Source organism: Ahaetulla prasina, chromosome 1, assembly GCF_028640845.1.
Source record: "Ahaetulla prasina isolate Xishuangbanna chromosome 1, ASM2864084v1, whole genome shotgun sequence".
NCBI lineage: Eukaryota > Metazoa > Chordata > Lepidosauria > Squamata > Colubridae > Ahaetulla > Ahaetulla prasina.
Genome location: NC_080539.1, coordinates 285,843,908 through 285,956,305, shown reverse-complemented (window position 1 = coordinate 285,956,305; position 112,398 = coordinate 285,843,908). Strand labels below are relative to the sequence as shown.

General features: G+C 38.3%; 2 protein-coding genes across 2 annotated transcripts; both read left to right on the top strand.

The window, feature by feature from the left end:
* The first annotated feature begins 17,217 nt into the window (after positions 1–17,217).
* On the top strand, positions 17,218–77,918 carry LOC131187329 (golgin subfamily B member 1-like). Its single transcript, XM_058161585.1, has 30 exons — positions 17,218–17,506; positions 22,968–23,025; positions 23,427–23,570; positions 24,628–24,774; positions 25,984–26,094; positions 28,445–28,612; positions 29,066–29,251; positions 29,592–29,714; positions 30,264–30,377; positions 32,115–32,436; positions 33,276–33,385; positions 34,309–34,426; positions 35,986–36,077; positions 37,269–37,419; positions 43,860–43,969; positions 44,418–44,541; positions 45,412–45,542; positions 51,186–51,295; positions 51,845–52,013; positions 53,894–53,998; positions 55,438–62,382; positions 63,754–67,443; positions 67,690–67,841; positions 69,988–70,144; positions 71,718–71,870; positions 72,681–72,845; positions 74,736–74,833; positions 75,078–75,212; positions 76,363–76,477; positions 77,258–77,918. The coding sequence occupies exons 2-30, from the start codon at positions 22,981–22,983 to the stop codon at positions 77,414–77,416; spliced, it is 14,349 nt and encodes a 4,782-aa protein (XP_058017568.1). The 5' UTR covers positions 17,218–17,506; positions 22,968–22,980; the 3' UTR covers positions 77,417–77,918.
* An 11,182-nt stretch (positions 77,919–89,100) lies between these two features.
* LOC131187318 (actin, alpha skeletal muscle B) lies at positions 89,101–111,477 on the top strand. Its single transcript, XM_058161578.1, has 8 exons — positions 89,101–89,665; positions 91,836–91,964; positions 99,449–99,559; positions 101,478–101,562; positions 104,747–104,908; positions 105,786–105,977; positions 107,211–107,392; positions 111,213–111,477. Exons 1-8 carry the CDS (start codon positions 89,537–89,539, stop codon positions 111,354–111,356), a joined length of 1,134 nt encoding a protein of 377 aa, XP_058017561.1. The 5' UTR covers positions 89,101–89,536; the 3' UTR covers positions 111,357–111,477.
* The last annotated feature ends 921 nt before the right edge of the window (positions 111,478–112,398 follow it).

The window sequence follows — 112,398 nt, the reverse complement described above, 5'->3', positions numbered from 1 at the left end:
TTGGAATGGGAATGAAAGAAGGCTACTAACAGCATTAATGAATGGAATAAGAACCAAGAAGCTAACATATAATCAAAATAGTATTTGCTATATTTCAATGACACAATAACTACAAAGCACTAACTTCATTATAGTTTATAACCTTCTGCAAACCTGGCATAAATCTTGTGCTTAGTTTTATTTTGTACTTGTGCTTCAGTACCATGCATCCCAGAAAATTGGATTAATAAATACTAGCTAAGTTAACAAATGTTAGTTTGTTGCTGGTATGCAATTTCATATTTCTTACTCACCCTGATGGCTTGGATTACTATGAATTAGAATCTAACACCTGGATACCATATATAAAATTAAAACCTAGTCCAGTACAGGTAATCCTTAACTTAGTGTAATGAAGCCTACCAGTCACAAGTTGTGATGATTGTTCAGCAAGGCATCCACACGAACACCTCATTTCGGACATTAATACAATTGAGTGTATCCAGAAATATTTCACAAGAAGAGTTCTCCACTCCTCTGATCACAACAAAATACCTTACGCCACCAGACTTGAAATCCTGGGTTTAGAAAATTTAGAACTCCGTCGCCTTGGCATGACCTGAGTATAATTCATAAAATCATCTGCTACAATGTCCTTCCTGTCGAAGACTACTTCAACATCAATTGCAACAATACACAAGCACAATAGATTTAAACTTAATGTGAACCGCTCCAATCTTGATTGTAGAAAATATGACTTCAGTAACAGAATTGTTAATGCCTGGAATGCACTACCTGACTCTGTGGTCTCCTCCCAAAATCCCCAAAGCTTTAACCAAAGACTATCTACTATTGACTTCACCCCATTCCTAAGAGGTCTGTAAGGCGTGCATAAGAGCACCAGCGTGCCTACCGTTCCTGTCCTAATGTTCCTTTGATTGTATCCAATTTGTATGATTATTTCATGCTTATACTTATATATACTGTTGTATTTGACAAATAAATAAAAAACAAAAGGAGTGGCCTCTACAGCAGGGGTCTCAACTTTGGCAACTTTAAGAGTTGTGGATTTCAACTCTTTGCTGGCTGAGAAATTCTGGGAGTTGAAGTCCACAAGTCTTAAAGTTGCCAAGGTTGGAGACCCTTGCTCTACAGCAGGGGTCTCAACTTTGGCAACTTTAAGAGTTGTGGATTTCAACTCTTTGCTGGCTGAGAAATTCTGGGAGTTGAAGTCCACAAGTCTTAATGTTGCCAAGGTTGGAGACCCTTGCTCTACAGCAGGGGTCTCAACTTTGGCAACTTTAAGAGTTGTGGATTTCAACTCTTTGCTGGCTGAGAAATTCTGGGAGTTGAAGTCCACAAGTCTTAAAGTTGCCAAGGTTGGAGACCCTTGCTCTACAGCAGGGGTCTCAACTTTGGCAACTTTAAGAGTTGTGGATTTCAACTCTTTGCTGGCTGAGAAATTCTGGGAGTTGAAGTCCACAAGTCTTAAAGTTGCCAAGGTTGGAGACCCTTGCTCTACAGCAGGGGTCTCAACTTTGGCAACTTTAAGAGTTGTGGATTTCAACTCTTTGCTGGCTGAGAAATTCTGGGAGTTGAAGTCCACAAGTCTTAAAGTTGCCAAGGTTGGAGACCCTTGCTCTACAGCAGGGGTCTCAACTTTGGCAACTTTAAGAGTTGTGGATTTCAACTCTTTGCTGGCTGAGAAATTCTGGGAGTTGAAGTCCACAAGTCTTAAAGTTGCCAAGGTTGGAGACCCTTGCTCTACAGCAGGGGTCTCAACTTTGGCAACTTTAAGAGTTGTGGATTTCAACTCTTTGCTGGCTGAGAAATTCTGGGAGTTGAAGTCCACAAGTCTTAAAGTTGCCAAGGTTGAGACCCCAGACTTATAGTTATGGGGATTTCAACCTGCCGTCAGTTGGCTTGTCATCAACGGCAGCTCGGGAGTTTGACCTCACCCCATTCCTAAGAGGTCTGTAAGGGGCGTGCATAAGAGCACCAGCATGCCTACCGTTCCTGTCGTAATGTTCCCTTGAGTGTATCCAATTCGTATGATGATTTCATGCTTATACTTACATATACTGTTGTCTTTGACAAATAAATAAATAAATAAATAAATAAATAAATAAATAAATAAATAAATAAATAAATAAATAAATAAATAAATAAATAAATAAATAAGATCTCATATTCAGTCCTTTCATTTTAATGTGTGCCCACAGAAAATTATGACAATAAAGGTTATACTAATCTTAAAGTTATACACACAACCACATGCAAAATAATGTATAAAACCAACATGCATTTTGGCCATCCCTGATTATAAATGCATTAATAGATTACCATAATCTGTAAGGTCTTAAGAATTTGCAGCATATCAGGCTTGAGATGCCTTTATTTCTCTGTTCATTGGTATACAGATAAAGGCTGTAAGAAAAGGGGGCTCCTCAAGTTGCAATTTTAAATGAAGTCTTAGTCTGAAAGTCTTACTCTAATGCCAAAAATAAACACTTTTCTGAAATTATTTTCTTCTTAGCCAGTTCCTTAATTGCATATGGTAAACAAGGAATACAGAAGGAGAGCTGGTGATTTACACATCATTTGGGGAAAGAGGGAAGAGATAAAGCAATATTTGTGTTAGCATTTTTGGACTGTGCTCTTTGACACTATTTTTTGAAAACAGAAAGGTTTGAATGAACTGCTTCTTCAGAATCATCCCCCAAGAAAGAGAATGAGAGGGAGCGGGGAGGGGGAGGAGGGAGAGAGAGAGAGAGAGAGAGAGAGAGAGAGAGAGAGAGAGAGAGAGAGAGAGAGAGAGAGAGAGAGAGAGAGAGAGAGAGAGAGAGAGAGAGAGAGAGAGAGAGAGAGAGAGAGAGAGAGAGAGAGAGAGAGAGAGAGAGAGAGAGAGAGAGAGAGAGAGAGAGAGAGAGAGAGAGAGAGAGAGAGAGAGAGAGAGAGAGAGAGAGAGAGAGAGAGAGAGAGAGAGAGAGAGAGAGAGAGAGAGAGAGAGAGAGAGAGAGAGAGAGAGAGAGAGAGAGAGAGAGAGAGAGAGAGAGAGAGAGAGAGAGAGAGAGAGAGAGAGAGAGAGAGAGAGAGAGAGAGAGAGAGAGAGAGAGAGAGAGAGAGAGAGAGAGAGAGAGAGAGAGAGAGAGAGAGAGAGAGAGAGAGAGAGAGAGAGAGAGAGAGAGAGAGAGAGAGAGAGAGAGAGAGAGAGAGAGAGAGAGAGAGAGAGAGAGAGAGAGAGAGAGAGAGAGAGAGAGAGAGAGAGAGAGAGAGAGAGAGAGAGAGAGAGAGAGAGAGAGAGAGAGAGAGAGAGAGAGAGAGAGAGAGAGAGAGAGAGAGAGAGAGAGAGAGAGAGAGAGAGAGAGAGAGAGAGAGAGAGAGAGAGAGAGAGAGAGAGAGAGAGAGAGAGAGAGAGAGAGAGAGAGAGAGAGAGAGAGAGAGAGAGAGAGAGAGAGAGAGAGAGAGAGAGAGAGAGAGAGAGAGAGAGAGAGAGAGAGAGAGAGAGAGAGAGAGAGAGAGAGAGAGAGAGAGAGAGAGAGAGAGAGAGAGAGAGAGAGAGAGAGAGAGAGAGAGAGAGAGAGAGAGAGAGAGAGAGAGAGAGAGAGAGAGAGAGAGAGAGAGAGAGAGAGAGAGAGAGAGAGAGAGAGAGAGAGAGAGAGAGAGAGAGAGAGAGAGAGAGAGAGAGAGAGAGAGAGAGAGAGAGAGAGAGAGAGAGAGAGAGAGAGAGAGAGAGAGAGAGAGATGGCTACCTTAGCTACCATATATAAAATTAAAACCTAGTCCAGTACAGGTAATCCTTAACTTAGTGTAATGAAGCCTACCAGTCACAAGTTGTGATGATTGTTCAGCAAGGCATCCACACGAACACCTCATTTAACAACACTCCTCCCCATTGCAATGGTTAAGTGGAGCACAGGGTACCTTAGGAGGCATTGGGGAGGCCTAGTACAGGCCCAGGAACTGGGTGCCTGCGGGCCTTGGGCCTGCTTTGCTGGCTGAGGAATTCTGGGAGTTGAAGTCCACAAGTCTTAAAGTTGCCAAGGTTGAGACCCCAGACTTATAGTTATGGGGATTTCAACCTGCCGTCAGTTGGCTTGTCATCAACGGCAGCTCGGGAGTTTGAGGCTTCCATGACGGCCTTGGACCGTGTCGCGCCTTTGCGCCTCTGACCCGGCGTGGGTCTCGTCTGGCCCCTTGGTTCTCCGAGGCTGATCGGACACTAGTTAGGTCCTATACTAGGACCTACCTAGTGGCAATGGGGAGGCGAGGCGTGCCTCGCCTCCACCCTCATTGCGTCGGCAGATAACCGCCCGGCCGCCCTGTTTGGGTGACCCGCTCCTCCTTCATCAGGAGGTGCGGGATGACCCTTGCAGGGGCGTGCCGAGGAGTTTAGTGGTTATCTATACGATAAAATCGCTCAGCTCCGGGACGATCTGGACCGAATTTGGGATGATCAAGCGGGGGAGAGGAGGCACGTCTTGTTGAGTCTGTTTGGGATCAGTTTGATCCTGTGGCTCCCGAGGACGTGGACAGGTTATTGGGGAGGCTCCATGCCACGACATGTTTACTGGACCCGTGCCCTTCCTGGCTGGTACTGGCTACTCAGGAGGGGACACGAGGCTGGCTCCAGAGGATTATCAATGCTTCTTTGTTGGAGGAGTTTTCCCGCCGCCTTGAAAGAGGCGGTGGTGAGACCCCTCCTTAAGAAGCCTTCTCTGGACCCAGCTATTTTAAGTAACTATCGTCCGATCTCCAATCTTCGCTTTGTTGCGAAGGTTGTAGAGAGTGCTGTGGCTCGACAGCTACCCCAGTACCTGGATGAAGATGTCTATCTGGACCCGTTCCAGTCCGGTTTCCGACCGGATACAGCACAGAGACGGCTTTGGTCGCATTGGTGCATGGTGCGTAATGTGCATGCAGCACACATGCGCAGCCAACGAACCGTAGTAAACCAGTTCAGATTTCACCACTGAGCCACACCATTTTGGAGTGGCTACAATTCATTATGGCCACTCCTCAAATGGTGTCCACTTTCAAAATGATGCTGCATGGTAGAGCAGGTGCTTCCAGAAGAGATATACCAAATGATTGAGACATGATGAGGATGGAGAGCAGGGTGTGGGATTCAGTAGGGAGAGAAGCAGGCCCAAGGCCTGTGGTGACCCAACAGGGTAGGATGCGAGGAACATTTGCTAGACCAATTCTCGAATACAGCTCGCCTGTCTGGAACCCACACCTCATTTCGGACATTAATACAATTGAGTGTATCCAGAAATATTTCACAAGAAGAGTTCTCCACTCCTCTAATCACAACAAAATACCTTACGCCACCAGACTTGAAATCCTGGGTTTAGAAAATTTAGAACTCCGTCGCCTTCGGCATGACCTGAGTATAATTCATAAAATCATCTGCTACAATGTCCTTCCTGTCGAAGACTACTTCAACATCAATTGCAACAATACACAAGCACACAATAGATTTAAACTTAATGTGAACCGCTCCAATCTTGATTGTAGAAAATATGACTTCAGTAACAGAATTGTTAATGCCTGGAATGCACTACCTGACTCTGTGGTCTCCTCCCAAAATCCCCAAAGCTTTAACCAAAGACTATCTACTATTGACTTCACCCCATTCCTAAGAGGTCTGTAAGGGGCGTGCATAAGAGCACCAGCGTGCCTACCGTTCCTGTCCTAATGTTCCCTTTGATTGTATCCAATTTGTATGATTATTTCATGCTTATACTTATATATACTGTTGTATTTGACAAATAAATAAATAAACAAAAGGAGTGGCCTCTACAGCAGGGGTCTCCAACTTTGGCAACTTTAAGAGTTGTGGATTTCAACTCTTTGCTGGCTGAGGAATTCTGGGAGTTGAAGTCCACAAGTCTTAAAGTTGCCAAGGTTGGAGACCCTTGCTCTACAGCATCTCTATGGACCATTGTCAGAGTGGGCAGATTGTAGAGTGCCTGAATTTTGTTCACATGATTGGGGAGGCACTGCAGCAGACATAACTTTGGGCAAGGGTTGTTAAGTCCATACAGCACCTTTGTAATTTCAAATGGTTGCTGACTGAAGGTTGTATCTCAAGGACTATCTGTATATAGAGGTATAAAAATAATTTAAAATTGTCATTGAGAAACCCGTCAACGTGAACTTCAGGATAAGAAAACATGAAAATGATATCACAGCTCACTCTTATTTAATTTAGATATTGGAATGGGAATGAAAGAAGGCTACTAACAGCATTAATGAATGGAATAAGAACCAAGAAGCTAACATATAATCAAAATAGTATTTGCTATATTTCAATGACACAATAACTACAAAGCACTAACTTCATTATAGTTTATAACCTTCTGCAAACCTGGCATAAATCTTGTGCTTAGTTTTATTTTGTACTTGTGCTTCAGTACCATGCATCCCAGAAAATTGGATTAATAAATACTAGCTAAGTTAACAAATGTTAGTTTGTTGCTGGTATGCAATTTCATATTTCTTACTCACCCTGATGGCTTGGATTACTATGAATTAGAATCTAACACCTGGATACCATATATTTCCTGTTTCTAACATATATGACTGAATCCTTAGCTGGAATACTCGTTGGAACCAACCTAACACAAATTTCAGTCTAAGTTTAAACAATCTACTCAGCCTTACTTATTTAATCATTGGTTGACTGAGTAATCTACAGTCGATTGGGGTTACACAACATCTAAATCATGAATTATAAACCAAAGTAATTGGCTTTACAGAACATTAAGCTAATCAGCTATCTTATAGACTTGATATGTTGATTGAATTCAGGTGTGGAATATAGTTGTTTTATTAATACTGCAAAATCTGTAACAAGATGTTTATCTCTAGTCTAGGTGACTAAAACAGAAAAAAACTTACAAAGGTCTATGTAAATATGCAGTTAAGAATTGCCTTTGCCAGGGTTCCTTATAATGAGTGCTGTTAGTAAACAGAATCAAATAAGTTTATGCAAACTTTTAGATCTCTGAGCAGGGAATGCAAAGATATAGAAGGCAACAGCCATTAAATTTTTGGAAGAAATATCCTTCTGGGTTCAGTTCTAAGTGAGGAAAAATACACTGGAAACATGGAGACTGCTTGGAAAGATGGTTTAATGGTGGACAGGATAACATGGTTTGAGTTCCTAAGCAGAAAAACGGCTGAGATGCTGAGAGTCCCTGTGTTTTATACCCTCTCTGGCTTTGAACTTTCTGGGGCACAGGAAAAGTATCCTGTTTGGTTGCTATCAGAGGTCATAGCTAGCCTTGCTGGCTGAGGAATTCTGGGAGTTGAAGTCCACAAGTCTTAATGTTGCCAAGGTTGGAGACCCTTGCTCTACAGCATCTCTATGGACCATTGTCAGAGTGGGCAGATTGTAGAGTGCCTGAATTTTGTTCACATGATTGGGGAGGCTCCATGCCACGACATGTTTACTGGACCCGTGCCCTTCCTGGCTGGTACTGGCTACTCAGGAGGTGACACGAGGCTGGCTCCAGAGGATTATCAATGCTTCTTTGTTGGAGGAGTTTTCCCGCCGCCTTGAAAGAGGCGGTGGTGAGACCCTCCTTAAGAAGCCTTCTCTGGACCCAGCTATTTTAAGTAACTATCGTCCGATCTCCAATCTTCGCTTTGTTGCGAAGGTTGTAGAAAATAGGACTTCAGTAACAGAATTGTTAATGCCTGGAATGCACTACCTGACTCTGTGGTCTCTTCCCAAAATCCCCAAAGCTTTAACCAAAGACTATCTACTATTGACCTCACCCCATTCCTAAGAGGTCTGTAAGGGGCGTGCATAAGAGCACCAGCGTGCCTACCGTTCCTGTCCTAATGTTCCCTTTGATTGTATCCAATTTGTATGATTATTTCATGCTTATACTTATATATACTGTTGTGTTTGACAAATAAATAAATAAATAAATAAATAAATAAAAAACTTACAAAGGTCTATGTAAATATGCAGTTAAGAATTGCCTTTGCCAGGGTTCCTTATAATGAGTGCTGTTAGTAAACAGAATCAAATAAGTTTATGCAAACTTTTAGATCTCTGAGCAGGGAATGCAAAGATATAGAAGGCAACAGCCATTAAATTTTTGGAAGAAATATCCTTCTGGGTTCAGTTCTAAGTGAGGAAAAAGACACTGGAAACATGGAGACTGCTTGGAAAGATGGTTTAATGGTGGACAGGATAACATGGTTTGAGTTCCTAAGCAGAAAAACGGCTGAGATGCTGAGAGTCCCTGTGTTTTATACCCTCTCTGGCTTTGAACTTTCTGGGGCACAGGAAAAGTATCCTGTTTGGTTGCTATCAGAGGTCATAGCTAGCCTTGCTGGCTGATGTAATCTCCCTATGTACCATATGGGGACTTTCTGTTGCTAGATGGGTCCTATTGTGTTGCAGGTGATGGTCCATTGACAAAGGTGAGGGGAGGCAGGAAGGTGGGAGCTGCTTTGTCTTTAAAACATGTTTCTCCATGGAAATATATTCTGCCTTTTTAATATTTCCTAAAATATTTCATTATTCTAGAAGAGGGGTGGGTGCTAACTTCCTACCAAATGTTAAGTCAGGTATACTTTATGAACCAATCAAGAAGTGGATTAACTGGTTTTAGCAATCCATGTTCTGAGAAACCTGTTTCAGATACTATTTTGCAATCCACTATACGTGTCACTGCCTGGAAAGAGAGCTTGAATACTTCAGCTGGAACAAAATATGACAGCAAAAATAGGAAACCAAGAACTGTAAACATATTGTGATAGTATTTTCATCTTTTTCTTTTTTTTCATTCTGGAACCATTCCAAAGGTTTTGTACACCTTGCTTAAATATGACTAAATTAATCATGGCTTACTTAATCAAAATATCTGGATTTGCACAACACATTGAACAAGAAACTAAAGACTTGGCCCAAAGTCACACAACATCCTCAGCTAACATTGGGATGGCTAGTAATAATATGATGTACTGTGAAGGTAGACTTACAAAAAAACCTTTGTAATTGTAACTGTATTTTCATGAGATCTCCCTGCCTTTTTCAACACATTTTTTCTTTTATCAACAAATATAAAACACAAAACATAAAAAACAGATTGACAAACATGCAACACTAATAACAAGAAAAAGACCTTGTGTACAAAAAAGACCCCCTCCCCCAATATTAATTAAATCTAACATTAAATATAAAAAAAAATTCACCCTGGCTGAATGCTGAAGACACACCCAAAAATAATATGTTATCCTCCTCTTCCATAATCGATCTACAAATAATTATAATCCCATCTGTATTGAACAAAAATATTAGATACACAAATATCCTAGATGTGGAAATCTATTTGCTTAGTAATTAAATTGACCCAACATCTGTTCACAAGAGATTTCCCTTTATTTACCAATACATGTTTAATCAACCAAATTTTTTTTTCAAGTGTTCTCTTTGTATTAGTGTTGGACAGGATTGGAAAAGGGAATCCTTTACCGCCTCAACTTATTTGTTTTTATTTTTTATTGAATTATTTTTGTCAATTATATATAAGATAACAGGTAAAAAAGTATAAACATAATTTGGATACATGAAAAGAGTAAGTAAAAAGGAATATTAGGACAGGGACGGTAGGCACACAGGTGCATTTATGCATGCCCCTTACAGACCTCTTAGGAATGGGGTGAGGTCAACAGGTCAACTGAAGTGAGTCTCTCAGAAAACAAGGGGAAAAATATGAGAGGGGAAAAAAACCCCACAATGGTATTCGCTCAACAAGCTTGAAGCGTTTCGCAGTCTAAAATGGAGCACCATGGGCTGTAGAAGCTCCTTTGTTCCCTTACACCGTAATTACCTATTTTTTTTTTAAAAAATACTATTTCGTCCTTTCTTGAAAAAGTTCAAATACCAGCCATGTTAAAATCTGTCGCGCCACCCTAATCAGATTAATAATCTCTTCTCCCCAAAGATCTGATAATCGGGAATTAACATTAATCCGGAAGTTTGTATTTTATTTTATTTTTTACATTGCCTTTTGCTGCTTTGGAAGTCATCAGCGTTTAAAGCAGGGGTCTGCAACTTTAAGCCTGGCGGACTTCAACTCCCAGAATCCCCCAGCCAGCAAAGCTGGCTGGGGAATTCTGGGAGTTGAAGTCCGCCAGGCTTAAAGTTGCCAAGGTTGGAGACCCCTGCTTTAAAGGATCTCAAGCTAATGATGGGCTTTTTGAGCTCATTTTTATCTATTACTAGTGGAAGCCGCTCTTCTAAGAGCGGGTCCCTGTTGGCGACGAATTGATATTGGGGGCGGGGGGAACAAGCGTCGACTCGGCATATCTGTTTTTCAATAATCACCCTCCTTTTTTTATGCCATCATAAAACATTCAAAGCGATTAAATCGGCGCTGCATCTATCCGCCCCTATCGGACCCGCTTATTCCTGCTGGACTCGACCACCGCCAGAGGGCGCTCGTCAGTAAGCAGACGCCGAAGAGCCGCCAAGGCTCGCTTTGCCTGTTTGCCGATTGGCTGAGAAACTTGGCTTGACGTCCTGACGCGAGGAAGGGGGGCCTCCTTCGCGGTTCCTGCGCTGCTTTTGCTCTCGGCGCGGCGAAACCTGCGCGCTTCGGCGCTCGTTGCGCGCGCGGTTCTAGGCACGATGGTGCTGCTCGGCTTAAGATCTGCCTGGACCAGGCCGGGCAGAAGCGGAGCGGGCGCTGCGGCCTCTGAGTAGTAGCCTTACAGCGCTAGGGCCGCTCTTGTTTCACTTTTCCCGAGGAGGCGGGGGGGGGGGACCGTGCTCCGGATTGGCTCCCTCCTGCCAGGTAAGTCTTGTCAATCTCCTTTCTCCCCTCCCCCTTAGAGAAGAGGGGTCTCTAACGTCCCAACCGGAAGTGGTTTCCCTGCATCAAGCCCCGCCCCTTTTAAAGCTCGCTTCGCTGCTCCGGTAGCCCTGCCATTAATTACCACCTGATCCGACGGGGGACTCCATTGTGGGGCTTTCGGAGGTACCCTAACGGAGCTTCCTCCAGGTTTGTTTCTCCAAGCGATGCCTCTCCAGCCGGAGAGAGAGAGGCTGGCTTCGGAAAGCCGGGACCCAGGGAGAGGTTCGGTTGACTCATTTGGGTGGACCCCTTTGTAAAAGCCCCGAGACCCTGTAATAATCTAAAGCCAGCAGGGTCGTAAGCTTGTATCCTTGGGCTAAAATGAATCACGTCCTCCCTTGCAGTGTGGGTCATAGTTTAGTCAAGCCATTGATCCAAGTGGAATGCGAGGCTCAGCAAGGGTCTTTCAAGAGTACTTCAGAAACAAAAGTCTGATCATCTGTCATATTGAAAGGTTTGCCACCTGGTAGGACGGGGAGTGGACAGAAGATTCCCTGAAAATGGCTTAAGTGTGCATGGTCAATGAGACAGCTGGATTAAAAGAGAGGGGGAGGGGGAGGGTTTCTTCCTTGTCAGAATTGTTTTTGAGTCAATATTTGAAATCTGGCCATGCAGGGTTTCAACTAATTTGTTTTTATTCTCTTAGCCCCTAGAGCAGGGGTCTGCAACTTTAAGCCTGGCGGACTTCAACTCCCAGAGTTCCTCAGCCAGCCTTTTGCTGGCTGATGTAATCTCCCTATGTACCATATGGGGACTTTCTGTTGCTAGATGGGTCCTATTGTGTTGCAGGTGATGGTCCATTGACAAAGGTGAGGGGAGGCAGGAAGGTGGGAGCTGCTTTGTCTTTAAAACATGTTTCTCCATGGAAATATATTCTGCCTTTTTAATATTTCCTAAAATATTTCATTATTCTAGAAGAGGGGTGGGTGCTAACTTCCTACCAAATGTTAAGTCAGGTATACTTTATGAACCAATCAAGAAGTGGATTAACTGGTTTTAGCAATCCATGTTCTGAGAAACCTGTTTCAGATACTATTTTGCAATCCACTATACGTGTCACTGCCTGGAAAGAGAGCTTGAATACTTCAGCTGGAACAAAATATGACAGCAAAAATAGGAAACCAAGAACTGTAAACATATTGTGATAGTATTTTCATCTTTTTTCTTTTTTTTTCATTCTGGAACCATTCCAAAGGTTTTGTACACCTTGCTTAAATATGACTAAATTAATCATGGCTTACTTAATCAAAATATCTGGATTTGCACAACACATTGAACAAGAAACTAAAGACTTGGCCCAAAGTCACACAACATCCTCAGCTAACATTGGGATGGCTAGTAATAATATGATGTACTGTGAAGGTAGACTTACAAAAAAACCTTTGTAATTGTAACTGTATTTTCATGAGATCTCCCTGCCTTTTTCAACACATTTTTTCTTTTATCAACAAATATAAAACACAAAACAGAAAAAACAGATTGACAAACATGCAACACTAATAACAAGAAAAAGACCTTGTGTACAAAAAAGACCCCCTCCCCCAATATTAATTAAATCTAACATTAAATATAAAAAAAATTCACCCTGGCTAAATGCTGAAGACACACCCAAAAATAATATGTTATCCTCCTCTTCCATAATCGATCTACAAATAATTATAATCCCATCTGTATTGAACAAAAATATTAGATACACAAATATCCTAGATGTGGAAATCTATTTGCTTAGTAATTAAATTGACCCAACATCTGTTCACAAGAGATTTCCCTTTATTTACCAATACATGTTTAATCAACCAAATTTTTTTTTCAAGTGTTCTCTTTGTATTAGTGTTGGACAGGATTGGAAAAGGGAATCCTTTACCGCCTCAACTTATTTGTTTTTATTTTTTATTGAATTATTTTTGACAATTATATATAAGATATGGCCAACAAGATGCATTTGATATTCATTCATTCACAGTTCTCAATAGGTGTTCTAAATCTGATCTTTGTGCTACCCTTCACTAGTGATGTCACGATATGGGACATGGAGGATTCTTCTCAAACAGCATTGTTAGAAAACTTTTAACCATCATGCATCAGTGTTTCAGACAACCTTATAAAGAAGGTTGAGCTACTGTACTGTTTTTTTTACAGTAAAGTATTATAACTTCAATATAATATGAAACAATAATTGCGTATGTGTCTTTAGCTAGTCTCAAATATGATGTTACAGTCATTCCACCCATCCGGGCAGAAGCGGAGCGGGCGCTGCGGCCTCTGAGTAGTAGCCTTACAGCGCTAGGGCCGCTCTTGTTTCACTTTTCCCGAGGAGGCGGGGGACCGTGCTCCGGATTGGCTCCCTCCTGCCAGGTAAGTCTTGTCAATCTCCTTTCTCCTCCCCTTAGAGAAGAGGGGTCTCTAACGTCCCAACCGGAAGTGGTTTCCTGCATCAAGCCCCGCCCTTTTAAAGCTCGCTTCGCTGCTCCGGTAGCCCTGCCATTAATTACCACCTGATCCGACGGGGGACTCCATTGTGGGGCTTTCGGAGGTACCCTAACGGAGCTTCCTCCAGGTTTGTTTCTCCAAGCGATGCCTCTCCAGCCGGAGAGAGAGAGAGAGAGAGGCTGGCTTCGGAAAGCCGGGACCCAGGGAGAGGTTCGGTTGACTCATTTGGGTGGACCCCTTTGTAAAAGCCCCGAGACCCTGTAATAATCTAAAGCCAGCAGGGTCGTAAGCTTGTATCCTTGGGCTAAAATGAATCACGTCCTCCCTTGCAGTGTGGGTCATAGTTTAGTCAAGCCATTGATCCAAGTGGAATGCGAGGCTCAGCAAGGGTCTTTCAAGAGTACTTCAGAAACAAAAGTCTGATCATCTGTCATATTGAAAGGTTTGCCACCTGGTAGGACGGGGAGTGGACAGAAGATTCCCTGAAAATGGCTTAAGTGTGCATGGTCAATGAGACAGCTGGATTAAAAGAGAGGGGGAGGGGGAGGGTTTCTTCCTTGTCAGAATTGTTTTTGAGTCAATATTTGAAATCTGGCCATGCAGGGTTTCAACTAATTTGTTTTTATTCTCTTAGCCCCTAGAGCAGGGGTCTCCAACCTTGGCAACTTTAAGACTCGTGGACTTCAACTCCCAGAGTTCCTCAGCCAGCCTTTGCTGGCTGAGGAACTCTGGGAGTTGAAGTCCACGAGTCTTAAAGTTGCTAAGGTTGGAGACCCCTGCCCTAGAGAACTCACTTTGGTTTACAGTTTAAAATGTTTTAAACTCATCAACATCGCCATTAAGTCCTGTGCGGAGAACATGTGGGCAGCGAGTGCTTTCCAGGGGTTTCGATCATGTTGCAGGATCTTCGGCATCATCCCAAGGGACATTGATAATGGCTGGGGAATTCTGGGAGTTGAAGTCCACCACTCTCCAAAGGACCAAGTTTGGACACCCCTGCTCTAGGTCCAGGAGGTATTCAGTGTAATGCAATTTTCGGATGCTGGTCTTTAGGCTTATATAAGATATGGCCAACAAGATACATTTGATATTCATTCATTCACAGTTCTCAATAGGTGTTCTAAATCTGATCTTTGTGCTACCCCTTCAGTAGTGATGTCACGATACGGGACATGGAGGATTCTTCTCAAACAGCATTGTTAGAAAACTTTTAACCATCATGCATCAGTGTTTCAGACAACCTTATAAAGAAGGTTGAGCTACTGTACTGTTTTTTTTTTACAGTAAAGTATTATAACTTCAATATAATATGAAACAATAATTGCGTATGTGTCTTTAGCTAGTCTCAAATATGATGTTACAGTCATTCCACCCATGCTGTTTGCCCTTCTCTGTGACACCTGTGCATAACTAATTCTACCCTAGCTTTGAAAAAAGGAATTGCTTACCTGGAAACTTTTGGCTAGTTAATTAAATAAGTATTTTTATGGTTATCAGTAAAGCTTCTTATCTCAAAAATGTCAGTAGTGCTGGGTGGGTCAGGTATTTCTTTTGAGATGTTAGGTTGTTTAGTAACACTTGACACTTATCACTATGATACTATGATTATGATCATATGATTCTTGATATTTACAAGTATTTGAATTTTATAGTAGGAAAAGCTTAATGAGCACTAACTGCAGCAGAGCTTTTAATTTTAATCATAACCTAACATTTAAATCAAAATGGAGCACCATGGGCTGTAGAAGCTCCTTTGTTCCCTTGCACCGTAATTACCTATCTTAAAAAAATAATAATACTATTTCGTCCTTTCTTGAAAAAGTTCAAATACTAGCCATGTTAAAATCTGTCGCGCCACCCTAATCAGATTAATAATCTCTTCTCCCCAAAGATCTGATAATCGGGGATTAACATCAATCCGGAAGTTTGTATTTTATTTTATTTTTTACATTGCCTTTTGCTGCTTTGGAAGTCATCAGCGTTTAAAGCAGGGGTCTGCAACTTTGGCAACTTTAAGCCTGGCGGACTTCAACTCCCAGAATCCCCCAACTGGCTGGGGAATTCTGGGAGTTGAAGTCCGCCAGGCTTAAAGTTGCCAAGGTTGGAGACCCCTGCTTTAAAGGATCTCAAGCTAATGATGGGCTTTTTGAGCGCATTTTTATCTATTACTAGTGGAAGCCGCTCTTCTAAGAGCGGGTCCCTGTTGGCGAATTGATATTGGGGGCGGGGGGAACAAGCGTAGACTCGGCATATCTGTTTTTCAATAATCACCCTCCTTTTTTTATGCCATCATAAAACATTCAAAGCGATTAAATCGGCGATGCATCTATCCGCCCCTATCGGACCCGCTTATTCCTGCTGGACTCGACCACCGCCAGAGGGCGCTCGTCAGTAAGCAGACGCCGAAGAGCCGCCAAGGCTCGCTTTGCCTGTTTGCCGATTGGCTGAGAAACTTGGCTTGACGTCCTGACGCGAGGAAGGGGGGCCTCCTTCGCGGTTCCTGCGCTGCTTTTGCTCTCGGCGCGGCGAAACCTGCGCGCTTCGGCGCTCGTTGCGCGCGCGGTTCTAGGCACGATGGTGCTGCTCGGCTTAAGATCTGCCTGGACCAGGCCGGGCAGAAGCGGAGCGGGCGCTGCGGCCTCTGAGTAGTAGCCTTACAGCGCTAGGGCCGCTCTTGTTTCACTTTTCCCGAGGAGGCGGGGGGGGGACCGTGCTCCGGATTGGCTCCCTCCTGCCAGGTAAGTCTTGTCAATCTCCTTTCTCCCCTCCCCCCTTAGAGAAGAGGGGTCTCTAACGTCCCAACCGGAAGTGGTTTCCCTGCGTCAAGCCCCGCCCCTTTTAAAGCTCGCTTCGCTGCTCCGGTAGCCCTGCCATTAATTACCACCTGATCCGACGGGGGACTCCATTGTGGAGCTTTCGGAGGTGCCCTAACGGAGCTTCCTCCAGGTTTGTTTCTCCAAGCGATGCCTCTCCAGCCGGAGAGAGCGAGAGCGAGAGAGAGCTGGTTTCGGAAAGCCGGGACCCAGGGAGAGGTTCGGTTGACTCATTTGGGTGGACCCCTTTGTAAAAGCCCCGAGACCCTGTAATAATCTAAAGCCAGCAGGGTCGTAAGCTTGTATCCTTGGGCTAAAATGAATCACGTCCTCCCTTGCAGTGTGGGTCATAGTTTAGTTAAACCATTGATCCAAGTGGAATGCGAGCCTCAGCGAGGGTCTTTCAAGAGTACTTCAGAAACAAAAGTCTGATCATCTGTCATATTGAAAGGTTTGCCACCTGATAGGACGGGGAGTGACAGAAGATTCCCTGAAAATGGCTTAAGTGTGCATGGTCAATGAGACAGCTGGATTAAAAGAGAGGGGGAGGGAGAGGGTTTCTTCCTTGTCAGAATTGTTTTTGAGTCAATATTTGAAATCTGGCCATGCAGGGTTTCAACTAATTTGTTTTTATTCTCTTAGCCCCTAGAGCAGGGGTCTGCAACTTTGGCAACTTTAAGACTTGTGGACTTCAACTCCCAGAGTTCCTCAGCCAGCCTCTGGAGAGGAACTCTGGGAGTTTAAGTCCACGAGTCTTAAAGTTGCCAAGGTTGAGACCCCTGCTAAAGGATCTCAAGCTAATGATGGGCTTTTGAGCGCATTTTATCTATTACTAGTGGAAGCCGCTCTTCTAAGAGCGGGTCCCTGTTGGCGACGAATTGATATTGGGGCGGGGGAACAAGCGTAGACTCGGCATATCTGTTTTCAATAATCACCTCCTTTTTTATGCCATCATAAAACATTCAAAGCGATTAAATCGGCGATGCATCTATCCGCCCCTATCGGACCCGCTTATTCCTGCTGGACTCGACCACCGCCAGAGGGCGCTCGTCAGTAAGCAGACGCCGAAGAGCCGCCAAGGCTCGCTTTGCCTGTTGCCGATTGGCTGAGAAACTTGGCTTGACGTCCTGACGCGAGGAAGGGGGGCCTCCTTCGCGGTTCCTGCGCTGCTTTTGCTCTCGGCGCGGCGAAACCTGCGCGCTTCGGCGCTCGTTGCGCGCGCGGTTCTAGGCACGATGGTGCTGCTCGGCTTAAGATCTGCCTGGACCAGGCCGGGCAGAAGCGGAGCGGGCGCTGCGGCCTCTGAGTAGTAGCCTTACAGCGCTAGGGCCGCTCTTGTTTCACTTTTCCCGAGGAGGCGGGGGGGGGGGACCGTGCTCCGGATTGGCTCCCTCCTGCCAGGTAAGTCTTGTCAATCTCCTTTCTCCCCTCCCCCTTAGAGAAGAGGGGTCTCTAACGTCCCAACCGGAAGTGGTTTCCCTGCATCAAGCCCCGCCCCTTTTAAAGCTCGCTTCGCTGCTCCGGTAGCCCTGCCATTAATTACCACCTGATCCGACGGGGGACTCCATTGTGGGGCTTTCGGAGGTACCCTAACGGAGCTTCCTCCAGGTTTGTTTCTCCAAGCGATGCCTCTCCAGCCGGAGAGAGAGAGAGAGAGAGGCTGGCTTCGGAAAGCCGGGACCCAGGGAGAGGTTCGGTTGACTCATTTGGGTGGACCCCTTTGTAAAAGCCCCGAGACCCTGTAATAATCTAAAGCCAGCAGGGTCGTAAGCTTGTATCCTTGGGCTAAAATGAATCACGTCCTCCCTTGCAGTGTGGGTCATAGTTTAGTTAAACCATTGATCCAAGTGGAATGCGAGCCTCAGCGAGGGTCTTTCAAGAGTACTTCAGAAACAAAAGTCTGATCATCTGTCATATTGAAAGGTTTGCCACCTGATAGGACGGGGAGTGACAGAAGATTCCCTGAAAATGGCTTAAGTGTGCATGGTCAATGAGACAGCTGGATTAAAAGAGAGGGGGAGGGAGAGGGTTTCTTCCTTGTCAGAATTGTTTTTGAGTCAATATTTGAAATCTGGCCATGCAGGGTTTCAACTAATTTGTTTTTATTCTCTTAGCCCCTAGAGCAGGGGTCTCCAACCTTGGCAACTTTAAGACTTGTGGACTTCAACTCCCAGAGTTCCTCAGCCAGCCTCTGGGAGAGGAACTCTGGGAGTTGAAGTCCACGAGTCTTAAAGTTGCTAAGGTTGGAGACCCCTGCCCTAGAGAACTCACTTTGGTTTACAGTTTAAAATGTTTTAAACTCATCAACATCGCCATTAAGTCCTGTGCGGAGAACATGTGGGCAGCGAGTGCTTTCCAGGGGTTTCGATTATGTTGCAGGATCTTCGGCATCATCCCAAGGGACATTGATAATTTTTATCTTCTTTAAGTGTTTGGCGCTAAGTTTTCCGAGACTGGCCTTGTTTCCTCTTTTCTCTAGGTCCAGGAGGTATTCAGTGTAATGCAATTTTCAGATGCTGGTCTTTAGGCTTATATAAGATATGGCCAACAAGATGCATTTGATATTCATTCATTCACAGTTCTCAATAGGTGTTCTAAATCTGATCTTTGTGCTACCCCTTCACTAGTGATGTCACGATATGGGACATGGAGGATTCTTCTCAAACAGCATTGTTAGAAAACTTTTAACCATCATGCATCAGTGTTTCAGACAACCTTATAAAGAAGGTTGAGCTACTGTACTGTTTTTTTTTTACAGTAAAGTATTATAACTTCAATATAATATGAAACAATAATTGCGTATGTGTCTTTAGCTAGTCTCAAATATGATGTTACAGTCATTCCACCCATGCTGTTTGCCCTTCTCTGTGACACCTGTGCATAACTAATTCTACCCTAGCTTTGAAAAAAGGAATTGCTTACCTGGAAACTTTTGGCTAGTTAATTAAATAAGTATTTTTATGGTTATCAGTAAAGCTTCTTATCTCAAAAATGTCAGTAGTGCTGGGTGGGTCAGGTATTTCTTTTGAGATGTTAGGTTGTTTAGTAACACTTGACACTTATCACTATGATACTATGATTATGATCATATGATTCTTGATATTTACAAGTATTTGAATTTTATAGTAGGAAAAGCTTAATGAGCACTAACTGCAGCAGAGCTTTTAATTTTAATCATAACCTAACATTTAATTCAAAATGGGAGTAGCATTCAATGAGATATAAAAGAGTTGCTGTCTGCAAAATAAAAGTAGTATCTTACTGTGTTTCTGTATAACTATAATTGGCTTTAATAAGCTTCACTCATTAAACAGAGGGCCATTCAGCCATTTTACTGAAAGATTTACTTCCATGTGGTTACATTTAATTTGTAAGTATAGAAACAGAAGTGAGTGTGCCCTTTTTCTTTTTAAGATATTCATTGTATTAATTTCTCATTTAAAAACAGGTTTACAATCTTTTAAAGCTTGCCTCATTACTTATCAAGCTATGGTGGATGTATTAATTTCTCATTTAAAAACAGACCTGTATCCAATTGCTGAGGTGAAAATTGTTTTCATTCATTGCCCTAAGCTTGGATGATTCTTCCAAGGACTATTTAGGGTGTAGGGAGATAGTTTGTGTACGAAAAGAAAACAATCAAGATTCATTAAATTAAAGTATGTAATGCATTTTCTCTTGTTATTCAGATCTGAGTCTTTAGGGTCTAAAGAAGTGTTTAAATTGTAAAGTTTCAGTGTTAATTGTTACAGGACACCATATTTTTGTGCTATGAAAAAATGAGCATGAAAGAAGTATGGAGATCACATATTCTGCCTCTTCTTTCCATTTAGCAAAGTGAAGGGCTCTAGCAGAGGTTAATTTTACTTTCCCCCAAACATGTCTTGTTCTACACAGGGGTCTCAACCTTGGCAACTTTAAGACTTGTGGACTTCAACTCCCAGAATTCCCAGGCAGCTTTGCTGGTTGGGGAATTCTGGGAGTTGAAGTCCACGAGTCTTAAAGTTGCTAAGGTTGAGACCCTGTAATAATCTAAAGCCAGCAGGGTCGTAAGCTTGTATCCTTGGGCTAAAATGAATCACGTCCTCCCTTGCAGTGTGGGTCATAGTTTAGTTAAACCATTGATCCAAGTGGAATGCGAGCCTCAGCGAGGGTCTTTCAAGAGTACTTCAGAAACAAAAGTCTGATCATCTGTCATATTGAAAGGTTTGCCACCTGATAGGACGGGGAGTGACAGAAGATTCCTGAAAATGGCTTAAGTGTGCATGGTCAATGAGACAGCTGGATTAAAAGAGAGGGGAGGGAGGGTTTCTTCCTTGTCAGAATTGTTTTTGAGTCAATATTTGAAATCTGGCCATGCAGGGTTTCAACTAATTTGTTTTATTCTCTTAGCCCCTAGAGCAGGGGTCTCCAACCTTGGCAACTTTAAGACTTGTGGACTTCAACTCCCAGAATTCCCAGGCAGCTTTGCTGGTTGGGGAATTCTGGGAGTTGAAGTCCACCACTCAAAGGACCAAGTTTGGACACCCCTGCTCTAGGTCCAGGAGGTATTCAGTGTAATGCAATTTTCAGATGCTGGTCTTTAGGCTTATATAAGATATGGCCAACAAGATGCATTTGATATTCATTCATTCACAGTTCTCAATAGGTGTTCTAAATCTGATCTTTGTGCTACCCCTTCACTAGTGATGTCACGATATGGGACATGGAGGATTCTTCTCAAACAGCATTGTTAGAAAACTTTTAACCATCATGCATCAGTGTTTCAGACAACCTTATAAAGAAGGTTGAGCTACTGTACTGTTTTTTTTTACAGTAAAGTATTATAACTTCAATATAATATGAAACAATAATTGCGTATGTGTCTTTAGCTAGTCTCAAATATGATGTTACAGTCATTCCACCCATGCTGTTTGCCCTTCTCTGTGACACCTGTGCATAACTAATTCTACCCTAGCTTTGAAAAAAGGAATTGCTTACCTGGAAACTTTTGGCTAGTTAATTAAATAAGTATTTTTATGGTTATCAGTAAAGCTTCTTATCTCAAAAATGTCAGTAGTGCTGGGTGGGTCAGGTATTTCTTTTGAGATGTTAGGTTGTTTAGTAACACTTGACACTTATCACTATGATACTATGATTATGATCATATGATTCTTGATATTTACAAGTATTTGAATTTTATAGTAGGAAAAGCTTAATGAGCACTAACTGCAGCAGAGCTTTTAATTTTTAATCATAACCTAACATTTAAATCAAAATGGGAGCAGCATTCAATGAGATATAAAAGAGTTGCTGTCTGCAAAATAAAAGTAGTATCTTACTGTGTTTCTGTATAACTATAATTGGCTTTAATAAGCTTCACTCATTAAACAGAGGGCCATTCAGCCATTTTACTGAAAGATTTACTTCCATGTGGTTACATTTAATTTGTAAGTATAGAAACAGAAGTGAGTGTGCCCTATTTCTTTTTAAGATATTCATTGTATTAATTTCTCATTTAAAAAACAGGCCTGTATCCAATTGCTGAGGTGAAAATTGTTTTCATTCATTGCCCCTAAGCTTGGATGATTCTTCCAAGGACTATTTAGGGTGTAGGGGAGATAGTTTGTGGCACGAAAAGAAAACAGTCAAGATTCATTAAATTAAAGTATGTAATGCATTTTCTCTTGTTATTCAGATCTGAGTCCTTAGGGTCTAAAGAAGTGTTTAAATTGTAAAGTTTCAGTGTTAATTGTTACAGGACACCATATTTTTGTGCTATGAAAAATGAGCATGAAAGAAGTATGGAGATCACATATTCTGCCTCTTCTTTCCATTTAGCAAAGTGAAGGGCTCTAGCAGAGGTTAATTTTACTTTCCCCCAAACATGTCTTGTTCTACACCAGGGGTCTCCAACCTTGGCAACTTTAAACCTGGCAGACGTCAACTCCCAGAATTCCCCAGGCAGCTTTGTTGGTTGGGGAATTCTGGGAGTTGAAGTCCGCCAGGCTTAAAGTTGCCAAGGTTGGAGACCCCTGTTCTATACCACTCTTTTATGGTATAAAACAACTTTATCTAGCCTAATGTTCTGCAGATATGTTAAAGTACAGCTCATTTCATTCACAACCCCTGTGGGCAATTTATGTTGTTGATGCTGTAGTAGCCCAACACATTTAGCTTTATCCATGTGGTATTTAATAATTACTTTTGACATTTTATAACTAATAGCTATATATCTAATTTCCTTAAATTAAAATATAAGAGAAACAAGCATTTTTTCTAACCAGGATCTTAAATATTTTTAGGAAACCAGAAAATCTTTGATACTGGTTAGGAAATTAGTTCTCAAATGTACTACCAAGTTTTTTAAAATAAGTCTTTTCTAGATTGATATGAACATCAATTTATTATATGGAGTTATGCAGAAACAATTGAAGTTCAGTTTTGTACTGCAACATGTATATTTTTATGTATCTGCACCTTTCATTCCTTCTTAAAAACAGGTTTACAATCTTTTAAAGCTTGCCTCATTACTTATCAAGCTATGGTGGATGTATTAATTTTTTTTATCAATGAATATTGCATAGTGTTGTGAAGAGCAAAATGAGGTTGCTTAGGGCTGCCCCATTGATGATAATTAATTGTGGAACATACATGCTTGTTCTTCCTTTGTTATCATTTTAGCAGTTCTTCTAAAAGTATTTTGTTTGTTCCATAGTAAATTTTTCTTGTTTGGCTTCAGGCATTATTTTTATATACTAACATTTTTAAGGATTTTTGGTTGTCTTGAATATTAAATTATCTAAATTGTATTATATGGTATTTAGAATTTAGTTTGAACAAAAAATATTGCTTGAATAAACCAATGCTATTATTTTTGTAGCCATCTTAAAATTATGTGGAGATGGGGCAGTGGAGATGATTCAGTCCCTAAATCTGAAGTAAGTATTTATTTAAAATCCTCACAATTTCTATTTGAATGTTGTTAATTCAAAATTTCTGTATCTCAAATGTCTGACATATGGGAGATTTCAGAGTCCTTGGTGCTGCTTTTTATTCATGAGTGAAATGTAAGATAGATAAAGCAGTGGTAACACTGTGTTTTTAGATTTAGTTTATTTTATAACTATCACGGATAAGAAATTTCAGTTACAGCATTAATGCTTGTTCAGTAATTGTATCACTTATCTTTAAGAATTCATTGAATTCTTATATTCCTGTATTTAAATCCTGCTTTGGGTTTGTTTTGAATAATGACAAAGTGGGATAGAAATGGTAGAAATAATGTATTACAGTAATACATACAATTTTGATATTGCAAAAATATTTTCTTTGTCACTAGGTTCATGGGTCTTCTCAAGTAGCAAGCATGTCTGTGGCTGATTTGACTGAACAGCTGGCTCAAACTAAACAATTGGTAGCACAACTCAAAGAACTTGTGAAAGAAAAAGATAATGACTTACATAAAAAAGATAAACAATTAAAGGTATTGTGTGTGGGAGAGCTTTCAGTTGTTTTTGAGGCAAACTGCTTTTCTGAAATACTGTCATAAATATTATTTTAGATTGGTATCTGAAATTGTGGCAATAATTAGGTGAAGCTTCCTTCTAATCTATTTTAGGTTTGCATAAGTTGCCACATTTGGTTGTCACTCAAAATGCAGAAATTTCTTATGTATGAACAGATGCTATTGATGTAGTTAAAATTAGTAGTAGTTTTAACCATTCAGTTGTATCCGACTCTTGGTGAGGCAAGCGCTCTCCATGCTACTGTCAAGGAGAGCTTCTTTTAGTTGTTGGATGCTCATCTTTGAATCAGCTTTAATGGCATCAAGCCAGTGAGTTCTTTGCTTGCCTCTTCCTCTTGTTCTACTAACCATTTCTAGCATCATTGACTTCTCCAATGAATTTGCACGCATAACATGGCCAAAGTAAATCAGACATAATCTTGTGAGTTTGACTTCTAGTGGTATTTTTGGTTTTATAGGATTAAGCACCTCTCTGTTGGTTGTTCTGGCTGTCCATAATATACAAAATAATTTACGCCAGCACCCTAATGCAAAGGCATCAGTTCTTCTTCGATCAGCCATTCTTAGTGTCTAACTCTCACACCCAAACATCATTATAGGGAAGGCTATTGCTCTAAAAAAGCCTGTTTTTTGTATTTATATCAATATCTCTGCTTTTTCAGATCTTATTCATGTTAACCAATGTCTTAGGTTAATCTCTGTTTGATTTCAGGTATAGAATTGCCATTGTGAACAATTTTTGATCCAAGAAAGAAAAATTCTTGAACTAATTCAATTTCCTCTTTGCTGGTTTTAAAAATCTCATGTCCATCTGTAGCTGTTACCATTATCTTTGTTTTGCTATGGTTAAAATTATCCTCTCTAAATTGGTAGCTATAATATTTGGTTTCATCTGTCCTGAAAGTTATTTCAAAGGAAAACATACTTTTATATTTTATCTATTTAGATATTGATATACATGGTTGTAATATCTGCAAATTGTATTTTGTTTTAAAACAATGTATATACTCTACAGGAAGAAAAAGAAGCTTCTGATACCAAGATTTCCAAATTAAAACTTCAGAGCAAAGCCAAAGTAGCATCATTAACTTCACAATTAGAAGAACTTAAGAAGCAAGTACCTGGAAATGCAGCACAAGATGGAAAATCTGGTCAAAAGAGAGTTAGTTCTATTTTTAAAAATAATAAATATTATAAAGCAGCTTCCCCAACAAGTTGTTCTACAGTTGGTATATTACTTTTGTCCTGGGTGGTCATTAGGGGAAAAGGCCTGTGGAGACCCAGTGGTGGGGAAGGAAGGACTGTGGGGACATGATGAGGGAAGGAAAAGACCAGCAGGTACCCAAAGGGAGGGAAATGGAGCATGGAGTGTCTTGAGGTAAAGGAGGCCTTGGGATGCCCAGGCAGGTGGGCCTCAGCCCGCTCTAAACCTCTCAGGGCCTCTCCCATCCCACTTGCACCACTTGCAACTGCTTTTAGTTTCAGATCTAATTTAATAGCTATGTTTTGGAATTAGTTTGTTAGAAATCATACTGCAATGGCAAAGGCCCTGTAAGATGGCAGCATTTAAGGAATCTGGAGTTTGTCGATCTTGTCCAAATCTTTAAAATTCAAGAAAATTTTAAATAAAACTTCCATTTCTTTCTCTCTCAAAATATGAGTGGGGTAGAACATTTTATATTTGAATTAAGAATTGCTGTTTACTGACCTCAAACATCCAATCGGGTACAAGGCCTCATGTGGAAAGCTTCCACTATCCTAAGCCATCAAATAAGCTGACTGTGATTAACGTTTTAGGATGCAAACAAGAACAGAATTAATTTTGTTCCTACTTAAAAACTGCTTTTGGATTTTTTGCTTGAGGTGAAAAAAAAAATTTAACTTTGATTTTAGGTTTTGTTGATTAGACAAGTCTGTTGTTATAGAAATGTCTAGTATACATTATTATATAAAAGTCGAGATTTTATGCTATTACCTTATTCTACTGACCAAAAGGAGTCAGAAGTCAATGCTGCTTCTTTTCTTTTTCCTTCTGCCCTACACTTTTTCTCCATCCCCTTTTCCTCTTATTTTCTTTCAGTTTTTTGTATTTTATATTATACTTCAATAATCTAATAAAAATTTTGTTTTAGGACATGAATAGAAGTATTCTATTCTGAGTACTTTTTATTTAAACCTCAATTCTGCTCTGCATTTTAAAAAAATTGCCTTAGCCAAGTTAAAATTTAAAAAAGAACTCTGAAGCATGTTTTATTATTTTTTAATTGAAAAAAATATTTCTGTTATAGTACTGCCTGCGAGGCATGTGGCTATTCTACGTATTTTATTTTTTGTGTAATTTGAAGCTAAGTTTTTAAATGTATGCTTTTAGAGTGATCAAGATAGTGCTGCTGCAAGTCGTGGAAAAATATTGGTGCTCAGAAAGAAAGTTGAAGAACTAGAAACACAGAATGCCCAAAAAAATCAAGAGCTCCAACAAAAGGTAAATTTGTATGAGTTTATTTCTTTATCTTGAGTGTTGCCACAGCTATTTAAAGATAGCTACTACTGAAATTTGTCTAAAGTTGCTGATCACAGAGCTGAAACATTTATGTTTTCTATTGATTAAAAAAGAATAAGATGTTAGTATAATTTAACCTAGATCTGTTGTAGCCTGTAAAGCAGAAAAAGTATGCTTTACATTATAGATTTTGAGTAAATCCCATTCCATCAAAGTAATAATGAAACATTAAAATATTAGAGGTTTAGTTATTGTGAAGCAAAATTGTATTTTTAAACACTTTAATTGGTTATGGAATATCCTTTTCTATTCTGTTGCCTGAAGTGCTATAGTACTGTAAAACCTTTATTTTAATGATTGCCATTTTGCAGTCTTTGGATGGCACAGGGAAAATTTCCATCTGAGTACATACTGAAATATTGAATAGATCCATTACATCTATCTGCAATCTGCATGAGGCAGTTAAATTTATCTTAGTTTTAGGACAACCACAGCAATGTGTGTCATTTGCATAATGAAGTCATTATTCATGTGTGGTAAATTATGCCATTTGTGTCAATTGACATTTGCATAATTGATAGAAGTGATGTGTTAATGTAACAGACATTAAAGACCAGATACTCTTCTAAGTATTAATATGGAGAATGAAATATAGGTAGTGCTCTTTTAACATCCGGAACTGGGACCAGAAGCTCTAGTATTAAGCAAAGTGGTCGCTAAGTGAGAAATGTGACTGTGCTTTCCTTTTCCCACTGTCCCACTCTTTGGAATGCTCATCCTGGCCATGGGATAATTGGCAAGTTAAGCATTAATGTTTGTATTTACATTCATTGGAGAGGAAGGGATTACAAGTGAGTAAGCAGACACACAATGGGGAATGCACATTAAAAGAAATATGTTGGTGTTGGCAGTTCTGAACATCCTTGGGGCTGGAGGCACTACACATACAGCCAAATGTGTGCATGTGTATGCTTACTATCTTGAAATTCCTTTCTCTGTAATATCTGCACTCTGGGCAGTGAGGCGGAGAAAAAAAAAGGGTCAGGAGAGATTGTCTACAGCAGGGTGTCAAACTATTTCATTGAGGGCTGCATCAGGGTTCTATTTGACCTTGGGGGGCCCAGAGCAGGTGTGGCCTGGGTGGGTGTGGCCAGCTCGATGTCACACGTGTCAGGGGTGCCTGTGATGGCCTGAGCGCTCTGCCAGCAAAAACAGAGCTTGGGAGTGCTGCCCATGGTCCTTGTGAGCTCCATTTTCGGCTGCAATGGCCTCCTGCAACCCTCTGCCAGTGAAAACAGGAGGCCCACAGCCCTCCCGATCTCCGTTTTTACTGGCAGAGGCACTGCAGAGTGGTCCTTCACTGTTTCCATGGCAGCCCTGCAGGCCAGGTCTAAGCACCCCATGGGCCGGATCTGGCCCCTGGGCCTTGAATTTGACACCCCTGGTCTACAGAGATTGCTTGGGGTTTTTTTCCCTCCCTTGCCCTGCTTGTGTAAGTAAAAATTGTAACAGTTTTTCTGCTTTGCAAAGGGATAGTGTTTGGACATGCCAACACTACCACATTTCTTTCTATGTGTATTTTCCATTGTCTGCCTGCTTACTTTTTTGTAATCCCTTCCTCTCCAAACTCTCCTCTCTGGAAGTGGGGGAAAAATAGGCAAAGGACAACAAAGAGGCACATTACTAAGTGTAATGGCAATCATGTAAATGACGGATGCTGCAAAAGTAATAAATGTGAGCATTGCTCGTATAGTTGCTTTTCAGTACCGTTGTAACTTCAAATGATTGGTGCAAGGCAAGCAATAAGCAAGCTCTACCTGTAAGACAAATAAATGATATTTTCTAACTAAGAATCAGATTTCTTACAGAAGTGGCAATTTTTGTTTATACGTATGTAGGTCAACCCAACTTTTGGGTGAAAAAAATATGCGATTTGAGTTTGAGATTTTTAAAAAAAGAATGACGTTTAATGGAGAGAAAATAATAGGAAGAATTTAATTTTAGTATGATATATATCTAATTAATTAAGTATTTTAGGCCATGTTTTTAGGACAAAACAAAACCTCCCAGGATGGCTTAAGTAATGAAATCATTATACCAAAATATAATCTTAATAAAATCCTCTAATATGTATAATTGAATTACAATTATAGGTCTGGCTGAAATCCAGGACACACTTATGGGAATAAGCATATCAATTGGAGGCTCTTGGACTGGTTGCTAATTCCTTTCATATCTGTTGATTGCTATGCTTCTTAAGGATGGAATGGTACAAAAAATAGCTGTCGATGCTAATAAAATATTTCTGATGGAATAATGGCTTTGCTTCCAGATTTCTGAATTGGAAGCTGCACACCAACGGGGTGCTGAACTGGATGCCATGCTTGCTGAGAAGCAAAAGAAACTAACCGAAAAAGAAGCCTACATAATTGATTTGCAGCTAGCCTGTGGATCAACTAACGATGCCAAAGAAACGCTAATACATAACAATGAATTAAAGGTATAACTAAACTGGGAACACATATATGTGTTGCTTTATTTCCCATCAAGTTTGACAGTTTGATTAACATTCTGAATTGACTGTACTGTTGCTTTCCCAATAAACCTAGGAAATAGAGGAAGAATACTCTATTCTACTCAAGGGGCCTCTGTGGCTCAGACTGCTAATGCAGTCTGTTATTAACAGCAGCTGCCTGCAATTATTGCAGGTTCTAGTCCCACCTGGCCCAAGGTTGACTCAGCCTTCCATCCTTTATAAGATAGGTAAAATGAGGACCCAGATTGGTGGAGACAATAACTTCATTTTGTATATAAATATACAAATAGAATGAAGACTATTGCTAACATAGTGTAAGCCGCCCTGAGTCTTCGGAGAAGGGCGGGATATAAATGTAAATTTAAAAAAAATACCAATCTCTTGTTCATTTCCTTATTTTTTTCATGAACTTCAAAGAAGCAGATTTCCACAAAAGAGGCTTCATTGCAGAGCATGCAAATTCTAGTTCAGAACCTTACCAGGAAAGTTGGGGACAGTGAAGAAAGATGTAGCCTCCTCCAGGAACAAATTGCAAGTCTTAAAAGCTTTCAAAATAAAGAGAAGGAGCATTTTCAGGAAAGAGAAGCCATGTATACTCAAAATGTAAGTAGGTCTTCAGTAGAAAATAGTGTATTTGCCTCATGTTGAGATGAGGTGGGGGCAAATAAATTTAATAATACATTTTTAAAAATACAATTTGGGATTTGCGTGGCAGTGGCAATAGGAATATGATGATTTTAACCCTTTTTCTTAAGAGATTTTCAAGTATAAAGTGGATGTTATTATTAAATTAGATGGATGTTAGTCAAGAGTTATTTCAGGATCCATTTAATCCATGCTTAATTTCCACTGAAATATTATGAATCAGTAAGAACTGAATGTTAATTTATATGATTATGTGTGACTCAGCTTTATGGAAATATTTGGTCTGGTTGTTTTTTAGATCCGTATGTTTCAAAATATTATCCAGGAAAAGGAAAAAGAGTTGATGAGACTGGCCCAGAAACACGAACAAGAACTTTTTAAAGTGGCTGCCAAATCTGATGCTAGTGCTGATCTAGAACAGGTGGAGAAAATTTATTTTAATTAGTACTATTGAGAATGGAATCCCAAGTTGATTTTTGGCATCCCTAATTGTGGGTTTTTTGTGTGTGGTCACATTGGCAATTTAATTTTACAAATGGGTTACAACTGAAAAAAGGTTAAATTTATTTAAAGGTATACATATTCTTAAATTGAGCTCACCTTGTGACTATATCTATGCAGTTTTTTTCGGTGTTAAAAAAAGGAATGCTTGTGCTTACTTCTATCCCCTCCCCCCCGCCCCAATTTTGCAGCCTAGGCAAATTTGTATAGTACTTAAAAGACAGCTTAAGGGAAATAAATAATTATATTTAATGATTTCTGACTTCTTTAATAACTGATGGTTCTAGATTAGCTTGTGTAGATATTGAACAGATATCTGATTCCTATGATGTCCTACAAATAGGAAATTTTGTTCCTATAGAGTAGGTGGCAATGCAAGAAAACACTATAGGATGATGTTTTTGTTTTCAGAATAAAGTTGCTATTTTCCCATTACTTAACAATGAATATATATATATATTTGTAATAGTTACTGAAAGCCTTAAAGCAGAAACTACATGAAAAGGAGGAAGTCATGCTTGGAAGGACACAGGTCATAGTCATGTTGCAACAAGAACTGGATGGCAAAGACCAGCAACTGAAAGTAAGAAGTAGATTACACAATGAAACAATTGTTGTTGTTATAGCATATATTTAAAAAAGGTAAAGGTAAAAGAGTCCCTGCAGATTTTACTTTGCTTGTTATTGCCAACTATAGGAGGCAGTTCTCATTTCCATTTCAAGGCCAATGAACCAATGGCGTCTGAAGACATTTGCATGGTCATGTGGCCAGCATAATGTCACAGAATGCTGTTACCTTCCCACTTTAGAGATGCCTGTTTATCTACTTACATTTGCATGCTTTCAAACTGCTAGGTTGTCAGGAGCTGGGGTGTGGATGGGAGCTTATACTATTGTGTGGTACTCCAGTCTCAGACCTGGGCTGCAGGCTTTCCAACCAACAAGCCCAGCATCTTAACCGCTGAGTCACTGCACTGCCCATTATTAAAAAAAAAATAGAGCAGTTGTTAATTAGAATGCAGTTTGTTAGTCACATTTTATTGCATTTCCTTTCATTGTATCGATTGATCATATGTGTCTCGTATTCTTATGTTGTACTTTTTATCCATAATGGTTAGATGTTGAGGTAGTGCTAAAAGAAAAGGAAAACTTGCATGATATGGATTTTAAAAAAGATTAAAAAATGACAAGAATAACAAGCTCTGATTTGGTAGTCAGAACCTGAAGAGCTTCTACAAAAAGCTTTATTTATGGATTTTTAAAAAACAATTTCCTTTTTTGAATAGTAGTGGTTAACATTCTTACATTGCTAGTTTATGGGTGCATATCATAAAATGAACTGAACAATGAGGAAAAATATGCACAGGGGAGCATATTAGATAATGTTTGTTTAACTATTTCTTAGACTTTAATTATTTTTTTGCTATAATTTGGACACTTATCTCTTCCCATATACTGCTGCTTTAGAAAAATGGGGGATTACTTTGGTGAGGAAGGAATCTCACCATAGTGCTTAATTTATTGTTCAAAATAACGTAGCATGTTCTTCATTCTGATATTTGCAAACTTTCCACAAATCAATAATAATGCGTCAATAAGAAGCAACAATACCATAAAAGATATGAAACAGCATTAAAAGCAGTTTAATGCCTGGATCTATAGCTATTGTATAGTTGATATATTTTTCTTTATAATGTTTCCTTAAATATTAATTTCATTTTAAAAAACAATTCAAGAAAAAATGACAGCGATATGTCAGTTTGATTGTGCAGGTGACATTTTTTAAAAATCTCCTGATGCTGCTAAGTACAGTAAATACATAGTTTTGAATTATTGCCTTCTTCTAAATGTTCTTCCCTCAAATGTAATAAATTTAATAAATATTTCACTCAGAACAATATTTTGCTCCTTGAAAATAGTTTTTCTCCCATTTATAATTTTGTATCTTACAGGCTGTTTTGCATATGTTAGTGATTGAGTCGTTCACCTTTCCCTAGCATATTGTACAAAAGTGTTTTTATGTATTCAGATTTGTTTTAGCCACCCATCTTTCAAAGTTGAGTGAGCTCTGTGCTTTATGACCTTTGAAAATACAAGAGGGGAATAGATTTCTTTCTCAGGAGCTCAGCATTTCTTATCTTCTAGCAGTGAGAATCCTCAACTGAATGAAAGATCTTCCATGGGTTTGGGGAACTTTTTTCATTTTTTAACAGAGGGTGAGGCAAGATACATTTCTCTGTGCTTGCACATGTCAAGGGAACCACTGTGTATATAATTAAAGAAACTTGCAGTTTTATTGTTTAAACTTCTTTTGATCCAGGAAATGAACGAACAACTAAACCGCCTTGAATCAGAGAAAGACAATCTTCAATCCAAATTGGATGCAGAAAAGCACATAATGCGAGCCCAGCTGAGAGACATGATGGAGAAACATGAGAACGAAATGAGGAAAGCCAGAGAGAAGTATAATGCTGATCATCAGGAGATACAAGAAACACATGAAACGGAGCTTCAGGAAAAAGATCAAACACTGCTTCAGCTACAGAAAAAAATTGATGAATTAATTTCCAGACATGAAAGTAATTTGGAGCAAGCCGTTGATTTGGATGCTATTATTAAGCAAAAGTTGGAACATTTAGAAGGTAATATAATGGACAACAACCCTTAAAACTGCTTGCTTACTACACTGAAGAGTTGATTCCGTTTTTATTAGCGTTACAGTGACCTTTTGATAAAGAAAAAATGTGCTGAGAGCTGCCTTTGTGGGAAGATTTTACACAGGTTTTCAGTGCAGTAGCACTAAAGATGAAGTGTTATTATCTCCTCTCCAGCCTGTGTAGAGTAGATGGTTATATCTCTTCAAACAAATCTTGTAGTTTCTTAATTTCCCAGAGGCCATGATAGTGGAGCAAAGATATCAGAAGGTGACACCACTATTATATTTGGGAGAGTTGGAATTCCTTTAATGATTAATGGTTGTGTTATGTCTAATAGAGAATTAATATTTACTGTTTATTTTATAAAGCAGACTTTTTTTTGCCATAATCCTACAGTTTACTGACAAATTTAATAGTGTGATCTTGGGGGAGACCTCTTGGGGTTACCAAAGAGGAGTTTTGGCAGGGCATATAGCTTATGGTGGAATGTAGTCTGGATTCCCAGGAGGAAGGGGCTGCTTTACGGAGGGCAGAGAATCAGTGGAGCTTGAAAAGTTTGGTTAGCAGGAATTAGACAGTTAAATGGCTCCTCCCTAACTATCTCCAGAGTATATCTATAGTTATGTAAATAGTTTAATCTGGCAAGATTTTGTCCCTAAATAAAGAACAATAGAAGAAACTATCTAGTATCTCACATTGGACAAGTCTTGGAAAGTTCTCTCCGAAGCATATGTCACTGATATGAAAAAAAATCTAAGTAATATGTTATATTAATAGTTTTGCTGTAATTCTGAATAATGATTGAGTTTGCCTGTTTGTTTAAGTGCAAGTAAAACTGAAAACGGAAGAGGCTAGCAAATCAGAAGCTAAATTCCTTAAGATGAAAGCATGGTCCAAATCCAGAATCAGACAACTTGAAGATGAACTTAAAAATGTATGTTAAATGTTTACATACAATTTAATTTTATGTGCCTGCTTTAGTGATGTAGATGCCAAAGTTCTGTTTAAATGATAAGATAAAAGTTAAAAGTTGCTTCTTTGGAAAATACCCCGTTTTCCCCAAAATAAGACCTATCCAGAAACTAAGACCTAGCAGGTTTTTTCATGTGCACCTAATGTAAGTGCTACCTAAGTGCCTGCACAGCTGGCCATCTGCCCATTCTGTCTGGTTGCTTGCAGTGCCACCGCTGCGAGTCAAGGGATATTGAAGTTATCCCACACGCCCCGCATCGACTTACCTCGGCCCCTGCAACCAGGCCATCCATGCCCTGACACGTGGCAGCAGCATCAGCAGCCATGTGCAACAGGAGCCCACGTGGCCACCAGCTTACTTCTGTTTGCTCGTGGCCACAACAAAACAGGAGGCTGAGGATGTGCTGGTGCCGTGACCGTGAGGCAGGTATTGGAGTGTGGATGGTTTGGCTGCGGGGTCCTGAGGTAAGTCGATAAAGGGTGTATGGGGCAGTTCCACCGCCCCCTGCCTCAGGGCAGTGGCACTGGTGCATAACGTGGCCTCCTGCCCCGCCACGAGCAAGCAGAAGAAGTGAGCCTCCCATACATGGAAAAAAAAGACACTCCCTGAAAATAAGCCCTAGTGCTTATTTTGGGGCCCGAAAGAAAATAAGACCAGGTCTTATTTTTGGGAAAACACGGGTGCTATAGTTGAAAAGTTGATTAGTAAAAATAATAATTTAACTATGGGACTGATAGTATAATTCTGCTGCAACTTAAGGGGTCTGGTTATATTATGGGATCTCCAGAATTACACAAATGTATCAGAAACGTTACTAGATTTTGCCTCATTTTGTTTTTTTACGTATATTCTTAATTGTCAGAAATCAACATTTTTTTTTCTAGGTTACGCCAATGAATAGCAGCATAACTGCCTTACAAGATCAGATTTCTGAATTAAAGAATGAAAAAGATGAGCTGCAGTCAACACTGCACACATATTTGGAATATAAAATTCAAAATGGTAAATAATAATAAACTTTTACTGTCGTTTTGAAAGTTATCTACCTTAAAATGATGTAAGAAATAATGTTTATAGTCTCAGTTTAATTTGTTCATTTTGCTATTTATGAATTGCAAAGTATAAGTAAAATTTGTAGATACAATAGAAATGTTTATTGCAAGAGCAAAAATAACTTTTTTCTGACTCCACATTTGATCCTGCTTGAAGCTCAAAAAAAGCATCTGAGCTTTTGCATACTATTTGCCTTAGTGAGTAGCTTGACTAGACTGCAAAATAAATAAATAACATAGACATTATGTCAAGGTTCCAGAAAAACCTCTTCTGCATAAAAAAAACTCAGAAGCCATTGTCTTTCAGAGTTCTTTACTAGCATGAGGAAACTGGCACACGATGAGTGAAACTCCAAAACTGAACTTCCGGATTCTTTTCCCAGTTATACAAACCCCAAGAGTCCCACCCCCCTAACCCCTTTGCTGGTCACATGGTCCCACATTCTCCCAGTTCATTCGAATATCTTCTCGCCACTCCTCCTGCAGATGTGAACACCATCCGACCTTGACCGCTTGAAGAATGTTACCATAGCCCTCAACCCTGCTTCTTCCCCTCAGGGGAAAAATGTGGCAGCATCTGGAACCCTAAAGTCTAGTATGGTTTCCAGGCCTGACACATTATACAATTCATGTTATGGCATCTGACAAACGTTACCTGAGGGAGAACAGAACTACATTACAAATTCCAACTTTCTCCTTAGCAAATAATTTAAAATCAGCAGTTAAACCTAATTAAAAAGAAAGCAATATACTTTTTTTTTAATACCCAGGGCAGTTAATTATTGATTGTGTGCTTAACTGATTCTCCCTCATTTTTCCATTAGCTATAGTTGGTCCTGATGTTCATTAGTTACAGGAAGGGATCGGGTAAAATCCAGCAGGTTCTAACAGGTTCTGGAGAACCAGTAGAAGAAATTTTGAGTAGTTCAGAGAACCGGCAAACACCACCTCTGGCTGGCCCCAGAGTGGGGTGGGAATGGAGATTTTACAATATCTTTCCCCAGGAGTGGGGAGGGAATGGAGATTTTGCAGTATCCTTCCCCTGGAGTGGCGTGGGAATGGAGATTTTGCAGTATCCTTCCCCTGCCATGCCCACCAAGCTACGCTCTCAGAACTGGTAGGGAAAATTTTTGGATTTCACCCCTGGAAGGCATATATATTAATCTATCAAAATGCTCTCCATTTTCCTTTGTGATCTCAGAGTAGAGAGATATGGATGATACTTTATGTCACGCTTCCATGTTTCTGTACTTATAGTTTGAAGTAAGACCAGTGGATAATGTCTTTGATTAAAAAGGTGTTGACCTTGAAAACCCCTAGTTCAAGATGCACTGCCCTTTATTGATAGTGTTTTGAAGCTGACTCAAAAGGAGACCTTTTTAAGCTCAACAAGTTTTGAATGTAAATGTTTTATACACTGAAACTTTGAACTTACATTTTCTTGCCTAAATGTACTACAAGAATCTGTGGATTATAGTATACTTATAATGGAAACAATTTCCATTACAGAAGAACTTTTGGCTAAACTGGTAATTTATGAAGAACAGCAGCGAAAACTTCAGGCGGATCTTGAACAAGTTACAAAGAGAGCAGCTTCACAGGTCTGCTATGTTGGAAATATCTTTAATATAAGTATTAATTACTAATTAATATATTGAATGTCTGTATAAGTGGTTAAATAACAAAGAAATGGAAAGCACTTTAAATTTGCCATAATGATGGGACTATTTTGTGATAAATTGTGACTCACTATGCTGCCAGTAGACATAATATTCTATACCATTCTACAAATATTTGAACTATGGTTCTCAAAAAGGGGGCTAGAGTGGTTTCGTGACACTTGTTTTCAAAAAAACATTTTTAAAGAAAAAAATCTTTCTTGAACGTTTATCTGCTTTTCTTTTGATCTTTCCTCTGGCTGAACAAGCTTGTTTTTAAGATCTGCCAGTTCCCTAAAGAAAGGAGTTTTGTAATAAAACAGCAAAGCTTTAACAATGGGGAACCAAACAAAGATACAAAAAGGAAACAAAACAGATCTCTCTATCCAAGGACGAGGAGGACAAATTTATGATATGTTTCAGGATAAAATATTATCTTTGTCCTAAATTGGATACACTTTGGTTTGCTAGTGCTCTAAATATAAGCAAGATATATATTGTATTACTGTATATGGCATATTGTGCAACTTCCTAAGGATTTTGTTGAACTGCAAAAAAGCATATCGATAGAGTTATAGGGTCAGGATTAGTTCTCATATAAGGAAAACTTACTTTTGGGAGGATTTTATACTTTAGGGTTAGGGTTAGCATCATAAATGTTTATACAATTATGCATGTGTGGAAAAACTGGATTGGCAGGGGGAAAAAATCCTGTGTCACAAAACTAGAATTCAGAAGTACTGAATGAAACTAAACAGTAAGAGATTCAAAATATTTAAAAAGAATTTTACTCTGTATTTGTCCAATAAAATAATCAACCATGGCACAATCTCTAAAAAGATACATTTGTATAGAATGTGAATAATAATGGCAGCTAGTTATTTCAACAATATATTATTGTGATGTCTCAAGAGTGCTACTTACAAAGCTAGAAAGATACTTCTTGCACTCAAGTTCTGCTTATATACTTAACATTGGCTTCTAATTGGTCAATGTAAGAACAAAATACCCGTAAATTTTAATCTGGTCCAGTGCGATACTTCTTCTTACAAGTTACTGTTTGCCAAATTATTCTGTTTATCAGTTTTATTGAACTGATTAATTATTCTCATGTCCTAATTTAATTTGGTTCAGGCTAGTGAATCGGGCAGTGCGGATGAATTACAGAGTCCGCTTTTGGAATGGCAAGAAGCTGTATCTGAATCTGAGGATATGCACCCTGAAATCAGAGAGGAAAAAACTGCTATGGCTTTAAGAATGGCACAGATTGAGGAAGAGAGAGAAGGTGAGTTTATTTGCTTGAAACGTTACTACATCACTTGGATGGATTGTCAAATATTGAAAGCTCAGTGAGAGTTTTAGTCAATGTACTATATATGTATATGTATAAAAATATATACATGCATATATGTTTGATTTACTGTAGCAATCTAGTGAAAATCATTTAATGAGACATTTTAGCAGCATCTATCTATCTACCTGTGTCTAGTTTACTTTGCAGTCTGATTTAAAGAGTTACAATTACCTGTAATTACTGCATACACTGTAGCTAAAAACTAAGTAAAGCAGAGTACATGGAACAAAACTATTAGGTTTACTTGCACCAATTATATATATATATTTGTTTTCTGAGGTTTTCACGGGTGTTTGTATATAGGTCTTTGGTTGTTCGGGTTTTCTCCCGTGTAAAATTGGAAGTGTCTTGGCGACGTTTCGACGAAGTCTCATTCGTCATCTTCAGGCTTCAGCTTCAGGTTTGGGAGCAATGTGTGATTGCAGCTGTTTCTTCCTTTTAACTGCTAGTGGGGTTTGAACTGATTGGGTGGGAGCTTGGCTGTGCTCTGATTGGATGGGGGGTTTGTGCTCTGATTGGCTGGGGTGTGTCCTGTGTTGGTGGGGGCTTGTTTGTGCTCAGTTTAGTCTGTGTTGCAGGGGGATTTGAGCTGGTGAGCTGCATAGCTGTAGATATATATATATATATATATATATATATGTATATATATATATATAAATTTATATATGTAGGTCTTTGGTTATTCGGGTTTTCCCCCGTGTAAAATTGGAAGTATCTTGGCGACGTTTGGACGAAGTCTCATTCGTCATCTTCAGGCTTCAGCTTCGTGCTTCTGGGAGCAATGTGTGATTGCAGCTGTTTCTTCCTTTTTAACTGCTAGTGGGGGTTTGAACTGATTGGGTGGGAGCTTGGCTGTGCTCTGATTGGATGGGGGTTTTTTTGTGCTCTGATTGGCTGGGGGTGTGTCCTGTTTGGGTGGGGGCTTGGTTGTGCTCAGATTAGTCTGAGTTGCAGGGGGATTTGAGCTGGTGAGCTGCACTGCTGCTGTTTGGCTTCGTGTTCGTGGTCGTGCTACATCTTCATAGTGGGTGTCAGTCTGCTGCATGTATGGATTGGAGGGGTTTGAAATGGCTAATGTTGCAGCTGCAGTCTGGCTTCTGGTCCTTGGTCGTGCTTCCTGATCAGTGTGGGTTTGGGTCTGCTTTCTGGGTGGATGTGTGGTGGTGACATCCTGTGTGGACCTCGTGAGTGTGGGTCTGGTGTCATTCCTCGTGTTAAGGACTCGTTTGTCAATAAGGGCGGGTTTCCAAATGGCTGGTTGGCGGGAGGTATCATCTCGTTTGTTCATGCTGTGTGGGCGTTTTTCTATCTCGATGGCTTCTCTGATTATTCTGTTGTTAAAGTGTTCAGTTTTGGCGATAGTTCTGGTCTTTTTAAAGTCAATATTGTGTCCTGTGGCTTTAAGGTGTTGGACCAGGGAAGAAGTTGGTTCCTCTTTTTTGACTGAGTTCTTGTGTTCTTCAATGTGTGCACTTATTCTTCTGTTGCTTTGTCCGATGTATGTGGTGGGGCAGGCGGTGCATGGGATTTCATATACTCCTTGATTTTCTAACTCAATTTTGTCTTTGGGGTTTCTTACACGGGAGAAAACCCGAATAACCAAAGACCTACATACAAACACCCGCGAAAACCTCAGAAAACAAATATTTTTATTTATATATATATCTCCTAAATATTGTACAACTTGAAAAGATTTAAGTACAAAGAATTTTTGTAGTGTCTTTTTGCAACAGCTGAGCTCATAAGGAGTCCTTTGCATCTCACTTGTGCATTGTGCAGACAAAGTATAATAAACACTAAAATAACCATAGTTTTAATCTTGTGCTAGGAACACAAAAAGAAATCTTTAAAACTTCTTTTTTTAAATGTGATTTGCAATTCGCATGCATGGATTAAATATTAAAATTATTTAAGATATCATTGAAAGTTTTATGTAGGCAGCTGATTTATCAATCATAGGTGCTCAGAATTTACAGAATTTAATTCTGTTGGAGTATTGCCTTGTTTGCATATATTTATTAAAATTATTTTAAGCCTTACTCAACAAGCATTGGTATTGTAATAGAGATACCCATCAACATTTGTATTTTTTTTCTAAAATCTCTCATTATATACTTATGTTAATTCAGCAAATTAACTCAAGTTTTGTATGAGTTGATCAACATGGCATGTTACTTTGCTCTACGATAATTTTTAAAATGTTAATATTTAAAGTGACTCCACAGTACTAATGTGAACAAAATGCTTATTACCCACATGTTGAGCACTTTTTCTTAGCGTTAGCTGACAGAGCTATGGAATACTTTGGTTTCAATTCCAAAAAATGCTTCAGAATGCATAGTCATCATTCTTTTATACCAAATGTTATCTATAAATATGACATTTGTCTGCATCTCTTTAAAGTCTGTGAAGGGCAACCATGAAACACCAGCTATTATAAAGAGTAACAGACAAATACAGTGTTTGTGTGACTACCTGCTATAAAGCTCTATAGAATCAAACCTGAAGTGTTATACAGCCCTAAATCCCATTAGCTGTGTACTTGTTTTCTTTCCTATTAAATGGAATTGAAGTCTGCATTCTGCCAATAGGCGAAGGAACTAGATTAAAATAAATCCACAAATGGATACAATATTCTATAGGGTAGCAAATTAAATGCCATATATTCAATATGCTAGACTTCACAAAATGTATTTCTATGCCGAATCTTTGGCCATAACAGTTTAAGGGCAGATGAAAGACAACATTTTAAAGTTCTGTTTATATTGCATTAATATGATCAGTTATTTATCTCACTATGTGTTTGGCTTGTAGTTAATTTTGCATTTTCTATTGGGTTAAGCATGACTTTTCTGTTTTGTTCCCCACCGTCATCCCAATGTGGTTAAACCCGATGAGCGCTTGGTGTCCCTTTCCCCTCCACTCCTAACCTCCACTGCGATTTGGTCAGCCACTGAGAACATAGTTTCCCATCAGTTTTGTGCATGCAGGATTCTGCAGCCACAGCAGCCTATAACATACTGTTGGTAGTTTTCTTCTATAGTGTATTTTGCGGAAAATTTTCAGTAGTGTGCTATACCAGCTGTTTGTGGTGCTATTTTTTTAAATTAGCATAAGTTACAAAAGCTGTTTTTTTTAACATGCTTTCTTTCCCTTTGCAATACCTATGCCTCATTTATGTTAACATAATCATATCATTTTTTTGTACTAATAGTTGGCTCCATATTTATCTGAGAGGCCATAATTTATAATAAATCATAGTTTAATATCAAAGAATGTCATTAAGCTTTCTTTACAGATTCTTTTTTAAAAAACTTCTTTAAAATGAGTCACTGAATCAATTGCCAGCTTGGGAAGAAGAAACTCTTTTAAACCATATTCACTATTTTGAATCTCCAGTTTATTTTTGATTTTGTACTGTAGTGCTTAATTTTTATCTTATCCAAAGTTTATAATAGCATGGCACCATTAGATGTGAATTATGATGTTCAGCTTTTTATCTATCACTCATTTAAATATGTTTTCCATCTGCAAATTAGAAAGATGAGAATATTCATAAATTGGGAAAGTACATTGTTTCTAAATTCTACAATTTAGATAGTAATCCCACTCAATTTTTCTATAGCTATTTTATTCTAATTATTATATTAGATATTGCATGAAGTGTTTGTTGGTACAGAATCACTGAAGTTAACAAATACTATGTTATAGGATTGGATCCAAAGTTGCATATGGTAAGGGTATTTGTAAACAGGATGATTATATAAACAGATGTAAGATTATTTTAGCTAATTCTCTATCTTGCCATATGCATTCAAAACCTTTGTTTAGATTATTGGAAAACCTCCCAGGGGAATCTATGTAACTCAGTCTACTCCACTAGTGTGGAGAGATAATAATACATAACATCTATTAGTTGTTAGCTGTGGAAAGAACCACCAGATGGAACCAGAGTAGTACACATCAGTGGATACAGCCATAGCCTGATGCACTAGCATACATATTAGCATGATGCTAATACATAGTTGAGTGACATATTAGTGATCATAAGAGTTCACTTAACATTTGAAGAGAACAAAAAATATTTCCATCTCTTTGAAAATGTATGTGTTGCTGTCTACTCCATAACCTGCACCATTTCAACTGGGTGGTATTAAAAAAATCAAGATAGTGGCCACAACCATGTGGTTTAAGCATCTATTTACATGCATTGGGATATATAAAAAAAGGATAAAACCTTCATCATGTCGTTATGCCCTAAGAGAGCAAGGGCTACAACAATAAAGAGAGAGAAAATAGCACTATGTGAATTGAGTTACCTTTAAATTTCTGTGGCTACAGAGCTCAGTATTACCTATAACATTCTAATAAATTTATTATTTTTCCTGATATTTTTTTGTTTTATTGGTGTGCCTGATTTTATCATAGAATTATAGAATGGTAGGGTTGGAAGAGTCTTACAGGTCCTTGATCCAAGCCAAGGGAAAGAATCCTTAAACCATCCCAGCAAAACGGCTGCCCAGTCCCCCTTGTAAGCCTCCAGCAATGAAAGGCCCACATAAGCTGTTTTATTGCTTCACAATTCTCGTGGTTGGGAAATTCATTCTTATTTTGAATTTGGATCTACTCCTGGAGATCTCTAAGATTACAGTCAGTGATTTCGAGATTGCATCTGCTACTCTTATTTAAGCGTCCTAAGATATAACCCATGCACTTCCACAGACTTGAATTAATTCAAAGTAGCTAGGTATTTTCCTACCCAACTCCTTACTTATTTTTATCCACCTCACCCCCCACCCCCAGGTATCTTCTTCTTTTTCAGTTCAATCTGAACTTTAGGCTTCCTGAACCCATCCTTAGAGATTTAGGTTGTTCCCTGATATTTTGCTTTTTAAATATATCTTTCCATTTTTAAATTTGCCCTTTTTATCTTTTCGCTTATCGGAGAGCTTTTCATGCAACCATGCTAATCCCTACCACTTCCTCAATATATCTAGAGCAGTGTCATTCTCTCCCCCCACCTAATTTTTTTCCAGATGTTTTCGGTGTGATTTGGTATCATGAATTTCCATGGACATAATAATTATTATGAGCCCTTTTCTAAGATTTTTTTTGGGAACAAATTGTGTTGTTTAAGTACTTTACATAGCACAGATCCCCAAGCTCTTGTGTTCTATTTATAGAAATGGAAAATATCAGGTTCATTTCCTTACCTTGAATTTTTTAGGATAAGTACCTGGTGCTGCTTCCATCAACAGAATAGGGAAGGTATAGTTCCCTTTCTTTCCTACAGCCACCGATCCACTTTTAAAATATTTTCCAGAGAACAAGTGATTTCTCTTCAATAGATTAGGAAAGTCTTTGGGACTGCAGAGGTGAGGAGAGATAAAAAAAGGGCTGCCATGCATAGGACTTCCTCTTTTGTAGTGTTGGATTATTATCTATAAAATAATCTGTGAAGAAATGCAGAATATTTATTACATTACAAAAGGATTATTGACTCTCAAATTTCCAGACTCCATATATTTATGAAGTCTATAAACTTGAATTTTTGTCTCTGTTATATATTTTTTATTATTAAAAATAATCATTGTTCATTTTTAGAAAAATTGAGTCACTGCTTTAAAGAATGAGCAAAGTATGGAGCCAACTTTATCTTAATTCTTGCTGATTTTGGTCTGCTTTATATTAAAATTTCAAATGTTCTTTGCTAATCACACAAAACAGATGGGAATGTGCTTAAAGAACTACTCTCTGACAAGGAATGCATTTGTTTAAGTTACTGTATTATGAAATTATTGTGTGTTATTGACAAATGATTCTATTATTTTAACACTCAATGTTATGGCTTGATGCCAGTTTGCAGTGTGTAACACAGTCTTGTGACTTCCTCATATTACTTGAAACAAGAGCTCTTTTTGGTAGTAAAAAACTAAGCAGAGCTTGTTTAGTTTTGTGAAATTATATGCACAGATTAATAATCTTTGATTATGCATTTGTCACACACATAATCTGTATGGCAGACTTAATTTAAACATAACTTGATTATGAAAGTGGCTGCCCTTTTTGCCAGTATTCATATACAATTTTTTTGAAATCTAAAAATGATGCCCATGAGAGCAGTACCCTCTGTGGCTTCTTTGGAAATAATGAAAAGCTGATTATGTATCGGTGTTCTGTAGTGGGGGAAATCACAAGGAGAATGAAGTTCTAGAGTGCATCTGTAATTTCATAAACCTATCTTTGTGTCAGTAATCGCCTCTGAATGTAGATAGTTTTTTTGGGGTTTTTTGGTCTGATAATGTGATTGCTTTCCTGTGGCACAAAACTGATTGAGGATGACTGGTTCTTTCCTGGCTGCTCTGATCCAGCCATAGTCTCAGGGCAACAGGAGCTGGAGGAGGAATTGGCCACAGGCCAGGGGATTGGCAGGATGGCAGTGGAGAGAAAGACTACTACTCAATCCAGCAGGAAACTCCAAGTAAGTTGACAATATATTGCTTGTATCCTTACGATTTATATTGATATTGATTGTTTCCTGATTGCTTATTTGTAGCCTATGACTATCATTAAGTGTTGTAAGTGTTGTACCTTGATAAAGGTAATTTTTTTATATACACTGAGAGCATATGCACCAAGACAAATTCCTTATGTGTCCAATCACACTTGGCCAATAAAAATTCTATTCTATTCTATATCTTAATGGGTACTAGATTTTTTTAGTGGATGCACTCTGGGGGTATATGTGTTGCATTAACATGTGCAGTGACACATGGAAGGTAAATGTAATTAATTTAATTTCAGTGCTTTTGAATGCACAATTGCCTTATTAATTTATGGAAGATTTCATTGGAAATGGGAATTATATAGTAAGATGTGGGGTTTTATGCACATTAATTTTAGTGTGTATATATTTTTCTTGCATTTAGGAAGATTACGGCTTTGATGGAAAACAGTGCTATGAAGAGTTGAACATTACTTTGGATAGCACTGATTCAACTGAAGGAGAGAACATGGGAGGTTGGTGGCCAGAGTACACTTCTCCTAGTACAGGTGTGGCAAACACTAGACAGTTTATTAAAGCATGCACAGTGTCTGTCCGTCTTTTTCTTTTTCAAATTCAACCAACAAACCATATTATGTTGTGTTTGTATCTATGTTGAATTTTCCTTTGGTTTGCCTTTTTGTTTCATTTTGAAGCATGTGCGTGCTGGATGAACTGTCTAGTTTTGGTTCAGAACTAGAATTCAGTGGTTGGTTGAAACATGGATACATCTTTGTGAGTAAAGATTATTGTCATTCATGGTAAGAAGGATTTATTTTTTAAAAAAATTCTAGTTGTGTAGTGCCTTCACAAGTTATTGTTTTCAGATCAAGGGATAGATGTCCCATTTTAGATAGAAAAGGCTGCAGTCGCATGCAGAGACATTTATTTTATAAACTGTGAATTTAGGTTGTTGAAATGAAGCATCTTATTTGTTTTGTCTGGCTCCCCTAAAGTTCAGTTAATTACTCACACATTTCACGTAATAAATTTTCCTTTATAAGTGCTAAAAGTACAAATTCTGAAGAGAATATGTCTCTTACCTTTCAAATAATTTTTTAAAAATATTTTATGATGTAATAGACATAACAGTAAGTAAAACTTAAAAATAGTTTTTATTAGCAATATTTGTGTGAAATGTTGAACAATAAAATTGAGAGTGTAGCACTTCATCAGTTATATTTGTTGAAGCTTTTCTAATTTAAGAAGTCTCCAGAGGTTAATCATGAAGCAGACCTTTAAAATGATTTTAATATAAATACTTACAAAAAGGCATTGTTCTCCCAGTCTGTTACATTAAGTATGCATGATACTTTTATTGGATAGTTTGTGTATTTGGGTGACAACAGTAACAAGGAACTATTGTTTGAATTACAAAGGTTTACGGACTGTGGTGGAAGAGTTAGAATTGGAAAGAAATAATTTGCAAGAACAGATTCTCTTTTTGGAGGAAAGATGTGGAAACTTGGAAGACAAATTGCAGCTCCAAGGTAGAATGGAAGCTCTGCAGGTATGTGTTAGAACTCAGGTGCCACATTCCACAATAGTTTCATTGCTTTTAAGAAGTTTGCCCTAACCTAAATTCTGTGCTAAAAATGAACTGGAGTGAAATAAATGTTCTTGCCTCAACACCATGCAGAAGGGTAAGATGGAGACAGGATAATACTTTAATTCCATTCCCTACAAGCTTTTTCTTAGGTAAGTAATACATATCCTCTTCATAAACTTGTATGTGAGCTACGAGCAGGTAAAATATTTGTGGATGACCTTTTTTAAGGCTTTGTTCAGGTAGGCCTCGGGTTGTGATCACTTGTTCAATGATCGTTTCAAAGCACTGAATGAGGGGGACTTAAACCAGTACCCCGGTCATGTAAGTTGCAGCTATTGCAGTGTCCCCGGGTCACGTAATCACAATTTACGACAGTCAGTGGGAAAGCCGACAAAGGCTCACAAGTCACTCCTGCTCTCACTTTTTCAGTGCAGCACCCACCCACTCACACTCCATGATATCTCCCCACGGCACCTGCTTGTGACACTTGCCCGTCACAGTTCTCACCCACAGTTTTACCTGCTTACCTGCTTCTCCTTCATCTTCCCATATCACAGTCATATGAGGTCCACACTTAATGATCCACGCAGTCCTAGAGATACGAAGACAAAGGGACTGTTGGGAGTGCCACCACTAAGCAGAGGAGTCACGTAATGTACTTTACCGCTGCATCACTTAGTGACAGAAAATCTGGTTCCAGTTGCAGATCTAACCCAAAGGATATCTATAAGATAGACATGTGTACCATTTAGTATGCATTGATTTGGGTTGGGTGAAAATTAGCAAGTCTTGAGTCATGGAGTTATTTCCAAATACTCTCTTTAGCAAAAACATATTTTACTTTCAGTGAGAGCCTATTTTCCTCAACAGTACTTCAGTTCTAGAATTCATAACTGTACATACTTCATCTTTTTGGCATAGAATAGGACTTTCCTTATTCACTTGGCATCTGAGAGAAAAAAACTTCCTTTATTTTCTTATTTTAATTACCGTATATACTCGAGTATAAGCCGATCCGAATATAAGCCGAGGCACCTAATTTTACCACAAAAAACTGGGAAAAACTATTGACTCGAGTATAAGCCGAGGGTGGGAAATGAGGCAGCTACTGGTCAATGTAAAAAATAAAGATAGAGCCAAGTAAAATAACATGAATATTTATTTGAACGAAAAACAATAAAAGTGCAAAAGGGGGAAGGAGGATTCCCAGCTTTAGAAAATTTAGAACTACGCCGCCTTTGGTATGACCTGAGCATAGCTCATAAAATTATCTGCTACAATGTACTTCCTATCAATGACTACTTCAGCTTCAACCACAACAATACACGAGAACACAATAGATTCAAACTTAAAGTGAACCTCCAATCTAGATTGCAGAAAATGTGACTTCAGTAACAGAGTTGTTAATGCCTGGAATGTGCTACCTGACTCTGTGGTCTCTTCCCAAAATCCCCAAAGCCTTAACCAAAGACTATCTAGTATTGACCTCACCCCATTCCTAAGAGGTCTGTAAGGCGTGCATAAGAGCACCAGCGTGCCTACCGTCCCTGTCCTAATGTTCCCTTTAGTTGTATTCCTTTTATGTATTCAATTCATGCTTATATTTATATAATTATTTAATATGTATTTGACAAAATAAAATGAATGAATGAATGAATAGAATAGAATAGAATAGAATTTTTATTGGCTAAGTGTGATTGGACACACAAGGAATGAATGAATGAATGAATGAGTGAGTGAGTTACTTCAACAACATTGTCTCACAGAAATTGACAATACAACTGCAAGCATGAAAATGAGTCCTCCTTTAGCTTCCAAGGGACCAGGGTGCCTCTGAAGGTCAGTGCTCTAAGCACTAAGAACCCAGCACAAATCTAAGCCTGTATGCACACCAATAGTGAAAATACCCTGCACAGTGTCTCTTGGCAGAGAAGGTTAATTTTCATAGACGTTGGGGTGGCTCTTTTTTTTTTTTGGCAGGGCAATAAGGGTCTCTAATATCATTAAACCCAAGTGTGAGGAAAAGACAGCAGCTAAAATGTTAAGGCCAGTTGTGTGACCTTCTCCAATACAGTTGGCCTGGCTGTTTGCCAAAACTTAAAACACCCTCCCATCCCCCTCCTGCTAAAGCTTCTTTCTTAAAACAATTGTGGTCTTTGCCTTCATGTCGCTCAACCTTTCACCTGCCAGGTTCCTAGCCCTTCACCCTTGACCCACTGCTGTGTTTGCTTAGCATTGTGCCAATCGACTTTAGAAGTCTGTGTGTGTGTGTGTGTGTGTGAGAGAGAGAGAGAGAGAGGGAGGAGGAGGAGTGCAAAGGGGAAGGAGGATTCCCAGCTCTAAACAAAGGAAATCCCGGAATGCCAGCGAAGGCGGTGCTCGCGTTCCTCCTCCCTTGCTCAAAAGCCCCAATAACCTTCACCAGCAAGGCAGACCCCCACGGGAAGGAAGGGGACGGGCTGACTCACTGAGCATCTGGCTGAAGAGCAGCTGCTCCAGGTCGCCCAGCACGGTGACTACTAGCTCGGATCGACCTTCAGGAAAGCCTTCTCCTCCGCCGGGCCCCTTCCCGCCTTGAGTGGCCGCTTGGGGCGGCCGCTTGGGGCAGCGCCAAGAGAAGGAAGGGGACTAGGGCACACAGGCGCGCACACACACGCCCAGCTTCTGAAGCACGGAGGGAGAAGAAAGAATGAAAGAAGGGGAGGAACGGCCCCTCCTTTCTCTCTCTCTCTCTCTTCCAGCGCCGCCAAAGAGAAGGAAGGGACTAGGCACACAGGCGCACACGCCCAGCTTCTGAAGCACGGAGGAGAAGAAAGAATGAAAGAAGGGAGGAACGGCCCTCCTTTCTCTCTCTCTCTCTTCCAGCGCCGAGAAGGAAGGGGACTAGGGCACACAGGCGCGCACACACACGCCCAGCTTCTGAAGCACGGAGGGAGAAGAAAGAATGAAAGAAGGGGAGGAACGGCCCCTCCTTTCTCTCTCTCTCTCTCTTCCAACGGGAAAACGCTCTTTCGCTTGCGGGGGAGAGGAGGGAGGGAGGGAGGTTGGCTTATTCAACCCTTCCCGGCTAGCCATCCAGCCCTTCCCAGGAGAAGGCGAGGAGTTTTGGGCGAGCGACCTTTTTGCTAGAAAGCGGCAGCGGCTGCCCCGACACCACCAGTTGGGGCGGGAGCTGGGTGAGCCACAGTAACTCCCGCCAGGCTATGCATTGGCGCGGGGAAGCCCTGGCGGTGCAGTCCTTCTCGGCTGAGGAGGAGGTTTCCCGACCGAGCTCCGCCGCGAGCCACCCAAAGGCCAGAAGAAAGGTCATTCCATCGAGTAATGGGCGAAGGCTCCTTCCTCTCCATGCCATGCTGTGCGAGCCCGGCTGGGCTGCAACCCCGCCGCCGCTCCTTCCTCAGCCTCCCGGGCTCGCGCTCTAGCAGCCGCCAAGCTCAGGCGGACTCGGCAGCTCCCATCAGCACTCGCACGGCGCGATTCGGGCAGGAGGAGTCGGGCTCGCCCATGGCGGTGGCGGCGGCGGAGGCGCCACCGCCACGGAGCGAGCCCGACTCCTCCTGCCCGAATCGCGCCGTGCAGTGCTGATGGGAGCTGCCGAGTCCGGCCTGAGCTTGGCGGCTGCTAGAGCGCGAGGCCCGGGAGGCTGAGGAAGGAGCGGCGGCGGGGTTGCAGCCCAGCCGGGCTCGCACAGCATGGGTGGCGGAGAGGAAGGAGCCTTCGCCCATTACTCGATGGAATGACCTTTTCTTCTGGCCTTTGGGTGGCTCTCGCGGCGGCGAAGCTCGCGCGGTCGGGAAACCTCCTCCTCAGCCGAGAAGGCTGGCGGCTCCCCTGCCCAGCCCTCTCACTGCACCACCAGGGCTTCCCCGCGCCAATGCACAGCCCGCCAAGTTTGCGCCGTCCGCCCCCCAGACACGGGAAAGGGGGCCGGCCCGGGGGCGACAAAACCTGCGGGGCCTCGGCGGGCCCGCTCCCGCCCCTCCCATGGAGTCCGTTCGGTACCCCCTCCTGTGCGGGGTTCCCGAAGACGTAGACTCGAGTATAAGCCGAGGGGGCGCTTTTCAGCACAAAAAACGTGCTGAAAAACTCGGCTTATACTCGAGTATATACGGTATCATATTCTGTTTTTATTATGTAATATTGATGTGTTAATATTAGCCTATGTATTACTAAATAGCTTTATTTATATTTTGCTTCAGGTGTGCTGAGGTGTACTACCTCAGAATAAAGACTTCTCTGAATAAAGATTAGTGAAATATTTTAAATGGCATCAAATACAAACTTAAGTATAGACAAGAAAATAGTCACACAATATACAAGGATGGACATAGATTTATTTGCAATAAAAACAACTGCATTCCATCTGAAAAAAAGAATATGCAAACTCAAACTTGTTTTTAGATCTTCAATTGCAAATTAGAAATAATTAGTTATATTAGATTTTCTGTCTTTTATTCTTTGTTCTCTTGACTGACTAATTTTTACAAATGCACAGATTTCATGTCATTCAAATAAAGTCTTCCTAGACACTGGTTGAGTGTAATGTTGTCATATAATTACAGCTTGTACAAAGTTTGGGGGATGTCTGGTATATGCATGTATGTGGATAGATAGATATAGATATATATGGAATAGATGCAGAAAAATGAAGCAGTACTTTTATAATAAAAATAAACTTTGTGCTGATAGGATCTGTAAAACTAAATGTGAAATATTTGTTGATTGTCTTATTTAATTTGCATATAACATCTGTGAAGCATACTTGCCTTTCTAAGCTTCATGTGAACAGATAAAATATTGAGTTTGTTACTAATAATCTGTTAACATACTAAGTGCACATGTGTAATACAAGACAGATTTCTCAAACATAAAATCAATGCATATTTGAATTGTAATAAAGCATTTCAATACAGGTGACTTTTGGTGTAGAGGAAGAAGGGCAGCTATTGAGGGCTGTACAGGTGTGTCATGCCCATTCTTAAGTTGTATCTTATTTTAGAAGTGATATTTTATATAATTATCCATTTTTTTTATGGATTTTGGATTTATGTGAGCCTTTTTCTGTTTATTGCTGATGTTTGTTTGCATTTTAACTTTGTGCAGTAGTGCTGTGAAGTTGGGTAGACTAACCAGTTGGATAGCATACCCAGTTCTGTATGACAGTGGAGTTTGCTTTGGTTTCAATTCCATAATTATTTCACTGCTTAATTTTTGAAAAACGCATATAAAAATCAGTGCAAGGAAAAGAAATGTATTCTAAATTAACAAGTTTAAAGATAAAGCCTTATAATATAAATTTCAGAGCTTTTTAAAATAGGGTTTGATTTTTACGATTCCTAATTTGAAGCAAGCTGCTCCTACACTGCATACATGAGCATGGTGTGTTTAATATGAACTCATCAGGGTCTCCATTTTGATAGTCTCATAGTAAAATTACTTGGAGAACCCTTGCAAAAGGAATTTTGAGTATATACTAAGTAATGTAAGTATTTCTGTGGAAGTAGTTCATTAGCTGTAATTATAGAATTGTAACTTGTGTAGTTTAAAGTCAATTATGGCCTTAAATTCAATTCAATTGATAGTCATGTAGATAATTTTTTGCAGAATGAAAATGATCGTTTGCAGTCCCAACTTGCACAGCTTCGCAACCAGCAAACACGTGATACAGAAAAGCACCAACTTGTTCTTTCTAACTTGAATGAGCAACTTAAAGGGTAAAATAAAACATTGTACAATTTGATATGGGTCTACCTATTAGACTTTTTAAATTTTTCTATCTGCATATGATAATTAAGAAAAACAAGCTCTCTTCTCTCAGATTCTTGCTATAGAGATTGGTTTCTGGATATTTAGAAATGCTTGAGTCTTCTACAGACAGTCAGAAAGCACGATCTCCATCCCCTACCACCTCATCACTTGAACATTGTCATCCTTGTAAAGCAGGGGTGTACAAACTTGGCAGCTTTAAGCTGGCTGAGGAATTCTGAGAGTTGAAATCCACAAGTCTTAAAGTTGCCAAGTTTGGACACCCCTGCCCTAAAGGCATCTAGATTTATTCTGTCCTTTCCTCAAATCTGTTGTACATGGTTATGAGATTTTAGGGATCAGAATTGAAAACTGACCTAGCAAAAAAGTATAAAAGAAGGTCCTACATAATTGGGTGTTTCATGCTCTGATATATGTGTGTATAAATAATGCTTGTTGTAGTATTGGTAATACAGTAAATTATTGGTAAAGCTAAAACTAAAATTATTTTGTGACAGATTAAATGAAAGAAATAGTCTATTTGAGACTTTGCTGGCAGAGAAAGAGCAAAAGCTTTCAAGTGCAGTGGAAAGATTGGAACAAATAGAAGATATAAGAAAATCACTTCAGGAAAAAGAGCTTCTGAATAAAGAATTAAGCGAAAGACTTTTGCAAAATGAACAGAAGGTAAGTTGGACTCGGCCAGCTAGATAGTAAACTATCTTACTTGGACTTCAGTAAAGCATTTGATAAAGTAGATCATAACCTACTACTAGATAAAGTAGAAAAATGTGGGTTAGACAGCACCACCACCAGATGGATTCGTAACTGGCTGACCAACCGCACTCAACGTGTAGTCCTCAACGGAACTACATCCACATGGAGGGAAGTATGCAGTGGAGTACCCCAAGGCTCTGTTTTAGGCCCAGTACTCTTCAACATCTTCATCAATGACTTGGACGAGGGGATAGATGGGGAACTCATCAAATTTGCAGATGACACCAAGCTGGCAGGAATAGCCAACACTCCAGAAGATAGGCTCAAGTTACAGAAAGATCTTGACAGACTTGAACATTGGGCGCTATCTAACAAAATGAAATTCAACAGTGAAAAAAGTAAGGTTCTACATTTAGGCAAAAAACAAAACAAAATGCACAGGTACCGTATATGTGGTACCTTGCTCAATAGTAGTACCTGTGAGAGGGATCTTGGAGTCCTAGTGGACAACCATTTAGATATGAGCCAGCAGTGTGCAGCTGCTGCTAAAAAAGCCAACACAGTTCTGGGCTGCATAAACAGAGGGATAGAATCAAGATCACGTGAAGTGTTAGTGCCACTTTATAATGCCTTGGTAAGGCCACACTTGGAATATTGCATCCAGTTTTGGTCGCCACGATGTAAAAAAGATGCTGAGACTCTAGAAAGAGTGCAGAGAAGAGCAACAAAGATGATTAGGGGACTGGAGGCTAAAACATATGAAGAACGATTGCAGGAACTGGGTATGTCTAGTTTAATGAAAAGAAGGACTAGGAGACATGATAGCAGTGTTCCAATATCTCAGGGGCTGCCACAAAGAAGAGGGAGTTGTGCTGTTCTCCAAAGCACCTGAGGGTAGAACAAGAAGCAATGGGTGGAAACTGATCAAGGAAAGAAGCAACTTAGAACTAAGGAGAAATTTCCTGACAGTTAGAACAATTAATAAGTGGAATGACTTGCCTGCAGAAGTTGTGAATGCTCCAACACTGGAAATTTTTAAGAAAATGTTGGATAACCATCTGACTGAGATGGTGTAGGGTTTCCTGCCTGGGCAGGGGGTTGGACTAGAAGGCCTCCAAGGTCCCTTCCAACTCTGTTGTTGTTATTATTATAAACATCTTCAAGCCCCAAGAAAGCTTTAAAATCACCTGCAGGTTACAAGCCACCTAATTCTAACTGTTGTAGCATCCCTACAGTGAGATAAACACCATTTGCAACCTTTATTGCTGGCTTCTGACAAGTAAGAGTTAATGGGGAAGCCAGTAGAAGGTCAAAATGGCAATCATGTTACCATGGGATGTTGCAGCTGTGCAAGGTTCACTTAACAGCAATTGGGACTGCCCTTGTAAGTTTATGCAGTCATATGATGATGCACTTTGTGACCACGTTGCTTAGCGGCGGAACTCTCAGTCCCAATTACCATCAGTAAGTGAGGAATACCTGTACTTCCATTGTCATACAATAGAGTACTATGAACAATAGGTTGTTAAAACAGACGTTCATTTGCTTGTAGAATGAAGAATATTTTAACTTTATAACGATTTAGTTCTGATAATAAGGAGCTTTCTGTAAATGTATTAGCTTGGGAAAATTTAATCATTTTACTTCTTTTTAATGTCAATTACCATTTAGTTGTTGTTGTATTTTGCTTTTTTTTTTAAAGAAAAGTCAGTTTTGCAAGATTATTATATATTAATTATTACATTGCATGCACCTGTAATTAACTGCACATTGCTAATAATGAAATAATTTATTTGGTTTAATTATAATTAATTATATCAAATTAAAAACTTACATTTTTATGAACCTAGCTGGAAGATGTTTTGAAGAAATGCAGTTCTTACGGAGTAGAATGTTCAGAACAGAAAATTGTTATCAATGAATTAACAGAGAAAGTGTCTGTCTTTAAAGAAAAGGTAAAAAAACTAAAGCATTGTTCTTTATGTAAAAATATTGTTTATGTATGTTCAAGTTTAATAATCTAGCCATATATGTTATATATACATGCTAAAAAAACCTTTCTTAACTAGTTAGTTAATTTAGTTAGAATAGAATAGAATAGAATAGAATTTTATTGGCCAAGTGTGATTGGACACACAAGGAATTTGTCTTGGTGCATATGCTCTCAGTGTACATAAAAGAAAAGATACGTTCATCAAGGTACAACATTTACAACACAATTGATGATCAATATTAGTTTACCTTATTGTCATTGTACCTTGTAAATGAAATTAAATGCCATCTTCGCTGTACATTAGATATAAAACAAAAACACACATCCTTCACATTTTATACAACTGTATCTATATAAATAAAGATCCAGTTGGTGAAAGAATCATGATTATTTCCTTAATCCAGGAAATTTTAACTGTATTTTTCTTAACTCCCTGTCTCACATTACAACCACTTAAACATGAGCCAGCAATGTGATTCAGCTGCCAAAAAAGCCAATGCAGTCTTAGGCTGCATCAACAGAAGGCAAGTGTCAAAATCATGTGAAGTGTTAGTACCACTTTATAACACCTTGGTAAGACCACACTTGAAATACTGCATCCAGTTTTGGAACCTTATCAAGCGAGATTCAACCTGGAATTAAGGACAAATTTCCTGAGAGTGAGAACAATTAATCAGTGGAATGGCTTGCCTCCAGAGGTTGTGGGTGCTCCATGTGGAGGATTTAAGAAAAGATTCGGCAGTTAGTTGTCTGGAATGGTATAGAACAGGGCTGTCAAAATCAATTTCATTGAGGGCCACATCAGCATTATGATTGCCCTCAAAGGGCCAGTAGCTGGGTTGCCATGACTAGGTGGGCGTGGTTGGGGGAGCATGGCCAGCTCATGCCGCTCACTGGGCGCAGCTGACTCTGGATGACTGACTCGGGATGGAAAAGTTGCACCGGTTAACTTGATGTGGGACAGTTTGGTGCTCCACAAGCTCCTTGCCTCCCCAAACTGTTGCTAGCACAGCGCATGCACATGCTTGGATTTGGTTTTTTCCTTTGGTTGCTGGCTGGGGTGGGCTGAGGAGATTAGGGCTGACCCCTCACAGTCTCCAGGGCAACCCTGCAGACCAGATCTAAACAACTTGTGGGCCAGATGTGGCCGTGGGCCTTGAGTTTGACACATCTGGTATAGAGTTTCCTGCTTGAGCAGGGGGTTGGACTAGAAGACCTCCAAGGTCCCTTCCAGCTTGTTATTCTGTATTTTTAGTTGCCTGAAATAATTTTAAAAATACATTGCCATCAGAAAGAGAAGAAGGTAAAGGGAAAAGGCCTTATTCTTATATTGGTTGGGTGATACTACATGTTTTGGCCAAAGATGAAGTAAATACTTAAATTTATCATTTTTGTTTCCAGACTGCGAAACAAGATGCAGACATGCAGGTGATACAGCAGGACCTGGAACAGACAAACGAAGAACTTGACAGGCTGAACACAAGTCATTTAGAAGAAAGATCTCAACTTATTCAAGATCTGCAAAGACGGGAAAGAGAAATTGACAACCTCAGGGAAATGTTGATTGAAAAGGACAAAGAAATTTCTGATCTTTCTTTGAATATGTCTGAGTATTCTGAGCAGATCAAATGCAAAGAAGATGAAATACGGGAGATGGAAAGAGCACTGTCCAAGGCAGAAAAGGAAGTCCAATTGTTGAAAGATATCCAAACAACTGATATGAAAGATGCAAGCATAAAATTTTCAGAACTTAATGAGAAGTTAAGAACAACAGAATCAGAGCTGGCAATAGTAAAAGTTGAAAATGAAGCTAAAACCAAAGAAAATCTGGATCTTACTAAGCAAGTAAAAGAAGCAAGCAAATCAATTAAAGAACTCCATTCTGAAATGAAGAATCATGATATTGCATACAGTAATCAGCTTTTGGAGTGTGAGTCACAAATTAAGTTGCTTAAAGAGCAAATAAGTAAATCAACTGAGAAAGTGCAAGTAACAGAGATAAAATGTAGAGAGGAAATAGAGCAACTTAGAATCCAGCTTGATGAACATATCTCTGCAAAGGAGAAATTAAACAATTTGTTGCAAGAGAGAGAAAACAAAGAACAAAGTTTTGTAAATGAATTGAAATCGGTAAAAGAATTATATAATCAACTAATAGTGGAAAGTGCTAAAAAAGATGAAGAATTGTCAAATGTATCCAGACAGCTTGCTGAACATACTGAACATCTAGAAATTGCCAAGAAGTCTGTACAAGAAAAAACAGAGGTCATAATGTCATTAAAAGACAAGCTTAAAGCTATAGAACAGCAACATGAAGAAGAAAAACTGAAATTTCTTGGTGAACTGGATAACAAAGCAATGGAATGGAAAAAAATAAAAGATGAGCTACAAGAGAAACATGAAATAATAAATAAGCTGGAAATGGAAAAACAAGCTAACATCCTGACTAATAAGCAGTTAGAAGCTACAGTTGAACAGAAAGAAAAAGATTTAGCCAGTCAGATTAAAGTGACTGAAGATCTTAGAAATGAGAAGCATGTTATGGAAAAAGAAAAGCAACAGCTGGTCAATGAGAATGAGAGTTTGTCCAAATTATTGGATGTAAAAGAATGTGAACTGTTGAAGAGTGCTCAATGTATAGAAGAAATGGAAAGTAAAATAATTGGTAGTGACAAGGAACATGAACAATTGATTTCGGAGATTAATCAGGATAGAAGAAACTTAAGAAATAAAGTTAAAGAACTCTCCATGTTTGTGAAAGAAAAAGAAGATTTTATTACAGAGAAAGAGAAGAAATGTGAAATGTTGGATGAACAGCTCTTAGAAAAAACTGAGTTGACGAAAGAATTACATCAAGAAATACTGTCATTGAATACTCAGCTGAAGGTTGCTAAAGACAGAGAACTGGCAAACGAAGAAATGTTAAGGAAGGAAGAGTCAGAATATAGTAAAATGACCCAACAGCTTAGTTGTGAGAAAGAAAAAATATTGTCATTGCAAAAGCAAGTTCAAGACTTAGAAATGGATCTTAATGAAAAATCAAAATCTCTAGAAGAAAAAGATAGGCAGTACGAAACCTTATTAAAACAAATAAAAGAAAAGCAAGCTGATATGATAGCACTGGAGAGAGAATTAGAAAAGCTTCAAGGTATTGGTCAGCAATTATCACATCAGGTTGAAGAAAAAAATGCTGCTTTATTATCTCAAGGGCTAGAGCTGGAAGAACTTCATAGGCAAGTTATTAAGAAAACTGAAGAATATGCAGCATTGAGTGATAAATTAGCACTATTAGCCAAAGAAGTAGATATTTTGAAATGTGAAAAGGAGAAAGCTTTAGCTTTATGTAGTACTAAGTCAGGTGAATGTGAAACTCTTCAGCATCAGTTAATAAAACATCAGAGTGAATTAGTATCCATTAAGCATGAAACTCATTTATTGAAATTAGAAAATGAAAAATGCAAAAAAAATATTGAAACAATTCATTCAGCATTAATTAAAAAATGTGGAGGAGTAGCTCTTTTAAATGAACAGAATGATTATAATATTTTAGCTTTTGTAGATTATATTGATAGCTTACTAACTGAAATAGAAACATTAAAAAGTAATTTTCATGATAAAGAAACACTCCTTTCCCAGAGAGAAGCTTTGATTCAGCAGATTAAAGAAAATAAAGATTTGGAAGAAAAACAGTATTTGCAGACAATTTCAAATTTGCAAAACAAAGTCCAGACTTTAGATTGTGAAGGTGACAAATTTAAGCTTGAAATACAAGAAAAGAATGAACATTTGCAGAAACAAGCTCAGGACTTAAAATTGTTTAAGGATAAATCTGAAGAGTCTGAGCTACTTAGATTTCAACTGTCTGAGAATATGAAAATAATTTCTGACCTCCATTGTCAGCTGAAAAATGTGACGGAAAAGATAGAAGAATTAAATAAATTAATTACAGAAAAGGATGCACTTTTAAAACAAAAGGAGGAGGAATATGTTAATTTACAAGCATATAACTCTGAAACTTCCTGTGTGCAGCAGAAAACTATAGAATCATTGATGAGTGAAGCAGCACAGTTAAAAGCAAGTATTCTTGAAAAGGAACTGTTAGTAAATAATATTTCTTCGCTTAATAGTACCTTGAATGCTGAACTTCAGGACAAAAAGAATGAATATGAAACCCTGAAGAAGCACACTACAGATGTAGAAGAGTTAAATTTGAGTCTTAAAAAGGAAATGTTTGTTCAGGAAAAATTAATAAATGACATTAGTCAGACACTGTCAGAGAAACAGGGTTCTGCTTTGGATAATGCTAATCTTGTAAAACAAGTAAGAGAAGAATTAAAAACAAATGAAGAAAAAAATCAGTTAATTACACAACTTCATGATCAAATTAATAAACTAACTCAACAAATTCAAAAATTACAAGACGAAGCCCAAGAAAAAGATAATGCTTTCTTATCTTTGCAGGACAAATTTGCTACTCAGTGTGAGCAAAGAAGTGAACTCAGTGCTGTTTTGAGTGAAAAAGAACAACTTATTGACAGTTTACATAATTCTTTAAATGAGAAAGATGTTGATGTGCAATTAGCAGAGAGTAATGTTCAGGTTCTTAATAATGAAGTTGAACTCCTTAGAGAAGAACTAGAAAAAAGTGCTGTGTCAATAAAGAAACTTTTGGAAGAAAAAGATGAAAGCATTGCCACTAGCTATAAGAAAATTAATTCTTTGTCAGTTGAATTGGAATCTGCAAAATTAGAGCACCAGAAAGCATTGGAACAAGGTGATCAGTGGAAGCAAAAATTTGAACAGAGAGAAATGGATCTACAAGTTGTACAGGAGAAACAAACTGAGCAGATAAAGCATATTGAATACTTAAATTCTGAACTTAACATCATAAGTTCTAAAACCACTCAAGAATGTCACAATTATATACTTTCCATAGAAAAACTGCAACAACAGGTAGATTCTTTAACAAACGATAAAGCTGTTTTACAAGATAACTTTATTAAATTGAATGAAGAAAATAAAGAACTGGTTAAATGCCAGAACCAATTACAGCAGAAATCAAGGGAAGTAGAGGAACTTCACAAAAAAATAGAAACCAGTGAGAATGAGTCGCAAATACGTTTACATACCAGCTCTATGCAGTTGGAAAATGAGAGAGAACAGTTACTGATGCAGGTTAGTGTAAAGAATCAAGAGATCTCTGAATTAAAACTGAAAATTGAAAACTTAGAACAAAATCTCCTTGGGTTAGAAAATAGGCGGGTGGTAGAACTTGATAGGGCAACTCAGCAAATCAAGATTAGTCTTGAGCAAGTAAGCAGCTTGAAAGATAATATGAAATCAAAAGATACTGAAATTCAGTCTTTGCGGGAAGAACATGAGATTATTAACAAAGAGTTATTCAAATGCCTGTCTTCATTATTAAGCAGTAAGCACTTCACCGGTAACAATGATAATGAAGCTGGTCAGCAACCTACTGAAACTAAGGCTGTGTTAGAAAAAATCTTTATTCTAATAAATAGTATTTGTAGTAAAGAAACTGAAGCAATAGAATTGCAGCAGACATTTTTAGAGAAAGAGGAAGAAATAAGTCACTTGAATGATCAGTTGAAAAACATGCAATCTCTGTGGGAAGAAAAAATTATTGTACAGAAGAACGACTTTCAAAATATAAGAGATGCTCAGCAATCTGAGATTGAACTCTTATCAAATAGATTAAGTGCTGCTGAAGAAGCTCTAGGTAAGCAACAGTCTGTTTGTGAAGAAAATGAGCTTGCGTTGACAGAAATGAAGAAGCAGAACATTTTTCTCCAGGGAAAGATAGAAAAATTAGAAGAAGAACTTCAAGACAGTTGTAAGACCCTAAACAACAAATGTGAAAAAGTTGAAAAACTTTTAGAAGACCTTGAATGCAAAAATCAGATGATAGAAAACTTAATTTCAGAAACTACTCAGCAGAAAGATTTAATTGCTACTCTAAGCCAACAATTAAAAGAAAAAGATTGCTCAGTTACTCAGATAATGGAATCCATGTCGAATGAAAAGATTAAATTTTCAGAAGAAAAAAATGAACTATTTCTCAAATTGCAACAACTACAAGGCATGCAGAATAGTATGGCAGAAGAAGCAAGTGTATTATTGCAGCAGATAGAAGAATATAAGAAAAAACTTGAACTCAATCAAATTGTGTTGATCAACAAAGAAGCTACAATTAAAGATTTGTTGAATGAGAAAGAACAGACAAATGCTACTTTGGAAAAATTAAGTCAGGAAAAAGAAACTCTGAAAAAGAAGCTTCAGGCAGCTTTGATAATAAGGAAGGATTTAACTCAGAAAATTAAGAAATTTGAAAAGAGTGATCAGGAATATTCAGAAAGAGAATATAATAAAATACAACATTTATTGGAGCAAATTGATGAATTGAAACAGCAGTCTAAAAATCTTGAATCTCAATTTAATGATTTGAAGGAACAATTATTAGAAAAAGATACCAGGATAGATGACATCAACAAAATGTTATCTTCTAAAACAACTTCTTTGGAGATGCTGCAGAAGGAGGTTATAAGATTGAAGGAAACCATTGCTGAACAAAAAAGCATGTCTGATCAAAATTTAATATGTCTAAATGAGAAAGATTCTTTGCTTGTGGAAATACAATCTCTGCTATCTGAAAAAGAGAAAACTTATGCTGAGAAATACTCTCAGCTTTTCTTAACTATAGAAAATCTCAAAATCGAAGCATCAAAGAGAGAAGAAACATGCAAGGAAATGAACAGATCAGAAGCTGGTGTAAACACCGAAGAACCTTTCCCTAGTGAAATTAATCAGCTGGAGAAAGAGAAAGAACTTTTACATAAGAAAATGCAGGTATTACTTGCAGCCCGTAAAGAAAGTACTAAAACAATTCAGAAACAAAAAGAGGAGTATGCCAAATTACTAGCAAATTTTGATGAACTAACAAAAAGCTTTGTGTCCATTAAGAAAGACTATAAAACCCTCCAGATAATTCATCAAAGAAAGTGTGAAGGATTTGAATCTACTATGTCACCAGTACACTCTGTGCATGAAGATTTAGAAAATGCTACAACTCTACACGATGGTGAAAGTGCTAAACCAAAAACACTTGAATCAGAAGAGATGGAGGAGAAAAATCCTGTTATGGTAGAAAACCCAGAAAGCTTAAGCAAGGTGGCAGTAAAAGGGGATGAGAACTATCACAGTCTTATGAAAGAAAAAGAAACATTTAAGAAAGAATTAAGACAGAAATCACATGAACTTGATAGGAAGGAACATGAAATTATGAAACTGAAGTTCAGTGTTGAACAATTGGAACAACAGTATAAGCAAAACGATGATAGTATGGTAACTCAGAGAGATTATCTTCGACAACAATTGGAAACTTACAAAGACGAATTGACAGATGTTAGAGCTATTATTAAAACAATAAATGAAACAGCTATTTCCCATAAAATAGGTGATGGAGATGATCTGGAACAAGTTGAAAAGTTGAAGCATAATGTTCAACAAGCCAACCTACAAATTTCAGAGAAGGATGAAGAAATAAAAAATTTAAGTGATTCTCTTAATGATTTCACAGGCAAAATTGACCACGGAAAGGAAATAATGAAAGAAATTTCCCAAGTACAACAAAATTTATTGAAAAATCAAGAAGAAGCAAAACATTTAAAATCAGTGTTTGAAGATTTGAGGCAAAAAATAGAGGCGTTTACAAGCAACACAGAAAAATCAAATGAACAATTATTCAGCGTGAAAGAGGAGTTAAGAGATGTCCGTGAAGAAAATAAAAAACTATTGATAGAATTAAACATGCTTCGTGAAAAGGATTTGCCAGTTTCTAATGTAAATGAAAATATGGTACATGAAAAAAGCAGCAAGAATTCTGAAACTGCATGGTTGCATTTTGATAATGTGCAGCAAAGTAGCGTTCAGGATGCAGACATCTCTAATCCATTGCTGGATGTTTCTTATGTAGAGAAAGATTCACTAGATTTTACTTGCACAACAGGAATGACATCAGAAAGACTAAAAACTCGAGATCATCCGGCATTAGAAAGAACCATGGGACAAAATGTAAATGTAGAGAACTGTCAACTCCAGCAGCAGAAGTGTGAAGAAAAAACTGGGGACCATCTCCAAAGAAAGCTGCAGGCTGCTTTAATATCACGGAAGGAAGCTCGGAAAGAAAACAAAGTTCTGAAAGATCAAATGGAGGCACTCATGTTGGAAAACAAAGAATTAGTTATTAGGACTGATGCCCTTGAACTTCTAGTGTCTGAGTTGAGCAGAGACAAACAAGATTTGAATGAAATTTTGTGTAAAAAGGAGGTTCTTGCAACAGAAAATGCTAGTTTATTAATTGAAAATGAAAATCTAACGGCTGCATGTGAAAGTCTGAAGTCTACAATGGAAACGATAGCCCAGGAGAAAGAAGCCTTTTCTTTTCAGTTAAATTCCTTAAAGGATTCTCAGACAGTTGAATTGACAGGTTGGAAAGCTAAACACAATGAATTAAAGGAAGAATATGAATCATTACTTCAGGCCTATGAAAATGTTAGTAGTAAAATAGCAGAAATGAGGCAGGTTATTGATGTCACTAGAAAAGAAAAACAGGAAGCTCTTCATAAAATAAGTTTGAAAGAGTCTGATAAACAAGAACTTCAGCAGTTGCTTCAAGAAGCAAGGGATGAAAATGCCATTGTGAAAGATCAGCTAGAACAACTGGTTGAATCAAAAAGTAAGGAAATCACTGAACTATATACTAAAGCAGAAGAGCAGGCTTCTAAGCACAACTTAAGTTTGGAAGAACATAAAAAAATTAATGATGAATCTGTTCTTCAAAACAATAAGCTAATAGAAGAAAATGAACACTTAAAAGCAATCTGTGAGACATTAAAACAAGACCTAGAAAAAAACCAGAAAGAAAATGTATCTCTTTGGGAGGATTTTAATCTAATAAAATCTGCTCTGAAAGATCTCCAAATCCAATTGGGGTACAACAAAATTTATTGAAAAATCAAGAAGAAGCAAAACATTTAAAATCAGTGTTTGAAGATTTGAGGCAAAAAATAGAGGCGTTTACAAGCAACACAGAAAAATCAAATGAACAATTATTCAGCGTGAAAAAGGAGTTAAGAGGTGTCCCTGAAGAAAAATAAAAAACTATTGATAGAATTAAACATGCTTCGTGAAAAGGATTTGCCAGTTTCTAATGTAAATGAAAATATGGTACATGAAAAAAGCAGCAAGAATTCTGAAACTGCATGGTTGCATTTTGATAATGTGCAGCAAAGTAGCGTTCAGGATGCAGACATCTCTAATCCATTGCTGGATGTTTCTTATGTAGAGAAAGATTCACTAGTTTTTACTTGCACAACAGGAATGACATCAGAAAGACTAAAAACTCGAGATCATCCGGCATTAGAAAGAACCATGGGACAAAATGTAAATGTAGAGAACTGTCAACTCCAGCAGCAGAAGTGTGAAGAAAAAACTGGGGACCATCTCCAAAGAAAGCTGCAGGCTGCTTTAATATCACGGAAGGAAGCTCGGAAAGAAAACAAAGTTCTGAAAGATCAAATGGAGGCACTCATGTTGGAAAACAAAGAATTAGTTATTAGGACTGATGCCCTTGAACTTCTAGTGTCTGAGTTGAGCAGAGACAAACAAGATTTGAATGAAATTTTGTGTAAAAAGGAGGTTCTTGCAACAGAAAATGCTAGTTTATTAATTGAAAATGAAAATCTAACGGCTGCATGTGAAAGTCTGAAGTCTACAATGGAAACGATAGCCCAGGAGAAAGAAGCCTTTTCTTTTCAGTTAAATTCCTTAAAGGATTCTCAGACAGTTGAATTGACAGGTTGGAAAGCTAAACACAATGAATTAAAGGAAGAATATGAATCATTACTTCAGGCCTATGAAAATGTTAGTAGTAAAATAGCAGAAATGAGGCAGGTTATTGATGTCACTAGAAAAGAAAAACAGGAAGCTCTTCATAAAATAAGTTTGAAAGAGTCTGATAAACAAGAACTTCAGCAGTTGCTTCAAGAAGCAAGGGATGAAAATGCCATTGTGAAAGATCAGCTAGAACAACTGGTTGAATCAAAAAGTAAGGAAATCACTGAACTATATACTAAAGCAGAAGAGCAGGCTTCTAAGCACAACTTAAGTTTGGAAGAACATAAAAAAATTAATGATGAATCTGTTCTTCAAAACAATAAGCTAATAGAAGAAAATGAACACTTAAAAGCAATCTGTGAGACATTAAAACAAGACCTAGAAAAAAACCAGAAAGAAAATGTATCTCTTTGGGAGGATTTTAATCTAATAAAATCTGCTCTGAAAGATCTCCAAATCCAATTGGGGTTGAACAAATTTGATGTATCATCTGAGATTAGTGAAAGAGACTCCTTAGCAAAATATATTCATTTGTTAACTGAAGAGATCTTAGGGAAAAAAGAGGAAAGTATGCATATTTTAAAACAAGAAAACAAAATCATATCAGAAAGATTAAAAGATGATCAAGATACAGACAATTTATTTAAATTAGACAATTATTCTAAAACCTTTAATCAAGAAATCGTAAGCCTGGATGAGAAAATTAAAATATTAGAAGATGACAAATCTCTGTTACAAGAAGAATTAGAAAACGTTCAAGAAATATCCTATAAAGAAAAAAATGAAAAAGAATTTTTGGAGACCGAGTTGCTTAATCACATTAAAAAATTGGATCAAATGACAGACAGATTGAATGCCAAGGAATTACAAATAAGTTTACTCACACAGCAACTAAAAGATATAGAATCAGAGAAATCTAGCACAATTAGAGAAAAAGAAGAGCAGCAGCAAGTTATCAGAGTATTTGAAGAAAAAATAAAATCTGCTCAGAGAGACAATAATGGAACAAAGAACAAAACAAAGGAATTACAAGAGCTGCTGAAGGAAAAGCAACAAGAAATTAACCAATTGCAAACGGATTCTATTAAATACCAGCTAATAATTTTAGATTTGGAAAAGTCACTGAAATTGTCACAAACAAGAAATGAAAAAACTGAGAAAGATTTAAGCAACGTAGAAGAAAAACTTACTAAATCAAATAAAGAGTTGCAGAGTCTAGCTGAAAAATTCTCTTCACAGAAGACGTTGTTGGATGAAGCTAAGGCTGAAATAGAGAAACTAGCCATTGAGAACCTAAACAGTAAAAAAGAGCTGAAAAAGAAAGAGAATCAGATATTAGTTCAGAATAGACAATATGAAGATGGCCTTCAGAAGCTAAAAACAACTTTCTCAAAAGAATGGTCAAATTTAGAAGAAAAATTCCATATTGTTCAGCAAGAGAAAGAGAAAATCCTTGGTGAACATCATATGCAGAGAGAAGCTGACATTAGGGATTCTCAGAATAAGAACCTTCAAAACGAGTTGCATGATGACCTAGCGAGATTGGTAGCTTTCCCCTACTCTCTTCCAAGAGACAGGGACAGAGTCATTGAGAATAAACAGCAACAAGCAGAGACCAGTGATAGATTAATAACATCCTTACAAGAAGAAAAAGAAGTAAAAATGTCTCAAATTCAAGAATCGGAACTTAAAAGTTCTGTGTCAGAAGGAGCCAAGAGTGTAACACCGGCTTCGGTGGATTCACACAATTTCAATGAGCTTTCTCAAATAAAGGCAGAGAATATCACTTTGTGGAATAAACTGCATATGCTGACAACTGCTCTGGCATCAAAAGAAGATGCTTTGCGTGCTTTAATTAAAGAAAACAGATCTCTTAACCACCTTATAAAAAATAATAGTGTTGAAAAAGAGATGGAAGCACTGAAGAAAAATTTGACAAGAAAAGAACAGGAAACACAACAGCTTCTGTTAGAAAAAAGTGAAATTGAAGCTGAGTTGGAAAAGCAGTTGGCCATTTCTGATCAAATGAAGATAATGCTGAATAAGAAAGATATGGAAATCTCTGTTCTGATTTCATCAAAAGACACCAACACTTCTGGCTATCTCACTCAGAAACAAACACTGCATCCACAGCAAATTTCGGAGTATGAGCAGCAGATAAAATGTCTACAGATAGCCAAAGAGCAGTCGGATGAAACTTGTCAGAAGATGCAAAATGAATTTAAAAATGTACAGATGAAAGTTGACAAAGCATCTCAAGACAGGGCTGAGATTGACAGTGAAATAGATACTTTAAAGAAGGCAATGTCATCGCTTCAGAATGACAGAGATTCCCTTTTTTCTAAGCATAAATATCTAGAGTGTGAACACAAAGATGCTTTATCTGAGAAAGAGAGGTTAATAACTGACCATGCTAATGAGACTAGGACATTGAAACAAGAAGTAAGGAAACTCTTGAATCAGATAGATGATCTTCATTCTGAAAACGCAATGCTCACTGCACAACTCTTAAAGTACAGGGAAGATCTGAATCAAGTGTTGTCACTAAAAGATAACCAACTGAAAGAATTACTTACAGAAAAATTGGACTACATTAAGAGTCTTCAACAGGAAAAATTTGAACTTCTGAAAAAAATGAAAGAACTCCAACTGTCCGTGAAAGTACAGGAGGAGGTAATTGAATCGCTAAGACTGGAAAATGGAAAATTAACATCAAAAGTTTGTGACTTAGAGATTCTGATTGCTTCCATAAATAAAATGCATTTGGAAGGAAATAGACTTGATCAGAAAAAAGAACCTCATATTGATTCGGGGCCTGAAGAAAATTTAGAGCGATTCCAGGAATTGGTTATCGGAGAGAAAATAAATAGAGGCAGTGATGCTAGATTACTGGACAATGAAGCCATTGGATTACCCCAAAGGTTGTTAGAAGTCCAACTGCAGAATAAAGAACTAAGATCTGAACTTGAATCTTTTGGAAAAGCTATGACAGCTCTGCAACGTGATAGAGAGCGATTAATTGAAGAGTTCAAGGTTTTTCAAAGCAAATCTGCTTCTGAACTTGCATATGAAAAAAAACAAGTTGATGAATATGAAGCTGAACTCAAAGATTTTAAATCAAATATTCTTAGTGTGATGGGGAAAAATGCCTTTTTAAGTCAGACACTGTTAAAAACTGAAGGCAACTTTACCCTTCATCAGCTGACTGATGAATTTGAAAACCTGTGCAAGAGATTGAGAACCCAAAACCTTGAAATTAGTAGACTTTCCTCTGAGTGTGAGACTTATGTTCAACAGATGAATGCTTTTTCTAAAGCTATGGCCAGTCTTCAGGATGATCGAGATAGACTTTTGCGGGAACTTTCCAGACTGAGAGTAGCTCATGAAGCTAAACAGGACACAAACCCAGTTTCTGTACCGTATGACTGCAACAGTGAGAGTAGTTCACTTAAACATAATTTGAAGAGTCTTCAAGTGGATAGGGACAGACTGGTAAGTTGATGCCTTACAATATTATACAAAATAGAGGCTAAGGCTGCAATATTATGCTCACCCAGGAGTAGGTAACATCAAACACAGTGGGACTTCTTCAGAATAGATATGTATAAGATAATTTTGTAGTATTCTTTTTTATTTCCATACACTTGAATTTACTGATTGAAAAAAAATGTAATTATAGCAAAACATGCAAAAAAAGTTATCTTTTAAGTGTTTTCTTAATGTATTTCTCTTCCATAGGCTAAAGAAGGAACTAATTCTGCAACAACTGACATATTGAAACTGAAAGCCAAAGTAGATGAACTTGAGAGAGACTTGAACCAGACAAAAGCTTTCCAAGAAGAAGCTGAGAAAGAAAGAGCCTCCTACCAGAATGAAGTAATTGCTCTGAGGTAAAATTAATTTTAAATGTTATTTATAAAAGTTTATGATTACTTCTTTTTTCCTTACTGTGCAAAGGAGAAAAGATCTTGTGCCTTACATGTACAGGTGAAACTCAAAAAATTAGAATATCGTGTAAAAGTTCATTTATTTCAGTAATGGAACTTAAAAGGTGAAACTAATATATGAGATAGACTCATTACATGCAAAGCGAGATAGTTCACGCCTTAATTTGTCATAATTTTGATGATTATGGCTGACAGCTCATGAAAACCCCAAATTCACAATATCAGAAAATTAGAATATTACATGAAATCAATAAAACAAGGATTGTACATAGAACAATATCGGACCTCTGAAAAGTATAAGTATGAATATGTACTCAGTACTTGGTTTGGGCCCCTTTTGCATCAATTACTGCCTCAATGCGGCGTAGCATGGATGCCATCAGCCTGTGGCACTACTGAGGTGTTATGGAAGACCAGGATGCTTCAATAGTGACCTTCAGCTCTTCTGCATTGTTCGGATTCATGTCTCTCATCTTTCTCTTGGCAATGCCCCATAGATTCTCTTTGGGATTCAGGTCAGGCGAGTTTGCTGGCCAATCAAGCACAGTAATCCGATGGGCATTGAACCAGGTTTTGGTACTTTTGGCAGTGTGGGCAGGTGCCAAGTCCTGCTGGAAAATGAAGTCAGCATCCCCATAAAGCTCGTCTGTGGAAGGAAGCATGAAGTGCTTCAAAATCTTCTGGTAGACAGCTGCATTGACCCTGGACTTAATGAAGCACAGTGGACCAATGGTAGATGACATGGCTTCCCAAATCAACACAGACTGTGGAAACTTCATACTGGACTTCAAGCATCTTGCAGTGTGTGCCTTTCCATTCTTCCTCCAGACTCTGGGTCCTTGGTTTCCAAATGAGATGCAAAAGTTGCTCTCATCAGAAAAGAGGACTTTGGACCCCTGAGCAACAGGCCAGTTCTTTTTTCCTTTAGCGCAGGTAAGGCACTTCTGATGTTGTTTGTTGGATCTGTATGTGTGTGGTGGCTCTTGATGCACTGACTCCAGCCTCAGTCCACTCCTTGTGAAAGTCCCCAACACTTTTGAATGGCCTTTTCCTGACAATCCTCTCCAGGCTGCGGTCATCCCTGCTGCTTGTGCACCTTTTTCTTCCACACTTTTCCGTTCCACATGATTTTCTATTAATGTGCTTTGATACAGCACTTTGGGAACATCCAACTTCTTTTGCAGTTACCTTTTGAGGCTTTCCCTCCTTATGGAGGATGTCAATGGTGGTTTTCTGCACAACTGTCAGGTCAGCAGTCTTTCCCATGATTGTGATTCCTACTGAACCAGACTGGGAGACCATTTAAAGGCCCAGGAACCCTTTGCAGGTATTATGGCTTAAGTAGCTGATTAGAGTGCGACACTTTGAGCCTAGAATATTGAACCTTTTCACAATATTCTAATTTTCTGAGATTGTGAATTTGGGGTTTTCATGAGCTGTCAGCCATAATCATCAAAATTATGACAAATCAAAACATGAACTATCTCACTTTGCATGTAATGAGTCTATCTCATATATTAGTTTCACGTTTTAAGTTGCATTACTGAAATAAATGAACTTTTGCACAATATTCTAATTTTTTGAGTTTCACCTGTATATTAGCTAGTATAGTATATTGGTGTCTTTGTGTGTATATGTAATCTTTTTTATGGTTTTGAAAGCTTAAGATACCACACTTAAAAGATCAGAAAGAGCAGATCTCATAGTAATGTGAGAAAATGTGATATAGTTGATATATTGGAGTGAAGTCAAGACACCTTTCTGGTAACATTAGGCCGATTAATGTCTGCTTGCATATTGTTGTTGTTAGTTGCGAAGTCGTGTCCGACCCATCGCGACCCTATGATGGGTTCATATAAGTTATCCTAAATTTCTAGGGAAAGATCAGATAGAAATATTCTAGTTAAGAGGTTTTTTCCCATTGAAACAGCTGCCCTTGGATTGGATTCATATTTTTAATTAATTTTACTTTATTGTGTATGTTTTTCCTTCAAACCAGACTCATGAAATTGAAACAAGAACAATCAGTGTTAAGATTAGGTTCATGAAGTAGTCTAAATCTGCCATTACTTTAATGTTGTTGGTCTAGAAAAGAAAACCATCGTCTGCTGACAGAATCTCAAGCACTTCAAAATCAATTCCAGGCATCTCTTGCAGAAAAGGAAAAACAGGTGGCAGAACTAAAGAAAGTGCACCATGAAGTGACTCAAAGAGCTGCATCTCCAGGCAGCAATTACTCAGTGAAGGTAAAACCACTACACCAAACTGCATGAAACAAAATGGTTAATACATATTTTGTTTGCATTTTACATTAAATTTTGAATTTATAGCCACATGAATTTCCAAGTCATAAAAACCTTGGAATAAAAATCATGCATCTAAATGCACTTCCTGGGAATAAATCAGTTGAAGAGAATAAAATTTAATTGAAATGGACATAAATAGCCTAGGAAAACCAGACATTGGATTTGCCTAACCAAAATGTCAGTTTGAAACTTAGAATCGCTGCATAAAACACAGATAAAAGAATATTATATTTCCAGTCACAAAATTGATGGATGTTGTAAAGTGTACTGCTTCAAGCCAACAATATCATAAAACCTACCATATTTTTTGGAGTATAAGACGCACCTTAGTTTTTGGGGAGGAAAATAAGAAAAAAACTGATTGGCAGGTAGATCGGCCTCCCGGAATACCACCAATCAGCTGTTCGCAGAGGTGAATTTTAGCAACAGGTTCCGTGCCTTGCTTTTTTTTACTTTTTTTTCTGCCTCTCAAACTTCTGAAACTCCGTTTAAGAAAAAACTTTTTTTTCTTAAAAAGTCTCTGGAGCTCTGTTTGGGGGCTTCTTTTCTGAAGCTTCATTTCTGATGCTTTCTTCAGCCTCTAAAACCTCCATTTGAGAAGCTGGGCGGGGCTATATTCAGAATATAAGGTGCACCCAGATTTTCACCCTCTTTTGGGGGAAAAAAGTGCGTCTTATACTCTGAAAAATACGGTATATTGTTCATATATTTACCACATTGCTATAAGCAGCAGAAGCATAAATGCCACAGTTTGTAGCTAGGCCACTTCAGACTCCAGCTCCCTATTTTCAGCCAAAGCACTGGGTTTTCTGTTGTGCAACAACTGTATTCCTATACCACCAAATGGCACTAGTGACCAATAATATTAGCATTGCAAAGACAAGGTTTAGAACTAGGTTTTAAAAAAGATGCATAACTCTTAATCCCACCAGCACACCAATTTTTCCATGATGCCACTACAGATGCTTAGTGGTCTTAAAAGTCTTAATGGGACAGGCTTGTATACATGGTTTCTATGTATATTATATTCCTGTTGTAGTCAATAGTATGACAATATTATTACAGTAATTCCCACTTTCCAGTTCCTAAAAAAGATTTGATTCACTTCTCCAATTGGAAATATCTAACATAGCAAAACTCAATGAGTGTCAGTTCAAGCTCTCGTGCATTAGTTATCAACTAATATCAACATATTTGTACATATAAATGTATATGAATAATGCAGCATGGTACTATCCTCATAATGCAATTCAGTGCAATCCTTATTCAAGCCCAGGTTAGTCAAGAAGCTTGATGACATGTATATTTTGGGCACATACTATTTTGGAGTCTTACAGAGAGTTGTGATAAATTTTCATATTCGTCTTCCTGGAAATAGTGTGATAAAATGGTGGCAAGAACAGTGGGACAAGTTTAGCCGTGTGCATTCTGTATTGACATTGTAGGCAATCACATTGTAGACTATGTATAGTTAACCTAAGTCACATTGTCATGCTTTTATATATTGTGTAAGGGATTAGAATCTATTACTCTTGCTGGAAGTACAGATGTCTCTGATCAAGTGAAGCATCTGCTAGTTGAAAGAACTCATTTACAGAATGAACTCCAGCGTTGCTTTCACGAGCTACACCAGAGAGAATTAAAATTCCAACAAATAAACTCAAAGGTAAGTAAGAAATTGTTCAACTAACATGGTACTTGATACTTGTATGTGGCTTTTTCCTCAGTAATTTTGCATCTTTCCATGGAAATTGACTCAATAATACATTTCCATGTATTATACTAACTTCTGCTACAAGTTAGTTTTAAAAAAAATCAGTTGAATTTCACCGTTACATAAATATAATAAATAAAAGTGTTCAAACTTTTAATTTACTTCTTGCTAATGCCTTAGCAGAAACCTAAGCTTGTAAGCATCTCTATTCAGAATTTAGTAAATGATATGAAGTTCAGTATAGCAATAATGTGAAATTACAGTATATATATAGAATAGAATAGAATAGAATAGAATAGAATTTTATTGGCCAAGTGTGATTGGACACACAAGGAATTTGTCTTGGTGCATATGCTCTCAGTGTACATAAAAGAAAAGATACGTTCATCAAGGTACAACATTTACAACACAATTGATGATCAATATATCAATATAAATCATAAGGATTGCCAGCAACAAGTTATAGTCATACAGTCATAAGTGGAAAGAGATTGGTGATGGGAACTATGAAACGATTAATAGTAGTTAACAGATTCAGTAAATAGTCTGACAGTGTTGAGGGAATTATTTGTTTAGCAGAGTGATGGCCTTCGGGAAAAAACTGTTCTTGTGTCTAGTTGTTCTGGTGTGCAGTGCTGTATTCTTTCAAATAAGTTTTGATTTAATATAGAAGTTGGCTGACTGATGATAATGTGTAGGTTCTATTGGCATGTCTGCGCACATTCATGAATGTAGCCATTTATCCAATTCAAATTATTGCAGGTAATGCAGTCGGTGCAAGAAAATGCTGTATTGTCTGCTCAACTAAAAATGGTGTCCCAAACTTTGCAAGATACTCAACTTCGTTATAATGACCTCCAGAATCATCACTTGCAGCTTGAAAGGGATTATCAGCTACAAGTTGCTTCCGTTCAAGATAACACCCAGGTAAGAAGGATTGGCAATTTTGAATAGACACCGAGGAATAGTCTGCATAGAAAGTAGTCTTATCCACAGTTTTCACACTTCGAATTAATTTCTGAAGATCTAGGAGTTATCAGTTTTCTGAGGTGCTGTTTATCTGTACAAGTAGAAGCAAATCACTTAAGTCTAAGACTTCAGTTCCAGTTTTTCCAAATAGAATAAATAGATGAAGGGAACAAGAAATGTAATTTCCCCTGCTTTCTTCAAAGAACATTTCTCTATCTCATACTTTAAAAACCTAGAGCAGGGGTCTCCAACATTGGCAACTTTAAAACTTGTGGACTTCAACTCCCAGAGTTCCTCAGCCAGCAAAGAGTTGAAGTCCACAAGTCTTAAAGCTGCCAACGTTGGAGATCCCTGACCTAGAAGACAGTACATAGATATGGCAACAGCCTTCTCCAGTCAGAAAGCTTCGGTGTTGTGCCAGTGTGCATCAGCAAGCTCTTGTTTGCAAGCTTACTGTAGATACGCATTGTCTTTCTTACATGCATACATAATCTTCATGCTGCTCTTTTTTTGGGGGGGAAAGATTATGCAAAATGCAGAAATAGAATATTTTAAATACAGGTATTCTTTGACTTACAACATTCGTTTAGCAACTGTTTGAAATTGCAACAGCATTTTAAAAAAGTGACTTACAATCAGTCATCGCACTTACGACTTATGCACCATCCCCAAAGTTACATGATCAAAATGTGGGCATTTAGCAACTAGCTTCTATTTATGATGTTTACAGCGTCCTAGGATCATGTGAACACCATTTGTGACCATCCCAGCCAGCCAGCTTTCAACAAAATAAAGGGGTAGCTGGATTCATTTAATGACCACATGAATCACTGAATATCCACAATGTTTCACTTAACAACTGTGGCAAAAAGTTCGTAAAATTAGGCCCAATTCTCATAACAACCTCCTTGCTTAGCAGTGGACATTTTGGTCCCAACTGTGGTAGTAAGTCGAGGAATATTTGTAAGGCAAAAAAAAAAAGAAAAAAGTAAAAGTATAAGATAAGAAAAAGAAAGTACAACTAAAATCTAGTTTGCCATTTAGTATTCCTCCCCATATACTACGCCTTTGTATGGTTTTTTGATCTTGAAGACAAATCTTCCTTTTATTTCATCCATATACAACTTCAAAACTTTTTGTTCTTCAAAGTTTTCACTTTATTTCTTTTTGAGGGTATCAGTTGCATTTAATCTCAACCTCAGTTTCTCCCTCCTCCTTGATCTATTCACTGTCCCTACATACGTTTTGTAAACCTCTACTAGAAAACTTTATGATAAATGCAAGTAAGCCTCTTACGTGCAGGTAATCCTTGACTTACGACCACAACTGAGCCCAAAATTTCTCTTGTTAAGTGAAACATTTAAGTGAGTTTTGCCCCATTTTGCAACCTTTCTTGCCACAGTTGTTAAATGAATCACTGCACTTGATATGTTAGTAATCTGGTTGTTAAACGAATCTGGTTTCCGCATTGGTTTTGCTTGGGACAAGGTTGCAAAAGGTGATCGATCACATGACCTTGGGATCCAGCAACAGTCATAAGTATGAACCAATTGCCAAGCATCTGAATTTTGATCACTTGATCATGGGTTGTAAGTGTGAAAAATGGTCATGTCACATTTTTCAGTGCTGTTGTACCTTTGAACAGTCACTAAACGAACTGTTGTAAGTTGAGGACTACCTGTATTTTCTTTATTTTGGAATTAACTATAAAGAAGTGAAAGTGACTTATTTTAATAAATGTGGTATAGGTTTAACTTTTGACTTTTATAAACTGTTTTCTCATAAATGGCATAACGGTATTGAACATCGACATCAATATTGAAATAGCGTATCATGTTACTGTTTTAGAATGATCGTCCAACTGAAGTTCCTCCAGGAGCTCCCCAAGAAAGAGCTGCAATTACTGTTGAAATAGACAATATGGAACTCAGCCAACTCAAGAAAAGGTTACTATTTATTTATGTGGTAGTAATAGTTGTTGAAGTAGTAAAATGCATTTTGTTGGTTAAGATGTAAATCGCACTATGATATAATTTAAGGAAAGGGCACTGGTTTAACTTTAAATATTTCAAATAATTCTTAAATTGAGTAATTTTAGTTAGTAATTGAATAAAAGCAAAAATGAATAAAAATAAAAGAGAGACTATTTTTTCTTATGTGTAACTTACTTTATGTTTGGGTTTGCACTAGACTTGTAGACCTGGAGGGACAACGTCATTCAGAGCAACAGACCATAATACAACTGTCTGAAAGGGTCTCGGAAGAAAGGAATAGAAGAAAAGCTGCAGAAGAGGCTTTGGGACTATCTGAGGAACAGATTAAAAGGTAGACATACATAGAGAGATCTTATGAGCTTGATTTCAAAAGGCAAATGTTTATGAAAAACATGTTGCTACAAGGCCTGGAAGGTACTGACTTATGTAACACTTCATGATGGACATAGTCATTTCTTTAAATTTGATGTACAACTAAGAATATTTAAAAAATGCCTTCTTGAGTTAAAACTTTGGAATTTCTGTACATTGTAAACATTTGGAAACAAAATTCAGTCTTAAAAATACAATATGGCTGTACAACTATGGAGGATAAGAATCTTGTAAAATCCAACATTGCCTGAGGAATCATGTTTCAGGAAGCAATTACTAGATAAATTTCAGAACATTGATTCAAATATATTATTTTATTCTACTGAAATGTGAAATGTTATTATACTTGTATAAATAAGCAAATTAATATACTATTTCATATCTCGGTTTGTTTCAGTTATTTTAACAAATAAATCTGCCCCTTTTTTATGATTAAAATTGTGATTTATTAAAATTAGATATTTCAACTGAAGTACTTCACTAATTAATAATACATATTACATAAATGCATACATTAATAATTCATACATAAATGCATTACATAATCTAGAAACTGGGCTGGTCCCTTCGGTAATATTATACTGTATAAGACAGTGAAAGTTGAACTCTTTCAGAAGTCATATGTGATAGGGTCCCTTATTACCATTCCTTCTTTCCCCCCTACTTTCTATTCTTCCAGCTACTTTTGCTTTGGTGGGATTTTTTTTTCTCTTAGTTATTGTGGTCTGTGATGATTAGGAGGATTATGCTGTAGAGAAATGTTTTATTGTCTGATAATATTCTTTTTATCATAGAGACTTTATTATATTAAATTATTATATTTGGGGGGTTGTTTTGTTTTTGGATGAATCTTTTATTATATTTTTGTTGTAAGCCACCAGAAATTGGAATTATTTGGCATTAAATTTAATAAGTAAAGAAAACAAATAGGACTTGTAATAAAAAAAATCGTGCCTGCTTGAAAAGTAAGAAAATCTAACATTATAATTTGGGGAAAAAAAACCATAGATATTAAAAATAATGATTCAAAGAAAAGTGTACATAAATAAATAGTTGCTTATTGCTTAGAAATTTCTGGAATCTTGAACTCTATTAACTTTTCTTTCAAGGCTTGAAATGACTACTTACAGATCATCCCCCAGGGATTATGCTGTTCAGATGGAGTCTGATGAAGAAAGAGAAGCTCTGATCATCAATCCAAATGAACATATTGTAGTGCAAAAGGTAAGGTCATAAGATGAAATCTCTCTTGTTGATGTGAAAATAACTCACATCATATTAAAAAAGCAAAGAACATATGATGAAAATAATTTTCCATTAGACTTCGTGCCCCTAGATCCTCTTGTAAGTTCTTTGCTTTGCACCCATGACTGAAATTATTCCGGTATTTTAACAAAATTCTGGTTATACGGTTTTCTCAAATGCCACTTGATCTCACCTTTCAGTAGTTGCAATATTTGAATCACTTAAAAAAAGTACACAGCTATCGAAATGCTGCCCTTTGAAATGCTATTGAATTACTAAAATGTCTATGTTCAAGGGCAATCCTCTCTGTAAATATGCAAATAATGGTAGACTTCGTTTATGACTGGAAGCTCAGACAATCATAAAACTCAGCATTTGTCCCTGAGCCGATAACTAGCTCTATCTCCTAAAGCTGTAATAATTTTAAAAGCGAGTTTAGTTTTTGGGACATATTGGGAAATATGTCCCAAAGAAATAGATAAAGTAAGTAGAACATCTAAGGGTATAATCACTTCAAATGATATATGACACTTAAAATTGAATGAATTCTTTCATTGTTTACTTTTACTGAGTTTGCACACTGATGACATGAAAATATTTGTGCAAGTTGTCCCGACAATCAGATTAATTATTGCATTATCAAATTTATGTGCATATGATAGTTTTTGCATCATATAAGTCTGTGTTTACTGAACAGATCAAATAAAAAGTTTCCAGTGTATACTTTTAAACAAGGTGTATTCTTTTGATTTTGTGTAGGTAAAAGGAGGAGCGCTTTCTATTAGGAGATGGATTCGAGGACGAAGTATTTTTTGCTCCAAGTTGCTGACCTCACGGACAAAATCTCGCTATCTTTTTCTTAGTTATTTGGTGATGCTACATCTTCTAGTTGTCTTATGTCTAACAGGCGTCTTATAAATGCACTGAATTTGCTGTGTGAATTATTTTGTGTGCCAATTTGAGATAATGGACTTCTCAAAAGCTGCTGTAAAGCTATGCACTGGATACAGTTTATATATTTTCCGCATAAGGTGTGGGTTTCAACTTCATTAACAAGAAGTTTTAGATATACATCGAGTTGTTCCAAAGTTGATTTAAGTAGCTCTGTAACAATGGAATATTATATTTGCTAAGAAAAAACATTATCAAAACACATTACTAGAAGCTGCTGCAATTGGGGTGTTTAATATATTTGGGGAATAGGGAATAGCTGAACACTGTCAAATCAGTTGTAAATGCTATCTTTTCTATATAAATTTATTTTAACAGAGTTGAACTATACATTTGGGGAAAACTATTCTCGACTATTGAGGTTCTTTGCTTCTTGATTATAGCAAGGAGCTCACAGAGTGCAATATAGGGAGGGAAAGCTGGAATCATTATGAATTTCTCAAATTTAAATAAAATCTTAAGAACTGAACTTGTCTGTGATATATTGAATGCTTACTATAGTCTGTGTACGAGGAGATTGGCAATAACTAAATCTTTTTTTTCTGATTAAAAAATAGAGAAGGGGGCAGTTTTTGAAAGTGTTTAAATTTCTTGTTTTGAGTTCTTGGAATCGGATCCAAAACAACAGCTAACAATTTAACAGTTTAAATTGTCAGAGTTTGTTGCAAAAATCCAGAAGGCACACACAGGCAGACTGATGCAGCAGTATTCGTTAACTTCTTTATATACATAATAATACATGGAGATAAATGTACAATACCAATATAGATTCTTCTTCAACATAGTAGCAGTTACAAGCAAAACACAAGGCAAGAGAAAACAGTTAGTTTCATTTCAGCAGAGCAGACAAGCCCAGGCTTGTGTCATTTCAGAGCCGAGCACAGAGCTTAATACAAAGAGAGCCTCCTCTATACAGGGCAGTTAAGCTTCTGCACAGACTCAGTTGCCTAAGCCATGCCCAGACTTCTAGCTTAAGTTTCTATTTCTAAACAGCCTTCATTGGCTGAGCCTGTTATCATGCCTATTCTTTGGTTGACCTTGTTACCATGTCTCCATTCAGTCCCCATTGGCTGATCTGTTCCAGGCCATGAATATTAACAGAACAATTAATCAGTGGAACAACTTGCCTCCAGAAGTTGTAAATGCTCCAACACTGGAAGTTTTTAAGAAGATTGGATAACCATTTGTCTGAAGTGGTGTAAGGTTTTCTGTCTAAGCAGGGGGTTGGACTAGAAGACCTCCAAGGTCCCTTCCACGTCTGTTGTTCTGTTCTGTTCTGTTCTACTATTTTATGGTTTGTTATTTGATGAGACATAACATAAGGGAAGTTTTTGTGTTGCATAAAATGAAGTTTTCCAATTCACAGTAATTATTTTAGATATAATCTAATTGCACAACACATTAAGTGTGTGGTTGATAACATTCCAGGTTTTACCATCTAGTAGTAATGTCAACAATAGAGATGGAGAAGAGACTTGGGAGAATAATAATGTTCTGTCCTCATTTGTACTAAATTGAGAAATTTATGATCTGGCTAGTAATTCTGATTATCTGTCATGTTGGACGAAAAAAGTGTTTGTCATAAGAAGCAATTCTAAGTACCATTTTTACCTTTTTTTGCTTTTTTTTTTAAAAGGTATTTTTCACTACTAAAAAAGGGGGAATTTTTTCAAGGATAATCACATTATCAGGAGTTGGCACTGAAAAAAGACCAACACTCACAGATAGAGTTCTTTCTTTGTACGGTAGATCCAGTTGTGCCAAATTACCGGTAACACCTGAAAAGTAATTAATGGGAAAAAGCCAAGGGAATACAAAAGATCATTACTGAAATCAGTTGTCTGAAAGGATCTGACAGTAGCAAGTAACTTATAGCTAAATGAAGTGCTGCTGAATTTTGAACAAAACTATGAATTGAACTAGTAAGTTGTCAGATGCAAACATGAAAAAGAAAACACGTTAGTGTTTATTTTGAAATCTTCAACTGTAAGTATTTTCTGTCTTTGACTAGAAAATTAATCTTGGTAAGAGGCATGTGAGTAGTAATTTTTTTAAAAATACCATATCTGTTAAATTGTTACATGCTTTTAAGGGTAACTGAATTACTGAAATGAATGATTCACTCAGAAGAAATCTTAAAAGTTAACTTACTACAATGCTCTGCTCTCACGTCACACTGGATAAGTCTGCTCCACCTCTTCACCCACATGAAATATTTGAAGATCACTATTACGCTTTGAATTGAAGATTAATATCTAGAATAGAGGTACATCTCTTATCGGGTGAAATGCTACCGGTTCGCTCCGGTTTGGATGAACCGGTAGTGATAAAAACTATCGGTTCAGGTGAATCTGTAGTTCAAAAAAGCTACTGGTTCCTCCGTACCGGTATTTCCAATGATCAGCTCTGCACTTCAGATTATTGATCTAGTTCTGGAATTGGGAATTGGAATCATTTCCAATTGGAATTGGAAAAAAAAGCTTTATGAAGGATTGGCACAGGGGACTGGAGATTTACCATATAACCATGTAAAGATAGGTACCTTGGCCAAGAAATTATTATAAAAGAGTTGTGGATATAACTCAATTCTCCCAAACTAACACACTGCTTTTAGTATAATATGCTTTATAATGGATTGGATTAAGATTAGTTATTCATAGAATAGATCTAAACCTATTCTAAGAATAACTAAGCCTCTTTTGAGAGGATGGGTTAAAAAAAAAGTGCTATAGGACCTGTAAACCAAACAGAGAGAAAGAAATGACCAGCAATTATGAGTCAGCCACAGTTTTCAGGCATAGAGTCATCCCATCCCAAGATAAGGTAGTTATTTTACGTCTGCTTTCTTCCAAAACCTGATGACAACTTGAATGGTTCATGCCATAATATTGTACCTGGTTACTTTTTTCTTTTGGAACCACAGCCAGTTGAGTGTGAACAAAATTTCTGACAGTTAACTAAATAATTTAATGAAGCAAATTGGTTAAGGAAACATAAAGTGAGAAAAAGGATTGGGAAGCAAAGAGGAAGCCAGTTTAACAACCTACAATGGGAAAGTATCCAAGAGTGCCAGAAATCATGCCCTAATTTATCCAGCCCTGTAAGCTGTCAAAGTGATAAGCATACCCTGAAAAAAATGTTTCCAAAAATGGCATGGCAGACCTGTATAGTCTAGTACTCCATCCCACAAACTGCTATATAAATGTAACAGAAGGTGAGAGGGTTTCATTTGTTCCAAGAGAACTGTTGCATTTTTTGTTCCCTCCTTGTATCTTTTTGGTAAGTATTTAGTAGATAACCTTTTTCGCATTTGACAATAGTAATTGATTTCATTTTTTAAAGTTTCTGATCGATCAAAGCATATTTTAATATATTATGCAGCAAGACAAATTCCTTGTGTGTCCAATCACACTTGGTCAATAAAGAATTCTATTCTATTCTATTCTATGCTATGCTATGCTATGCTATGCTATGCTATGCTATGCTATGCTATGCTATTCTATTCTATTCTATGCTATTCTATTCTATTCAATATATTATTGTTAATTAAATTTCAATAGTCTGCATAAATTTGTTAAATTGTCTGAAAACAATTTTAGCAAATGCACTCAAGCTATGCTATTTGATTAATTTTAACAGTATAGATAGAATGGTTTATCTTGGTTTCAGTACTATGTTGGAACAAATTCTGTTTCTGCAAGTATTCATCCACTTTTTCTGAGGAAATTTATTGACCTTTGTATAAAGAGTATGATGTTAGAATTCTTTCACATATCCACATTATCTGTTATTACGGTATTTGCTTCTTGTCTCTTTAACATCACTTTTCTTTTTGCAATTTGTATGCCAACCATGTCCCCATTTTATTTGCAAATTGAAAGTGCCTTTGTTTTGCATCATTTATGAAGAAATCCATTTGTTTTTGGTAGAGAAGCATGTTCTGAATTCCAAATACATTTCAGAAAAATACATTTCAGTGCATCAAATTTTTATGTTCTTTTCTATTCAATTGCACCACACCTTAAAAATGATTGAAATAATTCACTTTGACAATCTTATTAAATCACCTTTGACTTTCTTTGAGCTCCTGAACTTTATTGAATAGCTGACTTCTTTAAAAAGGAAAGGTTACTGGGAATAAATACCTGCAACAAGAGCATATTGTACAATTCAATATGTCTAACAGAGACACAGTAAAAATCCAAAGATTCTAATGGTTTCTGACAGTTACTTCATTGAACAATGCCTCCATTGCAAGATGAATGGAAAAAAACATATTGTCTGCAGTGATTTAGGTACATTGGGAAATGGATTTCTATTTTCAGAGAAAAAAATGGGATTGTTTCTTTCTTATACCATGTTGATATCACTATCTAGTACAAGTGAAGGGAAAGCACCTAGCCTTACAGCTGAACTTCAGACTCTCAAGAGAAGTCTATTGTACTTGTTGTTTATGGTAAATAAACCTATCCTATCTCACTTCACTTCCTAGAACAGTTCTTTTGATAAGGGTTCACAATTCACAAATCCAGCATAGTTCTTATAAGTGATCACTTAATGGGAACAGCTGCCATTTCAAAGAATTAACCAAAGCTTTCCAGAGAGGGTCTATTTTTAGATCTTTCCTGCTGAGATTGTTTATATTATGGGGATAATTTGGGTGGGTAAGGAACATGCTGCTCCTGTAGACTAGCTTCAAATAACATACTTGCTTTATGTACAAATTGAACATAATTTAAGCCACAACTCTTTCTTGAGTTAATTACATAATGATGTCTTCATATGAGGAAATATAATAGGTAGGCAGTGCTGCTCCCTAGACTCACCTTCCAGAATCCAGTTACTGAAGAAGGAGGTTGTAGATAGAGATATTAGGCATCTATACAAGATGCATGAATAGGATTCTCTGTCTGTGCTCAATATATTAGTATTAGGAGTAGGTAGGTCTGTAGCAAGGCCCTGATACACTATCAATGAGAAGTTAACCCAAAAAGTAGAGACGGAAATTTTAGTATTTTCTCCAGGCAAATTTCTCCTTACCTCACCCATTCCCGCTGTCTGTTTGATTAAAAGGTAGTACGGAGTAAATTTAATTAGGAAATAGTACTTCTGCCCTATTGATGTAATAAATATTCCTGTATCTCAGAAAACTTAGCTGAATTACTCAAATTCTAAACGAGTGAATTCCCTCCTTAATTCCCTTAACTTGCCCAAATTTCAATTGCTACTGAGGAATGCACATGAGTTGAGATCCCCAGTTTGACAATTCTCAAGAGAATTTGATAAAAAAATTCTTGATAATTTGATTACCATGTTTGAAAAGATTACACCTGTATACAGAAATATGTACACATCTAAGAGATGTCTTTGGCTATGCAGCTGAATAGAGATATTCAGGGGAGTTAGTGCATGCCCTTAAACTGGAATATGTGGAATATGTGGAATGAAGCTGACTTTTTTTTGTTCATTTTTTTCTCACTCAACAGACAAGAGTGTTTTATTTTTAAAATTGTGAATCCCCTAGAAATGGCAGATGGATTTCCCTGTAGGCATTGCCATTTCTTCTATTCCCAGCTATTTACCTAGTAGAATATAAAAAATCTATAGTCTTATGCTCAGGATGTACTAATAGGTAGAGCCTAAGATTAGCAACTAGGAATGTGGTGGGTCAGTGGCTAAGATGCTGAGCTTGTCGATCAGAAGGTCAGCGGTTCAGTGGTTCAAATCCCTAGCACTGCGTAACAGGGTGAGCTTTCGTTACTTGTTCCAGCTTCTGCCAACCTAGCAGTTCAAAAGCATGTAAAAAATGCATGTAGAAAAATAGGGACCACTTTGGTGGGAATGGTAATATGCACTTTCGATGTTGAGTCATGCTGGCCACATGACTATGGAGCCGTCTTCGGACAGTGCTGGGTCTTCAGCTTAGAAACAGAGATGAGCACCGCCCCTAGAGCCAGAAACAAGTAGAATGCATATTTATTTATTTTATTATTTTATTTATTTTATTTGTCATAACAATATAACAATATATATATACAAGCGTTGCATAAAGGGTTATATAATATATGAACGTATATATGAGGAGAAACGAGGTACTAAAAACATATATATACATAGGGGAAGAAACAGTAGGACAGGAACGGTAGGCACATTTGTGCTCTTATGCACGCCCCTTAGAGTCCTCTTAGGAAAGTGGTGAGGTCAACCGTGGACAGTTTTTGAGTAAAGCCTTTGGGGTTATGAGAAGAAACCACAGAGTCAGGTAATGCATTCCAAGTATATACAATTCTGTTACAGAAATAATGTTTTCTGCAATCTAAACTGGAGCGGTTGACATTGAGTTTAAATCTGTTGGTAGCTCTTGTGATATTGTTATTGAAACTAAAAAAGTCATTGACAGGAAGGACATTACAACGGATGATTTTATATGCTAAACCCAGATCTTGACGAAGGCGACGAAGTTCCAAGTTTTCTAGATATCAAGTCTGGTGGAATAAGGTATTTTATTAGTTTCGGAGGAGTGGAGAATTCTTCTCGTAAAATACCTTTGGACACGCTCAACTGTGTTGATGTCAGATATATGGTATGGGTTCCAGACAGGAGAGCAGTAATCAAGAATTGGCCTAACAAATGTTTTATATGCTCTGGTCAGTAGCGTGGTGTTTTTTGAAAAGAAGCTACGTAAAATTAAGTTAACAACTCTTAGAGCCTTCTTAGCTATATAGTTGCAGTGGGCTTTGGAACTTAAATCGTTAGATATAAAAACTCCAAGGTCTTTGACAGGGTGGGGGTCATCTGCGAGGCAATGTCCATCAAGCATGTACTTTGTGATTGGGTTCTTTCTTCCAATATGCAAGACTGAGCATTTACTGGTTGAGATTTGTAGTTGCCAAATTTTAGACCAAGCAGTTAGATGATCAAGGTCCTTTTGAATTGTGGATGTATTGTCAGTGGTGTTGAAAAGTTTGACATCATCAGCAAAGAGAACACAGTTACTTGAGATATGATTACAAAGATCATTTATGTATATTATAAAGAGAGTAGGTCCAAGAACGCTGCCTTGAGGAACACCACTCTTGACAGGAACAGGATTTGATAGAGCATTACCAATTTTAACTATTTGTTGTCTGTTTGACAGAAAAGCAGATATCCAGTTGTGTAAGGGTCCTGAAATGCCATAGGATTTTAATTTTAGGAGAAGTTTATCATGTACTACTGAGTCAAAAGCTTTACAGAAGTCTATGTATATTGCATCTATTGATTTACCTAGGTCAAGATTTGTAGTCCATACATTGCCATCAGAATCTTTTAGTGGTGGCATGCATCTAGAGTTTTTAAGCTTGTTGTTGACAAAATTATAGAAGGTACGACTGGAATTAGTGCGCAGAAGATCCTCTTCTTGCTTGGTGTGGTAATTTGTGCATTCAGTTTTTATTTGGTTGCATATAGTTCTGTAGCGATTTTTAAAATTAGCTACATAGCCCTTTTTGTTTCTTTTCCAAAGGGATCTTTTTTTAGATTGAAGCTTTTTTATTGATATGGGTAGTTTGCTTTTCCTGATCTTGGTGGTAGTTTGTGGTACGTATAGTTCAATGACTCTGTTGATTTCGAGTAGGAAAACTCTATAGTGGTCTTCAGCAGTAATACAGGTTGAGAACAGATTTTGCCAGTCCAGAAATGAAAGATCATTGTTTATAAGGTCATAATTGGCTTTTTTGAAGTTGTAGATGGGAATGCTATTGATATGATGATTTAAGTGACAACGTATATTAAGATGGAAGTCAATCATGCAATGATCACTGTTGGAAAAGGGTTCTCTTATTTGTAGTCCATAAATGGTATTGTTGTTGTTGCAGAAGATGAGGTCAAGGCAGTTGTTTAGTCTTGTACTGTTAGTTACAAGTTGTTCAAGACCTAGGTTTGTAACAGCGTTGTATATTGTAGTGTGGATTGGATCAGTTGTACTTTCGTTTGTTATCCAGTTGATGAGAGGTAAATTTAGGTCACCCAGGAAGATGAGTGGATATGGGCAAGAGGCAGCCCATGTTAGTAATGAGGTTAAAATATTAGCATGAGTAATATCGTAGTCGGGGGCTCTGTAGCATAGAATGAATCGAAGTGCGGTATTAGATGATAGGTCACATACAATAGTTTCAGGAAGAGAAAGTTTGTGTGCAACTTGAATGTTTTTTAGATTCAGTGACTTTTTATAGAAAATAGCAACTCCACCACCTCTTCGGTTTTCACGATCTGAACGGTGAACTTGATATTCTTTGTTTAAAATGATGGAATCAGGGATGGATGAGATTAGCCATGTTTCACAAATAAATATGATATCAAATGTACCACTGTTTAGCAGGAGGATAAATTCAGGTAATTTGTTAAGAATATTTATTTATTTATTTATATATATTTATTTTTCATATTTTTATACCGCCCTATCTCCCTAGGGACTCAGGCCGGTTAACAACCAGATAAAAAATACATATAAATACAAATAAAAACATCCATTAAAAAACTTATTATAATTGGCCGAATAATTAAAATGATGATAATAAAAATAATAAAATCCCCATTAAAACCAATTCGAATTTAAAATCTAGTCCACTCCCGCGCAAATAAATAGATGTGTCTTAAGCTCACCGCGAAAGGTTCGGAGGTCAGGAAGTTGGCAAAGTCCTGGGGGAAGCTCGTTCCAGAGGGTGGGAGCCCCCACAGAGAAGGCCCTTCCCCTGGGTGTCGCCAGCTGGCACTGTCTGGCCGACGGCACCCTGAGGAGTCCCTCTCTGTGAGAGCGCACGGGTCGGTGAGAAGTATCCGGTAGCAGCAGGCGGTCCCGTAAGTATCCCGGCCCTATGCCATGGAACGCTTTGAAGATAGTCACCAAAACCTTGAAGCGCACCCGGAAGACCACAGGTAGCCAGTGCAGTCTGCGCAGGAGAGGTGTCACATGGGAGCCACGAGGGGCTCCCTCTATCACCCGTGCAGCCGCATTCTGAACTAACTGGAGCCTCCGGGTGTTCCTCAAGGGGAGCCCCATGTAGAGAGCATTGCAGTAGTCCAGACGAGACGTCACGAGAGCGTGAGTGACTGTGCATAGGGCATCCCGGTCTAGAAAGGGGCGCAACTGGCGAACCAGGCGAACCTGGTAAAAAGCCCTCCTGGAGACGGCCGCCAGATGATCTTCCAAGGACAGCCGTTCATCCAGGAGGACGCCCAAGTTGCGCACCCTCTCCATCGGGGCCAATGACTCGCCCTCAACAGTCAGCCGCGGCATCCACAGCCACTCTGTCTTGGAGGGATTGAGCTTGAGCCTGTTTCTCCCCATCCAGACCCGTACGGCCTCCAGACACCGGGACAACACTTCGATAGCTTCGTTGGGGTGGTCCGGTGTGGAAAAGTACAGCTGGGTGTCATCAGCGTACAGCTGGTACCTCACACCGAAACCACTGATGATCTCACCCAGCGGCTTCATATAGATGTTGAACAGAAGGGGCGAGAGAATCGACCCCTGCGGCACCCCACAAGTGAGGCGCCTCGGGGTCGACCTCTGCCCCCCTGTCAACACCGTCTGCGACCGATCGGAGAGATAGGAGGAGAACCACCGGCGGTGCCTCCACCCCAATCCCTCCAACCGGTGCAGCAGGATACCATAGTCGATGGTATCAAAAGCCGCTGAGAGGTCTAATAGGACAAGGCAGAGGAATAACCCCTATCCCTGGCCCTCCAGAGATCATCCACCAACGCGACCAAAGCCGTCTCAGTGCTGTATCCGGGCCGGAAGCCGGACTGGAACGGGTCTAGATAGACAGTTTCATCCAGGTACTGGGGTAATTGACATGCCACCACACTCTCTACAACCTTCGCCGCGAAACGAAGGTTGGAGACTGGACGATAATTACCTAAAACAGCTGGGTCCAGAGAAGGCTTCTTGAGGAGGGGCCTCACCACCGCCTCTTTCAAGGCGGCCGGAAAGACTCCCTCCACCAAAGAAGCATTCGTAATCTCCTGGAGCCAGCCTCGTGTCACCTCCTGATTGGCCAGTACCAACCAGGAGGGGCACGGGTCCAGTAAACATGTGGTGGCGTTCAACCTACCCAGCAACCTGTCCATGTCCTCAGAATACTTCTTGCATTCATCAATTTACATTTAAAATCTGTAGAAAGAGGTGTTAAAGAGGTAAGGGGCGTGCATACCTAGTTTTGAATGTTAGTTGGTTGAGGGATATGTACAACTGGTGGTTGTATAGGAGGTTGGATGAGTGGATGGAAGTTATGGGTGGTGAGTGCTTGGATGTTGGGTACTTGACTGTTTGTTGATATGGTTGGTTGGATGGATGGTTGAAAGGCTGGTTGGAAGATTGGTTGGATGGATGATCGGATGGCTGGCTGAATGGTTTGTTGGATAGCTGTACGGATGGCTGGTTGAATGGTTTGTTGGATGGCTGATTGGATGACAGTTTCGATGGATGGTTGGCTGATGGGTACTTGATTGGTCGAAGGGATGGCTGGTTGGATGTTATGGGTGATGGGGGGTTTGGTGGTGAGTTTTTGATTGTAGGATTTAATTTTAATGCAATTGGCACGGTAATCAATATATAGGTTTGATTCACCATCGTCTTGTCTTCGTTTAAGTTCAGTGCGGAGTTCACGAGAACGTATCCGCTGCAGGAAAGATAGATCAGGGCGTGATCTAAGTTTACTGTAGGCAGGATTTGTTTTAGCAATAGAGTTGATGGTATATATGAACTTACGTTTGCTGCTCTCGTTTATGCAGATGACTCTGCAGAATCTTGGTGCTATTGATCCGTCACTGTTTTTATATTCAGGACCATCTCTGGAGACTGCAATTATTTCATTTGGGGAAATGGATGATGAATTATAATTTCCAATTATGTTGTGAATTTTGGTGATATCGGGTTCATTTGTGTTTTCTAGACCAAATAATATTGCATTATTTATTTTTTGACCTCTCTCCAAGGCATCTCTAATTAGTTGGTCAGTAGTAAATTGTTGTTTAGGTAGAGTTGAAGGATGAGTATTATGTAAAGGTAGATGAGTTGGGAAGAGATTTAGATCAGTCGAGAAATCATTTTTTTGTATGCGGGGAACCTTTACCTTTAAGATTACACACACACACACACACACACACACACACACACACACACACACATGGCATCTAAGAATACACAACTGTGCTTCAAATGGGTATTATTTACAAGTGGGAGCCTTCCAAGATTTTTGATAATGCACAGGGTGTTATAAAAAGATTTGTATGCATGAAACCATACATACAAATTCAATGTGCTTGAAATCCAGAAATAGGATTCCTATTATAATGTTATTCTATTTCTGCACATCCATGCACCTTTGAAAATTTATGAGAAGTTGTTTTTCTCCTGTTTTTCTCTGCATCCTAAAGCTTCATCTTGATGCCATTCACATTGTTAATCATTCTTGTTTTATATATTCTGTTTAATTTTGCCCATCTGTGCTGCTTGAACCATTGAACCAACTCTGTACAATAAATACAAGACATTTATTTTTCACTCATCATTTTTAATTATCTCTTCCTTCTTAATATCTATTTCTGGCTATCTTTGTTCTAACAAAAGTTTCTGCTGGTAGAAGAATGGAATCCATTTTCACTGACTTTCCTAATAATCTCCATACTGTTGTTTCCAACTCATGAATAGATATTCAGGGGCACAATAAGGGGTGTCAAGAAGAAAAAAGATTATTCCTTTCACCCCATACATAAACATCTTGTAAGTAGTTGGAGTATTTTATTTGTATCTTTAAAAAAGCTTAAAGTTCTACTTTTGTCCAGAAAGAGAAACATTTAAGAAACAAACAAATGAGCCTAAAGATCTTAACAACCAGTTCCTTTTCAGTTGTTTCAGCTTGAGTATAATTAAAATCAGCGCTGTCACATTAATTGATTTGTATATATGTTTTCTGGATTTATTAGAAGCTATATTATGTGGTTTTCTTCCTGTTTGTTTAAATGATGTTTGATAGTTCAAATTATTTCTCAAACTCCAGACCTATTTTTTCTCTCCTTTTGCTGAAAGGATAGTGAGGAGTCATGAGTGATGATGATGAAACCACAGCTCTTGTCTGTGATAATGGTTCTGGGCTTTGTAAGGCTGGATTTGCAGGAGACGATGCTCCCCGGGCTGTCTTTCCATCTATTGTTGGGCGACCTCGGCACCAGGTCAGTTTAAATAATATAAATAAAAAAACCTCTGAAGATTGGCGATAAGTCGGTCCTTACTATTTTAAAAGTCACTGCATTTGATCTGAGTACATCTCAAAAAACATTAAGCATTTTTCAACAGTTTATAAAACTGGATTGCTCAATCCTTTTTTTTTTTTAAATCTCCCATTCCATATGAAGGAAATTAGTGGATTCTTAATTGAATTTTCCTTCAGCTACGCACTATGTCTCAAGACAGCAGACCAATTTAGGCAAGTTGTGAGCAAAACTTTGTTGTGAATAAAAGAAAATGGCAGGAGATTCAGAGAAAGAACAGGGAAGTTGCCATCCAGAGGAACATCAAGAAAGTGGCTTGTTCTTTTTTTACTTGTTCTTTTTTTTTTTACATGTAATGCAATGAGCGATGCATGTATGAAAATCATACAGTTGCAGCCTCCATCTTGACTTTATTTTACCTTTCCTGTCTACACTCCTGACAATTACTGTCCTACTCAGCCTTTGTTAGTTGAGGCAAATGGCTGTGCTGCCTAGTGATAGGTATAGAACTTTGTACAAAATATTTCAGAATAAAATATTGTTTAATTCTTTGATGTTGTCAATGTTGCATATCAATGACTAGAATATAATGTATAAAACATAGGACAGTAATTTCTCTTCACAAGATGAATGACCATCTAAGGTAAATAACAACAAAGTAAGTCACTTGCAATTAACTGATTAAGGCAGCCTGTAAGAAACAGAATGAAATTTATACATTAAAAGTACTTTTTCAAACATGAGATTGTCTCTATGAATGGTTTTTAGGGTTTCACACCTGCATATGAAATCCTAGAATGTGCATTTTAAAAAGAAAAGCTACTAAATTATGTTATATTATATAACAAAATTTACAAATATAGTTACAGAATTGTTTGTATATGCTGTAGTTTAATATTTTCCATGTAATCAACCTAATTTTATAAAAAATTCAAAAGAACATCACAACAGCAAATAAATCAGTATTTTATTTATTTATTTATTTATTTATTATTTATTAAATTTTTATTTAAAATATAAGCTAAAGTAAAGCAAAACAATTTTAGCAATTCTAAATGTGTATCAAAAGCAAAGATATAATAGTTGGAAAGTAAATCACCTCTTGATGAGAGCTGCTGTGGAGTATTTGATGTATAGCATAGAATTTGAGCATAATTAAACATTAAATCTTGCTGATTTTAATGGAAGAGTTACAGAACAATCTTATATGCTTATTTAGCAGTGCAATCCACAATCCTCCATGGAACCTCTTCCAGACAAGTATATTGCATAAGCTGCGGTCCCCTTGCTTGGAAAAAAGTATTAATAAAAGTGTGATGTAGCAGGTCATTTTTTCCCACTGAAGTAAATCAAATACTGAAACTTGAAAGTCTGAAATCCATATGGAATTTATATTGGTTCCACACAATATAAAGTAGTACAAGTAGTCCTCACTTACTAACAATATAGTATAGGTAGTCTTCACTTTCTTACAGTAATTGGGACCATTGCTAAGCAACATAGATTTTCGGTGTGATGTCGCATGATCACCCTAACTTAGGACAGCAATTCTGGCAGTCCCGTCATTAGGTGAATCCTGTAGGGTTGTAGCATCTTGCACTCACAAGAACTTCATTTGCAATCTCCTGCTAGCTTCCTCACTGACTTTTTTGGAAGATGAAGGTTGCAAATGCAGATAATGATCAGATGAACGCCAAGCGTGGGAATGCTGTGACAGCCACAATTATAAGAACTTTTATAAGCAACCCTAGTTCCATAGTGTCGTGATCCTGAATGGTTGCTGAATGAGTGGACATTAAATGAGGACTACCTGTAAATTCACATTGACTGATTTTCTACCATAATATAGCCTATGTAGCTATATAGCTATGATTATAAATAGTTTTATAATATTATTGTCTAGGTGTGATAGATGTCTGCTTCAGGAAGAGGAGTATTGACTTACCTATGTACAGAAAGCTATGAAGGGAATTGTGGGATTGCCAAAGACATAGACTAAAGCAGAATAAAAGGATTACCCCTCTTGTTGTTAATGCTAATGTTGAATTACACCAGACAGTAGTTAGTCTATCTAATGTTTGTGATACAGTGCTAATGGTGATGTTTTCCTTCAATTGATTACATTTTGCAGGGAGTTATGGTAGGGATGGGCCAGAAAGACAGCTATGTTGGGGATGAAGCACAAAGTAAACGAGGAATTCTGACCCTGAAATATCCCATTGAGCACGGTATTATCACAAACTGGGATGACATGGAAAAGGTGAGTTCTTTTTGTGACTCCCTATGATTTGCTACTTTTGAAAATATCAAGCAATAGTACCTGCACCAATGAGATAGCGAATTCCTCTGCACTGGAACCAACCAGAGAGTTTCTTTATGTACAGTACAATATAAAGTCTCCCTTTTGTACCAAAACAATGGGAGGCATCCTTGCTTTTTCTTGAGGTCATGCTTTTTGTGGTTATGTTATTCCCACAGACTCGTTTGTGCCACAAGATCATCCCAGGCCAATTTGTGTGAAGAAGCCGGAAATGCTAAAAGTGCAGGGGTGCACATTGCTGTATGTTTGCTTGTATTTCTGCTCTGTGAAGAAACAAAGTCCCATGTGGAAGAGGGGGACCATATCTATTGTAGGGAATAGTCATAAGCAATACTGAGATAAAGTTATTGCTTCCATGCTGAAGCTTTTGTAGAGATCCAGACTGAATGTGTGCTCTGTTCTGGCATAAATATGTTTGTTTGTTTGTTTGCTTGGTTTTATGTGATTGCTTTAGCAGAACTTTAGAAGTCGCTTAGAGAATTTGGTTTTCACATGAAGGCACATATCTAAACACTCAATAGCAAGAGCGTCAACCTCAGTTTCATTGAGGGCCGCATCAGGGTTATAAAATTAGTGGACCAGAGGAATGCTGTCGATATAATTTATTTGGACTTCAGTAAAGCCTTTGATAAAGTAGACCATAACCTACTACTAGATAAAGTAGAAAAATGTGGGTTAGACAGCACCACCACCAGATGGATTCGTAACTGGCTGACCAACCGCACTCAACATGTAGTCCTCAACGGAACTACATCCACATGGAGGGAAGTATGCAATGGAGTACCCCAAGGCTCTGTTTTAGGCCCAGTACTCTTCAACATCTTCATCAATGACTTGGACGAGGGGATAGATGGGGAACTCATCAAATTTGCAGATGGCACCAAGCTGGCAGGAATAGCCAACACTCCAGAAGATAGGCTCAAGTTACAGAAAGATCTTGACAGACTTGAACATTGGGCGCTATCTAACAAAATGAAATTCAACAGTTAAAAAAGTAAGGTTCTACATTTAGGCCAAAAAACCAAAATGCACCGGTACCGTATATGTGGTACTTTGCTCAATAGTAGTACCTGTGAGAGGGATCTTGGAGTCCTAGTGGATAACCATTTAGATATGAGCCAGCAGTGTGCAGCAGCTGTTAAAAAAGCCAACACAGTTCTGGGCTGCATAAACAGAGGGATAGAATCAAGATCACGTGAAGTGTTAGTACCACTTTATAATGCCTTGGTAAGGCCACACTTGGAATATTGCATCCAGTTTTGGTCGCCACGATGTAAAAAAGATGTTGAGACTCTAGAAAGAGTGCAGAGAAGAGCAACAAAAATGATTAGGGGACTGGAGGCTAAAACATATGAAGAACAGTTGCAGGAACTCGATATGTCTAGTTTAATAAAAAGAAGGACTAGGGGAGACATGATAGCTGTGTTCCAATATCACAGGGGTTGCCACAAAGAAGAGGGAGTCAGGCTGTTCTCCAAAGCACCTGAGGGTAGAACAAGAAGCAATGGGTGGAAACTGATCAAAGAAAGAAGCAACTTAGAACTAAGGAGAAATTTCCTAACAGTTAGAACAATTAATAAGTGGAACGACTTGCCTGCAGAAGTTGTGAATGCTCCAACACTGGAAATTTTTAAGAAAATGTTGGATAACCATCTGACTGAGATGGTGTAGGGTTTCCTACCTGGGCAGGGGGTTGGACTAGAAGGCCTCCAAGGTCCCTTCCAACTCTGTTGTTATGTTATGTTATGTTATGTTATGTTATGTTATGTTATGTTATGTTATGTTATGTTATGTTATGTTATGTTATGTTATGTTATGTTATGTTATGTTATGTTATGTTATGTTATGTTATGTTATGTTATGTTATGTTATGTTATGTTATGTTATGTTTGACCTCGGGGGGGGGCATGACCAGGGTGGGCATGGCTAGCTCAACAGCACTTATTTGGGGGAGGGGCGCCTGTGGCGGCCCTAGCGCTCTGCCAGCGAAAACGGGCTCCTGAGCTCCGTTTTCAACTGTGATGGCTTCTTGCAACTCTCTGCTAGGGAAAATGGAGTAGGGAGCGCTGCATGTGGTCCTCCCGAGCTCCATTTTCACTGGCAAAGGCACTGTGGGCAGGTCCTTTGCTGTTTCCAGGGTGACCCTCCAGGCCAGATCTAAGCACCCCATGGGCCAGATCTGGCCCGCAGGCCTTGAGTTTGGCACCCCTGCTCTATAGAGATGATAAGGCTATGATGAGAATTTCTTAGTTTTTATTTATTTATTTATATTTATTTTTATTTGTCACAACAGTATATATAAGCATAAGCATGAAAATAACTATATAATATATAAGCATATATATGAGCATAAGTATGTAATAACTATATTAATTGGATATAATGAAAGGAAACAATAGGACAGGAATAGTAGGCACGTTTGTGCTCTTATGCACGCCCCTTACAGACCTCTTAGGAATGAGGTGGGGTCAATAGTAGAGAGTTTTTGCTTAAAGCTTTGGGGAATTTGGGAAGAGACCACAGTCAGGTAGTGTGTTCCAAGCACTAATAACTCTGTTACAGAAGTCATATTTTCTGCAATCAAGATTGAAATGGTTAACATTGAGTTTAAATCTATTGTTTGCTCTTGTATTGTTATCATTGAAGCTGAAGTAGTCTTCAACAGGAAGGACATTGCAATAGATGATTCTATGAGTTAAACACAGGTCTTGTTGAAGGCGGCGGAGTTCTAAGTGTTTTAAATTCTAAATTTCCTCCCCTCAGCCTTCAGAACCTGCCTCATCCTTTCTTTGCCCCTTTAGCTGATTCTGAGAACTGCTTTGCTACTATCCCAAAGTGCTTTTCCAAAAGTCAGCTGGATTTGCTTGTTTTTTTTCCCTTTGAAAACATTTCTCTTGTCATCGAAGAAGCTTCTTTAGTTATGCATAGATTCTCTTTATGGCGAATCTCCATAGACATGGTGTCCTTCTGCTTTTTTTGAAGATAGGCTGAGGGAATGGAATGACATACTTTGTCCTCTAGATGGTAGCATAGCCTTTCTATAAATCAATAAAGCTTTGCTTGCTGAGGAATTCTGGGAGTTGGAGTCAAGTCTTAAAATTGCTAAGGTTGGAGACCCCTGCTATAAATAACATTTCACTTGATCCCATTCACAGCCCTAATTATTCCCACCACATCTCTGTAATCCCCCCTTTCCCCTTTCATTTCTATTTCCTGTGTTGTCAAGTAGTTCTAAAGTTTAAAAGGTGGCATCTGGGATACATTCTTTGCTGTGTTTGCTCGATGCATTGTCTCCCAAAATTCCCAGCTGTGTTTATCTAAATATGGTAAATCATTAAAAGCTCAGAAGCAGGGAGGGTAGCTAGCAAGACTTCATCTCCTGCCCTCAAGGTCCTCTAACATAGGGGTCTCCAACCTTGGCAACTTTAAGATTGTGGACTTCAACTCCCAGAATTCCTCAGCCATCACAGCTGAAAGTGATTGAGTCCCAAAGGTACTTTTTTCAAGAGACAACTGGACTTTCTGGTTTTTCTTTGAAGTCGTTTCACTTCTCATCCAAGAAGCTTCTTCACTCTGCTTGGATGAGAAGCGAAATGTCTTAAAAGGAAAACCAGAGAGTCCAGTTGTCTCTTGAAAAAGCACCTTTGTTTCCTAGTATGATTTGATTGCTTATGGTACCATATGACTGTCACATAAACAAAGGTGCTTTTTCAAGAATCACCCTGTGATTCTTGAGGAGTGTATCTTGTCTTTTTATGTACACTTAGAGCATATGCACCAAAGACAAATTCCTTGTGTGTCCAATCACACTTGGACAATAAAGAATTCTATTCTATTCTATTATTTGGGACAACCATGACCTGAATGACTGAGAATCTCCATAGACAAAAAGCAAAAGAGCTTTCCTTGAAAAAAGATAACTGAAGATTTTGGACAACTTAATGACGTCTTTTTTTTGGTAGTTGAACATAGAGACAAATAATCCCAGAATTAATGTACCACTCATCCAGGTGTCTGGATTAAATGCCCTACTTTTATTACTGGTAGTCCTCAAGTTACGACCACAATTGGAACCATAATTTCTGTGGCTAAGCAAGGTGGTTCTTAAGTGAGTTGCATTTGATTTTATGACCTTTTTTTGCCATGGCTATTAAGTGAATCACTTCAGTTTTTAAGTAAATCTTGTGGTCATTAAATGAATCCATCTTCTCCTACCGACTTTGTTGTAGGAAGCCAGCTGGAAAAGTGATCACATGAACCCAGGATGCTTCAGCTGTTGCAAATATATGCCGCTTGCTGAATTTTGATCAAGTGAACATAGCAACGCTGTGATGGTCATTAAGTGTAAGGACTGGTCGTAATTCAATTTTTTTCAGTGCCGTTGTAACTTTAAATGATCACTAAACAAATGGTTGTAAGTTAAGGACTACCTGTATTGCTTGCCTCCATAGTCATAGGCAGTAGAAGTTGATTAAATAGCAATAGCACTTAGACTTATATACTGCTTCACAGTGCTTTACAGCCCTCTCTAAGCAGTTTACAGAGTCAGCCTATTGCTCCCAACAATCTGGGTTTTCATTTTACTCACCTCAGAAGGATGGAAGGCTGAGTCAACCTTGAGCCTGATGAGATTTGAAATGCCAAATTTCAGTCAGCTGGCAGTCAGCAGAAGTAGCCTGCAGTACTGCACTCTAGCCATTGCACTACCATGGCTCATCATAAATAAATAAACAGATAAATCTTCTTCAGAGCCTTTTCTTAAACTGCCTCAGCTGCAACTTAGTCCAGAAACTTAGAAGCTTTCTGATTAAGCTTAAAGTTTAGTCAGAAAAAGGGGCAAGTAATAATCACCTACAAAAATTAGGCAAGGAGAAACCTTTCTTCCTAAAGAGATTTTTCCTTTCGCAAGAAATACAGAGAAATCGCCTTTATGCTGAAAAAATAAAATGACTTGGCCATTTGTTAACTGGCAAAATCAGACTCTGGTACTGTAGCTAATTTGACTAAGGAATTAAATTGTTTACTTGAGCATCCAACTTGCATATCCTTTCGCTGCTGATTTCCACTTGCCGTCTAAAACAACCTTTGACTTCTGACTTATGCATTTAGAGTGAACAGAAATTACAGTTAGATGGCAGGAAACAGGCCAAGATCAAGATGGTATAATTCAGGCAAGAATGGGAAGGTGCAATCTTAACATGTTTTTATCAGGAGGAAATTAGAATGTAGTCAGTGGGTCCTACTGTAGAGGAGTCCTACCTAGGAGTGGGTAATGGGTCCTACCTAGGAGACCACTGTGAAAGAAGACATAGAAATGAGTCCAAGAGGGAGCCAATGAGCAAGGTGTCCTCTGGTTATATTTGGATACAACTGGATCCCTGCTTCTCTTCCAATTATCATCTCCAAACTGAACCATTTATTTTTTTCTTTGCCATACTTTCCCGTCTCCCTACTATTTCTATCTCCCTACTATTTTTTTTGATAGTATTATTTGTAGTACTATTGTAGTACTATTTTATCACAGAATCTGATCTCAGGAAGTCAACAGCAATAGCAATAGCACTTAGTATATACAGCTTCATATTGCTCTATAGCCCTCTCTAAGTAGTTTACAGAGTCAGCATATTGCCCCCAATGATCTGAGTCTTCATTTTACCGATCTCAGAAGGATGGAAGGCTGAGTCAACCTTGAGCTGGTCAGAACTGAACCCCTAGCTATGGGCAGAGTTAGCCTGCAATATGGCATTCTAACCACTGCACCACTATGGCTCCCATTGCATAACCAATACCCATAGAATAAAGGAGAAGGACAGAATAATAATAATAGAATAACAGAGTTGGAAGGGATCTTCGAGGACATCTCCCTGCTCAAGCAGGAGACCTTATACCTGTGATGGCGAACCTATGGCGCGCGTGCCAGAGGTGGCATACAGCGCCCTCTCTGATGGCACACAAGCCGTAGCCCCAGTTCAGCTCTGCTGTGCATGCACATGTTCCTCCTGCTGGCCAGCTGGTCTTTGGGTCACTGCCGCGCATGCATGGGGGCGGGGTGCATGCAGGGGGCCACACGTGCATTGCATTTTGGGGGTTTGGGCAGAGGTGCGGGTTTTAGGCACTCGGTCCGGGAAAGGTTAGCCATCACTGCCTTATACCATTTCAGACAATTATTTGTCCAATCTCTTCTTAAAAACTTTCAGTGATGGAGTATTCACAACTTCTGGATAATAAAATTCATGGCAAAGTTGAATAGATTGCCTACTTCCATAGATTCAAGGTAGTTTACCTTGCTCTTTTGGGTTGAGTAGGTGGGTCAGCCTGCGCATGTGCACATGTGTGTATGCATATGTTTGTGCATTTCCTTCCACATTCAACCTCTGTTACCCTGTTACAACTGTTGTTAGAACAATTTTGAAACATTGCACACACGTTTGTGTGCTCTGGCCAGATTTCTTGTAATAGATGTCACATGGTGCTAAATGAGTGTTGAGACCTGGAATGCAAAATCATGGAGTCTAGATCTGGGTTCATCTGCTCAGAGTGGCATTCAACATATGTGGTGCACAAAAGAGAAAGGACAAGAATGTGGCATGGTTTCCAATCTTCATTGTTCTTTCATAGCACGTAGAAGGGAAATCATTCTTAGCTCGTCTTTACATCTAATTTTAAAATTTGAAATGCCATTGCTGGTGGAAAACTGAATGGTTTCCCTTTAGCATTTGTAAAATGTGAAAAATTAGACACAAAATAGGGGGAACTTAGACATTATATATGAATAGAATGACAAGCCTTTGATTTAGTATGTAATATATTACACTTAAATCCCTTCGGCAACTTTTTCCATTATGGGCAATCCTGAAAGTCACTGTGATGAAAATTTTTGAAGCAGTAAAAATTTCAAAAATCTCAGATTCAGGTCTCCGTAACAGAGCTTTCAACCATGGCTGTCTGAAGCATTTGCTGTCAGAGCTTATATGAAAACATGCCCATATTATCGGAATATTAAGGAAAATCTCATGGATGTTCTGGTTATGTCTTACTCGCCTGGTGTCACTTAAATGATATCTTCCTCATAGGGAGTTGTGCCTTAACACTACTTGCAGCAAGGGTGTTGCACAAGCATTTCCTTTTGTAGTTGCTGCAGAGACGTGAGAGTATCTGTCATGCTCATGTAATATGAAGGCTTTGGATAGTGAATGCCTGAATATTTCATGTATGGGACTAAATGAAACATGCAGCTCCCCAATGGCACAATGCAATGGTATGAAATGTTGTAAAATTGAGTCAGCTAAGACGGCAGCATAGACCCCCTCAGTGCAAATAAAAACGTGTGTAAGAATTCCCATTTTCAGTCCATTTTCCATTTTTGCATTGATCTGTCATTCTCCATACCCGATGCTGAATAAAAATCGTTTGCCATTTTTTAGATTTGGCATCATTCTTTCTACAATGAACTTCGTGTTGCCCCTGAAGAGCATCCTGTGCTGCTCACAGAAGCTCCTTTAAATCCCAAGGCTAATCGAGAGAAAATGACTCAGGTAATTATTTGTATATTGTTTCTTTTCAAATTAAGAACTGCCTTCCTTCTGAGCAAGAAAACTGTCACGTACCGGTAATAACCACAGAATAACCACAGAAATATAATTTCATCAGTAGCAGTATTTATTCCTGATATAAAGATTTCTTAATCTATTTTCTTAATTAGTCTTAGTTCTTATCTTGTCATATTTGTGCCATCATCTCCTTAATTTAAATCCTAGCCTGAGGCAAGTTTTTAATATCCTACTTCTCTGAGACAAACTACTTTTCTTCACAGTTTGATAGATGAGCATTATTATATAGGATAGGCTCTGCCCATCCTTGACACAAAACAAAGATTGTTTTAATCACAGAGCAAGAAATAAGATAAGCTAAGCTAAGAAGAATAGATAGAAACAAGGAACAAATAAAACAAATAGAAAATAAGTAATAATTTGTTAGACTGGTTAAAACAAGCCAATGTTTTTTATTTATTTGTTTATTTAGTTTGTAAAACATGTTCAGGCTAACAGGTATGTGCCTCTGTGGCTCAGACTGCTAATGCAGTCTGTTATTAACAGCAGCTGCCTGCAATTACTGCAGGTTCTAGTCCCACCAGGCCCAAGGTCGACTCAGCCTTCCATCCTTTATAAGGTAGGTAAAATGAGGACCCAGATTGTTGGGGGCAATAAGTTAACTTTGTATATAAATATACAAATAGGATGAAGACTATTGCAAACATAGTGTAAGCCAACCTGAGTCTTCGGAGAAGGGCGGGATATAAATGCAAAAAAAAAAAAGGTATAAGTATAAACATGAACATGAACACAGGAAATGAGTACAAATAAATGGGGAGAGTAGTACAGGGAAGGTAGGCACATTGGTGCACTTATGCACACCCCCTTTATGGACTTCTTAGGAATGGGGTGAGGTCCACTGGTAGACAGTTTAAAGTTGAAGCTGTGGGGGGTCCATAAAAGAGATCCATTAAAGACATCCACAATTTTCATAAAAGATAAAAAGATCCATAAAAGACGTCCATGGTAGACAGTTTAAGGTTGAAGCTGTAGGGGGTCCATAAAAGAGATCCATAAAAGAGATGCTAACTGAGACTTTATATGGTAGTTTGAACACCTTATAAAGCCCCCTTCCCCCTCCCCAGTCACATTGTGGCTAAACTTTTCATACGATTCTTGTCCCTGCGTATGTAACATAGGAAATTAATCTCTTCTGATGGTATTTTATTATTGCGGAATTGATTTGCCGCCCGTCTGGTATCCAATGACTCTGGGTGGCTTGCGACATGAAAACATTAAAAAACATTAAAATAATCAATTATAAAATAACATAGCAGATACACTACAGTATATCAGATATTTTATCCATGAAAATGCAAGCAAACACTGTTGCCTCAGTGTGCTTTGGGAAGCAAACTATTCCTCTTTCTTGGAACCATCACGCTAGAAGAGGCTTGTGGGCCTCGATTCAATCTCCTGTTCAGTGCAAGAATCCAAATGGAAGCATCCTTTATCCAAGGATGTCCAGCTTCACTAGAATACAACTAGTGCAAGGTTTTTCACCATCTTCCTTTGAAATTAGATTTACTGTGTAATTGCTCATAGTGTTAGATTTTTTAAAAAAATTCCTAACTTTTATCTGGAATTTACATCCTTTAACACCGGAGTCTCCAACCTTGGTCCCTTTAAGACTTGTGGACTTCAACTCCCAGAGTTCCTCAGCCAGCTTTGCTGGCTGAGGGACTCTGGGAGTTGAAATCCACAAGTCTTAAAGGGATCAAAGTTGGAGACCCCTGCTTTAACATAATTCCATTGTTCCAAGTTGTATGCTTTTAAGGTAATTTCTGTCCTATATCTTAGCATTGGACTATGGCTGTTCTCTCTCCATATTTGGAGTTGCTAATAATCTTTTCACCTACAGATAATGTTTGAAACATTCAACGTACCAGCAATGTACGTGGCCATTCAAGCCGTTCTCTCCTTGTATGCGTCTGGACGAACTACTGGTAAATTTGGATTGTAGTTTCTATTCCTCTTTTTTAAAAAATGTATGTCTATGAATTTATCTATCATCTTTCATTTTCTCTTGCATTGAGCACTGATATATAATACAATGATTAAGTTTTATCCTATCAAACTTTATGAGAAAACACTCCTTACTGATTTCATATAGGGAAGCTTTCGTATTACGTTCCACTCCATCATCAGAGATACCCTGTTTCCCAGAAATAAGATATTCCCTGATAATAAGCCGCAGTTGGGCTTTTGAGCGCATGCGCTAAAATAAGCCTCCCCCTGATAATAAGCCCTCCCAAAAATATTTAAATGCAGAGCTGGCAAGAAGAACTCCATCTTGCTCTACGCGCCCCAAAATAATAAGACCTCGCCGAAAATTAGGCCAAATGCTTATTTCGGGGTTCAAAAAAATATAAGACAGGGTCTTATTTTTGGGAAAACACGGGTATTATGCTAGACAAATGTTCAAATATGGTATAATGTCTCTATTCTTGCCTGTAACGTTATACAATTAAATAAGTTTAGATATTCAAATATGAAAGGTAATTTGAAGCATGGCTGAAACAAATGCCAAGTATAAGTGTAGTATTTTTATCTCAACTAATTTGGCTGCAGAAAAGGATTGGACGTTATCATTTGTTCCTAAGATTACTTTAAATCATTTAACAATGATAGCAGAAATATGTGTCCTTATCAGGGGTGAGTTCTACTTACCTTTACTATCGGGTCACATCGTGCCCGCGCGCATGCTTCTGTGCATGTGCAGAAGAGTTTTGATGATGTTTGGGTCAGTGGGTGGAGTCTGCCGCTGGTTTTACTACCAATTCTATAGAACTGGTCTGAACCGGGGGCAACCCACCACTGGTCCTTATATATAGTTGTATTAGGATATTGTACTTTCATACTCCGGTATATTGAATATTTGTAACACAATTAATTTGCACATATTCAATAAAGTGTCTTTATGTCCAGGGCTTGAGTATGCCATTTCGTAGCTATAGAAACAGGGATAGTAGCAAACACTGTTTAGGATGTTTTATTTTCTGACAAACTAGCATCTCTACCAATTGACTCTGTGGTAGCTGTTGTCAGTCCAAGGGGTTGCAACGAAATGGCGAGTTTTCCAACAGCAGCAACGAGACTGGTCAGTAGTTGACTTGACCTAAATAATTAAGTCAATACTTTTGTTTTTGGCCTATGCTTCCTGAGCATTTTATTCATAGCCTATATTTGAAGGGCATATCCTTTGTAACTGAATAGAATAGAATAGAATTTTTTATTGGTCAAGTGTGATTGGACACACAAGGAATTTGTCTTGGTGCATATGCTCTCAGTGTGCATAAAAGAAAAGATACGTTCATCAAGGTACAACATTTACAACACAATTGATGGTCAATATATCAATATAAATCATAAGGATTGCCAGCAACAAAGTTACAGTCATACAGTCATAAGTGGAAGGAGATTTGTGATGGGAACGATGAGAAGATTAATAGTAGTGCAGATTTAGTAAATAGTTTGACAGTGTTGAAGGAATTATTTGTTTAGCAGAGTGATGGCCTTCGGGAAAAAACTGTTTCTTGTGTCTGTTCTGGTGTGCAGTGCTCTATAGCGTCGTTTTGAGGGTAGGAGTTGAAACAGTTTATGTCCTGGATGTGAGGGATCTGTAAATATTTTCATGCCCCTCTTCTTGATTCGTGTAGTATACAGGTCCTCAGTGGAAGGCAGGTTGGTAGCAATTATTTTTTCTGCAGTTCTAATTATCCTCTGAAGTCTGTGTCTGTCTTGTTGGGTTGCAGAACCGAACCAGACAGTTATAGAGGTGCAAATGACAGACTCAATAATTCCTCTGTAGAACTGACTCAGCAGCTCCTTGGGCAGTTTGAGCTTACTGAGTTGGCGCAGAAAGAACATTCTTTGTTGTCCTTTTTTGATGATGTTTTTGATGTCAGCTGTCCATTTTAGATCTTGTGATATGATAGAACCTAGAAATTTAAAGGTTTCTACTGTTGATACTGTGTTGTCTAGTATTGTGAGAGGTGGAAGTATATTAGAGAGCATTTCACCGAGGCAGCCTTCGTCAGCGCCATCTTGAATGAGAAGAACAGCAGCAGCAACAGCAGACTTCATTTGTTCTCTGACCCCGTGCCTTCTATGGCTTCTATGTACATTAAGATTTGTTGTCTTAGGAAAAGTTGTTGTGCTTTACTCTGTAAAAAGGTGCAGGTTTTGAAGATCAGTCTGAATCTTGATACATCAGCATTCAAAATCTTCATGAATTGTTTGGGATCCCTTTCTTAAAATGAAAAACTATTGAAAGTTAAGCTCAATGCCGAGCAATATCTGAGTCATGTTCCCGGAAGAGGCAGTTGCTGCTGTTATTGGTCAGCAGTTTTCTCTCCTGCAGAAGGAAAGAGAATACAGATAATGGAGAGAGTTACTTGATGGTGTTTTTCCCTACGTTGAACTGAAGAGCCATCCACCCATTCCGGAATCAGCAGAGAAACATATCAATATGATATTGATTATATTGTTTATTTATTTGACTTACATGGCCACCAGTACATTGTATAACTCTGGATGGTAATAGTCCAATAAAAGGTATTGTAAATGTTTAAGAACAAGCAAAACAACTCATTTCACTAAGAATGATTCATAAGCCATGCAATCGCATTCTTGAACATGAGCCCACCCAGCATCTTGGCCCATCGCCCAAGGGAAGAATCAGATCTTATAAAATGCTACCAGGGATGGAGCCATCCAAATCTTGCAGCTTTGTGCTTCTGCATAAAATGATATATATCTAGCCTCTATTGTTTTTCTTTTTAGTCACTTCCAATCACTTCACTTATCTCCAAGGAAATGAATGACAAAGTGTAAAAGATCTTATGTTTATATCTTCAGTTTCTCTTGGATACTGCCAGGTTAAGGGCTACAATTACTTTAATCCCGGTTGCCTAAAGATGATTCAAACTGTGTTATTTATGGGCTGGGGATGAAATGAAAGCAAAGTTATGGGAATATGGCAGAAAACGGATTTTCTGAGGGTATGTGTGTGCCACGATTAGATGCAAGGGGGGATGGGAGCCTGTAATTTTTCCTTTCAGAGACAAAAATATTGAAAAGCAAAGAGTGAGGGCTGCAATGAAAAATATTGACACTCTGTTTCCCTAGGAATTGTTCTAGACTCTGGAGATGGGGTGACACATAATGTACCTATCTATGAAGGTTATGCCCTGCCACACGCTATCATGAGACTAGATCTGGCCGGAAGAGATCTCACCGATTATCTCATGAAAATTCTTACAGAGAGAGGATATTCTTTTGTTACTACAGGTAATCAGCACTTTTCTTAAAGCTGCTTTGTTTGTGTTGCGACCCAGGCCCAAGTAGGTAGTAATAAACTTAGTCCACGGAGAAACAAACTTTATTCGAACAGCTGGGAATTACTTCATTCCCAGCGTCGTTCAACTCAAAGTAAAAGAAATGCCTCCCAACACAAATTCTTCAGTTATCTTACAAACCTTAGTCCAATTAGGCCGACTGCAAAAGGCCCTTCCTGGCAAATGTCCAGAAGCCACAAAAACAAAGATGTATATGAAGCAGAAGACGAAGCAGAAGATGCAGCTACAACGTTGTTTTCCGACAAAGCTGAAATGCTGGTGCTGGTCTGTTTTAAGCCTTATGGGAGGGGCCAATCATCTCTTGGCCCTACTCCCGAGTTGTCCTCTCTGCTTGAGCTGCTCTTGCCTTCTGGCAGCTCTTCTCCTGCATACATTAGGAACAGGCTCCTCCTGTTCCTCTGCCTCACTATTATCAGTCTCTGGAGGCTCTAGAGTGCGCACCTCACTTCCCGATGGCCCTGGCCTCACCTCAGCCTTATCGCTGTCTGACTCCTTTGCCAACTCTGTAGGTTGCTGACGGACCACAACAGTTTGTCCACAATATTATCCATAAAAAACAGCATAAAGTGCTACTTGTCTTTTCTCATCAAAAGGTTTTCATTAATCTGTATTAATACAATATTACCGGGAAACCTAAGCATTGTTTATGTTTTGGATTAACCAAAGTTGTTGATGACCAACTTTATTCCTTCCTTTATTGCAGTTAGAGATGCCTCATCCTTCCTTAACATTACAATAATCCTTTCATCCCCCTATTCAATATTGTCTCAATTGTCCTCCTTGTTTAACGTTTGTTTGGCTATTTTCAGCGGAGCGTGAGATTGTGCGAGATATTAAGGAAAAGTTATGCTATGTGGCTCTGGATTTTGAAAATGAAATGGCTACTGCTGCTTCTTCATCTTCTTTGGAGAAGAGCTATGAACTTCCCGATGGCCAAGTTATCACAATTGGCAATGAAAGGTTTCGATGCCCTGAAACTCTCTTCCAGCCATCCTTCATCGGTAGGCCTGGACATGTTTCCCTTCTTTGTGTGGATGCTTGACTCTGCTGAACAAAGATGAAGTTATGTGGTACAAAACTCCTTATGCTTTATGGGTGCTAAAGCAGTGGTGAAATCTAAATTTCTTTCCTACTGGTTCTGTGGGGGCTTGGTGGGCGTGGCTTAGTGGAGGGTCATGTGACTGGGTAGGCGTGGCTATGTAACTATGTGACTGGGGAATCAAAAGACAGAAACTTACTAACAATGTCCTGCTGGAGCAGGGTTGGACTAGATGACCTCCAGGTCCCTTCCAGCCCTGGACTATACTCTGAAGCTGCGTCTAGTGCCAGGTTTGTAGTCCTTCCTTCCGCTCCTTTTTCCTCCCTCCCTCCCACCTTCCTTCCTTCCTTCCTTCCTTTCTCTCTCTCTCTCTCTCTCAAAAATGAACCCCCACCCCCCCATTCTTTGCCTACACCCCCTATTTTTTGCCTAGCAGGATTCACCTTTTTTACCTTTTAAAAATGCTTTTAAAAGAAAAAAAAGCCTCTGACTATCAGGCACCTCATCTGGGATCATCAGAGCCTTGTTTTAACCCTTTAAAAGCATTTTTTACAACCTCTTCGGCCAAAGAGGTTGTTAAAAAATGCTTTTAAAAGTAAAAAAAAAAAGGCTCTGACGATCGCTCAGCTGGGCATGGGGGAGGGGGCAGGGATTTTTGCTACCAGTTCTCCGAACCACCCGCCTCCATTACTTCCTGTATCGGCCGATCTGGTCCAAACCGGGAGCATTTCACCCCGTGCTAAAGCTCTTATTGAATGTCTTAGTGAACTGGTGGATGTGTCTGCTTTGTGATTGTTGCATAGCTGATTTGTTTTATAGTCAGGAACAGTGTAAGAGTTTTCAAAAAATAAAAATGCCTTTGAATATGATTTTTATATTGACATGAATATTGGTAGATTCTCAAATTGACAGAAGACATGGAGAAATTTATTTACACGTCTACATGTAGATTGCTGGGATATAAATTCTGTGACTATTTAAACATATCAGCAGATACCTTTGAATGCCTTTCTTATAAAGACATCGAAATAAAGTCTGAATGTCTTTATAAACTGGATAAAAGAAATTATGCATTTGGCTGAAAAACTACTATAGATTATCAAACAATATATAATCGTCTATTACATTCTTAGCACCGACTTGGAAAAGCAGTCTATTTTGAAATCTTTGATCAGTTAATTTTATTTCTTTACAGGAATGGAATCTGCTGGGATCCATGAAACAACTTATAACAGCATAATGAAATGTGATATTGATATCCGTAAAGATCTTTATGCCAATAATGTGCTTTCTGGAGGAACTACCATGTACCCTGGTATTGGTGATCGTATGCAGAAAGAAATCACAGCACTGGCTCCAAGTACTATGAAAATTAAAGTAAATATTATATTTAATATTCATCTAATAGATATTTAATAATGTATTCCTGAAATATTATCTAGGAATTATTTTTAAGAATGCCATTTTCATATATTGTCTGACTTCTGTTCAAAGAAACAAATAAAAGGTTTTATGCAGATATCAAAGATACAGAAATCAGAATCAATGGCATAAATTCTCTGGTTGAGGCCATTTTATTTTCAATAATTGTATTTTTTTTTTTTTTTATTCAAAAAGTTTTACAACATTTTTCCCCCCCTTTCCCCCCCTCCTCCCCCCTCCCTTCGCAACCCCCCTCCCCCCCCCCGACTTCCCGGAACGAGCACAAGGTATAGTTAAAAATAAAACAAGCATATGCTAAAAAAATTTTCGTCCCAACTTAATTATACCCTACAATCATCAATTCCTAACTTCCCCAAAGCAATCAAAATAATACATCATAATCATTCAAAACAGTCTGATAACTCTTAGTCTGATATCTACGTTGAATATAGTCAATCCATTTTTTCCATTCCTTTAAGTATCTTTCTTGCGTATTGTCTTTCAAAAAGGCTGATATCTTCGCCATCTCAGCCAAATTGGCAACTTTCAATATCCATTCTTGTATTGTTGGTACTTCTTTTTTCTTCCAATATTGTCCTATTAGTAATCTTGCTGCAGTTATTAGATTTAAAATCAATTTAGTCTCAATTACTGTACAATCCGTAATAATTCCCAACAAGAAAAATTGCGGCAGGAACTTTATCTTCTTTTTCAGAACATTTTGTAAAATCCACCAAATTTTTATCCAAAAGGCCTTTATGTCCTTACAAGTCCACCAAATGTGAAAATATGTAGCGTCATCACAATTACATCTCCAACATTTTGCTTGCATTTCTGGATACATACACGATAATTTTTAGGATCTAGATGCCATCTATAAAACATTTTATAAAATTTTCCTCAGATTCTGTGCCTGCGTGAATTTAACATTTCTAACCCAAATTTTTCCCACGTTACCAATAATATTGGCTCCTGAAAATTTTGTGCCCACTTTATCATACAGTCCTTTACCAAGTCCCTTTCAGAATCTATTTCAAGTAACACATTATACAATCTCTTTATATGCTCCTGAGACTGATTTCTAATTTGCTTTACCAAATTTCCCTCGTTCTGCTCTATACCAATTTTCTGATCTCCCTTCCATCTAGCACGTAATTGCTCATATTGAAACCAAGTATAATTTTTCCCTTCCTCTCTTAATACTTGCAGAGATTTTAACTGCAAATTACCTCTTTCAGTATACAAAAGATCTTTATATGTAATCATTTCCTGATTCTGTTCTATGTTTATATTTTCTACTGTATGTCTAGGACATGCCCATATAGGAACCTTATAATTTAGTTTATAAGAGTATTTTTTCCAAACACGCAGAAGGGCATTTCTTAGCACATGATTTTTAAAGGCCTTATCCACTTTTTTATCATAAATTAAATATGCATGCCATCCATATAACAAATCATAACCTTCTATATTCAAAATTCTGTCCTCTGTTAAATTAAACCAATCACTTATTGCAGAGAGAGCAGCTGCTTCATAATATAATTTAAAATTAGGCATTTTTAAACCTCCCCTTTCCCGAGAATCTTGAATTATTTTCATTTTAACCCTAGCTTTTTTACCTTCCCATATAAATTTGTTAATTCCCTTTTGCCATTCCTCAAGATTCTTATCTTTCTTAATTATTGGTATCATCTGAAAGAGGAATAAAAATCTAGGTAAAACATTCATTTTAATAGCAGCAATTCTCCCCAGCAAAGATAATTGCAATTTTTTTCCAAACAATCAACTCCTTCTGAACTTTTTGCCATAAAACCTCATAGTTATTCTTATAATTGTATTTTTGATACAATAAAAAGTTTATTTACACACCTCACTTGCTATTCATCTTAACGATGCACTCTTATCTTTCTTGACACTGGAATACACAAATTTAGCAAATGTTCTATCTAGTTTTAAACTGTATTTCCAAGAAGACCACTTTTTGCTCTAGCAAGAAGTGATACTTCAAAAAATATATATGACTTTTTGATTCTTAAAATAAAATTTCCATAACCTTTTTTCCCCTTCCCACCTTCCTGTCATATAGGAATATATTTGGATCACAAGATAAACTACAAGCCTGTTGGTTCCTTCCTTGAGTGAAGTGCAGGATATGGCCATCTGTTGTTTGTGGCCTTCTGTATCATATTCTGGGTGCTGGTGCCATTTAATTAGAGAACACTGTTTGTTTTCTAGCTTATTTATAGAGGTGTCTGGATGATACAGTAACCTCAAGAGATGCCCATAGTCCTCAATTTACTAATCATAATTGAGCCCCAAATATATTTTGCTAAGGAAGACAGTTGTTAGGTGAATTTTTGCCCCGTTTTACGACCTTTCTTGCCACAGTTGTTAAGTGAATCACTGCAGGTGTAAAGTCAGTGACATGGTTGTTTAGTGAATCTGGCTTTCCCAATGACTTTGCTTGTCAGAAGGTCACAAAAGGTGATCACATGATTCCGGGATACTGTGACCATAATAAATATGACCCAATTGCCAATTTTGATCATGTGACCATGGGGATGCTGCAAGGGTTGCAAGGGTGAAAAGCCCTCATAAGTCACTTTTTTTCAGTGATGTTGTAACTTTGAACGGCCACTAAATGAATGGTTATAAGTTGAGGACTACCTATACTGTGAACCAGCCACACCACTCAAGAAAAAGGATCAAAGTCTTATTGAATAACACAAGTATGATTCAGAGGTGGGTTTCAGCAGGTTCTGACCAGTTCTGGAGAACCAGTAGTGGAAATTTTGAGTAGTTCAGAGAACTGGTAGTAAAAATTCTGACTGGCCCCTCCTCATCTATTCTCTGCCTCCCGAGTCCCAGCTAATTGGGAGGGAATGGGGATTTTGCAGTAACCTTCCTCTGGATTGGGGAAAAAAATGGACATTTTACAGTATCCTTCCCCTGGAATGGGGAGGGAATGGAGATTTTACAGTATACTTCCTCTGCCAAATCCACCAAGCCATGCCCACCAAACCATGTCACATCCACCAAGCCACACCCACAGAATCGGTAGTAAAACTTTTTGAAACCCACCATTGGTATGATTGGTATGTTAGACTCATGTATGTAGATGCTGCTTTTCAAGTGTTCTTAGGTTGCTTTTATGTGACCTCCCTGAGCTTTCAGGATAGAGCAGGCTACAAATCATTCAGTTTAAACTGAGCTAAAAATAAATAAATAAAAGACCACCACAGAATTTCTAATGAAGTAGACGAATAATAGTTTGTTTTAAACAATTCAGAGGTGGGTTTCAGCAGGTTGTGACCAGTTCTGGAGAACCAATAGTGGAAATTTTGAATAGTTCAGAGAACCAGTAAATACCACCTTTGACTGGCCCCTGCCCCTATCTATTCTCTGCCTCCCAATTCCAGCTGATTGGGGGGGGGATGGGGATTTTGCAGTAACCTTCCCCTGGAGTGGGGAGGGAACGGAGATTTTACAATATCCTTCCCCTGCCATGCCCACCAAGTCATACACACCAAGCCATGCCATGCCACGCCCACCAAGCCAAACCCACAGAACTGGTAGTAAAAATTTTTGAAACCCACCACTGAAACAATTGTCTTGGTTTCCATAGAACCTTATAATTATTATAGATATTACAACTGCATGCTGCATGCTTTTCTACAATCATTATACATGAAATTAAATAGAGGTCTCTATTATGAGTGATGTCATCGATAGATTTTTGCACACATTTCTATTTTTCTCTCTCTTACTTTTCTAGATAATTGCACCTCCAGAACGTAAATACTCTGTTTGGATTGGCGGTTCCATATTAGCTTCTCTGTCAACTTTCCAGCAAATGTGGATCAGCAAAGATGAATATGAAGAAGCTGGTCCTTCCATTGTCCATCGCAAATGCTTTTGATTATGAGTATCCATCGCAAATGCTTTTGAGTAATTTACCATAAGGGTTCCCTTGTAATGTCTCATTATTTTCTTAGCGAGAGAGGGTGTATTTTAGGGTTTTTTTCCCACACTTCTAAAAACATAATAAATGGTTTTGCCAATTTATTAAGTGTTGTTTTCTGGTGCCTTAAATATGCATCAGATTTTTCATTCCAGTAATAAGCAAAGGGTAACTATAATAATAAGGGGACACGGTGGCTCAGGGGCTAGGACGTTGAGCTTGTCGATCGAAAGATTGGCAGCGCAGCAGTTCGAATCCCTAGTGCTGCCGTGTAACAGGGTGAGCTCCCGTTGCTTGTCCCAGCTTCTGCCAACCTAGCAGTTTCGAAAGCACGTAAAAAAGCAAGTAGAAAAAATAGGGACCACCTTTGGTGGGAAGGTAACAACGTTCCGTGCGCCTTTGGCGTTGAGTCATGCCGGCCACATGACCACGGAGAAGTCTTCGGACAGTGCTGGCTCTTCGGCTTTGAAACGGAGATGAGCACCACCCCCTAGAGACGGGAATGACTAGCACATATGTGAGGGGAACCTTTACCTTTACCTTTTAACTATAATAATTGGAAAGCTACATCTTCAAACTCTTTCCCATCCCCCAAGAACAATATGTGCAGTAGAAATTTTCACACCCATTTTGGAGTGAGAATTCAGTATTTTGTCTTTTGTAAGTTAAGTGTACAATTAGTCCTTGACTTACAAGCTTTCGTTTAGCAACCATTCGAAGTTATAATGAAATGCATGACTTACAGCTGGTCCTTGCACTTACAACCGTCACTGCATCCCCACAATCACGTGATTACAATTCAGGTGCTTGGCAAGCAGCATATATTTATGATGGGCTGCAGTATCCTGGGATCATGTAATCACCATTTTTAACCTTCCCACATGGCTTTTGAGAAGCAGTCAATGGGGGAAGCTGGATTCACTTAATGACTGCATGATTCACTTAACAATTACAGTGATTTGCTTAAAAAAGTCATAAAATCGAATGCAACTCATTTAAT

What these genes read in the sequence shown, in the direction of transcription:
- LOC131187329 (XM_058161585.1), top strand. Translation starts at nt 22,981, where the DNA reads ATGTGGAGATGGGGCAGTGGAGATGATTCAGTCCCTAAATCTGAA. An exon ending in ATTCAGTCCCTAAATCTGAA is followed by an intron (nt 23,026 to 23,426) that starts GTAAGTATTTAT and finishes CTTTGTCACTAG; the next exon opens with GTTCATGGGTCTTCTCAAGT. An exon ending in TCCAACAAATAAACTCAAAG is followed by an intron (nt 71,871 to 72,680) that starts GTAAGTAAGAAA and finishes AAATTATTGCAG; the next exon opens with GTAATGCAGTCGGTGCAAGA.
- LOC131187318 (XM_058161578.1), top strand. Translation starts at nt 89,537, where the DNA reads ATGAGTGATGATGATGAAACCACAGCTCTTGTCTGTGATAATGGTTCT. An exon ending in TTGGGCGACCTCGGCACCAG is followed by an intron (nt 89,666 to 91,835) that starts GTCAGTTTAAAT and finishes TACATTTTGCAG; the next exon opens with GGAGTTATGGTAGGGATGGG. An exon ending in CTTCCAGCCATCCTTCATCG is followed by an intron (nt 105,978 to 107,210) that starts GTAGGCCTGGAC and finishes ATTTCTTTACAG; the next exon opens with GAATGGAATCTGCTGGGATC.